Source organism: Zeus faber (assembly GCF_960531495.2).
Source record: "Zeus faber genome assembly, chromosome: 17".
NCBI classification, from domain to species: domain Eukaryota; kingdom Metazoa; phylum Chordata; class Actinopteri; order Zeiformes; family Zeidae; genus Zeus; species Zeus faber.
The window spans coordinates 5386937-5531115 of record NC_137204.1 but is presented as its reverse complement, the minus strand read 5'-3'; the positions used below and the strand labels follow the sequence as shown (position 1 = coordinate 5531115).

Below are 144179 nucleotides of genomic sequence, written 5' to 3'. Positions count from 1 at the left end.
GAGCCCTAGGCCCATTGTGTGGTGTATGTGCTGAGTATGAGTTTTGGCACTGGGAGAGATAGGCGAGTCGCGACCGGATCGATCCAGGGGCGCAGCAGGCCGGGGAGCAACCACGCAGACCCCCTCCCCCCGGACCCAACTGCGCCCCAGTGCGCCCACCTCCCGTACCTGGTGGCAGCCAACCTACAGCGATCAGCCAAGGGCGCAGAGCGTCCGCCATGCGCCTCCGCCATGTCGGGCAGCTCCGCGCACCCATCAGGTCCCTGGTTAGCCCCCAGCCGCAGAGCATGCGGACAACAGAACAGAGGGCGGCAGACAGCACCCCCACCCACAGCCCGACCCCCCAGCGATGAGCGCCCCGTGCACCGAGAGTGTCAGAGGGCAGGTACCTCGGCAGCCCGGTGTGATGACAGGAGACCACCCCCACAAAGAAGGCCACATGGTGAGCCCCGCGCCTAGCACAGCCAGCCAGGTTCAGGACTCAGGTTGACAGGACCAGACAGAATGCCTAACCAGAATCCACAACCACGTAAGGTTATGACTGTGCGTGTGTTTGTGTGTGTATTGTCTTACCTGCTTGACGTCGGTGGGGCGTTTTATTTGAAATTTTATTCTTTTGCCCTTTTTGTAAATTTTAACGCATTCTGTTCACCTCGTATGCCATAGTTCAAGTTCAAGTTCAAGAGGTTATTTGTCACATACATATACATACGGTCATACATATATGCAGTGAAATGTCATGACACCCGGTGATTACGCACAATAAGCTTTATAAGCTGTAAAAATACTGAAATGTGCGTAATCGACACAAGGTGCTCACGCAGGCACACTACACGACATTCAAGGTCGTGAGATCGCTGTACTGTTCATACTACACAACTTTCTGTCTTGTCTCTGTGATCGGGAATCTTGTGGTTTCATACTACATGACTGATTGGCGACAGGGGTCACACATTACAGGATCTTTCACAAGGAGGAATCCCTGATGAATCTGTCAGGTCTCCACACTTTTTGTCTCAAACACACGCGACAATTGGCACCGAAAATGATGCAATACCATGCACAGTACGGGATTATTTTTTATTATATTCTTGATCACTGTAAAAAAAAAAACGAATAAAAGCAGATTTGAGTTAGAAATATATTAAATACCTAGAGAAGAAAAGTAAAATCGGTATGTTGTGTGTTTCTGGCTGCTGTTCTGTGTACTGCCGTCTCTCCTCGACTCCTCCCCTCCCCCTCACTCTGTCTCCTCTCATCGGCTGTAGCTCGTTGCATCACTCCCAACTCAATCCCTAGGGTATTAAATGTGCTTGATATCTCTCCGGCGTTGGGGAGCACTCGGCGACTAGTCAGATCACGTCGTGAGCCGTCCATACAACAGGCTTGTCACTCACGGGGCACGCTATGATTTGCCTCCGATCTGGGGCGTTGCTCATTGATCTCCAAAAACCTGTCGGCGGGTGGAGAATCAGCCCAGAATCACGTAGTCTGAGCTCAGCATGACCCAGGTGACATGTACCTCCTGCGACATTCAAGCCAGTCCTAATACGCAAACTGAAGGAGTCAAAAACAGTCCAAAACATATTCCATGTTTGCGTCCTCACACATGGAGTTTGATTGCAGCTCCAGAGCAACGGGTCAGAATCGTGTCCGTTTTATATTAGTCCCGAAAGTTTAAAAAGTTGATGAAATGTCTCTGAAAGACATGCAGCGTTTAATTTGTTTAAATGGAACTGTGTTGTTGGGAACTTCCACACGGAATGATTTCCTTCCAAGGAGACATCGTGAGGCAGGACTCTGTGCACTTGAGGTAGTAGACAGCCACCTTCAGATTTTTATGATAAGGTAATAACACGGAACAAGTGTATCCTTGTATTCGTAATTCAGCGTGTCAACAGGACTCACTGTGTAATTATGTGAGTTGATGCTGAGTTTGTGGTTGGTTTGTGTCAACACCATCCGACACAATGGATAACTAGTTATTCGTATTTCTTGTGCCTTTTACATAATTTGACATTTATACAATTAAGACAAAGACAAAAGTATGCATAAATATTACATGTATGCAAAGGACACTCAGATGGTAAATTAGAGAACTGTACACATTTTAATCAGAATCAGCACTTTTCCTACTGAGAGGTTTTTGTACGAAAATCAGTGATTTGTATTCCGAGGAATTGTTCTGCCACTGTGAATGACAAACATAGTCACTCAAACTGAAAAGTGTGAAATGTTTATAATTTAACAATACTCCATCCTCCAATGCAAATCTATGATCCCTGCCATACAGTTATCATTCCTCTGGATGTGGTGGTGATACTGCAGAGTAAAGGTGCACTCCGTAGATGTCCAGCAGTGGGATCAGTGCTCCTTATGGGCTTAGTGGAGAGCTTTGCAGAGGTTTTCCAAAAAAGGACATTTAAGACGGCATATGCTCTTAATAGCTCGGGTCAGGTACCTCACTCTACTATGTGCAACGTACGCACCATCACCTTGTTGTTGTTGTTGTTTTGTCTTTGTTTTATTTGTTTTGGTCACTGTTCAGTAGGGCTGCACCATTCAACCTGTTAAAACCGCGACCTCAATCTACACCTGCATCTCATTTCCACAAGACAGTGTGCTGCAGTTGCATAAGGGAGATCAGCCCCTAATTCCTCTCTGTGACATCGACCAATGACAACGCTGCATTATACCACCTGACAAATGCCACAGTTTAAGTTCTGTTTTGTTGAGTTGAGTAAAGAACCTAGCTGCTTGGCATTCCTTTCTCTAACACATTGCTTTTATTTTGCAAGTAATGCCTTCCTTCCTTCCTTCCTTCGTTCCTTCCTGCCAGTTCGTTGTTATACCCAAATCTTCTGTGGTAATCCTGTATCCATTCCTTAATCGATTTCAAAGAGTATCCACCCAACTGGGCCCATGTGCCTTTTGACACGCTTCAAATATCCCATTTCTGTTCGTGCCCTCCATGAAGACAGAATGGCTTAATAGAGATTTAAAATTTAAAAAAAAGCCTCCTCCGTATCCTGTATGTGACTGATGTTCCATCGTTTCTCTCTGTAGAGTGTTGGTCTTTGAGGACAAGGCCAACGGAGCCAGCTGTAAGCCAGACGGCCCGCCTCCCAAGCGGGACATCGCCAGCCTGCCGTAGGCCCCCCCCCCACGACCAGAAGCAGCAGGGCACAGGGGCCGACTAAGTGGCCCCGCATCCCGGGGACACGTGTACATAGCCTTACCCTGAGTCCAGCGTCAAGACACCGCAAGAAGAGTCAGCATGAAACAAAACTAAACCTCGTGTGTGTGTGTGTGTGTGTGTGTGTGTGTGTGTGTGTGTGTGTGTGTGTGTGTGTGTGTGTGTGTGTGTGTGTGTGTGTGTGTGTGTGTGTGTGTGTGTGTGTGTGTGTGTGTGAGAGATAATAACCTTCTTACTGTATATCTGCTGTGAAAAGACAAAATGGAAGCACACTAGCTTTTTTTTATGAAGTGCATACGTGTATATATTTATATGAAAGAAGCTGCATATTTTTAACTAGTGTCAAAAAACTTGTAAACCCTTGTGATAACTGTTGAATTTAACTGCTTCCCCTCAAATACAAACAGTGATGTACTAACGTGGGACCAGTGACTGAGGATGTGGTAAGGTGATGTTTGACTGAATGGATAGCTCAGTATATACAGTATATAATAGTATATAAACGTAGCATCGATAGTGATCCGTGTTATCTGGTTGATGAATTAAATGTGACAATGTCATAGTTGTTTTAAACTGAAAACTGTCATCTTCTTTGGTGTAAAAAGGGGAAACCCTTCACAGTATGCCCCCCCCCCCAGTTTACTAAATATACGCTACTCACAAAAAGTTAGGGATATTCAGCTTGCGGGTCAAATTTCAGGATGAACCTAAAATGCACTATAACCTTTACAGGTGAACTTAATTTGACCTTCTCTAAACTTTTGAATGCACATGTCCAACTGTTCATTGTTTCAGTACTTTTTGCACAACTTGCTGTTCTCTAACAAGGAGCTGAACGGCAAAATTCACAACAGGTGTTTGATCCATGAATCGACCAATACATTTCCTGCTTCAATTAGAATTGGTATTTAAACAGTCCTCTTCATCATGCTGTTCACATTTTGACATCATGAGACCAAGACGACACCTAACAACTGATCAACAGTACCTCACCATAGCGAGGCATCAAACAGGATGTTCTCAGAGGGAAGTGGCAACTGAGCTTAGAGTGTCACAGAGTGTCATCAGCAGGTTGCAACAGAGATACAGAGAGACTGGAAGAGTCACAGAAAGACATAGAAGTGGACGTCCTTTGGCCACATCCCACACTGATGAGCGCTTCATTGTGAACAGTGCCCTGCGGAACCGGATGATGAATGCCACTCAACTCCAGGCACATTTAAGGGAGGTGAGAGGCACCCAAGTGTCACGTCAGACCATTCAAAACCGTTTACATCAGTGTGGTCTGTGTGCTAGACGACCTGCAAGAGTACCTGACCACACCACCAGGCACAGACTGGACGAGGGACCAGTGGCCTCAGTGCTGTTCTCTGATGAAAGTCGATTCACGTTGAGCAGAAATGGCCGCCAACGATGTTGGAGACGTCAAGGAGAGCGCTATGCATCAGCCACTGTTGTCACCAGACGAGCCTTTGGTGGTGGTGGTGTTACAGTTGGGCAGGTGTGACTAGTCAATACAGAACTGCCCTACACTTTGTGAATGGTACAGTGACAAGCCCACACTACCTGAATAACATCATTAATCCAGTCATTGTGCCCCTGCATGAACAACACAGGCCTAATTTCCTCTTCATGGACGACAATGCTCCAGCTCATCGAGGTGGCATCATTATTGAACGGCTGCTGGAGACTGGGGTACCTCAAATGTAGTGACCTGCACTTTCTCCAGACCTGGATCCCATAGAAAACCTATGGGATCAGCTTAGTCACCGTGTAGAGGCTTGTAACTCTGTACCTCAGAACCTCAATGACCTGAGGGACGCCCTTCAAGAAGAGTGGGGTGCCAGGCCTCAGCAGACAATAAGTCGACTTTTGAACAGCATGAGACATCGTTGTCAAGCTGTAATTGGTCCTCAAGGGCACATGACAAGTTATTGAGACATTGACATTTTTTGTTGTGGTAAACCCACCACTGTTGTTGGCTTTTGTTTCAATAAATTGTTTGAGATGAGGAAATCACCATTGCCTGCTTCTACTTAAATGCCCTACTATCATGATATAATATCACTGAAGTGTGAACTTTTTACATTTTCCATAAATTTCACCCTAAAGCCAAATATCCCTAACTTTTTGTGAGTAGTGTATTTTCATAATCATCTGTTTTAACACGAAGCACAAGGAACGATTAAAAAAAAAAAACATTGGGTGGATTTGGATACTACTGCTGGTTAAAGCCATGACATTGGTAGAATCGGAAAGCTGAACTGTCTCATTACAAGCAACATGCATAGGACTTAATAGAAATTATTCCAAGTGCCTCAACGTACAGAAACTGTCGAACTAAAATCACGTGTGAGAAACTGAGACAGTTGACAACTTTTAAGAGTGTAGTCATCGGCTGACTGCTTCACATGAAATCATTTTGTGTGTGTGTGTGTGTGTGTGCGTGCGTGCGCAATGGTTTTAATGTGTGTACTACCTAGGATTCCCTCACAGATTGAAAATGGACTAGTTTTTTTGTAATCCCTCCAGTTTAGTTTTTTCTGTCTCGCAGAAAAAATGGGAAACCCATCGACCCTTTGGCTCTGTAATGTCTGTTTGTGTGTTTTTTTTTAAATATACATTTGTTTCTTACTTGCTTTTTGCATTCTCATTCCCTGTTTTCTTTCCGCACACCGTCCATTCTGACACGTCGAGAAAAAATATTCCTGTGAATTGTGCTGCAGAGGTAGTAAACCTTTGTCCTTTTTCCCCTGTGTCTCACAAAAAGGAATATACGGTACGTGAATCTCAATCAACTTAATACATTTTTAAAACTTTATTTCCGGTAAAATAAAGGTTTTTAGTTTTGGTAGTGCTATTTAACCATCATTAAGATGTTTGAAAACACCAAAGGAATTAAAGTTCTTCTGCTACAGATCTGTCTTTTATGCTTTTTTTTGTGTCTGAATCACTTCTCATTAAAATAAACTAGATATGACAACAGAAAATACAAAACATCTCTATAAAGTATAGAATGCTCATTTTGAAAAAAGTCTAAAAGGCCTATGAAGCTTTATGTGTGAACTGTCTGACATTTTTAACAAATTATGTCAAAAACCTCAGCCTTTCAACTTAATAATAGACAAATGTGAATAAACAAAACATTACAATATAAAAAACGATAAATGCACATACTTTTACTTCCCTAAACTTTGTAATTTACCCATTGAGGATTGAAGTCATTAAAGGTTGTTACACGTTCCCGTTGGTATTCACATCGTCACATGAAACAGCATAAAGCTGCACAAAAATACATTTAGACGAAGGATAAAAGCTAACCTACATTCTGCATTATTGTATTCTCATCAGTTGTGGGGGGGCGGTATTTTCCATACTGAAAGTATATTTTTAGTGTATAAAGTCTCAAAAGTGTTACTGCCTAACTTCTTATTTACTTTTATGTGCTAAATTCATGAACTAATTTCTATACGCTGTAAGGGTAGTTAAAGTACACTTAAAAAAATTTATTGAAATGTTAACTTAACTTAGGCTTTTCTTTATATCTATACCATACTGGAGTTAAAAGTATTATTTTAGTCATCAAAAGCAACCAAAAATACATTACATGTTTTTATATTTAAGGACATCTTAAGTACAACCTTTAACACACTGTGCAAATGAAGTGGTTTTCAATTCAACGCAACTTAAATGTGAATACAGTACATACAGTAAAAGGTATACCTTCAGACCACTTAAGTATACTTTGTTTTTCCCCTTGGCTAAGTAAGACATCATAATAAACCTCCATAACGGTTACAAAACCATGAAACATTTCATAATTTTCAGACATAAGTTAACTTTAAATATCACACCAAGGGTTACGACAGTATAGTTGCGGCGTGGTGTAAATACCCATCAGTATGCTTTAGTGAGGCGGAAGCAAGTAGAGGGGCGTAATGAGTAGAATATGTAACTCCTGTATATTCTGCTTCAACCAGCATCATAACACATAGTGATCTGCCAGGGCTTTAATAAGCACCTTGTCATTAAAACAATCATCACTGGCCCATGAAACTAGATCCCTGCAGGCTGCGCAGAGCCAGAAGGGAAGGTGGAGATGTGGGTTCCTAACAAAGACATCCATCCATTCAACTATACAACATATTACACTTTCAGAATACTTCCCCACATACCTATATCCCCATTTAACCTGCATGTTTTTGGAGGAGGGAAACTGTTACATCCGTGTTCTTATTGTATCCAACTTCCTTTTTAAGTAATGCGAAGTAACTATGCAAGAAGGCTACATTGCACAATGAGTAACACAGAAATAGGAAATAACAATTCTAAGCACTTAGCACTGAATCTAAGCACTGTGTTTTGAACATAACCTAAAATATGAGCGTTAATATGAATGTGTATCACTGTGAGTCAGACACTGCCATCTACTGGTCACTAACAGTCACAGCTGATCGGTGTATAGCGTAATACAATTCTTGTATTACACTATACTCTGATCAGCCACAACATTAAAACCACCATTAATAACCACTATTATTGTGTAGCTCCCCCTCGTGCTGCCAAAACAGCTGTGACCCGTCGAGGCATGAACTCCACAAGACCTCTGAAGGTGTCCTGTGGTATTACAGCCTTATGGAAACCATGCTGTCTTATTATTTTTTAACTTTTTTTTTTTCCATATATATTTTGACCAGTGGTTTCTAAACCATATTCTTCTAACAGAGACCACATAAGAACCATTTGGACTAACTGGGCCAGCTAACGTCAAGCTGCCAGACTTGCAGAAACGTACATTTGGTTTTTAATGGAGGTCAGACAGTCTGGTGCACAGATTTATCATGGGAGGTGACACGTCCTTAAATGTTTTTAAATGTTTTTATTTTTTTTACACATGTCCACACTTTTGTTAAGAAAACAAAGAAGCTACAGTGGAAATATTGTGAGGGAAAGATGTCCATCCTCTCCTGTATCTCGTCAGGATTTTGATGATGTTAATGATAAATTTAGAGAAATTTTTGGTTTTTGGCTGAATCATGGAGGAAGGTTTTATTAGACATATGTCAAAGGTAGGGGGAATTCTAAGATTTATTTTGTAATAAAGACCATAATTTAACTCCAATAGATTTATTCAACTTTGAGGTTTCTTGTTGGGAAAGTAGCAGAGAAACCCGATCGTCACTGAAACAGGTTTAAACATGTGAGGAGGATTTCCCATGTAGGCCTGTGGCTGTGGCAACTGGGGGGGGGGGGGGGGGGGGAGTGGCATTGCCTTGTGATGTTTTTGTGATGTCACATATCTGCTCCTGTAAAATTAAGCGAAAACAAGCTGGCGCCAGTTTGAACCAAAAGATAAGACAGAAAGCGTCATAGCAACATGGTGAGATACATCGACATATAATCAAATAGATCTTCTCTATTCTCTAAAGGTGTATAGGAACTCACTCAAAACGGCAGGTTGTTGTTATCCGATTCCCATTTTTTGCCAACATTAAAAGATCTGTATCGCATCTTAGTTACAAAACTCTGTTTTGTAATGTTGCCAGGCTAAAGCAACGACCATCAAGGATGCTCTAGCCAGATGGGTACGTGGTTGGCAAAAACACCAGAAGAATAACGTCATCGTGAACCTCACATGCTACTTACACTGCAGGAGAAATGCAGCTCTCCAAACACTGATCACTGTTTTGTCCAGGAGGAGAAGATGGGAGAGAAAGCTGCTGAGGCAACGACGGTGATGCTGTTCAGTCAGATTCCTCCCATAGACAAGATGGACGCCACCTTGTCCAAACTCGTGAACTGCGAGTGAGTCCCGATCCCGCTGGTCATTCAATGCATTTTCTTTTTTTTTTACATACGTTTTCCTTTTTCCATAGGAAACTGTCCCTCTCCACAAACTGCATCGAGAAAATTGCAAATCTTAACGGCCTGAGTAAGTTTGGTTCAGCATCCCAGAAGCATTTCACTTATTTCAGACATGGGATTGATAAGGTGTGATCTCATCTTACAGTATAGAGATATCATTACGTCTCAGTTTTGTTTGAGAATATGTGCTGCAAGAGAAATCCCTTCATGTAAGAATCAGATTAAATTGGCAAGCGCTTAGTAACTGGTCACCTAAGAGTCGCAGATGACTTGTTTGCATCGAACCATTCCTTCAGATGAACCGGGGGTCGGTAGGGACTCATTCCAGCGAAAGAGTCGTTTGTTCGAGTCGTTCGGACGAAAACAGCAAAGTGCCTAAACAAGCGACTTGAATTTCAATCGAGTGAGTAGGAGCGTGAGAGAATCCGCGACTTCAACTGAAAATAGAATTACAAAGGACTGAACAAATGTGGGAAGAAAAGGACCAAGACATTTGGCATATTTAACACTTAATGTTGCTGATGTACACTTTGCATTCCACCAATAATCAATTATTGAATAATTCTGTAACAAAAATATTTTTCTGATTTACATTTTGCATTTCTCTGTCAAAACAAATCATGGTGAGAGAACAAAGCTAAAAGATTTTTTGTGCATTACCCCAACTGAATCAAACAAACCGAGACTTGGGAGGCAAATCTGAAAAAAGCAGACAACCCTTTCTTTCATCACTGATGCCCATGCCAGAAAAACTTGGGACTTGGTTGACATTTGCATATAAAAGGTTCATAATGAAATAAAGTCATCAGTTACAGTTGGACCTATTTTCAAACAAATTGAAGTATTCTCCTTTGCAGAGAACTTGAGGATATTATCCCTCGGGAGAAACAACATCAAGAATTTCAATGGATTAGTGAGTTCCACACTTTATAACAATACCATTACTTCTGGAATTTTTTTTTGTTGTTGTTGTGCTTACCTCCTTAAACGGTCATCTACACTCCTATACGCATTTTGAATTTCTTAGTGTGCAGTTTGTGTGTGTGCGTGTGTGTGTGTGTGTGTGTTTGCGTGTGCGTGTTGTGTATGTGTGTACGTGTGTGTGTGCATGCACGCGCAGGAGGCGGTGGGAGACTCAGTGGAACAGTTGTGGATCTCTTATAATCTCATTGAGAAGCTGAAGGGAATCCATGTGATGAAGAAGCTCCAAGTCCTCTACATGTCCAACAACCTGGTCAAAGAGTGGGGTGAGGCTCCACCCTGCCCTGCTTCATTCTTCAGAATATTATTTCACCAATATTATCATTATCATTTTATCATTGTCATTGTATGCTGTGTTTCCCTGTGGTTGTCACGGAAATTAGACTGAAAATGTCCTAATTGTCTTTTTGAGAGAGGTGTTCAATTTGGGGGAGGTTGTTGTTAGTGTTGGGCAAAATTCTCAATAACTGTAGTTTCAAAAGGAAAAATTAAAGGATTAAACACTTTACTATTGAAAAACTTACCACTATGCTGCAGATTCTTGCTGCGGTTAAAAACAATCCAATGGGGCAAATGTTTAAGCCTTAAAATACATTTTATATATATTTATTATTTTTGGGTATTCATTCAACATGCGTTGACTAAAAGTAGGCCTAATATCACATTTTATTTTGAACATGTTTTTGCAATTGCTGTAGTACATCCATAGAGCATTGGCTACACCAGTGTGGTGGACCAAGGGGGCGTGGCCAAGCTTCCGCTGCAGACAGGCGGTGCAGTGTCCCATCCCGGGGCCACTCATGCCCTGATCCAGGTCTGGGAGGAGATCCCTCAGGAGAACATCCGTTGTCTCATCAGGAGCATGCCCAGACGTTGTAGGGAGTGCATATAGGCACGTGGAGGCCACACACATTACTGAGCCTCATTTTGAATTGTCTTGAGGAATTTCCACAGAAGGTGGATCAGCCTGTGATCTGATTTTTCTACTTTTATTTTGAGTATGATTCTGGGAGGCCAGCAGCAACATTGCACTGCAACCGCAGGTCAGACAAGAGGAACCCAAAGCCAGGTTGCAAACCACAGCGCTGAGGGATCCACCGTTGCTGGAGAAAGGCAGGTGGAGGACACAGGAGGGCCCTTGGTGGACGCCAATGCCTCCGAGAGTGGCACTGATGAAGACACACAGAGAACACACAGCAACCCCAACATCCACGAGCAAAGCCAGAGAACAGAGAGGAAAGAACCTGGAAGGAGGCAGATGGTCAAATGGCCTAAAGCCAACGAAGTTGCGGTCTGGAGGGAGAGAGAGATCGAGCAGTTGGTGAAGAGGCGGCGTCAACTCCGAAAACAGTGGAGGAAGCCAAGCAGAGAGGAGAACGAGGGCCTGAAGCCACTGTGGGACGAGGTGAAAAAAGATTTTGCCGGCCTACGGAGGGCAGAGCGCATCCGTAAGCGCAGAAGGCGGAAGGAGAAAGAGAGGAGTAACTTCTTCAAAAATCCCTTCAAGCATGCCAGACAGCTGCTAGAGGACAAGAGAAGCGGAAAGCTGGAGATTACCAAGTCTGAGCTGGAGAATTACATCAAGGAGCAGTACAGTGACCCAGTGAAGTCAACTCCACTGGGATCCCCTGGTTATGTTCCTCGCCCAGCTCCCCCAGCATTCCTCTTTGATGCTGCCCTCCCCAAACTCAGCGAGGTAACAGAGGTGGTCCGGAAGGCAAGAGCAGCCTCAGCCCCAGGCCCTAATGGGATACCATACAAGCTGTACAAGTACTGCCCAGGGGTCCTGAGACACCTCTGGAATCTGCTGAGAGTGGCCTGGAAAAACCAAGTCATCCCTTCAGAATGGCAAAGAGCTGTCACAGTTTTCATCCAAAAGGAGCAGAACTCCAGTACGATCAACCAGTTTAGGAGTATCGCCCTCCTGAATGTTGAAGGGAAGATCTTCTTCTCCATCCTGGCCAAGAGGTTGACCAGCTACCTCACAGGAAACGGGTACATCGACACCAGCTGCCAGAAGGCAGGTGTGCCAGGCTTCCCAGGGTGTGTGGAACACTCTGCAGTCATATGGGAGCAGATCCAAAGGGCGAAAAGAGAGAGAGGTGACCTGCATGTTGTGTGGCTCGACCTTGCCAACGCATATGGGTCGGTCCCCCACCAACTCATCGAGTTCGCCTTGGATTTCTTCCATGTCCCAGTCTGTATGAGAGCCCTGGTGGCCAAGTACTTTGGAGATCTCCAGATGTGCTGCACCCATCAGACTTCACAACAGGCTGGCAACAGCTGGAAGTAGGCATTGCCATGGGATGCTCAATCTCGCCCATCCTGTTCGTCGCAGCCTTCGAGATCATCCTCATAGGGGCTAGGAAGATATACATGGCTACATGGACGATATAGTGGGACGGTAGCTCAGGAGGTAGAGCTGGTCGTCTAGTAATCTAAAGGTTGCTGGTTCGATCCCAGGCTCCTCCTGCTAGCATGCTGTAGTGTCCTTGAGCAAGACACTTAGACCCCTGATGGCTGCGTCTGTCGGTGTTTGAATAATTGTAAGTCGCTTTGGATAAAAGCGTCTGCTCAATGTAATGTAATGTAATATCACCACCATACTCCAGACAGCAGCATGCACAACAAGACTGCTGAAGAGGATAGACGAGCTTGTGAGCTGGGCGAGGATGAAGATCAAACCCCCCAAGTCACGCAGTCTGTCGATCAGGAAAGGAGTCAGAAGCGACACCATCATCTTTGTCGCGGGCGGTGAGAATATTCCATTGCTGGCAGATCAACCTGTCCGTAGCCTGGGTCGCACCTACACAGCAGAGCTCTCTGACAGGCTGATGGGGGAGACAGTGAGGAAGCAGCTCGCGAGCACCTGGCCAAGATCAATCAAAGCCAACTCCCCGGAAAGTACAAAGTATGGTGTTACCAGTTCATACTGTACCAAAGGGTGATGTGGCCACTGAAGATGAGCGAAATCCCCTCCTCAGTGGTAAGCAAGATGGACGGGCTGGCAAACTCGTACATCAGGAAGTGGCTGGGTTTACCAAAATGCCTCTCAGACGTAGGCCTCTTTGGTAGGAACACGCTACAACTACCACTGCAATCAGCGTGGGTTACAAGCAAGAGAAGGCTCGGCTGGTGCTGGAGCTGAGGGAATCCACTGACCAGCTGATGAGAGCAGCGGGCACCCAGATAAGAACGGGAAGAAAGTGGAAAGCCCAAGAAGAGGTCGACATGGCGATCGGCAGGCTGAAGCACCGCAAGGTGGTCGGCAGAGTCCAGGAGGGTCGAGCAGGCCTTGGGAGGGACAATACTCCCTTGTTCTGGTCAAAGGCTTCCAAAGAAGACCGAAGAGCCATGGTGGTGGCAGAAGTGGCAAGAACTGAGCAGGAACGCTTTAACATCAAAGCGGTGTCCCAGGGCCAGCAAGGACGTTGGACTTCATGGGAAGGTTTCATAGACAGGTCCATGTCATGGTCTGACCTATGGAAGATCCCCCAAGCTAGGCTCAGCTTCCTGATCAGAGCAACATATGACACCTTGCCTTGTCCCCGAAACATCCACCAATGGTTTGGTGCCGAAGAGACCTGTCCCCTTTGCAATACCATCAACGCAAGTCTCCAGCACATCCTGTCGGGCTGCACGACAGCGCTGTCCCAAGAACGCTACAGGTGGCGACACGACCAAGTTCTGAAGAAGCTGGCAGAGGTGTCAGAGTCATGCAGAAAGGAGGCAAACAGCAGACCTTCCGCTCCAGGACGACATCCCATCCTGTTTGCGAGGGCAGGAGAGAGTGTCAGACCCTCCCTCTCACCGGGAAGTGAGTGGACCATGAGGGTCGACCTGGGGAAGCAGCTCCAGTTCCCCAGGGAGATTGTGGAAACAGCCCTGCGGCCAGACCTCATCATGTGGTCAGAGGCTTGTAAGGCAGTCCTCCTGGTGGAACTCACTGTACCATGGGAGGGAGGGATGGAGGCTGCTTATGAGCGGAAGCGCGCCAAGTACTCTGATCTGGCGGCAGAGTGCAGGGAGGCGGGCTGGAAAGCTGTTATCTGCCCTGTGGAAGTGGGGTGTAGGGGCTTCGTAGGTTCCTCAACTGCTCGTCCAATCCACGACATGGGATGTACAGGAGCGGGGCATCGGAAAGCCATGAAAGAGCTGGCAGAGGAGGCGGAGAAAGGCAGCTTCTGGCTGTGGCTAAGGAGGAAGCAGAAGGGTTGGGGGACAAACACCTAGGGCATCAGCAGGGGGTGGCAGGGACAGATCCCTGCCATTGCACCGCCACCGCGAGACGTACTGGGGTTAAAGGTGCGAAACGTTGATGAGTGGTGGTCCCCAGCTGATGACCCGTTTAGGCCCACAGAGGTGTTCAGTGGGGTGTCACAGCACACCTGGTCAAAAGGCACTGGAGGAGGTGCGTCAGGCAGCAATACCCAGCAGGAATACCAACACCTGTATCTTGAAATGAATCCAGACCTCCATGGGTTAATGATTTTGATTTCCATTGATCATTCTTATGTTATTTTGTTCTCAACGCATTCCACTATGTAATGAATAAAGATTTTCAGCTGGAATATTTCATTCATGGAGATCTAGGATGTGTTGTTTAAGTGTTCCCTTTATTTTTTTGAGCAGTGTATATATGGGCCTGCGAGCCCGGAGTTTGTTGTTCAAAAGAACCTGAGCGAAAACGATTGTCTACAAGTGGCACCTGAGCAGGGACATGGAGCAGCGCGAGGCAGAATCCCGGACGTCCTCCCAGCTGGAACAGATGGTGGTGGCCCTTGCTACAAATGCAGGAGGAGCAAGCCCTGCAGTTCCAAGAGATGTCAAGTACCCGCAAACCAGGGGGCGCTCCGGGACAACCAGCGAGCAATACAGATCCTCCTTCCGGAGCGCACCAGAACTGGCGAGGAACGACTGCTGGGCCCCCCCGTCCCCCGCTACAGAAGATGAAAGGGGAGGATAATCCCGAGGCGTTCCTCGCCAGTTTTGAGCTGAGTGGCCCTGGGATGGGAGACTGCACCCACCGCCTGTCTGCAGTGGCGGCTTGGCCACGCCAATTTATTGTATACCCTTCAGTCATTGCAGTGGGCTCCTCCTCAGGTGAGTTTGGGAAGCTGGCCGACCTGCCTTGTCTGGTGGACCTGCTGTTCGTAGGAAACCCCCTGGAGGAGAAGTGCTCTGCAGAGGGAACCTGGCAGGACGAGGCCTCCAAGAGGCTGCCCAAACTGAAGAAAATCGATGGTGAGGGGCCAGAGATGTGGATTCTTATTTTAGGGAGTCATTTTCAGAACATACCATTTCCATTAACCTGAAAAAAACAATGCTATTCCTTAATTCCTTCCTTATTTCATAATTAGCTGGATAAGAATTTTCCAATTTCTGTCTGACTTGTCTCCAGGAATCACAGTCGTAAAAACAGAAGAGGACGAAGAAGATTAATTTTTATTTCTTTTTTTTTTTTTTTACAAATTTGCACATTTTAACGAAGGCCAATCTCTGTCGGACGGACAAGACGTCAATCGACAAATACAATGTAGCATGTACAAGGATGTGTCAAGAGAAGTAAAAAATAAAGTGTTCCAGCCATTGAATTAATTCCGTAGCTAGTGTGTTTGTTGTGTTAAAATGATACAAATTTTAGTGTTAGTTTTCCGAGTCTCCTTTAAACACAGCCCCGGCTCAAGCTGTCTATCTAGGTGTCGCACTCACTCAAGTGGCAGGATGTGAATGACTTCCAAGAGACGACGTTAGGATATAACTCGGATGATAATGTCACAAAGCGGCCTGCTCCTGAAACAAATCAAATTACGATAGTTGAGGGAGTCGCTGTCCTAAAAAATAATTCGCCTAGCCTTGCGTGATATTAGACACCTCTCGCGCGGGAATGACATAATGTTTCCAGAACAGTCAGTGGAAAAGAGTCCGTACGGAACTTTTTCATAAAGGAGGCCATGTGGTAATGTCTACCGACTGCCTTTTCTGATTTTTATTATCCAGCATTGGTACGGATTCCATATGGGAAAGTGGCTTTAGAGACGACAGTAATGAAACACCTTATTTGAAGCTTGTTATCAGATCCAGTCTCTTTTCCCACTGCACAAACAGACTTCATCTCTGCTTTTTTCAGACCAGCTAAATAAAGTAGTTCTGAAATATGCGACTCAATTAAAACATTAGTGTTGGTCCGTTATTCTCCTGCCGTGATTACAAAAAATTATGTCGGAAAGGAGTTATCCTTTTCTCTTTTCCTACTAAAACCGCACAGTTGTTCACTATATGAAATTACTTGCACCCTCTGCATTTCTAACTGCCCGAGGGTTCAAATGAAGAGGGATGATGAGGAAGATGGGAAACCATAAATTGACACAAACACCTTTATTACCTCTATATAGGCTGTAATTAAAGTTTATTTAATGCAAAAAGTAAACATATAAATGGGAATTCCACACCAAGCCTCAGCTGCTGCACAAAGGGGGAAGCTTCATGTGAGGTCATTGTGATGTCACAACTCTGCCTCTATAAAGCCAAGAAGAAGCTGCCGCCAGTTAATGCCGAAGGAGCACACACAATTGAACAAGGAATTGCCTAGTGATTAATATTATTGAAAAAAGGATGACCCAAGCTCATAGGCTATGATCCCGAGACTTATTTGGACATAATTAAATGTATGGATGATTTCCGATGCAACTTTCGATCAATAATCAGAAAAAAGATAAATTTTAACGCACAGAAAAGGTCCAGGCAGTCCTACAACCAGGCTGTTTAACCACTGCACAAAACTCTTCTTGTGTTGAATCTGTTGACGGCAGCTCAGAGGGACTTGGCTGGCTGCTCAGCAACACAAATACACCACAAATACACCACAAGTTGGAAGATACGAGTTTGAGGCTGCATGCAGCAAAATGAGTCAGCTTTGTGGAAAAGATGAGCCTAGTGTGATGAATGAGGCGATGCTGCATCAGGCAGTAGAGGAGCAAGGACCTCAGAAAGAGGCTGGACACATCGCCATGGAAGAGGGCATTGAATTCAACGATGTCTTCCACCTCTGTCTGGAATACAGAAATATCCTGAAAATTGAACATTTATGGCAGTTCACCTCCTTGACCAAGTTGCAGCTGAACAACAACCTGATAACAAAAATTGAAGGACTAGACTGCCTCACTAATCTCACATGGCTCGACCTCTCATTCAACAGCATCAAAAAGATTGAAGGCCTGGAGTCTCTGACGAAACTGGAGGATCTGAACCTGTTCAATAACAGCATCTTGGTCATAGAGAACATGGACACACTGGGGAACCTCTCCTTTCTTTCCATCGCAAATAACCTTTTGCACCAGCTACACAATGTGATTTATCTCAGAAGATTTAAGAAATTGCATACTGTCAATCTATCTGGAAACCCAATCTCTAAAGAGGGAAACTACAAACTTTTCATTATTGCCTACCTTCCAGACTTGGTATATCTTGACTACAAGTTGACTACAAATGAACAAACAAGGGAGCAGGCTTCGGCCAAATACCAGTATGCCATCGAAGAGACAAGACACAATGAGTTACAGGCACAAGACGCCATTGAAATTAAGCAGAGGCAGGAAGATGAACTGCAAATACATTTGGATGCTTTTGTAGAGTTCCTCAATAATGCCTACCTGTTTGACAGCATGTTCGCCGAAGATCCTGAGGCAGAGAAACTAGCCATTTTACCAGGGATGAGAGAACTAGTTGATCAATTTAAGCTTCAGCTGGTGGGGCTGTGCATACAAATCTTTGAACTTGGCTTAGCTGAGCAAAAGCTTAGACGGGCGGAGATCAAATGTTTCATCGATGGTCTGAAAGAGGGTGTAGCAGACAACCGGCGGAGAGCAGCACACACTGTGGCAGAGTTTGAGCAGCACAAGAAGAAGATGATACGGGAGTTGCAGCAGATTTCAGATACAGCTCCGCAGGACACCCAGTTTCAAGCCTACAGAGAGGACATCCAAAAGCTCTTCAATGACCTCATGATGCTCGAGCTTCAGCTGGTGGACCAGCTGGAGGACATCATTAAAGACTTTGAGAGGAACATCACAGACATGGTCGGCAGCTTCATTGAAAAAGCTCAAGGGATATTCTCTAACTGTCGGGATCTGGAGAATTACCATCATGAGAAGGTGAAAGACATTGCCATCCTTACCCTAGAGAGGGTAGCCAAGAATGAGATGGATGAAGACATGCCCGATGACCTGAGAATGCTGTTTGTGGACAATGACACGGCCATGGACGTAGTGGGCGCCTCTCATTGCGCCCACATTCTGAAGATTGACAACCGAGAGGACAAGATGGTGATGCGGGCCAATGCCTGGATGGGCTCCTTCATTAAAGGGCTCCAGGACGAGGAAGTGAAGCGCAATCGAAAGCGCATTTCGGAGATCCAGATCTACATTGACCATCTGAGGAATCAGCTGGATGAATTTCTGCAAGATGATCAGTAAAGCTTGAGAATAGTCATTCATGCACCCAAAGAAAATATTTTGCACCTTTTTGTATTCTTTGATCTGTAATGGTTGTATTACATCCATGTCTAGATAGTAAATTGCAATTCAAGAATATTAAAAAGAGAAAGAAAATGAATACATTTATGAAATTACACATAAGTCAACCAAGGCAAAGACACAATTTCACACCTTAACCTTTTCTGGTGTTGACACGTCTGGGGTTATGGGCATATATTCATATTATTCATTTTGCTGAAGCTTCCACATGACAAGATCATTGTCACCTCATTACCAAGTTAGTTCATATTTGTTTCTTCATCTTATTCTCATAAAGCTATGGAAATGGTAGGCATAGGAGAGCAAAAGCAGTGCCATTCTGGCACATGTTGAGCAATCATATTGACTTTAGTCAAGTTATAAACCAGGGTAGAATGATGTGGTGAAAAAGATTTGCAAGGCAAGTGGGCATGCATAACAGAAAACTATGTCAAATGAGTGGACTAGATATGCACAATCAGGAAATAACAAAACAAAAAAAGAACAAGGGTGCTGAAAATATTTGTACGATTTGCTTTGCGTTATATTTCTTCCTCTCAAATGATCTACCTTGACTTCTCGGAGGGTTTCTTGTTCAAGGATGTATTGTTAAAGAACCCACACAGAGAGCAGATCTAATAAAATTGCAAGTTTATTGGCAGCAACAGACATACCATACTGCAAAACTGAACTCCCACTCACTCCCTCACTCCATGGGAAGGGGGGAGTCATTAATTACACTAACATTTGGAATAACGGTACAACTACATTTACTCATAACCACTTAATTATGATTACAATACCCTGAAGGAATAAGGAAATAACACTACAAGTGTGTCCATAAACCCATTAACTGAAATCCTGGGAGGGAATGCAGGGAGGCTTCTTGACCACCCACCCCAGCACCCTACAATATTATTCTGTAGCTGAGGTATTAGTATAGTAGTAAGTAAGTAGTATTTTCAACCAAACTCAGGAACAGAACAAAAGACAAAACAATAGCCTGCTCTAACTCAAGTTCTATGATCATAGCTTCTGGCTTCATCCTTACTGGATTCCCCAGTGTGCATGTGTGCCCTGCTGAAAAATTAGAATGTACCTATCAGCCTATCAGTTGTGATCTGCTGCTAAAGAAGGGCCATGCCCCCGCCGTTCTGCTCCCCAGGGATCTTCAGCGATCTTAGGAAGACAGTAGGGCAGGAAAAGCTAGAGGGCTTTGCCTATGATCATAGAAATTAGAGCAAGCTAACTATCATTCTATTTCACATAGGCTCTGCCCTCCAGCTTCGTCCTTGTTGGCATAAGGCAAAGCCAGTTGAGTCTACGCCCTGCTGTCAAGAGGCCCGGCAATAGCTCTGCCGGTACAATCGGCCAACTAGGTAATGGCATTAAATTCATACACGGTGTTCCACTTGTTAAAAAATAGCATTGCGATTCAACTCAACAGGGAAGGTCTGCGATGTACTGTATCTGGACCGGCAGTTAAACCAATCTTGTGCTGGGACTGTCTATTGTCATTTGAATATTTGGATAAGCAGTTCACAGCGACTTATCCGGGCTACACGAGGGACGCTGTGCAGAGCACAGAGGGGGACAGAGATCCTCCAGACACATCCAGTAGATAAAATCTGACAAAGACGCATGGTGACGCCCGTGACACTGCCATGTCTTGCCATGCTGTCTTCCGCTGACACACCTCCAAACAGGGCAGTGAATGCCGCTGGTGGCAACACTTGACCCATTTCCATGTAGGCTTGTTTCTCACAGCCCCACTGTGAAAAACAAACAGCTGAGTTGTGCTCCTCATTGTCGCTGTGCATCAGACATACGTTTGTATCCATAGCACGAATAGGGCATAAGCAATGGAGACGTTTGTCTTCCTCGTTCCTGTGCAGTGGCAGGTGGAAAGAGTCAAGCGTGATGTCCCTTGTTCTATAAAAGCCGGGTTAAGTTTAAGCGTAGCTTTACTCAGATTGCCATTCATTAAAAAACAGCTGGGGTGCACAGACAAGGCAGCCGGCTCCCCCATGCATTGAGAAGATGTCCGGGCAAGCAGAAATGCTGTTCTGACTGACAGCTGTTTCAGGGGGATAGTGAAAATTGGTTCAAAGCCCTCACCTGTGAGACAGTGCAGTGCCAATGCCAGGTACCATTACGGGGCGAAGGACCATGACGGGGGGTTGGATATGTCTTGCTCCCTGTAGGAAACATTTAATCAAAGGGTGGCTAAATGCAGGTTTCTCACTAAAACCCTTGTGACAGGAAGAAATAGCCAGTTGTGGCAGTTTCACCTGCCACACGCCACCCGAGTAGCGTTTTCAGGAACCTGCGGCACAGAGACACAGACGACAGGGTTTCAGACACACAGTATATTGTAGAGAATGGGCTCGTTGGAATGAGCCCAGGAGCAGATGGACACGTGTCATGACAAGGGCTCCTCTCCTGAGTGTGTGTGGGGATGGGGGTTTTACCTGTTGCTCGTTAGACCAACCAATGAGCAACAGGTATGCAGCCACTCTGATCCTGGGCCCCCAATTACCTAGACCCAGGTCAGATATGGCTGCTCAAACCACAAAATCCCCGCACTACATACCCCAACACGAAACTGGGGGGGGTGGGGGAGTAGAGTGGCATGAACCCTCTATCCCCTCTGCCCACAGACTGTATGCAGGATGGTTCGAGTGACCTGTTTCGCCAAGGTGAGCGCCAGTGTAGCAGAAAGTTACTGTGCTCAAAGATGATTGCGCAACTGATTGTAATTGTTAGCTAGGGATCTGAGTGTAACCTGTTTTTGCCCAATACTACTCCTTAGAGATATTTCAGCTTGGCAAACAGCACTATTTATTAGACAAATTGTTGGAACACTGCTTAAGTAAAAAAACAAATGACTAGACATTATGTAAAGGCCATGAATCCTTTTTTTTCAGTCAACCTCAGGTATTTTTTTATAAAGGATCTTGAATTTAAGGAGCTCTTCGCCAGGGCGATTCTTTTCCACCACATATTTGGCATCACGAACAGGATTGGAAAATAGTAAAAAAGGAGGACATTTCTGTGCCTCCGGGCAAGGTTGTCGGCGGGGCGGCCATCCTTCCCGCAAATCAAAAAGTGGCCACTTTAAACAAGGTAAACCTTCTTGCTGTGAGGCAGCAGTGCAATGCACTGCTGTGGGAAAAGGGTCTGCTGTCTTTCCCCCCCGTGATACTGGTAAGACCAGAATAAATTGGACTCTCCAAACAAAGAACTGATGCAGTGGAGAAGATAAATAAAATATTTTAAAAAGAGAAAACAACAAAGGAGAAAAAACTATTTGAAGCTAAACGCCTATGTACAAAGGGGAGAGACTCTAAAAATGTTTTTACAGGTCTCAACGGATAGCAAACAGTGTCAGGTCTGACGGCCTGTAATTTACTGCCAATACGTCTGAGGAACAAACAAACAAAGTCAGTAAAGTTCGTATAGAACTTAGGTAGATTTATTACAGGTACAGCAAAGGTGCACTCTGGTCTCAATATCATGTATGAGCCACGAAAGGCGACTCTGTCTTATCTTTATCGGGCACATGGGTGGAAAATGGCTGAAAGGACGGCACAGAATGAGTGGAAAAGTACTGCATATCGAAACTGAAAGTTCCGGAGTTACAGACTTTGAGAGAGAGAGAGAGAGAGAGAGAGAGAGAGAGAGAGAGAGAGAGAGAGAGAGAGAGAGAGAGAGAACTACAGTATCCCACTTTTATTTCGTGCTCGTCAGAACGATATAAAACCATGCATTTAAAATTGTAATACATCATACATCAATACATTCAACCCATACACTTTTTCTAATGTATGTTCCATGCGATTGTGGCGCCTCCCCTTGCGGCTGCCTGCGTGAGCACCTTGTGTGGATTACGCACATTTTGGTATTTTTTAGTATTTTTGGAGCTTATAGAGCTTATTGTGCGTAATCACCGGGTGTCATGACATTTCACTGCATATATGTATGACTGTATGTATATGTATGTGACAAATAATCTCTTGAACTTGGACTTGAACTTGTTGTGACAAACATACAACCGAACACACTTTTAAATTTATAGCACATTTTATTATTAGACACAGTATAATTAAGATTAGCAGTACAACAAACATTGGGTGATTTTCTACCCTACCCTACCAACAGTCCTGTGTGGCATCATCCACATATCCATACTGTTCTTCTAATATTTCATCAGACACCCGGTTCTGCATATAAATTACTCATGTTTGCCTCAACTACCACGAGGAGCATTTCACAAGATATAGATACATCAATTGAATTGAAAACCCCTTCACATACAGTGGGGCAAAAAAGTATTTAGTCAGCCACCAATTGTGCAAGTTCTCCCACTTAAAAAGGTGAGAGAGGCCTGTAATTTTCATCATAGGTACACTTCGACTATGAGAGACAGAATGGGGGGAAAGAATCCAGGAAATCACATTGTAGGATTTTTAATGAATTAATTGGTAAATTCCTCTGTAAAATAAGTATTTGGTCACCTACAAACAAGCAAGAATTCTGACTTTCACAGACCTGTAACTTTTTCTTTAAGAGGCTCCTCTGTCCTCCGCTCGTTACCTGTATTAATGGCACCTGTTTGAACTCGTTATCAGTATAAAAGACACCTGTCCACAACCTCAAACAGTCACACTCCAAACTCCACTATGGCCAAGACCAAAGAGCTGTCAAAGGACACCAGAAACAAAATTGTAGACCTGCACCAGGCTGGGAAGACTGAATCTGCAATAGGTAAGCAGCTTGTTGTGAAGAAATCAACTGTGGGAGCAATTATTAGAAAATGAAAGACATACAAGACCACTGATAATCTCCCTCGATCTGGGGCTCCACGCAAGATCTCACCCCGTGGGGTCAAAATGATCACAAGAACGGTGAGCAAACATCCCAGAACCACACGGGGGGACCCAGTGAATGACCTGCAGAGAGCTGGGACCAAAGTAACAAAGGCTACCATCAGTAACACACTACGCCGCCGAGGACTCATATCCTGCAGTGCCAGACGTGTCCCCCTGCTTAAGCCAGTACATGTCCAGGCCCGTCTGAAGTTTGCTAGAGAGCATTTGGATGATCCAGAAGAGGATTGGGAGAATGTCATATGGTCAGATGAAACCAAAATAGAACTTTTTGGTAAAAACTCAACTTGTCGTGTTTGGAGGAGAAAGAAAGCTGAGTTGCATCCAAAGAACACCATACCTACTGTGAAGCATGGGGGTGGAAACATGCTTTGGGGCTGTTTTTCTGCAAAGGGACCAGGACGACTGAGCCGTGTAAAGGAAAGAATGAATGGAGCCATGTATCGTGAGATTTTGAGTGAAAACCTCCTTCCATCAGCAAGGGCATCGAAGATGAAACGTGGCTGGGTCTTCCAGCATGACAATGATCCCAAACACACCGCCCGGGCAACGAAGGAGTGGCTTGGTAAGAAGCATTTCAAGGTCCTGGAGTGGCCTAGCCAGTCTCCAGATCTCAACCCCATTGAAAATCTTTGGAGGGAGTTGAAAGTCCGTGTTGCCCAGCGACAGCCCCAAAACATCACTGCTCTAGAGGAGATCTGCATGGAGGAATGGGCCAAAATACCAGCAACAGTGTGTGAAAACCTTGTGAAGACTTACAGAAAACGTTTGACCTCTGTCATTGCAAACAAAGGGTAGATAACAAAGTATTGAGATGAACTTTTGTTATTGACCACCATACCATTATTTTCCACCATAATTTGCAAATAAATTCTTTAAAAATCAGACAATGTGATTTTCTGGATTTTTTTTTCTCATTTTGTCTCTCATAGTTGAGGTGAACCTATGATGAAAATAACAGGCCTCTCTCATCTTTTTAAGTGGGAGAACTTGCACAATTGGTGGCTGACTAAATACTTTTTTTCCCCACTGTATATGGGGCGGGTAGATCAGGAGGTAGAGCTGGTCGTCTAGTAATCAAAAGGCTGCTGGTTCTATCCCAGGCTCCTTCTGTTAGCATGCTGTAGTGTCCTTGAGCAAGACACTTAACCCCTAATTGCTCCTGATGGCTGCGTCCATCAGTGTTTGAATAATTGTAGGTCGCTTTGGATAAAAGCGTCTGCTAAAAGTAATGTAATATATCGTCATAATCTCTCCTTTAGGGAAATACGATATCAGCAAATAAACATTGGTGGCGCTTCTGACTAGGATGATTTACCTGACAACCAAAACAAGCTTGTATATCTTTTTTGTTAACTACAGCATTAATATAACCCCTGATAGTAGCCCTTATAATCTCCAGAGTTCTTCAGATAAATTACCCATCAGAAGGGATCCCTCCGGCTCAGCGTTATAGCTGTCGATGTAGTCCTTCTCTTGCGCAGATACGGCTTGAACAGTTCAGTGTTCTTCTTGAGCTGCAGTCGCCCCTCCTCACCACTCAGGAAGGTGGGATTCGTGCATCCTAGAGTTTTACCAGTCTTCGAGCCATTAGTTGTCCAACGACAACTCCTATTGATGGGACACCTCCTCTAAATGACACCAATGGTCAAAGCTGCTCCCCAGATGTCGCAGAATTCCCAAAAATCAACCTCAGCGACCTGGACCTGGATTCCTGAAGCAACCCCTACTGAGACTTCTGGCCTATCATGGAAAAAGTTCAATACCCGAGAAAAACCATCAATAATACCCATTTATAATAAATGCCAGAAAGAAGGAGAAACAGAAATATATTTGAAGTGGCTAGCAGGTTTTTGTATCAGACTAGGAACGAACAAATATGTCAATAGAACGAGCACATCTCTCAGTCACAATCCTGCCAAAAGAACATTCAAGAAGAGAAAGACGTAGTACAGTCTTCAACAACGAATGGACGGGAATGGGACCTACATGGCTCCTGAAAATCAGACATGGACAGCTAAAATACCAGCCATCTCTTTCACCAAGGACACAATCAGTGAAACGTTAAAAATCACTCTGAAAAATGGGAGACGTCATTGTGGAATAACTTGGCATTCTACAACATCAAAAAATGACTGGGGACGCTCTCAGTACAGTCTCATCCTAACAAAACAAGGAGACAACTGGATAGCCAAAGTGATGATCCAACACCAATGGTCCGAAGAAAGAGATCTGAAGATAGGTTGGGAGATAGCGAAGGAAATATCGGGAATGTCTGGATCCTACCAACAAGAGTCCGCCTACGGTGAATGAACACCATCCATCCATTTTCCTCCACTTATCCGGGGCCGGGTCGCGGTGGCAGCAGGCTGGGCAAGGAGCTCCAGGCCCCCTTCTTCCCGGCAACGTTTTCCAGTTCCTCCTGGGGGACCCCAAGGTGTTCCCAGGCCAGCTGGGATATGTAATCCCTCCAGTGCGTTCTGTCTGGGTCTACGCCGTGGTCTCCTACCAGTTGGATGTGCCGGGAAAACCTCCAAGGGAAGGCGCCCAGGAGGCATCCTGATCAGATGCACCAACCACCTCAACACCTGGCTCCTTTCTACGTGAAGGAGCAGCAGCTCTACTCCGAGCTCCCTCCAGATGTCCGAGCTCCTCACCCTATCTCTAAGGCTGAGCCCAGCCATCCTAGGAAACTCATTTTGGCCGCTTGTATTTGCAATCTCGTTTTTTCGTTCACTACCCAAAGCTCATGACCATAGGTGAGGGTTGGGACGTAGATGGACTGGTAAATTGAGAGCTTTGCCTTCCGGCTCAGCTCCCTCTTCACCACAACGGTCCGGTAAAACGCCCGCATTACTGCTAACGCCACACCAATCCGCCTGTCTCACGCTCCATTTTCCCTCACTTGTGAACAAGATCCCGAGATACTTAAACTCCTTCACTTGGGGCAGCAACATGCTCCCGACCCGGAGGGAGCAATCCACCATTTCCCGGCAGAGTCACATGGCCTCAGACTTGGAGGTGCTGACTCTCATCCCGACCGCTTCACACTCTGAAAACCGCCCCAGTGCGTGCTGGAGGTCACGGTCTGATGAAGCCAACAAAACCACATCATCTGCAAAAACCAGAGATGCAATTCTGAGGTTCCCAAACCAGACACTCTTCACCTTGGCTGCGCCTTGAGATCCTGTCCATGAATATCACAAACAGAATTGGGGACAAGGGGCAACAAACACAGCTCTCACTTTGGTTGTACAAGGCCCGGATGGATCGTACCAACGGCCCCGGTACCCCATACTCCCTCAGTAGCCCCCACAGGATCCCCCGAGGGACACGGTTGAAAGCCTTCTCCAGGTCCACAGAACACATGTAGACTGGATGGGCAAACTCGCACGACCCCCCCAGCAACCCTGTAAGGGTAAAGAGCTGGTCCACTGTTTCACATCCAGAACGGAATCCGCATTGCCCCTCCAGAATCTGAGGTTCGACAATCGGCCAGAGCCTTCTTTCCAGCACCCTGGAGTAAACTTTCCCAGGGAGGCTGAACAGTGTGATACCACTATAATCGGAGAACACCCTCCGGTCCCCCTTTTTAAAAATGAGAACCACCACCCCGGTCTGCCACTCCACAGGTACTGTACCCGACATCCACGCAACACTGAAGAGGCGTGTCAGCCAAGACAGCCCAACAATGTCCAGAGCCTTCAGCATCTCAGGGCAAATCTCATCCATCCCCGGCGCCTTTCCACAGAGGAGCTTTTTGACTACCTCAGAGACCTCTGCCAGGCATATGGACGGGACTTCCCCCGAGTCTTCAGACTGAGGACGTATTGGTTGGGTTCAGGAGTTCCTTAAAGTGCTCTTTCCACCGCCCGACAATATTCCCAGTCTGGGTCAGCAGTTCTCCTCCCCGACTGAACACAGCCTGAGCCAAGCCCTGCTTTCCCTTTCTGAGTCGCCAAACAGTTTGCCAGAACTTCCTTGAGGCCAACCAAAAGTCCTTCTCCATAGTCTCCCCGAACTCCTCCCACACCCTAGAACAGTGTGGGAGGAGTTCGGGAAGGTAAGATACGGTAAAGGGTGGACCTCGGTGCACCCAAGGTCCACCCTTTACTGCTCAGTGACCGCCGAAGCCGCAGCCCTTCTAGCCAGCTGGTACCTGTCTGCTGCCTTGGGAGACCCCTGGGCCAGCCAAGCCCGAAAGGGGGGCGGTAGCTCAGGAGGTAGAGCTGGTGGTCTAGTGATCTAAAGGTTCCTGGTTCGATCCCAGGCTCCTCCTGCTAGCATGCTGTAGTGTCCTTGAGCAAGACACTTAACCCCTAATTGCTCCTGATGGCTGCGTCCGTCGGTGTTTGAACAATTGTAAGTCGCTTTGGATAAAAGCGTCTGCTAAATGACTAAATGTAAAAATGTAAATGTGAAAGGCCTCCTTTTTCAGCTTGACAGCTTCCTTCACCGCTTGTGACCACCAACGGGTTTTTGGGTTACCGCCATGACAGGCACCAACTACCTTCCGACCACAGCTCCTAGCAGCCGCCTCTGCAATGGAGGTTTTGAACATGACCCACTTGGATTCCATGTCCCCAACCTCCCCTTGGATGCGCGAAAAATTCTTCTGGAGGTGGGAGTTGAAGACCTCGCGGACAGGGGCATCCACCAGGCATTCACAGTTCACCCTCACTACACAAATGGGTTTACCAGGTCTGTCTGGCAGCCTCCCCCGCCATCTGATCCAACTCACCACCAGGTGGTGATCAGTTGACAGCTCTGCTCCTCTCTTCACCCGAGTGTCCAAGACATACGGCCGCAGATCTGATGACACGACCACAAAGTCGATCATCGATCTTTGACCTAAGGTGATCTGGTACCACGTACACTTATGAGCCACCCTATGCTCGAACATGGTGTTCGTTATGGCCAATCCATGACTAGCACAGACGTTCAATAACAGAGCACCACTCAGATTCAGATCAGGCAGGCCGTTCCTCCCAATCACCCCCTTTCAGGTTTCTCCATCGTTGCCCATGTGACGTTGAAGTCTCCCAGTAGAACTATAGAGTCCCTAGATGGAGCCCCTTCCAGGATGCCACCCAGAGACTCCAAGAAGGCCACATTACTCTGAACTGGTGTTGGTGCATCAGCACGCACAACAGTCACAGCTTTCCCCTTAGCAACTTGTAGTTGCATAGAGGCGACCTTCTTGTTTACTGGGGAGAACTCCAACACAGCGACACTCAGCCGGGGGCTCGTGAGTATCCCCACCCCCCCATGCCTCTCACCCTGGGCAACTCCGGAAAAGGAGAGTCCAACCCCTCTCTAGGAGTTTTGGTTCCAGAGCCAGTGCTATGCGTAGAGGTGAGCCCAACAAAATCTAGTTGGTACCGCTCCACCTCCCGCACCAGCTCTGGCTCCTTCCCCGCCAGAGAGGTGACATTCCACATCCCTAGAAATAGTCTATGATGCAGAGGATCAGCAGGCCAAGGCCCCCGCCTTTGCCCTCTGCCCAGCTTACATTGCACCCGACCCCTGAATGAACACCTCCTTTAATATATACGCCAACCACCACAGCAGCCCCCCGCCTAGCACAGAACTTGAAAAGAAAAAAAATGCCTTAAATACAGACTGTGAAACAGGGTCGCTATACCCCAAAAGGATAGACTCTGACGCAGGTTTCCTATACCTTCAAAAAAACATTGCACTCTGAAACAGGGTTCCAATGTCTTAAACCAACAAATGTCCAAAAAACAATTAACTGGTCTCCTTCCATGGGACCTGGTTACCCGGAACAGCATGGCCCCCTGGCTTCCTTCCCCCAAGGCGATGACAGACTGCCCCCTCCTCCCTTCCGAAGAAAGGGGCCTCAGGCTGCTGTGCTGACTGGTGTAGGCGTGGCCAGACTTGACTGTTGTGGGGGTGGCATGGCTGGCTAGGCGGAGTAGCTAGCTGCCAGCAGTTACCTGTGATGGTTGCTGCAGCTGCTTCTCCCACGGGCGCGGGTGCCAAATCGTTTGGCATGCCTGCGTGAGTAGATCCCTCTTGGGAGAGCCTTCACGAGGGGCCCACACTCATGTCGCACAGATTGGCGAACCATGGATGGCTCGACCAATAAGGGACCACCAGCCACAGCACAAGGTTGTCCCCTGCACCCTTTCCAGCACCGGCTGAATGAGTGCCACAGGGGGAAAGGCGTAGATCAATGCCTCCGGCCTCAGGTGGGCCAGCCCGCCCATGGCCAATGGTGGCTGGCCCCCCCCCTAGGGAGAACCATACCGTGCACTGCGTCATCTCTCACGACGCAAGCAGCTCCACCTCCGCCCAACCAAACTGCATCCACATTGTCTCCATTACCTGGGGGTGAAGGCACCAGTCTGCCGCCTGGGGGTTTCCCCTGGACAACGGGTCCACCCATGGTTGAGGCAGCCAGGGATGTGGACAGCCCGGAGGGAGAGGAGGTTCTGCTCTGCATACAGCAGTAAACAGTTTGCCATCTGGCACAGGGGGAGGGACCGGATCCCACCTCATCTGAGGTCCAGCCCGTCCCTGCCTCTGAGGGTTGGACGCCTCACCTGAGGTCCAGCCCGTCCCTGGCTTCAAGTTGTTGGTCACCTCAGCCGAGGTCCAGGCCATCCCTGCCTCCGAGTCAGCAGCGGCCCCTCCAGAGGTCCAGCCCGTTTCTGCCCTGAGGCCGGGTCGACCCCCTGAGTGGTCGAGCTCCTGGACCCGGCGCCCTGGTCGCCCTCCGGAGCTGCCTCGCTCATCTGCCCTGAGGCCAGGTCGACCCCCCGAGTGGTCCTGCTCCCGGACCCTGCCACCGTCATTGTTGATGCCGTCCTTGGTATCTGCCACGCCCACCTCGCCCCCTTCCTTGTGGAAAGCGAACCGACACTCCGTCCTCATTCCAGTCGCCCTTCTCTTCTTCCTCGTCCCTGTTGAGTCTGTTAGGACAGGAAAGGGCATAACGTCCATGTTTGTTGCAGGAGTAGCACATAAACGTTCGGTCACTGCCGTATCCTGGTCCTCCTCAGCCTGGTGCATTCTCTCGTCTGCCTGGTCGTCCTTGTCCTCTTCCGTGACCTCGTTGGTTCCTCTCACAGAAAGACAGTTGAGCCATTTGCAAGCTATCAGCAGTCACAAGGCGATGTACATTTTTTACTGCTTTTTGTCTATTATGAAAGATACAGCATGTATCACGTGGCGTTTAAGTCATACACCTTCTGATTTCCGGCTGAAGACCTTCAATAAGAGCATTCTTTAGCTGTTGCTCATCCCGGCTATAGACATCTCCGGGGGGCCGCCTTAGGCGCACGAGGCATTCAAAGTACTCATCCAGGCTTTCATCTTCTTTCTGTTTACAAGCTCTTATCTTATCCCACATCATCATAGAGGGGTGAGTTATGCCAATTCGTCCTAGTACTAGTTCAAATTGAAGCATATATTGAGACCCAACAGCGGGATCATAAACCACAGACCATAAAGCACCTTTCAAAAAGATTTGTTGTAACTCATATAATGTTGGATGGTGCTGTTGTACCAACCGCCGAATGGCAGTGGTGTATCCTTCTCCATTTCCAGCAATCGCTGGAAGATCTCCGATCACTAGGGCCATTTCTTGTATCTTCCATTGCCGGTAGACTAGGACTGGATTACCACCCGCCTGGGATTAGGACATTCCGCCATGGGGGGAACGAGCTCTGTCTTTTCCATCAGGTTAGAGGGAACTATTTGGCACTGGAATATCGGTCCTAATTGGCTTCTGGCGCGGTGGGCCACAGGTGAGAAATGTCCTCCGTCCTTCAATCCATGTTCTTGTTGGAAATCCTGAGGAGAAGATGACCAAGGACTGGGGGAAGACAGGTTAGATGAACCGGATGTACAGGCCTCGGTGGAGCAAGACTGTAGCTCAATCACAGATGGATATAGAGATTCATTCTCTTAAAGAAGGGTGGGGGCCGTTGGATTTTGGGGGCCATCCTCTGGGGCATGTTGTAAAACTGGGGCTGGTATTGGAATTTGAGCCTGTGGTTGTAAATAGGGTTGGGGTTATCCAAGAGCAGATCAATTCTGTGTGGCCCAGGGACATTTACCATCTGGTGAGTGGTATCACCTCGTTTCTGCTTTGCCTCCCTATTTTGTGCTTCTTTTACCCATGCATCATACGCTTTCCAATCTACTTTTCTTTTTCTAATCTTTCCCTTCTCATAACATTCCAGTTTCTCCCTCAATTGTCCTGGTTGGTTTAAAAATTAAAACTGCCGTTAGCTGGAAAACCCAGTTTCTTCCATAATTGTTATTGTTGTACCGTGTCACTCCCATGTTTGTCGACAATACATTTCGCCAGACCAGTCCATTCTGTTCTCTGAATGAAAAACCACAATTCTCTTGATCGATGCAATATTGGCCACTTTATCTACGGCCCTCCAGACCGAAATATCTGCTGCCCTTCCTAGCCTGCCAGCACATAGCTGGCAGTTCGTCTATCTGAGGGGGGGGTGGGGGTTCTGAGTTTAACAAAGCTTCTTCAACGATCCTCTAGATTGATACAATCTTTAAGCTTACTCAGAGCTATTTCCTCTGATCTTCCCTGATCGGCACAATAGCTATTTCCTTCAATCTCCCCTGATCAGTACAATATCTAAGCTTACTCAAAGCTTTTCCTAATCTGTACAATATCTCAGTAAATCCTCAGCTTAATTTGTTCTGGATTCTCGTGTTGTCTCTGCTGGATCTGCCATCGTGTCCAGACGACTCCTTCTCGGATGTCTTACGGCTGGTCCCTGACTGCCGTTGTGCACACAACCTGGGCATGATGAGGTCCAACAGAGTCAAGTAGAGAGTCTCATAATCGTCGCCAGAATGTTGGAGAAATTCTCCTGCGTAGTCGGAGAGGTTAATCTTCCCGCTACAGGAATACAAAACTGAGAGTATTAAAGATATATATTTTACAGAATAAAGAGAAAGATACAGAGCTGCTTCAAAGCAGTGGTCTTGATCAGTCTACCTCTATTTCACTTTGGGAGGCCTTTATAGTCATGAGGGGTTGTGTCCCATTCTGAGACTAGCCATGTGATTCACTGTCGTCTTCAGTAACAGCAATTCAATTAGTAAATAGAATAAAATAAGAGTAAGAAAAGGGTACTACGGCCAAAAGTGTGGCGCAGGCACTGTTTCAGGTCATCTCTCGAGTAGGTGTTCCGAAAGAAAATCCTGACCAGGGTACCTTTATGTCAGGTACACTTTGGGAACTTTACGAGTTACTGGGCATCTGCTCAATTCGGACCAGCGTTTACCACCCCCAGACCGATGGCCTGGCGGAGCACTTTAATAAAACGCTGACAAACATTATTCGGAAGTTTGTTCACGATGATAGTCGTAAGTCTGACAAGTGGTTTGGACCCCCCGATGTTTGTGGTGCGGGAGGTTCCCCAGGCCTCCATGGGATTTTCTCCCTTTGAACTCCTCTTTGGCAGGGGACCAGTAGTAACTAGCATGGGACTATTATAAGCATATTTTCACCGTATCAAGTTTATAGACTATGCATCTTATTTATTCTTATTATTCCATTATTCCATATCTATTGCAACGAAATGCGAAACGGATATATCAGTTTTGTTCGTTTATATCCATTATGATCTACAATGCAATATAATAACCACAAGCCAGCCTATTACATAAACCAAACGTTAAATTATGAATGGATAAAAGAAATGGAAAATTTTAATATTTGTTGTTAAATTGGCCTTTATAAACAAGCAAAGGAAGTAGTAATGGAATGGATAGTAATGGAAGTAGTAATGTCCTACGCCAAAGACCAGGCTGGATTGAAGTTAAGGATAATGATAACGCAAACAAAGCTTTGTGACATGCCAGGACTTCTACTCTGTGTGACATGCCAGGACGTCTACTCTGTGAGGTAAGTACTGGAGGTAAGTTAAGGTAAGTTTCATTTAGGAAATTTAAATGTATATTTAATACAAAACAGACAATTATTACTATTATATAATTATAGAACCCAGAATCGTGATTGTGGCGGCGCCCCTTGCGGCCGTCTGCGCAAGCGCCTTGTGTCGGTTACGCACTTTTTAGTATTTTTAGAGCTTATTGTGCATAATTATCGAATGTCTTGACATTTCACTGCATATATGTATGACCGTATGTATATGTATGTGACAAATAACCTGTCAAATATTGAATGGAAACACATGTAAACACATTTGTGGAATTCCCCGCATAGCCTCGTCCCCCGTAGATGTGGCAACCTTGGGGCGTCATCATGTGATGTCTTTGTGATGTCACAACTTCACCCCTATAAAGCTGTGCGCAGGCGCCATACACACATATACATACACCCATATGTATGTACACAGGACCAGCACACGTTTCTAATAGTGCAAAGTCGCATCTTATTTAATTACCTTTATATTTTGTTTTGTTTAAACCAAGAAAATTATGATATCAAGTGAAACACCCAATGATGACAAGGAGGTTGTGAAAGAATTGTGCTTAGCAAATGGATTGTCCTATGAAAAGATAGCACAAGATGGTAGCACGATTACTTCACTGGAAGTCTTCTTTTCGGGCTATCCCTGCATGGTTGGGCTTTCCTCCTTTTCAAGACTTCGCCAGCTCACGATAGTGGGCCAGAGCATAGGCTGCATTCAAGGTCTGGAGAACTGCACCCTACTCAAAGAGCTCTGGGTGGTTGAATGCCAATTGAACAACATTTCTGGACTAGAGAACTGCCTTCAATTACAGAAACTTTACCTATATGGTAATCAAATCAGTAAAATAGAGAATCTGGAGTTGCATATTAACCTACAAGTGCTGTGGCTCAACAACAACTACATCCATCACATAGAGGGGTTGAATGCGCTTCAAAATCTAAAAGAACTAAACCTCGCTGACAACAAGATCGAAAAAATAGGACATAGCCTTGGTCCTAATGTCAACCTTCATATTCTTAATCTATCGGGGAACAAGATCATGTCCTTTAAGGAGCTCACTTTCCTGGCCAATTTGCACCATCTAACAGCACTAGGACTGAAGGACCCACAGTCAAGTCCAAACCCAGTGTGTCGTCTCTGTAACTATGCTACCCACGTGCTATACCACATGCCAGGCCTCCAGAGACTAGACACATATGATGTCTCAAGCAAGCAAATAAAGGAAGCCGCTGAGACCACAGTGATGAAGAAAATGATGTACTACAACATGCAAGTGCGGACTGCTCAAAGGAACTTTACTGAAACCCAGACTAGTCTGATGGTACAGAAAAGATCTCATTTACAGTTACCTCAGCACCAGATCAAGACACTCAACTATAGCCTCAAAAATCTAGAGTGTGAGCTCTCAGAGGTGCATGCCTGTAGTTGGCGGTCTTCGTGCATCTGGAGCGACAGGCCCTCCACGGGGATCAGAGATTCAGGGAACAGAAGTGACTTTCCTGTGGACCACAGCTGTGATCCCACCAAGGAGCGCAAGATACTAAGCAAGATGGAAGCACTGAGAGAAAGGGTGAAAGTGTGGCACAGGAGGTTGGAGGGGACAGAGGGCTGGTACGAGCAGGAATTATCCCAAGCCAGAAACAGGAAGGAGACTATAGTCCACTTCCTATTAATTGAGCTTGAGACTGTTGGCAATATAAATTTTGAAGAGGTCTGCTCCACAGACCCCTGCTTCACATCATATCATGAACTTATGCAGTCCCGTTTCTCTGCTGCTGACTATAAGGCGCATGGCATTACTGGAATCAAGGTCAATAGTATTATCCGAATACATAACCGTGCTTTGAAGCTTCGCTTTGAGGATAAACTACATTCCCTGTTAGCCAACGAGGAATCAACTTTATTTTCACAGAACTACAAACGTTGGCTGGAGTACTTGTTCTATGTAGCTGATCCTGAAAGAGCAATCAAGGAGAATGAAACCCTGTACATCCCAGAGGAAGGTTTCATTGAATCAGAGAAGTACAAGGCGTTGGGAAGAGAGCGTTCCGTGCCTTTATCCAATAGCCTGCGTCTGGCCGAGCAGCCCAGGATTGAGTACACACTGCGCCAGGCCAGCCAAAGATGCTCGAAGCAAAGCACAAACAATATCCCCTTCAGACATGGTCACATCATTATTTCCAAAGTATTCCTGGGCCGCAGTTTCCCTATCCGAGAAGGAGAGCCAGTGGACATCAACAACTATCCCAAAGCACACTCTGTCTATCGCAATGTCAATACTGAACATAGTACTAAGCCAAGCGTAGAAAGATCCAGCTCTGCCAAAACACTCAATGGATCTGAGTGCAATCTCAGACAAAGCCTGTGGTATGTGTTTGACCATGAGCTTGTCTTGCCAGAGTACATCATTTATTTTGAATACATCACCCAGCACCAGGGTCAATATTCATCCCCTGACCTTATCACTGACATGGATCAACTTCACGTCAATAATATTGGACTGGACAAATTGGTTTTTAAGATGGAGCCTGTGCCAAAAACACGGGAAATTATGTTAGGCCTGGATGAGAAAACTCTGCTTGAAGTGGCCAGGGCCAAGGTCCTCAGTCAGATCACTGTGCTGAACCTCCATGGCAACAGTCTGAATAAACTTAAGGTGATATCCCGTCTGACAGCTCTGCGGCACCTTACCATTAGCTTCAATGAGCTCAAACGTCTGGATGACATCTCTCACATGCCCAATCTGGAGTTTGTGGATGCCAGCTACAACCACATAGTGACCTTAGAAGGGCTGAAGGGGTTGGGCAGGCTAAAACAGCTGGACTTGCGTTGGAACAAGCTCTCAAAGACCAGGAAGGACATGGCTGTGCTGAGAAAACACACTCCTACTTTGTTAAAGCTTGACACCCGACACAACCCCTGGCAAAGGCCAGACATTGTCAGAATGACCATACTGGACCATCTACCAGGGCTCACCCAGCTGGATGATGTGTTGGTGTCAGAGGAAGAAGTTTCTACTGCCGTTCAGAGTACTGCTGGCTCGAGGATTAACCAGGCTTCTCTTCTAGCCAACTCCCTCGTGGACAGTGAGCGACCTCATTGTCTGAGCCTTCTTTCAACGGCCCAGCTCCTACGCCACCTCAGCCCAGCACCCTGGAATCTCACTGGAGACCTAGAACCAGGCTGGACTGCAAGAATAACAGCCCTTAACCTTGACAGACAGAGGATTCACAAGCTGACCAACTTGGACAAACTCATTAACCTCCGCTGGGCCTCATTTAATGACAATGATATCTCAAAATTGGAGGGGCTTGAAAATTGCCTGAACCTTGAGGAACTTTCCCTTAATAACAACTACATAACTAAATTAGATGGACTGTCCAAGCTGCACTGCCTAACTAAATTGAGTCTGGATGGAAATCAGGTATCCTGTTTAGAGGCCTCTGTCCTGGACTGTCTGCCAAATCTGCACTTTCTGTCAGTGGAAAACAACTGCATCTCTTCCATGATTGGAATCCAAAGGACTCGCTCTCTCTTTGAGCTGTACATAGGCAAGAACCGCATGTCTACCCCTCGAGACATCTACCACCTGAAGGCATTGACAAATCTCATCATTCTTGAGTTATATGGGAATCCTCTAGTGGAGAGATTAGAAAACTATCGAATATACATGGTATTCCTATTGCCTGCCCTAAAAGCATTGGATGGAGTCACAGTGGAGACAACTGAATCTAAGAACGCAAAGGAGGTATTTGAAGGTCGACTAACCCCTGAAATGGTGGCAGAGAAGCTGGGGCACTATAACTATGCAGACGTTACTGACCTCACCCTGCAGACCTGCTCCATAAGAATGGTGGACTTGACTCCAGCAGACCTCTTCTGCAACCTACACAGTGTCAACTTGGAGCACAACAACCTCACTTCCTTCTCTGGTCTGGTCTACCTGCCTAATATAAAGTCTCTGTTTCTCAATTACAACCACATTGAGTCCATCCTACCCAGACAAAAAAACCAGAACCACCTGAATAACAGACAAGTACTTTATCACAAAGTCAACTCCAGTGGCTATGGACAGCCATGTCTACCCAAATCTAACAGGGAGCCTGTGCCCATGGGCAGCCAACAACCACTGATGGGAAGCCTGGAGGTGCTACATTTGAGTTACAATAGCATCTCTAATATGGCCAATCTGCAGCTCAGCAGGCTCAGCAATCTCAAAGCACTCTTTCTTCAAGGAAATGAAATCACCCAGGTGGAAGGCATGGAGGGGCTGAGCAATCTAAGAGTGCTGGTTCTGGACAAGAACCGAATCAAAACGCTCGGACAGAACTCCTTCACAGCTCAGACTGTCCTGCTGGAGCTTCACCTAGCGGAGAACCGGATCCGTGAGCTCAACCATCTTGAGCCTCTTGTTGAGCTGCGCAAGCTGTTTCTATGCATGAACAAGTTACAGGACATCTCAGAGCTGGAAAAACTGGAAGTCCTTCCCTCATTGATTGAGCTCTCTGTTGTTGGAAATCTTGTGGCCCGGCGGTCCCTTCACAGGCCAGCAGTAGTGTTTCATCTATCCAAACTACAACTCCTGGATGGAATAACGGTCAATCTTGAGGAGAGAACCAGGGCTGAACTCCTCTGTGAAAATCCCCCATGTCCTGCAGCTCCTGTGCCAGCTGTAGATATCGGTGTAGCGCGACTACTACCTCTCATGCCACAAAACACACCTCAGAGAGGGATGAGTCTGGCCGCAGGACTGCAGAATTTCCTGGGGCATGATGTGATCTTCCCATGCATCATGGATGAAACCCAAACACACGACCCATCCAAATACAAGAAGCAAGCACCTACTAGTGTTGCTCCGAGCGGCCAAGCAGAGATCCCCCTCAGGTACATCCGAAGAACAGGAAGCAGCTTACCATCCGTCTACTTCCCGAAGGAAACTGAGTAATGATCGCTTCGCCAAATCTAGAACAAGGCAGCGGATTCCAGCATGGTGATGCACCTGGTGATACCTTACATTTCCTTTTGTAATGTTTTTTTTTTGGGGTTTTTTTTTCATGAGGATAGAGCTCTGAAAAACACAAACACACATATCAGAAAGTCATCTTTGTATGCTTTAAAATGTATGATAAAAGTATGTATTATAAAAGTTTGATAAAAATGGCTTTTGGTGAACAAAGTAGGTTCCTTGGCAGGGTAAGATATGTAGTTTATCCCTTTGAAAGCATGTATTATGACTGACAGACCGGTAATCTGAGGAAGAGACCTTTTGGTGTAATTTCTACTGCTATACTCTTCTTGCCCATGGGCGTGTGAGTCTGGCAGCATCCATCACATCAAATGGATCCTTGACAAATAGATAACCCAGCTTTGGCACACTTGTCGCTCAGATAAATATGTAATATTGAATGCGGTCCAAATGGATTGCACAGATTGTTTCAGCATATTAGCCTCTTTTCAAAGCCCACCATATATTTTTTTCCGAATCAGAATTTCTCACCATAGGTCAAAATCCCATGTGCAGTATAGTTGCTGTAATGACGGCCAATGACTGACTCCAGTTTACAATTTTGTTTAAGGACATATATAAGGCGCCATATATTTTATGTCAGTCAAATTTACAGATAATTAGACTTATAGACTATATAGATAGATATACTTATACAATATGGCTATACACAAATTGACTATATCATCATAATATGATGATAGTATTATTATTACTATCATTGCATATTACACTGCTATATAGTAATTGTACTTTAGCGTTACTGCCACACCCATATTGGGCTCGCTAGTTAACATTATCAGCTGCTCCCTGTTAACTTCTGTTTATAGGTGTGTACATATATTTTCTTTTTATTTCATTTTATTGTATTTTTTTTTTCCCCATTCATATTTTGACTTGTACTGTTTGCTGCTGCGACACCTGACGTTCCCCTGGGGCATTCATAAAGTGTTATCATATATGATTTTATCTTATCTAAGCCTAGTACAATGCCAAGTAATGGAAAAAAAGATTTTGAGAAATAAAATTCTAAAAGTTCCAAATACTTGGCACTATGAGACTATTTAATGGATTGACTTGGCCAAGGGCCCGAAAAACTATTCTGTGGGAGAATATAATTTATAACGAATTCTGGTAACTCTGTAACAGTTAATAGTGTGAGTTTGACAGTAAAGTAAGAAAGAGACATGTGTGACTAAAATATACAAACATTTTTACTTGATGTACACCTTAAAAAAACAAAGCCTTGGTCTTATGAGTGAGCCAGAAGACAACAGAGCTCAAAGAGGAATGAGTGTAAAGAATATGTGGACAGTAAGAAAACCACAGTCATATAATTTTCTTATTTTAAGCCACACATTCTTCAAGTCTGGCTGTTCTTCCAGTTCTGTATTAACTCGTTGAGTGGTTATTTCCTGATATGTTCCTTGTGTGGAACTCAATTATTTTCCTAAAGCGCTTTCTTTCTCCATTTGCGTTCTACCTGACTGAGCTCACCCAGGCTACTTCAGTACTTGATAAAAAAAAAATCCACTATCATCTCCTGTGATTTCATATAATTTAATCCGATTTAATAAGCGTACAGTACAGCCAAGGACGAGACACTAGATTCCTCCATTACCGGTTGCAGAGGGATAATAATGAGCAAAAAAAAAAGCCAATAATAATAATAATACCACAGGGGTAGCAGCTTATCAAAATCTTTGAAAATCCCCAATACAAATATATGATCAAGGGGGCCATAAGGGCAGTTCACTTTTTTGCTATTTTGACACATAAAAACATGAGATTTCTGGAGAAAAGGGTCATTATGTTCTAATGACCCCAGCTGATGTCTACAATAATACAACAATGAATAATAAAAATGACGACAACAACAATAACAATTATAAGAAACAGATGCCAAGTAATAATAATGATCATATTAATACTATTATAATAATAATAATAATAATAATAATAATAATAATAATAATTATGACAACAATAATAATATAAACATTACCATTATAAAAGGTGATAAATGAAGCAGCTTGGTTTTCTATGTATTTTTATCCTGGCAGGAATGTTTATATTTTTGTGTATAGTTTATTTTAAGTGACTAGCAAGTGAATGTCATTTCATGAACACTATATGTCGCCATAATCCTGGTTGTCATTCATTGTACTGTTTCGAATTACCCAGATTACACTACACTACACATTGGTTATTTAAACGTCAATTTCCGTTGTTAATGTTTGTTCACATTATTAAATGCACCGCTATACCGTAAGATTACAATTGAATTAGTCCGGCTGGCATTTGGAGTGGCCTTTGGTGTAAAGACAGAAACACAAAGTATACAAAGTACTAAACTTCTGATTATTTACTTTCCGTGAATCAAAATGGCCGCCAACCCATCCCCTTTGAAATGTAACGATATTTCAAATTCGTTAATAAATGACAAACGCTTGTCAGTTGTTAAAATGCACTCAGGAATCGCACTGTCAATGCCTCCCTTTTATATGTTGTTGTGCTTTTTGAGTCATAATTTCAAACTTAACGGAAGACCATAACTGCTATACCGTACTGTAGTGTGTATTTGAATAATCAAACATCTTTCTAAATGCAAATCCAAATGGAACATGTGAACCAGTTGCAAAAGAATAACTATTTTCTCAGCATTTATATTATTTCTTGTTTTATTTTGGATTATTGTTCTTATTTGTTTGGATGTTTAACAAAGGGGAATTGGGTGGAACTCGATAAATGGATATAAACTCCAGAAGATGTTGGAAAACCTAGCATGTTGACACTGTTATTTTACACCATCTTATAGAGTCACATGTCAGTATGCTTTTTGTTTGTTTCTTTGTTTTAAGCACATTTATTTAGAACACATAGAACAACACAGTGACAAGGTTTCCTGTTCAGAACACAATCACACCTATCAAAGGATGTTTTCATGAATACGAAAGCTCATATAATTGCTTATATGAATTGATGTATAAAAAAAAAACCCCACCAAAACAACCAGGATTGAAATGTTGAAAAAAAAAAACATAAGAACTTAAAAGTAATATAGAAGTAGAGAGGTTGAAACATGGATGTTTACGTGTATGTCGGTATGCGCTGTATCCGTTTTGTTTTATGCCAGTTGAAATTTCCTCTCGGGGATAAATAACGTTTTTTCAATGGAATTGAACAAAAACGCCATTCTTTACCCCCAGTTGTGTACTCTCGCGAGATGCTACGCCATGGCGTCCCACCGAGGTCCGTGGGGCACCCCTGGGTGGGTGCAGTCACGGTGGTTATATCACAAAGCGCCGCGGCGAAGTTACTACATCGCCTCAGCGGCTATAAGCACTAGGCGTGGGTGCCTCCTTCTAAAAGGGAACATGTGCTTAATAGGAACCTAACAAGACGTATTTTTAAGCGAGGTTAGTCGATAAAAAAAAACAGTGTAGATAGTAACCTGACAACAGTCCAGCCGTCACAGGAGAGCGCCACCAGGAGGCCGATTCGCGGATCCGGGCCGGACCCGGCGACTCCCACTCCCCGCCTCCAAGAGCAGCCGTAGCGGTCGCGAACGAAAGAGGCAGTTCCACCGCTGCCCGCCCGCAGCTAGCTAGCTAGCTAGCCCGCGCCACAGCAGGCCACTGTGGGAAGATGGCGACGGAGAAGACGAAGCACGAAGGGAGAGTCAAGATCGGCCACTACATCCTCGGGGACACGCTGGGAGTGGGGACGTTTGGAAAGGTCAAAGGTGAGCGGACCTTTCCTCTCGAGCGCGGTGCTAACTGCGCTGGCAGGAAATGGAGGCTTGCGGAAGGAGCTGCTCCCACGGCGCTAGCTAACCCACTTGTTGGCCTCGCCGTGGTGTAGTGTTTGGGCCGGGGTGGGTTTGGCGACTTGGGGCTGGGATGTGACCGCGGACAACAGGTACCGCGTTATTGGTTATTTGGCTGTAGTTGACTATGTTCAAGCACCAACAGCTCCCGACACTGTGAAACAGAAGTCACTTGGCGAGGCGTGAACTGATTCAAACTACATCATGTCTGGTTTGCTACTGAACTCCACCATTACACTGGCTGGTCTATTACTAAACTGCACCATGTCTGGTTAACTACTAAACTGCACCATGTCTGGTTTACTAGTAAACTACATCATGCCTAATTTACTACCAAACTACACCATTGCACTTGTCTCTGGTTTACTATGAAACTCCACTGTGTTCACTCTGTGAACTTGTACAATTTCCTATTTTTAACGGGGTGAATTGTTGATACATGTGTATTGTTAATTTTTAGGTTAATATATATATTTTTTTATCAATTTAATTATTTTGGTTCATTGTATATTGCCTTTTATTTATTTAGGTCTATTGTAATTTTTATATATTTTTACTTTATCGCCCATTGTTTTCTTGTGAGCTGTAAGAACACAATTCCCATCTGGGGATGAATAAAGTCCAACATCTGTTGTGTTTGGTGGGTTCAGAGTACTCCCATTCACTAGGATGGGATGTTTTTCAATCTAGATTAACTGGATGTGCAAAGTGATTTCACAGCGTTTACAGGGTGCGATTGTAACCCTGTGACACCATCTTCTCTCTGTTACACACGGTTAATTCTTAACTTCCCAGAACAAACTCAAAGCGCAGTCTGTGCACCTACAACCTGCGGACCATCCCAGTGTGTTACATTGTTACTCAGTGACTCATGGTGCTGATCAGAGGAGACTTTTGGGTTATTGCTTCATCCCCACATACCATTCAATCAATACCAGCTATTTATTAATCCCCCACCCAAGCTCTCTTTGGCACGTCGATTGTAAATGGTCTAATCTAGGTATCTCTCTGTGGTGGGTTTGTTTTTATCTGATGTCTGATTTTGGCGTACTCCTGTCATGTCATACTTCTTGCTTTTTTTAAATTTTCTGTATCTCACATGCAATACTCTCAATCTGCCTCTTCTGTCAGTCGGCCAACATGAGCTGACCATGCACCAAGTGGCCGTGAAGATCCTGAACCGGCAGAAGATCCGGAGCTTGGATGTAGTGGGAAAGATCCGCAGGGAGATCCAGAACCTCAAGCTTTTCAGGCACCCTCACATAATTAAACTGTAAGTCCTAGATTACACCCCGCTCATTCCGCCGTAATCCCCCACCGCTGTTACATTAGTGCCACCCACAGCGCTATTTTGAGGCTGAAATTGTGTGTTTTAGAGAACATTAATCTAGGACAATCACAGTCTGACCCAGTCTCCTTTTCAATGTGGTCAGCTACTCATCCTGCCTTTTTTGTTTTGTTTCGCTGTTCCCTTTGCCATTTTGTTTTGATTTACACAACATTTTCTACATAAGTTGTTGTGCTATTTCTTTTTCAAACAAAGTTCAAAATTGTTTCCAGAACTCATGGTTGTCATTGTTCCTCGGTTTTGAGATTATGGATTGTGCAGATTATGATTTACAGTGGGAGAAGGTTCAGCACCAAGGTTATTATTGAAATAAGTAGTAAAGTTGCGGAAATTGATCCACGAAAGAGCAACAGACATCACATTTATTGTATTTGGAAGGAGAATGCGTCAGGACAGACTGCGGCTGAGTAGCTACGAAGTGAAGTCCCTTGGGTTGCATTCAAAGAGGAAAGTCTGGCTGTACATACACCGTGTGGCGGAGTCACTCTTTCAATGTATAATTCCATCTCCTGTGAACAAATTATGTATTTTACAGAAGTCCATTCATTAAAATTTGGCCATGGGCACTTGTCTGTCTTCAGTGCTGTGAGTTAAGATGTTTTGTCAATCATGATTAGCTTGGATGTGGGCAGATGCCTATACGTAACGGCGTATTAAGATTCACCTTGCTTTTTCTTGGTAAAAAGCATGACTTGCTGAAAATTGATGGCTTCAAATGTGGCGTTTGTTCTTTTTACAGGTATCAAGTCATCAGCACCCCTACAGATATTTTTATGGTAATGGAGTATGTCTCAGGAGGAGAGCTGTTTGACTACATCTGCAAAAATGGAAAGGTAATACACAAGCTTTCTGCTCGAATATGATGTGTGCAAAATAATTGTATGACTACACTCTCACCTTTCTACCCTTAATATATAAATATGTACAGCGGTACCTCGACTTACGACTGCATCTGCTTACGACTAATCCAAGATATGAGTGGCAATAGTCGCGAAAATTTGTATCGACTCGCGACCGACTGCTCTAAGATACGACCGTGGAAATTTGCAGTTGGCGCGTCGGCGGCCAGTCAGCAGTCAGTCAGCGGGCAACCTACCTCGTGTGTGCACGTAGTTCATGGCCTATCGATGTTTTTCATATTTACTGTGTTTGTGCTGTGTATATTCTGTTCATTTTCACCCTTCATGATGAGTCCTAAGAAGAAGGATGATGGGAAAAAGGAAAAGGCAATGATTCTCATTGAAACTCAGAAGGAAATCATAGAAAAATATGAGCGTGGTGTATATGGGAAAAATTGCTTCCACATACGACTGTTTTAACATACGACTGTTTTTATAGAAGGAATTACAGTCGTAAGTCGAGGTACCTCTGTATTAAGAGTTGTGAGTGCACTTTTTTACTCTGGATACTTCAACATAGCAATGTGTAATGCGGTTCATTTGAAATGGAATTACCTCCTCCATTAAAGATTAAAATTTGATTTGTTTTGGTCTGTGTTTTGATAGTTGGATGAGAAGGAGAGTCGCCGCTTGTTCCAGCAGATTATCTCAGCAGTGGATTACTGTCATAGACACATGGTGGTACACAGAGACCTTAAGCCAGAGAATGTCCTGCTCGATGCCCAGATGAATGCCAAGATTGCAGACTTTGGTAAATAAGCGATTTTGTTTATCAGTATAATACTAATAGTAATAATACATCAGACTTGTATGGCACTTTTCTGGTTTCTCAAAGACACATTAAAGCACAAATAAACCAAAACAAACAACGAAGCAACTGAATGAAAACTATGAAAAATCTCTTAGAATAATATTTAACACTCTGCATTAAAGAAATACCAGGGCAGGGAAAGGAGGTTAGCTAGGGGAGGCCAGTCTGAAGATGTGAGCCTTGAGGGCTGTGTTGTAAGATGACTAAGCGGGGACTTCTTTGATGTGATTGGGGGAGGCAGCTGAAAAGGCTGTGTCACCCAGGTTCCTTGCTTGGTCTTGGTGAGTTTGCAGGAGGTTAGCATCAGCATACCTGAGAGATCAGGATGGGGTATGGTGGTGGAGGAGGTCTGAGACTGTACTTTAGATACTCTAATCATAATGCTAACACACCAAGGGACCAGGCCCCGGCCATATCACTAAAGAGGATATTACACTAACTTCAGGTTGAAATTACCAGAACTTGTGTTCATCTCCATTGAGACCAATATAAGCCAACTTTACTTTGATCCAATCGATAGGCCAGTTATTTAGGATTGAGTATAAATAACAGGCATGAAAAATAGAAGTCGTAAAGTTGTCTAGCCTGCAGTCATGGTCAGTGATGCATGATGACAAAGTCTATCAAGTCTCCACTAACACAACAGAAAGTACCTGGTTTAATGTCTATAATTTTAACTGCTTTTCAGTACCTACCCTAAAAATTGGAAATTCATAATCAAACTATCACTGTTTAGCACATACTATTTTGCTGATACTGCACTGGCAAACATACCCCTCAGAATATACTCCCAAAATAATACAAATTGGATTGTGAGTTATATTATCTCATGCAATAACAAGTTGAAACCCTTGAGCACTTTATTAACATTGTTAAAATGGCTAAAAGTGAGTAAAGTCAAACCTGTGTTTGTATAATAACCAGCAATTCTACCAAAACATCAGAATGGTAACATTAGTGGAGCTTCATGTAATTTCAAATAATGTTCTTATTTCTCTTATTTTCAAGCCGCCTAAGACTGGCGCCATTGAGGTTTTATGACATGAGTCATGGCAGTTTGCAGATTTTAAATCTAGGTTATGCCATTAATGCCTTCTCTATCGCATACTATGCAGATATATCCAAGATGAACAAAGATTAATTCAGGAGTTGGGCTAGAACGATATTGTGCTGCTTGTGTGAATGTGTATGCAATACCTTTATTATATTATAATTGTTATCTAGGTTTATCAAACATGATGTCGGATGGAGAGTTCCTGCGAACAAGCTGTGGTTCTCCAAACTACGCGGCTCCTGAGGTCATCTCAGGAAGGTAGTGCTTATTCTGAATAGAATCCAAACACAGACTACTGTGTTGAGCACTCTTGACTTCAGAAGCTAATATAATTTAAGGACATCATTAACTTTTTTTTTGTTAATTTTTTTTTTTTTTTTTTTTTTTTTTTTCCGTTATGTGTCCCCTTTTCCAGGCTATATGCGGGTCCAGAGGTGGATATCTGGAGCAGTGGAGTGATTCTGTATGCCTTGTTGTGTGGGACCCTCCCTTTTGATGATGACCACGTGCCAACGCTTTTTAAGAAAATCTGTGATGGAATCTTCTTCACGCCGCAGTATCTGAACCCTTCAGTAATAAGTCTCCTTAAACACATGCTGCAGGTGGACCCCATGAAAAGAGCCACTATCAAAGAGATCAGGTAAGCCTTCTCAAGATGGCACTAAAAAATGATGTGCCAGTTGTTTTAACATATTACCATTGATCAACTTGTATTTATTCCAAACCTAAAAGGCAAACGTGATGCTCCTCCTTCAGGAGGCTTCTTAGCCTTCGTAGCAGAGGAGTCTTGCAACGCCCGTCGTTTTGCCTCTGATTATTAGTCCATGCTAGGGCTACAGAAACAAAATGCCGCAGGGCATTTGCCACCAGGCTGTTAGAACGTGGGTGGGATTTGAGCATTAAAAATAATAAAGCCTACAAATTTGAATGAGATCATAGAAGAATATCTGCAGCCCTTGTCCATGCTTCCACAAACTAATTTGTGGAATTATAAATAAAATTAGTTCAGAATAGAAGCAAACAGACATGGCATTAATCTGAACTGAACTGAACATTGTGAACCCTGCCGATATAACGTGGACAATTTATGCAATGAGTGGATAAATTATTTCTGATTGCCCCTTTAACTTAACTACATGCTGGGCTTGTACATGTTGTCTTATCATAGAGAGGATGACTGGTTCAAAGAGGACCTACCTAAATACCTGTTTCCAGAGGACCCCTCCTACAGCAACAACATGATTGACGATGAAGCCCTCAAAGAAGTCTGTGAGAAGTTTGAGTGCAGCGAGGAAGAAGTCCTCACCTGTCTGTACAGCAGAAACCACCAAGACCCATTGGCCGTTGCCTATCACCTTATAATAGACAACCGTCGCATCATGAGCGAGGCCAAGGACTTCTACCTGGCCTCCAGCCCTCCCGACTCCTTTCTGGATGACCAGCACTTGACCTCGTCTGGTGCAGCCGTCACTGGCCTCAAGCCTCACCCTGAACGCGTGCCCTTCCTGCTGGCCGAGACCCTGCCCCGGCCTCGCCACACACTGGACGAACTGAATCCTCAGAAGTCCAAGCACCAGGGCGTGAGGAGAGCTAAGTGGCACCTGGGTATTCGCAGCCAGAGCAGACCCAATGACATCATGTCAGAGGTGTGCCGCGCCATGAAACAGCTGGACTACGAGTGGAAGGTAAGGAGCCTGTTATTAGAAGATGCAGATGAGCTTCCTTTTATGGGTGTGTCCACATCGGCATTTAGAGCTCTCCACCTGTGGTCAGATCGCCCAAGATGTAATGCCGGATGAGAACACGGCTGTGGAAGAAATTCTTCCGCAATGATCGGTGAGGTTAATCTGCCCGCTACAAGAAAACAAAACTGAGAATATTCAAGATTATTCATTCTGCAGAACAAAGAGAAAAATTCAGTACTGCTACAAAGCAGCGCTCAGATCAATCTGATATCACAGGAAAAGACAGGAGGCTTTATACAGAAATACAGGGTGTGGCTTGGGTCAGAGGTCTCCAACAAGTCTGCACCCCCTGTTGAGTTTCTTCATCTCCATAGAAGGTAAACAGGGCCAAGTGTGATCTGATTCTTTCATCTTAAAATGGACATTGTAGGGAGCAAAACATTTCTCTTTACATGCACTCTGGGGGGTTCCTGGGGAGACAGAGACAAATGTTTTAAAAACCCCTTCTGGAGGTAGAGGCTTTTGTCCTCATTCAAAATAGTTGATCGTAATCATTTTTCTCTCACATTTCTTCCTCTTGTTCCTACTGGAATAACACCATAAGGAAAAATGCAATAATACTAAAAATTCCATGTAATGTAAATTGGATACAATACAATTATACTTCAGAGATATCGTTCAATTCTATCTTATTGGAATCTACTGATAAAATCCATATCTAATACTAAATTTAACTATATGAACTCATAACCACATTCCAGATATAATTCAAGGATATCTCCACCTCAAATTGGCCAAACCTCTCCTCACATTTGGCTGGAGAAAAGTAAAAGACCAGTAAGGGTTATCTACTATACAATGACAACGCACAGGACAAAAACCCCTGGTCATACAGAGGAAAAATCCTGTGTGGCCATTTTACAATTCTAACTAGAAAAACACACAAAAAAGAAAATTTATCATGAATCGCATAATGAAATAAACAAAACAAACAGAGATTTCACTAATACATAATGCTATGCAGATTAATCAATGGTTATCACTTCATAATGACAACAGCAAAATGCATTGTGCACGTAATGACTAACACATCCTATAAGTAACGATAAACATGATTAGACAAAACATTTCCATATTTCAGCATCTCAGTGTCTCAACCTGTTGGTTATTAAAAGGTGGTTTCCACTCATCTAGTCACCATATTAGTAATCCTCTTACGAAAGATAGGTACTATACACGCTAGACAGCAACACAGCATTAAACACATTATCACTACAGGTATCAACATCTTTATGAGCGTAGAAATTTATGGCCCCAGTGCATTTCTTAGCCAAGCAAAAGGGGTCCCAAGTGTTGGCTTGATCTTTCATTAAATCATCACGTAACTCTTTCATAGCTTGTATGGCTAAAAACAAATTTCCTGATTCTACATCATTGGCAGAAATGTATGTACAGCATGACTCACCTGTCATAGCACATACACCTCCCTGAGCAGCACTCATTATGTCTAGTACCATACGATTCTGGAGAACCATCATACGGATCGAAGTTAACTCTTGTTCAACAGCTTCTTCTGCTAGGATAGTTGTATTAACAGTAACAACCTATAATGTATGATATTTAACCACTTAAAAGCTGTAGATGTACCTACGGACGCTAATATAGACGTAAAAAAATGTTCCGCTCCACCTACAATAATATACTCAGCTGGAACCGATGTCATGGACATACGCTACTCACAAAAAGTTAGGGATATTCAGCTTGCGGGTGAAATTTCAGGATGAACCTAAAATGCACTATAACCTTTACAGGTGAACTTAATTTGACCTTCTCTAAACTTTTGAATGCACATGTCCAACTGTTCAGTGTTTCAGTACTTTTTACACAACTCTAACAAGGAGCTGAACGGCAAAATTCACAACAGGTGTTTGATCCATAAATCGACCAATACATTTCCTGGTTCAATTAGAATTGGTATTTAAACAGTCCTCTTCATCACGCTGTTCACATTTTGACATCATGAGACCAAGACGACACCTAACAACTGATCAACAGTACCTCGCCATAGCGAGGCATCAAACAGGATGTTCTCAGTGGGAAGTGGCCACTGAGCTTAGAGTGTCAGAGTGTCATCAGCAGGTTCCAACAGAGATACAGAGACTGGAAGAGTCACAGAAAGGCATAGAATTGGACGTCCTGTGGCCACATCCCACACTGATGACTGCTTCATTGTGAACAGTGCCCTGCGGAACCAGATGATGAATGCCACTCAACTCCAGGCACATTTAAGGGAGGTGAGAGGCACCCAAGTGTCACATCAGACCATTCAAAACCGTTGACATCAGCGTGGTCTGCGTGCTAGACGACCTGAAGTACCTGACCACACCACCAGGCACAGGCATCATCGTCTTGCATGGGCCAGGGAGCATTTAGGCTGGACGAGGGACCAGTGGGCCTCAGTGCTGTTCTCTGATTAAAGTCGATTCACGTTGAGCAGAAATGATGGCCGCCAACGATGTTGGAGACGTCAAGGAGAGCGCTATGCATCAGCCGCTGTTGTCACCAGACGAGCCTTTGGAGGTGGTGGTGTTACAGTGTGGGCAGGTGTGTCTAGTCAATACAGAACTGCCCTACACTTTGTGAATGGTACAGTGACAAGCCCATACTACCTGAATAACATCATTAATCTAGTGGTTGTGCCCCTGCATGAACACAGGCCTAATTTCATCTTCATGGACGACAATGCTCCAGCTCATCGAGGTCGCATCATTAGGGAACGGCTGCTGGAGACTGGGGTACCTCAAATGTAGTGACCTGCACTTTCTCCAGACCTGAATCCCATAGAAAACCTATGGGATCAGCTGAGTCGCCGTGTAGAGGCTTGTAACTCTGTATCCCAGAACCTCAATGACCTGAGGGCCGCCCTTCAAGAAGAGTGGGGTGCCAGGCCTCAGCAGACAATAAGTGGACTTTTGAACAGCATGAGACGTCGTTGTCAAGCTGTAATTGATGCTCAAGGGCACATGACAAGTTATTGAGACATTGACATTTTTTGTTGTGGTAAACCCACCACTGTTGTTGGCTTTTGTTTCAATAAATTGTTTGAGATGAGGAAATCACCATTGCATGCTTCTGCTTAAATGCCCTACTTTCATGATATAATATCACTTTAGCGTGAACTTTTTACATTTTCCATAAATTTCACCCGAAATCCAAATATCCCTAACTTTTTGTGAGTAACGTATATGTTCCTGGTCGTCTTACACGCATATCTTGATGGGCCTTGGTCAGATGTAAATGTAAATTGGCATAGAAAGAAAGATGATCACACAGCGTGTCCAATCTTTTCCTGTTGATGGGGCATCATCCTTTTCAAGTAGAAATACTGTAGTTGCATATCCTCTTCACGGGACAGGTTACTAGCACGTATCCCGCAAGGATCGTGATCTCAGTTCATGTCCGATGATTCTCCGTTGTTGTCATTGATCTGGTCCTCTGGAAGGTTGCAGACTTTCTTGCAATGGGACGTGTGTACCCACGTTGGTAGTTCTGCCGACTAAAGTGCCACTGTGGTGGTGAGGAGGATCTGGAACGGTCCCAGGAATCTGGCGGAGTTCAGCTTTTCCTCCGGCAGTCGCTACCCAGGTACCTGGTCGGAGGTGGTGTAGTGGTCCTTCGAGTGGGATGGGTAGGGCTGCTTTGACCTGGGAACATAGACTTAAACACTTGGGTGCGAGACACATTTTGACAACATTGTTTGGTCTAGGTCCATGAATGTAAAATAGGGTACATGGAATAATTCTGTAATTTCCCAAACCGTTGAATAACTGACTACCGACTACCGACTCCACACAAAAGTTTATGTATGCGCCCTAGTGTAACAACAATAATATTATCACAATGTCTAATATATAGGAGACAATGTCCATAGAATCTCGATTAGGCTACAAAACAACCGGCAGTGTGTAAATTATGCTTATCAAATTAACGCTTTTCAAATTTTCCTAGAACGCATTTCTGGAATGTTGTCTGAACCTAAGCCCATCGACACAATCCATTAATAAAGTAAATCTAACAATGATAAATACTGAACTGGACAATGTGATCACTACTGGTTTACGTGATGTATTTGATATCTGGCTTTTGCTGACAGAAGACGGACTTAACCACATTGGTCTCCTGGTCAGTAATTCATGCTGGGACAGTCCTGTCGCACCATGTGATCGTCCTCGCATTCCCATCATCACTAATGACAGGAATAAAAACTCAGTAGAGCTTGCCTTTACTGGGATTTCATTCTGAAAAACATGTCAATTATCACCAAACAATATTTTAATCATGTCAAAGCTTGAGAAGTCCATCATGAGGTTCCTGCATTGTTCTAAGCACAATCATTATGTTTAATTCTCAAACTATATCCCTCCTTTTTGACAAATGGGACCTACCATATGTCAAACAAGTAAAACAATTTAAAAAAACTTGTGGGAAAAATACAGCTCAGTACATACTGTACCAAGCGGCTCTACCACTCCAAAAAATTAGTGCAGGATGCCTTTGAGTAAAGAAAAAAACAAAGTTAGTGAGCTTGTGTCCTTATCTGTGGAGGAGACAGCCATCATTAGACAGAGCATAAATTGGGTACGGCAGCTTTGTTGGCTGCATTGGCTCCAACATTTCCTATAGAGATGGGGTCAAGTACATTACTGTAAACAACACAAATAGGAAGATCACAATGGGGGGGTTATGACATCACAACATTTAACAGATGTTCTGTATGTCTCATCAAACAGCTACACCACACCGTATCTCACTTGCCTGTATATATTCATGCAATCAAAATAAAAACAAAAAAAACTGTTTACCACAGATAGAAACACAAACACAACGAGTTGTACAAAGATAGACACACAGTTTTATACAAAAACGGATGACGGACAAACAAACCAAAACAAAAACCCTCCTTTTGTTGTACTCATGAGTTCAAATCATTGTAGTTGAACTTTTCAAGAACTTCAGTAGCAAGATCTGGGCGGGGCGAAGCCACAAAGGCTATCACTGTCAAGCAATCATGTGAATCTCTATAAGAGTGAAGAAGAGAAGTTGGAGTAAGCAAAGTGAAAGTTGCACATGTCGATGATGGAGAGGTGATGTCTGAGAGAAACAAACCGGTTTGCTTCGTAGCAAGATAAAGGCTACAGCATGTAATCAACCCAATGACCCCGGCACCGAGTTTCCGAGCATAGTATGCAACAAGACGTAGTTCATGTCCATAAGATTGCAACAACACAGCTTACATTAAACCATCTTATTCATCCATAGTTAAAGTAATCCACAAACGCAACATGGAGCTGGTGCAAAACACTTTGAAAAGCAACAAAAGGTTCTTCCGTGTAATGGCTTGGCAAGCATTGCCTCGTTCCATGATCCAAAAACAACAATAACCACAACAGCCAAGAAAGGCCATGCCAAGGTGCGACCCTGAGGAGAGAAAATTAAAATAAAATAAATGTCATGACTCAAATAATGAACGTTCTTTTGTGCCGGTTTGAGTTATAAGGGGGGGGGGGTTGAAACTGTAAACATCTTGTTCTAAGTATTTTATTCCTGTGTGTCTACGACACAAGTAGATCAATAAACCAAAATATTCTAATAAGTGTGCTGCCATTGATAAATTGAAAATCAGTCAAAATAAATTTCCGTAATGTGGCAGAAGAAAACGTTTGAGGCTCCACATAACTTCAACAATGAGTTAAGCAACTAGAGAGGGTAAGGAAAAATGTGATTCACATACTACAACATTATAATTTTTAGCACTCAATACTATATTCCCGTTTTAATTTACTATTTATTTATTTATTTGTATAATTCTTACTTGTACCCTTAAAGGTACAATTTATAACCGCAAACAATAAGCCTGAGATGTCAGCAGCCACCAATCTAATAGAACCCTAACGTCATAAATCTAATAGGAGCCTGACTGGCGTTGATAAATAATATTTGATCAACTTTCGATTTCTCATGGTTAATTTACGTTACTCAACTCCTAAAAAATACATATATTATGTGCTAAGCTTTGAACTGCTAGTCTTACCTTTTGGACAGGGAGTATTTAACTAAGTCCCATCATTCTGCTGTCTGATTAGGAAAAAAATGGAGAGGTTTTTTGGAATTGCAATCAAGTTAACACCTTTTTAATACAAATATATATGTATAATGAAACAATCACTTTCATCTATAATCTGGCTAATTATGTCTACTTAATTATTGAATTTACAAACTACTCAAAACCTTTTCCTAAAATTTTTGAAAATTATTTAATTTAAATTTGGCAATATTCTTACTAGATTGTAGTATTTATTAGAAATAATCTGTGTACTATCAGGATCGACAGGTTGATAAAACAATGGCTGAGAAAACACAGAAGCAGTCCTTATGGTAATCATACAGATCATTTCCAGCAGGACTTTAGATGGTCAGTCATTCCATAGCCCTCAGTTGGAGAAGAAATTCCAATTGCAGTCATTCAGTTTTATCGTGTCTGATGTAGTGACATCATCAAATCCAGTTCCAAAGAAGCATAGTTGATTAGGCTCCTCAATTGTGCATCTTTTTCACTTGTGCGTCTGCTGCACTTGGAGGCCAAACACTTCATGTTCGTTGTTCAGAAAAGTCCCAAGTCTTTTCTTTTTCTATTTCAGCCTGACGTTGGCCAAACTGGATCTCTGTATACAAGGTTTTCACAGACCTTCCTAGAAATGCAGGAGTAGGCAAGTCTCTCAGCAGGATATCAGGCTTTTGGGCTTGTGTGAAAAAACCCTCAGGTGGTTAATGTATTGTTCTCATACATTATCATAAGATGAAAGCAAAGGTCTACCACTGTAGGAAGCAGTGTCATAGAGGTAATCACTCCAGGGTGCTCTGACAACAGTGTCCCTCAGTCTTAACACAGTAATCCTTAACTCAGCTTCTGAAGGTTGTTTCAACGACTAGACTAGACAACTAGAATGTCATATTAAAATAAGAACTAATCAAGAATTATTCTGGTTCTATAATGCACTCTATAATATCTGATGCTTTTATACATTTTAACGATTGGGCTCAATATGGGATATAGAGCTAAATTCAATCAAGGTCTCTCCATTTATATACTTGCATGCATATCATCCCAAAATAATTCCAATTGAACCTATTAAATAATCAAATTTGCAAATCAGTTAAATACAAATAGTAATATCAATGTACAAGGACCTTTGAATGCTAGACATATTATGGCCTTACTCATTTGTAGAGCAATCCTCTTTGATCTGATCTCTTTGTCAGTCCTCCAAGTCTTCTCAATCAGATGCAGTCACATCTACACCGGTCAAAAGTCAAAACTGCAGATTCCTGCTTCAAACTGTGGAAATAAAACACTGAATAGATGGGTTGGTTAATTCATCAATATATAATTACAACATTAATCGAATCGCAAGATATTTTCAAGTTTAAACTAAAAAATTTTAAATGTCCAAATAAAAAAACAAACAAAAAAAAAAAACATCTAAATGGCCAACGTATTTCACATTTATTTAAGTGTTTCAATTTTTAGTAAGCGAACGTACACAATCCATTACCTCTCCTGTATACAAAACAAAACAATTATTCCTCTTTGTTAAACTACTTGTTAAATTTTATACTGTATATCAACATTTACCTTATTCAATGTCAAATCAAGATTACTTCTCTAGTAAGACAAAAATAAAAATTAATAGTATTAATAATGTTGTTCGATCAACTTAAACAATCACCAGTCCTCCTGAGAAAAACAAAGAGTAACCGGTAAGGATTTGAAATGTACAAACACAGTTGTATATTACACCAAAACTAACAATTCACTCATGCGATATCATGATTTAATGTATAGTGTTTAATCTATACTATTTAATTATTTCTCATATCCTTTGATTTAGAATTACCAGTCACTAATGCTTTGTGCCATTCAATTTACTACCGCTGTAACACTGCAGACTATCCCTCTGTGGGAAAGATAAAGGATTATCTTATCTCAACCAGCAGATTACTTTGACACAAGAACACAAAAGGGAAAAATAAAGTAAATTTAAAAAAAGAATAACTCTTTATAAACCAAAAACTAATTCATTTCTGGTGCTACTATGCATCATTTCTGCTCTCTGATGTCTTAAAACATTTTGGAAGCAATTTTCCTTTTTAATTTATAATGATCAATTTAGTTTTACCAATTTGGGAATGCTTTTCCATTAAATCTATTAACAAACTATTAACAACTATAGTTCTTAAAAAAAAAAAAAAAAAACTCACCATACTCCTAACCTTACCAAAGTCACATTTAATGGACCAAAAACACTTTCCAGCAACTTAAAACCCTGCTTCAACTCACCACAACACTATTATCACAATCATCTCTCTGAACACAATCCAACAGTTCAAACCGTGCAATATCTCTTCATACTACCACAGCATAGATCTCTGTTGTACAACATTTGACTATTAGTTAAATTATTCAGTTCTGCAGCTTCCTCTGCTGAACCAATGTCCTACTAAAATGACTTTTACACGCACTCTTCTCCCAAGTTTCATCCTAATCAAAGAATCCAAAATGCATCATGGGCAAACTTTCCCATCTTCATTGTCAAGATTTAAAAAAAATAAAATAAAAACAATGTCCTAATTCATTTGAAACCTTACGGTATCCTTTCTAGCAATCCTACCAGATATTTCCGATTATAATGCTACTTTTACACCAAGAACTCCTGTGTGAAACTAGTTTAAAATGTTATGTACAGCACACATACCACGCTTATCTTGCATTAATACCTTCGCTTGTTTCATTAAGATTCTATCAGCCAGTAGGCTAAACAAAACCCAAGAAACTCTCTCCGAACTGACTTCTCATCCATACGGGTTCCAGAGTGATCAATCGGCCAGACACCAATTTGATCACACAGGATTCATGTGAAAGTTTATTATACTGCAAATAGAGGCACACAGTGGGACCTTGAACTCGGTTCTCCTCCTAACTATTTAAAACTTACTGAAACTAGTTAGAAAGTAAGTTGCATACCTGGGTTATCAATACCTCCAAAATGAAATCTAAACAATTAGTATAAAACAATAAACAAAACAATAATTACAATTATAATAACAATTATTATTATTTTGTTTGATTTTTATTCCCTTTTTCTTTATAATCACTTTTACTCTAGTTATTAATTAAATGTATGTATTTCTACAACACCAGAAGTTTCTCAACGCATCTGCTAGGAGGAATCAACAATACTCTATAATATTATGTATTCAATAATGTTGAGTTATTATTGAAAAAAAAATATATATATTCAAAAAAATAATAATAAACAAACAAAAACCCACGATCCTCTTGATCGATACAATATTGGCCACTTTTTCAGTCCTCCGGACCAATTATCTGCTGTCCCGTCCTTGTTGCGCCACACGCAAGCAGGCCATACGTCTATGTGGGGGGGGGGGGGGGGGGGTTCTGAGTTAACAAAGAAGTTTTACTCAGAGCCATTTCTTACACAATAGCTTTTCCTTCGATCTTCTCTGATCGGTACAATATCTCAGTTAGTCCTCACCTTAATTTTTCCAAGATCTCGTGTTGCTCTCTGCTGGATCTGCCAATCATGTTCAGACGAATCCTTCTCGGATGTCTTTACGGTAGTTTCCTGCCTGCCATTGTGCACACAACCTGGGCATGAAGAGTTCCAACAGAGGCAAGCAAAACTGTGGAAGAAATTCTTCCGCAATGATTGGTGAGGTTTATCTGCCCGCTACAAGAAAACAAAACTGAGAATATTCAAGATTATTTATTCTGCAGAATAAAGAGAAAGATTCAGTACTGCTACAAAGCAGCGCTCAGATCAATCTGATATCACAGGAAAAGACACGAGGCTTTATACAGAAATACAGGGTGTGGCTTGGGTCAGAGGTCTCCAACAAGTCTGCGCCACCTGTTGAGTTTCTTCATCTCCATAGAAGGTAAACAGGGTCAAGGGTGATCTGATTCTTTCATGTTAAAATGGACATTGTAGGGAGAAAACATTTCTCTTTACATGAACTCTGGGGAGTTCCTGGGGAGACAGAAACAAATGTTTTAAAACCCCCTTCTGGAGGTAGAGGCCTTTGTCTTCATTCAAAATAGTTGATCATAATCATTTTTCTCTCACACAGCTACGTGATGAAGTCATAGACAGAACTGCTTCTGGACTTGGTTCCGGAATTTGGAAGTGGTGATTGAATGGTGAAACTTTAAAGCCATTATAGTTAATCATTATCGATCTAGTGTAGCTTTCATTTTGTTATACTTAATTAGGGATGCCGTGGTTATCGTGGTACAGTGTGTTCGGCCGTACACCAATTAGAGTACTTACCCACCGTCATTAAGCTTATTTTTTTTAGGGAAAAAAAAAACATTTAGCTAACTTTTGCGTATCGGCGCAGATGTTCCTCAAGTGAAAAACTTTCTAATTTGTAAAATACCAAGAGTATTATCAATTCTTAGCCGGTTGCTACAAAAGTGAGAGTGACTGCTTGTCCACGCAGCACAATAGATTAGGACCTGTCTCCCTCCATGCCTAATTAGCGCCTGTGCATAATGGGGACACTGTAAAATGTCCAGTGTTACCGGTAACAGCGATGTTGTCATGAGTTTATTAACCGGTGGGGAAAATTCCTCACTGTGGCATCCCTATCCTTAGTCAAATCACATACTGTATATATTCTAGAGGTGTCACGATTCTCCAAAATCCACGATTCCATTTTTAATTTTAACATGTTACCCACAGCAGACTTAAGGGTCATTTGGCAGCTTTCATCTTTCTTTTTTTCCGCATCATTTGAAAGTGGAGAATCAGAGCTTCCAAACAAGGTGTCAAATTGTGCAAATCAACAAATATTTTTAAAGCTATGACTTGTTAATGACAAGGGTGTGGCAAACTGTGATTCTGAGATAATCACCTCCAAAGTTTTACCCACACTTAATTCATTCAGCTAGCTCCCAGAATGCAAATGTGGTTGCCAGACAAACAAAGCCTCATGGCTACTTAACATAATGCTGAATGTGCCAATCACGAACAGCGTCGAACAGCATCAACAACATAAAGCTATGATGTTATATGGAGGAAACCCCACGTGAGCGTGGGAAGAACATGCAAACTCCACACAGAAAGCCCCCCTAATCAGGAGATACTCTCCGGAGTGCGGTGCCAACAGTGGCCCCATGCGGGAATCCAACCCAGGACCTTCTTGCTGTGAGGCAAAAGAGAAATGTGGAAAATGTTATCTTTTTTTCTAGGAAACTCTGCTGCTCCTACCAATACTCCTTGTGTTCTTCCGGAATGTCTTTAAATATTTAAGTAAATATTTACTTTAAATATGAAATAATTATTGAATGAATTGTAGTTTTTATACAATGGCAATAATTTGTTTAGTAATTTATCATCTCATCCTTGATAAATGCCAGGTGGTGAACCCGTACTACCTGCGTGTTCGGAGGAAGAACCCGATCACTGGGATGCAAACCAAGATGAGCCTTCAGCTCTACCAAGTGGACAGCAGAACCTACCTCCTTGATTTCCGTAGCATAGACGGTAGGTCTGTTCACATACCACCGATGCAGCATTTACATACATTGCTTTGGTCAGAGGTTCTTGGTATGTCATGCAGGTGTGCCTAAAATTTCAACTACTAACTTCCACTTTTTTATTTTTTATTTTTTTACAAACTTTTGATAACTGTTCATGTACTCCCTGGCGAACAGTGCTTCAGCCTGGCTGCTCTACGAGAGTCACTTTTTCAACCAATCTCTTTCTGATATTGGTATCATGAACACTGACAAACTTGCAGCTCCTTGGAAGATTCACTAGAGTTTAGACCGTAAAGTAGCATGTCGCTCACTCGCTATATACTATGATGTATAGAGCAGGGCTGCCCCCAAATAGTCGACCAAACGTTAATCGACGAGAAGAGTCTTAAGCTCCTTTCACACATGCACTCCGGACAATGTCCGGACCTGATTATGCGGACATTATCTGGATTTACCCTTTGACACATGCAGCACACAGCCAGAGAATGGACGTATCAGATGCGTTTACACTACCTAGAAATACTCTGTTTGATTTAGAAGAGAGGTGAAGCCTGGGTAGAGCGTGCAGGAGGCAGGACGTGACGCAATGACACTGCAGAGTTTTACAGTACACCCAAGAGGGCGGACCAGGCTACAGACTTATCAGTAGTTGGGCTTTTTTTGGGTTGATACTTAATGTATTTGGACGTATCCGCCATATAAACGGGAGAGTGGGAAGGAATAATAATAAAGAAAGCATCTAGGAGTACGAAGCGGCTACACTCCATGCACAAAGAGCCACACAAGTAAAGGTAAATAACTGGCGCATGATAGTGATGTCATTAACATGTGACATGCCTCCTCACTCGCTGGGAATGATCCAGAAAATTAACTCTCCGTTCACACATACAGCTCAATCGAGCATTACGCAGACTTTGTACAAGGGTCCTGGCTGGGTGAAGTCCGGGTAATCTCCAGGTGAAATGATTCGGACATTTGCGTTTGCACATACAAGTTATCCGGTAATGTCCGGATCATTTCAGGTTTACAGTGCATGTGTGAAAGCGCAGACACTGGGAAAACCATCTTCCGGACGCCACATTTCAGTGCAAATTATGTCAATATGTAAGTTTAATGTGTACATTCATAAAATAATAATGACCTAAAAGTTTAACCAATGTAATGTTTAACCAGTGTAATTAACAGGCTTTGTTTGTAAATGTATATTTTAAAGGCTGGTTTTGTATTTATCTGTAATGTAGTACAGTATTAACAATGTTAGTCATAACATTCTTTCTCAGCCTTGGAAATCAAACCATTGATGGTGATCATCTGATGCCCTAACCCTAAACCAAAAACATATTTAAATAATTAAATTAATATCATAAGCAGATGACGATTAGTCAACTAATGGCTTGAACTGACGACTAACAGTCGACTACGAAAATCTTTAGTCAGGCACAGCCCTAGTATAGAGTTTGGAAGCTTGGTAGCTTATTTACTTGCATGCCAACACTATCAACTACACAACTCCATGAAAATTCTGCCACTTCTTTTGTTTAGAAATTCATATTCTCAAAGAGCAAATTGTACAGGACAAGATTTGACAGTTAATATGGCTCCCATGGACTTCCCTATCAGAGATGCAAATCAAGATAAACACACGCAAAATATGTTTGCTTTATTTTGTGCCACAAATTCTCTTGTCCCACTTAACAGAAGTTGAACTTTGCAGCAACTTTACTACAACTATACTGTGACTATTTTTCATCAATATCACAAATGAATTTGATCATATTTCCACTCATCCTAAGGACAACACCAAAAAACAGTTCTGAAGTTTCTGAATGAGCAACTAGCCTACAAACTGGCTCGTTCAACGACTGATATTCAAGATCAAACAAATATTTGGTTAAAGCGAAAAATCACTTCATCCTACAAAGCCCTACATGTAACTATTCTGATCTAATCTAATCCTTTCCACCCATGTCAGAAGCACCCTTGTATTTCTGCATTTAAGATTGCAGACCCGCTCTGTGTGTCAGCGAGGCATTTAGTAAAAGGCAGAAAGGACCGGTGGTTAAGCAGTGGCAGCCTGTCTCTGCCCTGGTTATACCAAGCCTGGTTGTAGTGACAAGCAGGTACACAACAGGAATCCTTCAGTTTTGGCTGCGTACCGGAGTTTCCTGCTGGTGAAGGATTGACCGGCGTAGCCCTGCGGGATTAACTCTGAATGTTTTATCTCTGCTTCCCTCAAATAAATCTGTCGGTTTGTAACTCGATGCATTCCTATGTTGGATTAATTTTGTTAACAAGCACTTAGGCAAGTGGTTCCTCACTCGTGTTGGTCTTGATTTGACCAATCCTTCCTCTAGATGTTGTCTAGACTAAAGGCGGAGGCATACTTTAAAAGATGTAAGAAGAACAGATGTAAGAACCATGTACCAGAACATTCAGGTACATATTGAAAATACTCGATAAGAAGTCAGTTTACTTATTTATTTCATTCCGTGCCACGAGGGGGGCGCAGAGTGATTCCGTGGCAGAGGAGTCAGCTGTGGCTTTGGTGTATTTAAATATGGCGAGGCAAAAAGGGGGTTCACCCCCGCCATGAAGCAAGGGCATTTGGACCATTTGTGACAAAGGGAGCTCTCAGAGCGAGAAAAACAAAAAGTTCACCTCCGGGACTTGCACTGAAAACAATAGTAATCAGAACCTGCGTCACTTTGTTCTTCTATTGTACTGAACACATCTTTTTGGTCAAAACGTTCTACTTCTTAAATAATGCCTCCATCTTAACACTGCCTGTACTGTTTTAGCTCAGCAAGTTGCTATTTGTGTTTTTCAGACGATATGCTGGAGACTAAATCTGGGACGGCCACGCCGCATCGCTCTGGATCAGTGGGGAACTACCGCACAACCATCAAGAATGAGGGGGAGGGAGGAGAGGCGAAGGGGGATGGTCTGGGCACTGCCACCCCCACGCACCCCACCAAAGCGGGGGAGGGCTCCTTGGCGTCGTCTCTGACCTCATCCGTCGACTCGAGCGGAGCCGGGGACAACCCAACGTACCCGCGGCCTGGTAGCCACACCATAGAGTTCTTTGAGATGTGCGCAAATCTTATCAAGCTACTTGCACGATAGCTTGCCTGCCTTTTTTTTTTTTTCCTTTTTCTTCTCTCAGAGTGTCTTTATAGCAATAAGCATGCAACCGATTCATGGCTCAGTCCGTTCCCCGCCGTGGGGGAACTGATGTTCCCATGGCACTGACGCAGGTTGTAGTCCCCCAAACCGACAGGATGTTGTTTATCGCGCCGGCAGGAGACGGCGGATTAGAGAGAACGATGAGTGACGAGCTACTTACTAGTTTCGACAGGATAACTTTTTATGAGAAGGTTTTACATTTTCACGATCAATTTTTGTTAGCGGACGACCCCCTCCCTCGAAGACGCCCCAGCGCCAGTAGGAAACTCGAGTGATTTACACTGAATTTTCAGTACTGTAGCTGATGAACGCCAATCCTCTTGCAGTACAGGGAACACGCGCAGAGAAGGAGGCCACGAGCTGAGTTTAGGATGCTGCTGCTGCCGCCGACGCCATGGTCTAGGAAGCACTTTTGCACAGTTTTCTTTTTCTTTTCTGCTGCTCTCTCTTTGTCGAAATGGAGGTCAGAGAACCGGTGCAGACGTTTCAGGGCTCTGCACCAGTGCCAACCACGCTCATTGGACTCTAAGCAGCGCGACGACCCCACCCTCACCTCACCCACCCCACCGATCCGCTCTTATGTCAGGGAAAACGAGTGCTTTGTCAGAGTTAGGTCTAGTTGTTTATTTTTAGTTTCAAAGATTCGATTTCCATGGTTTTGTCCTTTGTAATGATGCAAGTCTGTATGAACATGGCTTTCTCCCTGCATTTTATATATAAAGAATTGAATATATTTATCAGTGCTTTAAGTTGGGGAGTGTAGTTTATATCGGAAATTAATTATTAACAGATTAAAAAAAAAAAAATTTCTTGCATTAAGGACTTTTGCTGGATATTTTTTTTACTGTTTTCTTTTTTAATCAATATCTGTTTTCAATCAGTTACATGGATACACTTGATTGTCCTTCCATACAAATTTTGCTTTTTTCACTACTTGAGCAAGTGCTGATTGCAATCACAGTCAAATTTTAGAAATATATATAATTATTTTCGGTGTCTGTTATTGACAAGTTGATTATTATTGTTTTAAGTATGTTGTATTTCATTTCCTTTTGTGACATATTAATGATAAAAGATTAGAGCAGAATTGCGGAGTGACATGCCTTTCGCCTGCTTTAAGTTTGTACACACTTTCACAAACTGAATGTGGGTAGTTCGTACATTCTGCCAATCTCTCACAAATACATTGGGCCCTGTGCTCAATTTAAGTTATTTGTAGCAATTCCATGCAGTGCATGAACCATGCGTATTGGTAGGTGAATACATGAAAACAATGTCATCAATATCATACGCCTCCATGTATATTCTCGGCCCACACACTCCCTCGAGAGGCCACTTTTATTAAAGGTTCCCATGTTTTTCTAAACCTCATTGTATACCCTGAGAAATGTTTGGCTGTGATTTAATCATGATTACAACACATCCCCTTGGTTCCCGAGATAATTCTGTCAATTTGAGTCTTAACAATTGTCTCTTGTTTGGCTGCCTTCTAGTTCTCAGTACTTTATATCAGTAAAAGAGATCAAATTGGCATCCCCTGAAATTTGTCAAATTGTTATTCTGTAAAATTATAAACGTTTTTGAAAATCGGTTGTAATTCTCAGTATTTAACAATTAGCTGAAACCATAGTAATTGTCTAGGTTTATTCGGTCACATTCTAATGTCATGAACAACTGAGTAGAACACTCTGTACTGAGAGATATTTATATTTTACAAAAATGTGTAATTTTCTGATTTCTATCATACAAATAAAAATAGACTATTACAACAAATCTATTTGATACTGAAAAGAATGAATACAAATTGCAGGTTTTTATTTGAATGCAGGTTTTGACTGAAAGCTTACGAATTGATAAAAGGACCGTTGAGCTTCTTTTAACTGATCTGTGGAAAATGATGCTCTATGGTCTTCAAACTTTTTGTATAGCTAAACAATTTTAAGATTTTAAGGGCAGTTGCAAGTACTTTGTTTTGCATAAGGATGAGTCATGGGACTTGTTGGAAAGTTCTATGTGTGAAACCATGACCTTTGTAAACATTATGATGGTGTTAGCCCAAACAAGGGGCTATTTGCAGGATTTTTATTTTTTATTTTATCCGTCTGAACTGCTTTGAAGAAATGTTGGCCTATTTTTATTTGGTGTGTAAAGGGACCCTGCCCGAGTGACCAGTGTAAATTTCAATGGACAGTGTTGAAATCATTTGTATACACAACTGCCTAATAAACAGCCAAATTGCACACATTTCCATTCCAGGTTTGTTTGTTTTTTTTGTTCTTTTTTTTTTGTTTTTTGTTTTTTTTTCTTGTGACCTGAGTGTCTGAAGGTAAACCTATTAATAACTATTCGTTTAAAAACGAAATAATGAACTTATTAGCATTAATTAACCCAGACAATGTCAGGTGAGCAGTCAATAGACCATGATACCTATGGATCTAGAAGAGTTCACTATGACGCTTGGCGGAACTGTACAGCAATGGGTTTGCGTTAAATAATTAAAATTGGAAAATGAATCGAATGTTTCGGCTGCTCCCGTTAGGGGTCGCCACAGTGGATCGTCTGCCTCCAATACCTTCTGTTCTGCGCACCTTCCTCCCTTACACCAACCGCCTGCATGGTTTACTTACAGATGTAACGTTTACATGTAAAAATATATATATATATATTCGCCATAAACAATAGGAAGTGAAATAAATCTGCTTTTACAGCGGCCGTGTCTTGTGTTGAGTTCAATTAAACCCTGGAAATTCCTAGTCGACAGTGCAGTTCCGTACTGCGGTAAAGACAGCCGAAAAACACGGCCAAACCAACCTCCGCTTTACGGCGCGTATATGTACTAGAAATTACGGTAAGGGCGCGAATGAATGATTTCAAAAGAAAAGCGACGTTGCGGTGAACGAGATTTCACATCCATTCAGTCAGTAATGAATTAATTTATAAACATTAATATAAGAATACATTTATAACCAAATGAAGCAAAATTAATAATTTATAAATAATAAATAAAATGAATTATAATGAAAATATTAGCAAATCCTGAATATTGAATTTCGAAATTACAGTAATTACGGTAAGGGCGTGAAAGAACTGATTTCAATAGAAATGCGACATTGCGGTAAATTTGACATTCATTCAGTCAATAATGAATAAATATATATATATATATATGTATATATATATATATATATAACTAAATAAAGCAAAATGAATAATTATTAAATAATAAATACAATTAATAATAGCAGAAAAATATTAACTACCGCCTGCAAATGGTATCACTGAATTCACATTAGAGTTATGGGGAAACCTCCTGTTTCCACAAACCAATTCCACTTCAAATTGCTAGTAGACCACCTCACAATGTCAGTCAGACAATATCAACAAATTCTGATGTTGATTTTAAAAATTGAAGCCCTCTAAAATAACAAATATGCGTGTTCCCTCTGAATTCACATTAGAATTGTAAGGAAACGTCCCTTTTCCACTGACCATTCCCACTTCAGAATGATTTTATACCACCTGACAGTGTCACTCAGACAATATCAGCAAATTCTGATGTTGAATTTCAATATTAAAGCCCACTGAAATAGCAAATATCAGCCGCGTTACATCTGATTTCATATGAGAATCAAAAGAAAACATCCTGTTTCCGAGTGATAGTAGACCACCTCACAATGTCGCGCAGACAATATCAGCAAATTCTGAATGTTGAATTTTAAAATTAAAGCCCACGAACATAGCAAACAGCATATTGCTCTGACTTCATGTCCATTATTTCGGTTAACTCGGACGCGAGGGATCTGGCCCAATCCTTATTGGAATTCCGACTTAGATAGCTTAGACAGCACCATTGCAAGTATGAGGTCAGATATTTCCGATTTCCGACAGAAAATTAATGCAGCACAACGGACGCCCACATGTACCACTTCCGGGTCACAAGCTGCGGGGCCACCGACGGAGACTTCTGTTCGCACGACAAAGCCTTTGACGAGATGTTCTGGTAGATTGTACGTACGTACGTATGCGGTCATTATTTTATGTTTGTCTTTATTATTATTTGATTATCTATGTAGTTGTATGTCACCCAATTAGAGGATCAGCCAATGGCTCACTTATGGCGAATAAACGATTCTTAGCACACGACCAGAGCCACAACTAGCTAGAAAGATACATTTCTATTAATCCCTTTGCGTTGTACAATTTTAAGATTCCTTTATTTGCAGTAAGTCATGTCACAGCAGCCGCAACTTGATCACGAAGGAACCAAAAACACATAACAAAAACCAGAGACAAATCAGTCAACCGGTAAATAGGCAGCAAGAGCACAGACATCTCTCTTCGGAGATAACTAGGAACGCAGGGATCTGTTGGTTTCTTCACCAGGTTTGAGACAGCTGTTGACTATATGGACAGCTCCCTTTGTAGCCCAGACTTCCTCCTTTGGGGGGGGGGGGGGGGGGGGGAGAGAGAGAGAGAGAGAGAGACCTCAGGAAGAGGATCACAGCTACCACAGGAAGAATCACATGTTAATAATGAGGGAATCATCCTGGACTGAGCACAGCAACACCCCATACACTCCTGAAAAATCCAGATCAGTTTGCTGGTCAGTTTGTAAAACTCAAACTCCACCTTGAGGCGGGCCGTCATCTGGGCCAGGTCTACTGACCCCTGACCACGCATAGCGTTCCTTCTGCTTTTCCAAATGGCCAGCTTGGCCACCCCCGAAACAGTGTTCACCAGGACATGGACAGATTCGTTTGACACAGTGTAGACAGGACCGAAAACAAAGAGCTTAAAGGAGAAACAGACCCCGAACCCACCGCTCCAGTAGCCCGAAACAGCTCCCGCAGCCTAGGACACGGCACAAACAGGTGCTGCAGCAACTCCCTCTCAGAGCAGAAGACGCATCCCGCCCCCGTGCTGGAGTCGAGGCGTGCCAGATACCTATTTGTGGCCACCGCCCCATGCACAATCCTCCACTGGAGGTGGCCCACACGCTTGTCGATGGGGGGCTTGTACAGAGAACGCCAGCGGCCATCAGGGGACGCTCCGGGGCCGAAGAACTGGGTCCACCCCGACAGCCGTACCCCTGCCAGAGAGCGTAGGTGTGCCACCTTGACGCAGGCATAGTAGGCAGCTTTCTTGCCTACTGCCTCAAAACCCCCAGCTTGGGAGTGGCAAAGGTCAGGAGGCTGTCCTGCTCCTCCTCCCACTGCACAGCCGGAGAGACAGTCAGCAAAGGGCACGCAACCTCGCCCTCACCGTCCCAATGGTCAGGCAGAGCACGGCCGTTGATAAAAGCCCTATAGGCCACTGGCAGTGAAGCGCAGACTTCATCCACCAAACTGTGCAGCAGCCTGGAGGAACTGATGCCAGTTGTCCCCATGGGCTGCTCCGTGGACGCCTTCAGCAGATGACCCAGCCCGACGCACCCAGCCTTGAGCAAGCTGGAGCGCAGGCTGGAGGAGGAAAGGAGGCCAGGGTCTAGCAGTGGGTTTCCAAACAGCCACATCCCAGGGGCAGACGTGGTGTCACGGTGGACCTTAACCCGCCACGACTGCAGCACCGACTGATAGAAAGGAGTCAGCGCTGTCAAGTCCATCCCCTCGGTCCCCAGCAGAAACCGCTGCTTGTCATAAGAGAAGAACGCCTTGACCTTGGATGCAACGTCAATCAGGCCTTGACCCCCCCTCCTGGACCGGCAGATAGAGGGCTGCAGCTCTAATCCAGTGCTGACTGGACCAGAAGAAGTTGACGATGGTCCGCTGGATCTCTTCTAGCAGGCCTCCGGGTGGATGCAGAACGGTCAGTCGGTGCCATAGGGTCGAGGCGACCAAGTTATTAGCAACCAGTACCCTCCCCCTGTAGGACAACTGGGGTAGCAGCCATTTCCACCTGGACAGTCTGGCACACACCTTCTCCACCACACCAGCCCAGTTCTGCATCTGGTACTGCTCCGAGCCCAAAAACACCCCCAAAACCCTCATCCCCCTCGTTCCCCAACTCAGGCCCCCTGGTAGCTCAGGAGGCGTACCCTTAATAGATCTGCCCAGCACGCAGTAAGATTGGTCCATGGAAATCAACAGCCCTAAAACTCCCTTCAGCCTATTCGCCAGGACCTTTGAGAAAAGTTTGTAGTCCGTGCAAAGCATTGCAACAGGTCTCCAGTTTTTGAGCATGGCCAAGTCCCCTTTAGAGAGAGAGAGAGAGCTCTTTAAAGGTTCCTTTTTATTTTCAGTAAGTCATGTCACAGCAGCGGAAACTTGACTACGAAGGAACCAAAAAACAGAAATCACAGTGCGAGAGAGAGCTCTCAAGACAGTCACAGTGTTTCACAATATATATTTTTCTTAATATATACAGTGTATGAAAAAATGATACATAGCGCAAGTTGAAGAAAGAAAATACACTTAAATAGGATTTTTAATAAACAGTATTTACAAAGAGTACGATGTGCAAGCGGTGAGATTTTTTTTTTTTTTTTTTTTTAAGTGGCTTAATAGGTATGTGACAGGGACACTGTCATTGCGTGCTCTGGGATGCATTTAGCTGTTCGTAAGATTCAAATGCACGATGCAGTTAAACGATAGAAAGACTGGAAAAACAAAGCAGGTGGCGTAATAATAAATTATAATATAATGTAAATCTGAAAAGTAAATGAGAGAAATGAACGTGTGGGGAGAAACTGTTCCGGTGTCTGGTTATCACTAGCTGTTGGGTGGTTTCCCTCTCAGACCATGGCTTCATTTGGATGGAAGAGGAAGGCCGGGGACAAGGTGTCCAGGTCCAGAGTCCAGCAGTTTGAGGCGGAGGCAGAGAAGGGAGCTGCTGAGGTGTCCAGGGAGGACGAGGTGGACTGGTTGCAGGCCATCAAAAGACGGCGTGAGGTCCTTCTGGAGGACTGTGCGGCCAAGAGCAAGAGACTGAAGGATGAAGGAGCAGTGCTGGCTGAGCAAGGCAGGTGAGAAGGGTTTCGCTATGTGCATGTAATTGTATGTCCTTCGGCAGTTCACTTGTATGGCCAGTGCAACAGTTTGGAACTTAGTTAATCATATGAAAGAAAGTACATTGATGCTATTCTAGCAGTCAGTACTGTCATTATAAACACTCATGTTTATATGTTTAAATGTCCCTCACTCAATCTCAAGGCATGGTTGGAAGAAAATGATGTACAGAGATATTTACATCAACATGAGAAAATGTAGCAAGTACATAAATATATAATATGTGTATATTTGTGCATAAAGTTTGTCAATGTTTTTCAACCTTAAATAATATTTTGATTTTGTTTCATCACAGTGCTGGGAATTTTTGCAAATACTGGCTACTGCATACTAAATGGTTTACCTTTAAGTCGGACTTGGGTAGAATGTACTTTATCTAAACAATGTAACACTTAAAAAAAATGTACATATGACACTGTCCTTAGACCCCTTGGACACAGGCCATGGACCCCTATGGCCCCAAAGACCAAAGTGAGAATCAGTTGAATTCAATACCAAAGCCCACAAGGATTCTACTGTTGATTTATTTAGAATGGATATAATAAAATGAGCAAAAATATTCAAGATATAAATGTCAAAAAACTTGTCTGACTTTAGTTTTTTGGTGATCAAGTGACAGTGACAATAATTCTGTTCTCATGATGCTTTCCCATATACCATCAGAAGTTCTCCAGAAGGGGGTGCTGTTGTGTAGAATGCGCCACACTGTGTAACCCTGCGGTAACTAGGTAATAGAAAAAAGTTCTAAAACTGAAAATTCTGTTAAGACTCTTGGGCTTGCCTTTTTTTCTTTAGTCATTTTCTCTAGTCTGCTGTAAAACTGCATATAAAACCTCATCGCCAGAATTGTATGCCTTTCAATGCCTTATAAAGTGGTCTAGGCTCAGATCCAATCTCATCCTTCGTCATTAAGGCATAACCCAAACATAACAGTGCACAGTCTTTTAATGTTTCAAAATAAAAGCATAGCATCGGAAATTCGGTACACTTAAAAATATATCTTAATAGATTTTTGAAGAAGTGGACGCATACACCAGCAGTCTACTCGAAGTAGGCCTGTGACATAGTATTGGATCGGGACCAATCAGTTGAAAACCACTGCCCTACGCTCATTGGAACGGTTTTCACATCAGCTAAATTAAAGAGTGCGCACCTGTCTCCCTCTCTGACGGTACTGAAGGTGCCTACAGTGCGCCAGCGATGGGGTGCGCACGCTCTGACGCTGCCAACCCAGGCACAAACGGCAAGCCAGAACAGTGTGTTTTCATTTTAGATTTAGGTTATTTTATTGAACTCTGTTTCCTTAGAGAATGAAACAAACACCATGGGTGATGGACACACGGGAATGGGATAACAGAATCGGGGGAGCCAGGGGGAGGTACGATGGCAAAGCGGGACAAGATGTTGCTATAGTGATGATCTTCTTCTTCGGTTTCTTTCAGCTGCTCCCATTAGGGGTTGCCACAGCAGATCATCTGCCTCCAATACCTTCTGTTCTTCGCATCTTCCTCCCTTACACCAACCGCCTGCATGTCCTTCCTCACCACATCCATAAAGACTAATAAAATAGATTATACAACATTTTTACATATATTACATATAAGAATTTATACAAGTTATAACCTGGAGCCATGCGAGATCACCATGTCCAGATCCTCCATCAGCCTCAATGTAATTAATAAATAGAAACAACTTTTATATCAATCCACGATTTTTATCAAAGCCATTTAAGTGAGATATTCCAGAGAAAACGGCCTCTACCAGCTTCGTAAAGTCTGGCCCGCCGTTCATGAACGATCCGATTCTTTTGAACGGCTCTGTTGTAGGAACGAAGGGAACCGAGTTTCGCTGGGTAATGAGACAGGTTTTTTTGCCAAGGTTTACAGACAGATATGTTGTGCTCTTTGCAAATGTTTCCTCCATTTAAGAGAAGAGGTGCCCTGGCTGAAAAGGAGTGCAGCCACTGTCACATCAGGTTCACAAAGTGAAGGCACACTCACACTAGTCTTTAGTGCAAAGGTTTGGATAGTAATACTTTGATAAAACCTTTACTTTTTAAAGGTTATTTTACTGTTATGTGTGAACATTTGTGTTTTCTACCTGTTCTGCACAAAAAAAATTTCATGAATAACATGTATAATATCATGAAACTTGTTTTTCGAAAATATTATAAAAATAATTTTGGTTTTTAAAACGAATGGAGCCATAAGATCCAGTTCCCTTCAAAAAGCTGTAATTCACTCCAGTAAATCACTACAGCAGACATGCGTAGTAGAGTCTGCTCCTCGGTATCGGCCCAGAATTTCAAAATCGGTGCATCCCTAAAGGAATTAATTAATGAATTGCTTGTAGAGCAATGTAAGAAAATATACTGGCAATCTGCATTACAAAATACTAAATTCCATTTAATGTTTACGTGGAATAGGCTTTGGTAGATTTCCGATAAAATCGTCTATCGGCGATCAACTCCATCGATTGTGATTGACATTGATGACAGACAATTTTTTTTAATTTGATTTTTTTATCCACTAGGAAACATCTGAGCATTGAAACGGTGTAAGTGCATTTTGACCTGTTCTGAAACTGGAGTGGAAAGAGAGAGGGAGAGGGAGGGAGGAGGCAGAGGCTCTCCCCCGCTCTGTCGAGTAACTACTGGTGATCGGATCTCACTTCCCTGCTACAGTCCGGTGCAGAGACATGAAAAAGGGGAAGGAAATCGACTCCTCCAGACAGAGGTGCTCGCTGGCTCCCGTGCCTGTCTTTATTTTAGATCTATTTATTTTTGTTTGTTTCTTACATGTACGAAACAAAGATTTTCACAAAACTGAGTTAAGGGACTATCCCGTTCCCTTCCCAAAAAACCTGTGTCCCCATTGTCGGAACAGTGGGGATACATGTCTCCCCCATGCTTTCTGTTGATATGGGACTTAATTTAATAAAAACTGGATGTTTTTGTGTTAAAACTTTACTTTTAAATAATTTATCCTGCACTTCTGGAACAGGGAGACCACATTTGACACATAAAATAACGTTCTATACGCAAGCGAGCCCCCCGCGCACATGCGCACATCACTGCGCCCCGGCAATTTTGCACGATCGCCCAAGCCTATCATGGAATTGATATTGAGTCAGTCACTGTATTTAAACATAAAAATAGCGACCTGCAGCATTGCTTCGCTGACAGAGAAAATCATGACTCTATTAGTGTGTATCTGACTGTTTTCAATAGACAAATGTGTAAGGGAAATCAAACTGACCTACTTCAGTTGTTTAATATTTCCACTATTGTAATTGGCAGTTACGGTAGGGTAATTGGTTAGTTGATTTTACTGTGGAAATGATTTAGTGATTTCTGGACAAGGATGTCAGTCAGAAAATCCTTGCTCCCCTCCCTCTTTGAATTTTTACTGTTTAAATCACACCACCCCAAACCATATACCTCTGACACAAAACTGAGAGCAGGGAAAATCCCCTGCCAAGGGCCCCAACCAAGCAGAGAAAGAAAAATACAATAATATGCCTGGAATCTGAAACAGGGTTCTCATACCTAACTCAATAAAAATAACAGGTGCACAGCCGCCCCTGATCATCGGCCCAGTGAAGACTAGTAAGACTAGTACCCAAGACAGGTGTGGCCACTTAAATCACACCACCCTCACACCACATAATATACTTAATTGCAATGTTCTTGCCCTTGGTCAAACCCTTCCTTTTTGTCGAACCCATTGAATTGTCAACTGCTGTTGTTCTGAAAGGAATTTAGAAAGCCATCAAACACTTGGAAAACACTGTTGGGACTTATCATTGGACGATATATAGCTCTACTAAGCTATGTCCGTGCTGTTTCAGTCTGGGGCCACACTCCACATCCCATAACAATACATCCGTATTTCCACTCACCAGTTTGGAACAAATTAGAATCTATATGTTAGAAAACATGTTTGCCCAATGATGATGTGGTAAAAAAGGCAAACATTCTTTCTCAGATCACTTTTTTTATTATCAAACTTTTATTTGCTCAATGCTGTGTTTTCGCATTGCTATATTTTACTAATTTTTTAGTAAATTTTACTAATTTTCCTAGGACGTATTGTGTGTTATCACCGGGTGCGTTGCATTTCATTTCACTGCATATATGTATGAAAGTATGTATACGTATGTGACGAATAAAATGCTGGAACTTGAACTATTTGTCACAGCTGAGGAAGATCCACTAAAATTGTTTCTCTATACTCCTCAAACTTTGACCTCAAAGATGCTTAAACATGAGAAACAACAAACTGAAACTCTCACATTTTATCTGGATAGCCTGTCCAATAAAACTCGAATAGATACGGCAATCATCAATTATCAATCATATTAATCTCTAGATCACTCTTCCCATGGCCTGATCTTGGTCCCCTCAACTGAAACAGATCTTTGTTCAATATTGACCTGAGGAGGAGACAGCTGTTAGAGAGAAATAGAGCATATCACTGTCCTTGCAACACACTCAAACATACCACTTGTACGGGGCTCAGACCCAGAGAATTCAAACACTCCCTTAGCTCCAACACAGTGACAACACAGTAAACTGTCTTTGAACCCTGGCGCTAAGTATATGCAGATTAATGTTTTTGTTTCTGCTATCCCTTCTGCGCCATTTTACTTGGTTCAGATGGATTGCCTTTGTTTGCTTTGCCTCAACCCTTGTTTGAACTGTATGCATATGCTGACCCAGAAATTTAGAGATTATATATATTTAATATGTATTAGCCACTGAACACTACAAGCCCAGAACAATGTGTGTGGTTATTATTGTGATGCAATTCTCTTCAATCTGTAATTTAAAATACTTGGTGGTGTTTAGGGCTGGGCATCAAATTTCTGTACTTAATAATTTGGATTATCACAGCATTCGGTGACAGTGCCATATTTCCATATAGCGTGTTCCAGTAGCGTGCTTTTGCTATAGCGACACTTATTAGTGTTTATGAGGAGGATAGTGGTCCATTGGGTATGGTCTTAAAATATAACATACCAGCCCTGCTTGCCATGTCTCTACTATTTCACCAAATATGTACTTTGGTCAGGCATGTTTGTAATTGTTGCTAGCCAATGGATCCGTGTTGTTTGTTGCGTTCGTTCAGTTAAGCTGTCCCTTCTATCAATGCATGTTTAGCTAAGAAACCACATCAAGTAATTCACTTACTGACCGCATGAAACACAAGTTTGATGCCAGTGTCTGTTTCTTTCTTTCTATGAGTTAGATTTGATAGTGTGTGTGTGTGTGTGTGTGTGTGTGTGTGTGTGTGTGTGTGTGTGTGTGTGTGTGTGTCTGTGTGTGTGTTTGTGCGTGCGCGTGCGTGCATACATTCTTTGTAGACACCGGGAAGCCGTAAACAAGTGGGATGAGGCCATTCATCTTACTCCAGACAACCCTTTTCTCTATGAGATGAAGTCTCAGGTACAATTCAACCAAACATTTATCACTGTTTTTGTTTATCTTCCCATTTCACTGCTTTGATACTGATTGATGAATTGTTTATTTTGCTTTTTTTTCTGATTTACTGTTCTTATGTCACAACCATATAGTACCTACACACCATTGCTCGCTTTGCCCTTGCAGTTTCCCCTCTGTTTTTTTATTTTTATTTTATTTAATTGTATTCTTCCATGCCCCTCAGAGGGCTCAGGGTTTTAGAGAATGCCATCAAAGCAAGCCTTTGAATGGGAGCCCGTAACGCACTTGGAGACCTTTTGTGACAAAGAACTAAAAATATACTTGTCATGACTTGTCATGCTTTAACTCTGTATAGTGTTACTTGTTTTTATTTCCTTGTAAAATATGGTTGAAGCACTGTGGTTCCTATAACAGGAATGTATTGTCTCCTGTGTTATCTGTACTGGACAGTTATTTCAGTCGTATCAAAGAACATTATCGTGGTATAGGGCTTTTTGCATTATTTGGATGTTCCCTGCAAAGCATAGACAGGATGGAATAGTCACTTTATAGAAACTCTCTCTGAGCCTCTTAGAGAGAATAACATTTAAGACTGGCGTTCGTAAAGAGAAAACCTTTGAGTTATTCAAACTTCATATTTTCATGATGGAGTAATATAATTAGCTGAAGCATGTTGTGTACATAAATCTATTGTAACCTTGCTGTGTATGTGTGCTCATGAAGACAAGCAGACATGTGATAGTATATTAGCCATCATAGTCACTAGGACCCCCTAGAGCTGGTATGCCTTTGAGTATGATGGCTGTTGTCACCATGGTGATGACATCTTGGAAAATGCTGCATGTTCCAAACAAGCTTCACATAGTGACCCATATCCTTCTTTCTCTCTGAGTGTTTTCCCTTGTGTGTGCGCTTTACTTTCCCATTGCACAGTATTTGTGTTGCCACCTGTGATATAATTCTATTCTGGGATGTGTTTACTGCCGCAAAATTGCATGCCAGGTGCTGCTTTGAGCAAATCCGATTTTGCGGTGTTTTGGGCAAATTATGTTCCCATTAGCTTAAATTCAGTCTCCCGATACAAGCCAATCAGTTTCCGCTTTGTTGATAGTGTATTAATAGGCAACCTTACATGCTTCGTTAATCTTATGAAATAATATAATATAATAATATAATAAATTCACTGGCCAACAGACAATTTCCAATGGTCCATGGAAGCATTTTTTATATATTTTCTATGATCTTTAAAAACATGATTTGGTAAACATCATGATTTTATATTATACCAATATTGAAATAGCTTAAAACTACCATCTCAATTTGTGTAATTCTTTCTCCTAGTGTCTTCTATAACTGTACCATAATGAAATCACCCTATTTAGACATTTGAGAAGGAAATCTCTTTAGGACCAGACCTGCAAAATGATCACTGCTATGATCATTTTCTTATTATCCTATACTTTTTGCTATGCACAGTCACAGCCAAAACAAGAATATTAACTTGTCTTCACTCCATGAGCGTCACATTCTTTTCTCAAAAGTTTTCCTTCTAATCTATTGTTTTGGGTTTTTTTTCCTGGTCACTTCAGCTGGTGGCGATATCGTCTCATCCGAGGATGCTGTTCTTTTTTGTGAATGTTCATTTATATCGACAGTTTATTGACCACAACTTGTGGATGCTATTTACTTCTTGCAATCTACAGTCAGTGCATTTTTTCCCTGAGAAAAAATGCCCCACCAGCAATGGAAATAACATATAGAGGTGTACATGCATAACACAAATACATTTAATGGCTATTTCTTAAAGATTAGCAGTTAAACATAGTACCAAACGTGTAATTATTGAACAAAAAAATAACCAGAGCTGATTTGCAGCTGCCTTGTACAGTTGAAATCTCATTACATTTGACCCTTACTCTCAAGAATAATGATGCGCAAGTGTAAAGTTGTGTGAAACAGGTTATTTTGGCCATTATGCCACGATCAGGATGTTTGCGTCAGCAGAGCTTAGGCTTCGGGAAGGGGCCTGCTACTGACAGAGGTCAGTTAGGAAAGTGTAGGGCAATGTGTGGAGGGATTTGTAGGTAATGAGAAGTTTATATTGAATTAGTTACTGGATGGACAGCCAGTAGCGGTTTTTCAGGCTGGGTTGATGTGGTTCTTGGGGAAAGCATAAGCAGATAGTCCATGGTGTTCTGGATACATTGAAGGTTATTGAGGATTGGTGGATGTGACATAAAGGGGGCTGTTGCTGTAATTGAGTGTGGAGGTGATGAATGCACAGATAAGTGAATCAGCTTCTCAGACGGAAGAAGCAGAAGGCTGATTTTGGTTTGTGACAAATTTTTCCAGTTTAGAACGGAGTTGTCATTTTTAACACCAGATCAATCCAACATTTTAAAATTATAAATATCTTAATGGAGGCATTGGACTTAGTTTGACGCAGCATACATTTTGGATTAACATTTTTTAGAAGATACATCTTGGTTGTTGGGGTAATACTTTTCCTACAACCAGTGATTAACTAGCAAATAAAATCATGCAAAAATGCCACAGTTGACTTCATAAACAACCCGATCACTATGAGGGATATTCAGGATAATAAATAGTTCTCAATTGGAAGATAAAGTGAAAAATACACTACTCACAAAAAGTTTGGGATATTTGGCTTTTGGGTGAAATTTTTGGAAAATCTAAAAAGTTCACACTACAGTGATATATCATGATAGTAGGGCATTTAAGAAGAGCCATGCAATGGTGATTTCCTCATCTCAAACAATTTATTGAAGCAAAAGCCAACAACAGTGGTGGGTATACCACAACAAAAAATGTCAATGTCTCAATAACTTGACTTATTGTCTGCTGAGGCATGGCACCCCACTATTCTTGAAGGGCGGCCCTCAGGTCATTGAGGTTCTGGGGTACAGAGTTACGAGCCTCTACATGGCAACTCAACTGATCCCGTAGGTTTTCTATGGGATTCAGGTCTGGAGAAAGTGCAGGCCACTCCATTTGAGGTACCCCAGTCTCCAGCAGCCGTTCCCTAATGATGCGACTTCGATGAGCTGGAGCATTGTCGTCCATGAAGATAAATTAGGCCTGTGTTGTTCATGCAGGGGCACAATGACTGGATTTATGATGTTATTCAGGTAGTATGGGCTTGTCACTGTACCATTCATAAAGTGTAGGGCAGTTCTGTATTGACTGGACACACCTGCCCACACTGTAACACCACCACCACCAAAGGCTCGTCTGGTGACAGCGTTGGCCGATGCATGGCGCTGTCCTTGACGTCGCCAACATCGTTGGCGGCCATCATTTCTGCTCAACGCGAATCAACTTTCATCAGAGAACAGCACTGAGGCCACTGGTTCCTCGTCCAGCGTCAACGCTGCCTGGCCCGTGCAAGACAATGATGCCTGCGCCTGGTGGTGTGGTCAGGTACCCTTGCAGGTCATCTAGCACGCAGACCACGCTGATGTAAACGGTTTTGAATGGTCTGACGTGACACTTGGGTGCCTCTCACCTCCCTTAAATGTGCCTTGAGTTGAGTGGCATTCGTCATCCGGTTCCGCAGGGCACTGTTCACAATGAAGCGCTCATCAGTGTGGGATGTGGCCAAAGGACGTCCACTTCTATGCCTTTCTGTGACTCTTCCAGTCTCTCTGTATCTCTGTTGCAACCTGCTGATGACACTCTGTGACACTCTAAGCTCAGTGACCACTTCCCTCTGAGAACATCCTGTTTGAAGCCTCACAATGGCGAGGTACTGTTCATCATTTGTTAGGTGTCGTCTTGGTCTCATGATGTCAAAATGTGAACAGCATGATGAAGAGGACTGTTTAAATACCAATTCTAATTGACCAGGAAATGTATTGGTCGATTCATGGATCAAACACCTGTTGTGAATTTTGCCGTTCAGCTCCTTGTTAGAGAACAGCAAGTTGTGCAAAAAGTACTGAAACATTGAACAGTTGGACATGTGCATTCAAAAGTTTAGAGAAGGTCAAATTAAGTTCACCTGTAAAGGTTATAGTGCATTTTGGGTTCATCCTGAAATTTCACCCGAAAGCAGAATATCCCTAACTTTTTGTGAGTAGTGTGTATCTATGTTATATATAAAATAACATTTAACTATTAATATGAATTGTGTCCAAACTACTTTGATTTTGGGAAGCTAAGCCTTTGTGTAGGTAACCATGAACAGACCCGCTATTTTCAAAAAGCACTTATGCATTGTCCTTTGTCGGACCTACAGGTACTGACCATTCTCCAGGAAGTGTTTCCAGCCGTGAAGGCAGCAGAAATGGCTGTGAAGTTCAATCCCCTGTGGTGGGAAGGATGGCAGACTCTGGGACGGGCTCAGCTCAGCCTTGGAGAGGTGGACCTGGTTAGTACGGATTCTACCATCCAAATAATTTGAGTTAATAATCATCTTTTAGGGACTTAGGGTTAGGCTTTATTCCATTTCAAGTGAATAGCTGATCATTGTTAAACTTCTTATCCTACTGTAAACCATTGAGAAGGAAAGGGCGTGTGTTTGTTTAGTTATCTAGACTTAATATTTTATATGAATGCCTTTCCTCCGAGACGAAATGCCTCTTCTGAAGCACACCCAAGTGCCTACAGCAAGGAAGGTGGCTCAAACTGTGTCAGAACAAGCCCAAACATGTGGATGTTAAACTCGCTGATCATAGCTGCGTGCTCTCCCATTTAAGGCATAACAAACAGGGTTGAATACAAATACCCTACTCTGGCTATTGGGGTTGTATGTATAGACCCCACATGCCCAGCAGCTCAGAGGCCTACCCGAGCCGACAATGGGAAGTGTTGAAAGTTACTAAAGCTATAGCTAAGCCAAATCTATACACACCTTGAAACATAATAAGGGCAGGGAAGGGAAAAAAACAAAAAAAGTACATCTACTATTTTTAATGAGGCGTGTTGAGTCGAGTTCCAGAAGATTTATGCAAAGACATGTTTGAGTAGCTTCTTTCTGCACAATGTTGAGTGCAGCGATCCCCCATTTCTCTTTGGGTAGCTCTTTTACCTCTTTGACAATCTATTTCTGCCTGATTTATATTTTTGCACTTTTAGTTTCATCCACCACATCTAACTCGGAGGACAACTGAGATACCCAAATACAACGTAAAGTGGCATAATGAAGTGCCTGTGAGTGTTTCTCACTTCATGTTGAACATGCGATTTATTGTTTAAGGTATAGACATGGGCATAAGCCGCTTTCACACAAATGCACTCCGGACAATGTCCATTTAATGTCCGGACCTGACTATCCAGACATTGTCCGGAGTTAACCTTTCATACATGTAGCAAAAAAAACAGGGATTGTCAGTGTCAGACGTGTTTACACTACCTGGAAATAATCCGTTTGGTTTAGACGAGGGGCAGAGCCTGGATAGAGCTTGCATGAGGCAGGACGTAACACAATTACACTCCGGAGTTTTATAGCACACCCAAGATGGAGGAAGAGGCTACAGACTTATCAGTAGTTGGGCTTTTTTTTGTGCTGACCTTTAATGTATTTGGACGCATCCACAATATAAACGGGAGAGTGGAAAGGAATAATTAAGAAAGCAGAAAGGAGTATGCAGCAACTACGCTCTGTGCATGAAGATCTGCATGAAGGTAAATAACTGGCGCATGATAGAAACGTCAACACGTGACACGCCCACTCGCTTGCTGTGAATGATCCAGACAATTACCTGCTCTGTTCACACATGCCACTCATTCTGAAATTAGGCAGACTATGTACTAGGGTGCTGGCTGGGTAATGTCTGGGTCAAATGATTCAGACAATTGCGTTCACACATACAGCTCATCCAGGTAATGTTTGGATAATTTCAGTTTTACAGTGCATGTGTGAAAGCAGCTGTAGACTTGTCAAAATACCAGAAATGTTAAACTGCCAGTGGCAGTTGAAAAGGCTTTGGTCCTTAGGTTTGTTTATAAATACTGTTGGGAAACACAGTTTTATTGCGCAATATATGAAATGGAATGTAGGCCTAGTGTGAAGTTGTCTCAGACAGCTATAAGAGTGATTAAAAAAATAATAATAAAAAAAGAAACAAAATTATAACGTTTCAATGGATTTGAAGATCCTGGTAGTGATTGATTGCAAAATGATCTTCCATGTCATTGCCTTGACCAAAAGAAATAAGAGGAATAATGACTACATTATAAGGAATGTATAATATAAGGATATAACAGTGCTATATCACTAGCTGCGTATTATGTTCCATTATTAATCAACGTTTCAGGGCCTGGTTGAATACTCAATTCTGATTGGATAATTGGAATAACTAAATAATTCTAGTCAAACTGGAACTATTGTTTGCCAGTCTCAATGATTGCACTGGCTCCATACTGTATATCTAACCCATCTTGCCTGTTTCAATGAAGCCTACAAATTATGTAACACCATAGGTCGACAGCACATAAGTAATGGGCCACATCGCAAGTGTGATCCTGTTTGTTGCACACATCACCTCTTTTCAACAGGCTGGCTGATACTCAGTAAGTGGTCAACATGCTTATGTAAGTAATACAATTGTTAGAGGAAAGATTCAGTTGGCTGGTCGGCAAGTTAAACCTGTTGTCAAACATACTTAAGGATCATGTTCATTGCTTGCCAACTGTCAGCAACATAGAGGACACACTTGCTGGCAGAACAATAGCTTGTTGGTTCATGTCTGAACAGATTAGAAACTCATGTTAATTATGGATTGGTTGTAATTGTTCTCCATGTAGAATCTCAGTGGTCACAATAGAAAGCCAGAAATGTTTTTTTTCGAATAGGGAAATGTAAATCATATTACACTTATAATAGTAGATGGCAATGAGATTAATAATTGTGTGTGTGTGTGTGTGTGTGTGTGTGTGTGTGTGTGTGTGTGTGTGTGTGTGTGTGTGTGTGTGTGTGTGTGTGTGTGTGTGTGTGTGTGTGTGTGTGTGTGTGTGTGTGTGTGTGTGACACTCACCGCCACTTTAATAGGTACACCTGTTCAATTGCTTGTTATTACAAATAGCTAATCGGCCAATTACATGGCAGCAACTCATTCCATTTAGGCATGTAGACATGGTGAGGATGACTTGCTGAAGTTCAAACCGAGCATCAGAATGGGGAAGAAAGGGGATTTAAGTGACTTTGAAGGTGGCATGGTTGTTTGTGCCAGACGGGCTGGTCTGAGTATTTCAGAAACGGCTGACCTACTGGGATTTTCATGCACAACCATCTCTAGGGTTTACAGAGAATGGTCCAAAAAAGAGAAAATATCGAGTGAGCAGCAGTTGTGTGGACGAAGTTGCCTTGTTGGTGTCAGAGGTCAGAGGAGAATGGGCAGACTGGTTCGAGACGATAGAAAGGCAACTCAAATAACCACTCATTACAACCAAGGTATGCAGAATACCATCTCTGAACGCACAACACGTGTAACCTTGAAGCAGATGGGCTACAGCAGCAGAAGACTACACCGGGTGCCACTTCTGTCAGCTAAGAACAGGAAACTGGGGCTACAATTCGCACAGGCTCACCAAAAATGGACAAAAGAAGATTGGAAAAACGTTGCCTGGTCTGATTAGTCTTGAGTTCAGCTGCGACATTCAGATAGTAGGGTCAGAATTTGGCGTAAACAACATGAAAGCATGGATCCATCCTGCCTTGTATCATCCGTTCAGGCTGGTGATAGTGGTGGTGTAATGGTGTGGGGGATATTTTCTTGGCACACTTTGAGCCCCTTAGTGTCAATTGAGGATGGTTTAAACACCACAGCATACCTGAGTATTGTTGCTGACCATGTCCGTCCTTTTATGACCACAGTGTACCCATCTTCTGATGGCTACTTCCAGCAGGATAATGCACCTTGTTACAAAGCTGAAATCATCTCAAACTGGTTTCTTGAACATGACAATGACTTCAATGTACTCCAATGGCCTCCACAGTCACCAGATCTCAATCCAATAGAGCAGCTTTGGGATGTGGTGGAACGGGAGATTTGCATCATGGTTGCAACGTGTACACTAACAATGAGATTAAGATTATATTTTAATGAATAAAGATCACATTGAAAATGTAATTTGTTTTGCATGTCCTTGAAAATGGAAAAATAGTGCTTAAAAAGTATTTGAACGTCCTTGAATATTTTGGTATACCAGAATGAACCCTGGCTTATGAACCCTGGCTTTTATATTGTTTATAGTGAGTACTTGATATGCTCTTTATTTTCTGCTGTCCCGTTTTTGCTGCTGGACAAAGTTAATTTCACTGTGATGGGACTAATAAAGGTTTATCTTATCTTAAGTAAAGAGTGTGTGTGTGTGTGTGTGGGCTGGGGGGGAGTGTTCATCTCTAAGCTAAGGCTCCTCCTGCAGGCAGTGCGGTCCTTCCAAGTGGCCATCCACCTGTGCCCAGGCGAGCGCAGCCTGTGGCAGGAGGACCTGGCCTGGGCACGGAGGCTGAAGCAGCAGCAGCAGTGGGCAGTGGAGGAGAAGTCTCTGCAGGAGGAGGAGGCGCACAGACTGATACTGAACGCTCCGGAGTTGGAGCAGGACTATGACTTTGAGTCCGATGATGTGTTGGCGGCGTGCGTGGCCGTGGCGGACCGACAGAGGAGCTACGAGGAGCTGAAGAGGACCGCCGTGGTAGTAGACGCCGAGGGGAACGCCAAGAATGTATTGATGGAAAAGGATGGCTCAGATGATGCGGCTTCAATGTCGAAAGAACAGTTTGTCAAAGCCCGAGGTCCCTGAGTTTGTCCACTGGTGGAAAGATGTGAGATCAGGATTGCACAACTCAAAAAAAAAAAAAAAAAAAAAAAGTTAAACTAATGTAATTTAGAGTTGCTTGTGTCTTCAAGTATTGACATCCAAAACAAGGTCTCATTGTCTAAATAATTTGTTAAAGAGCTGTTAAAATGCATTTTGTCGCACTTTCCCACCCAATCAGAAGATGTTTTTTTTCTGTCTTTATTTTTTAGGTTGTTTTTTTTAACATGGCATGAACACACAAATTCAAAATTCATGGTGGACCATTAGGTCAGAAATATAACCTTTGACATGCATTTTAAATTTGTGTCAGAGGCGAGGCCAGGGAAAATGGATTCCAGAAAGCCAGAGGTAGTTATCTCCTCTGCCGGAGTGGCTCTGTTCTCCAGCCAAAACTGTCTATAAATGTGTACAGGCAAAGAAAGGGGTTCTTAAAAAATATTATGATGAATTATGTAAAGAAGTATGTCAAGAATTTTGAATGTACTTATGTATAATATTTTCAAGTTTGTTTTTTCAATAGTAATTATGATTGGTATTATGTGATCTACAACTACAAAGTCTTCCATATTACATGATTGCATTGTCATGGACTCAGAAAATTTCAAAACAGCAATTGCACTGAGTTGAGAATGTGACAAAATATGTGCATATCAAAATTACTTGATAATGACTTGAGGATATTATGCCTTAATTTTACCTAGTTTGTCTCTCTGTTTTTGTTGTTCTTTTGCTTTTTTTGTGAATAAGTATGTTTTGTGTATAACTTGAAAACCAAAATAAAATCTTCCACAAAATGTCACCCTGCAAATGGTATTTTCTTCAACATATGTGATCCATTACCACATTAGTTTTTCTATGAGTTGAAATGGAAGAACAATCTTAGCAGTTCTTCCCGAGTGCCTAGGTCTACAAAGAAGTACCTTGGAATGAAGGATGAGAATGGACAGAAATATTCCATGCTATTAACTAGGAAAATGCAAGTTCAGGGTTCAAAAATGAGCATGAACCCATTATGCCTATTACCCAAGTTTTCCTTCAAGGTGTGTTTTGATTTTGGATTCTAAATGGGTTATGAATTGATGGAATGATACACGGGTATTCCTGTTTATGCACCAGCGTCCGGGATTTCAATGCCGTCGCATCATGCATTGAAAGGGGCCAAAATGAGCGTGTCGACCCGGGTGTCCTGTTCACATCAGAGCCAATTGGAGGTGGAGCCGATTAAAACACAGGTCTCTTGCTGGGTCATTTGACCCGAGACTGAGACCCGGGTTTTCCTTTCCCACTGATGACAAATTGAGCTTTAAATTTTAGAGAGTGTTACCGGTTTTTGGTGCAGTGGGAAAGGGGTATTAAAGACTTTAGATCATACATTTTGTGAGATTGTATATTTTAGGCCTTCATTTAATTTACAGTATTTTCTCTTTGTCCAAAAAAAATGGTGAACTGGCTCATTGATGCACGTGGGGAGCGAAGGCTAGCCTGTCTGGTCTGAACCCACAGAAGAGCTACTGTAACACAAATTGCTGAAAAGGATAAAGCTGGCGCTGATATAAAAATATATGAAATGTTTCAGAACACACAGTGATTCCAGCTTGCTGTGTATGGGGCTGTGTAGCCACAGACCAGTCAGAGTGCCCATGTTGACCCCTGTCCACCACCTAAAGCACCTACAATGGGCACGTGAGCGTCAGAACTGGACCATGGAGTAGTGGAAGAAGGTGGCCTGGTCCGATGAATTACGTTTTCTTCTACATCATGTGGATGGCCGGGGTTAGGGTCTGATCAGATCTAGCATCTGTGAGATGTGCCAGAACGACAAGCTCAATCCTTAGAGGCCCCACCTCGTAACTTACAGGACTTAAAGGATCTGCTGCTAACGTCTTGGTGCCAGATACCACAGGGACACCTTCAGAGGTCTTGTTGAGTCCATGCCTTGACGGGTCAGAGCTGTTTTGGCGGCACGAGTGGGACCTACAAAATATTAGGCAGGTGGTTTTAATGTTGTGGCTGATCGTTGTATAACCCAGAGTTTTGGCAGGGTAGTGTGTGTAAAAGAGATTCTATACTTCCGATTCTATACTGATCTCTTACATTTTTTACTTTCTCATCATTGCCGTTTATCTCATCTATGCCTTCATCCAAAAGGAAGTTTTATCTGTTTTGGACCGCGTTGAGTGAGGTCACAGCCTTCTCAGCGTCAGCGTGTGTTCAGAGAAAAATGCCATGACTCAGTTAGCGTCAGAATTACGGCAGAGTGTATCTTTACAAATTGATGGCTGTGGTCTGGTTACAGGAGAAATTAGGTTGACCCATGTTTGTGTGTGGCTTCTAATGGGATAATTGGCAAGTGGGTATTTGGCCATCAGCACACAGTAATACTTTGTACATGTTTCCCACCAACAAGGTTTGTTGCAATGGTAAATGGGGTGCATTTATAGTCCTTCTAGTCATACGACTCAAAGCACTTTACAGTGCATACCTCACGTTCATCCATTAACACACACATTTATAAATTGATGGCGGTGGCAGCCGTGCAAGGCACACACCAGCTCAACGAGAGCAGTTAGGGGTTCAGTGTCTTGTTCAAGGACACTTCAGCACGCTATCAGGAGGAGCTCAGATCACTACACGACCCGCTCTACCTGAGCCCTATGCAATGGCTGATGAAAGGGTCTTCCATCTATTTCACTTGTATCCCCACTATTGATTCTCTCATCTAACATGAAGGCCCACATGGGCTGGAAGGATCAATATCCCGTCCGCCCCAAACTCTGGCTCCGATTAGGTTTTGCTTGCTCAGCTGATGCAATATTGAAATTGTACATCTGGATTGTTATCTCGCTGCATTCCCCCTTTACTGATAGCATACTGCCAAGATTGTTACAAGCTCCACCACAATGTTAGATGTAATTTAAAAAAAAAGGTTTTCTAAGCAGTATTAGAAGTGTATTACATGTGGCTCAATAATATATCTATTTTTTATTTGATTTCATATTTTAAATATTTTATTTGTCAACTTGGCAAAATACATCATGTCCACAGGAAAATAAATGTTTCAGGTGTAATCATAATGTTATGTGAAATCAAAACATTGGCAAAACATTCAAAGCGGTACCCTAAATCGTGTATTACCTACTAGTGTTTTTCTTTTAATAGAGGACCATGCTAGGTAACTAGACAGTAGATATTAAGACTCATGGTACTAATATGAAGCTGATTTTGATAATTTTGCCAAAAGGGTACATTCAAAAAATGTGATAAATTGATATATACCTTTGATAAAACAATGGGTTCATGGCTTTTTTTTAATCCTCCAATATCTGTACAGTATATTGTAAACTAAGTCTAGTAGTCACAGTATAGTTGCCTTTCATTATGAAATGTAAAAGGGAAAATGGTCGTAGTTCTTTGGTCATGTCGTTCGCAGATGTTGAAAACAATTCTGACGACACTGGGTTAGGTTTTGTCAATGTACTAGTAACCTACGGGACCTTCTCACAGAGAAGACAAAACAAAATTCTGAAAAATAAATTAGCATAATGCACAATTCACATTTTAACTCCAGCTGTTTACTTGTTACGTTGCAAGCCAGTAAATGGCAGTGGTTTTAAAATTGGAAATTTGCAACGTACTCTCACCCTCAGAAATGTGATGCTTTGGGTTTTTTTCCATTTGGCGATATACTGCAAACTCCAAATTCTGTGTAGTTCGGTTATATTTTGTAACGAAGCGTGTTGAGGTTAAATTGTGTTTTGTTGACCACTATGAGTAAGAAGTGATTACATTAGAAAATTTGACGGGGATTAAGTCACTCGATGGATTCTTGAGTTTTCCGGTTAAATGCATTTCTCCTGCAGGTTGAAGGCCTTGTCCCTGAACGTCACATTAAGAGTGTGGTCCTTTGCGACTCAGAGGAAGTGTCTCTAGAAGTGTGTTTTTGGGTGCATCTGGAGCATTCTACAGGTTCTGCAGCAGAAAACTATCTGCGCCCGGAGAATGGGTCGTGGTATGCCCACCTTCCTGGAACGAATGAAACCTCACGTCGCATCCTTTCGACCGGTACGGAACGCTCTTTAACATTCTCCCGACCTCTGTGAGCTGCTGGGACGCCAGCGAGGGGGAATCCTGGGAAACGATGGATGACGTGAGGCGTCCGTCCATGCAATGGAACTGACCCATGTTGCCCTGTCCCCGTCCGCCCATTTTGCAGAACAGACACTTGATTTTCTCCACCAACTTGAGGAGCACGGTCTTCCGGAGCAGAATGTAGATCCACGGGTCCAGGATGGGGTTGACGGAGGCCATGCGGATTGCCAGGAGGTCTGGGTTTTTCGCCAGAGGCTCGTGCACCGGGTTTCTGTACAACTGGTTCACAAATATCCTCAGCTGAAGGCATCAGAGAGAAAAATAAAATTTGATTATTAACCATGTATCAAAAATGGCTTACAAAGACATTAAATTCAAAATTGATTGCTAATGTGCATTGTTTTTGAGCTGTGTAAATCAGAATCAAAATTGGATGGAACACATTTTCATGTACAAGGAGTTTGTCATGGTGTTGTTAGTGCATTGTGGATAAACAGATAAATTACACAAAAGACTATGCCCTGGGCTGAAAAGTTAGCTAATAAGTATTGACTAGGTATAAATATGAGTATGGTTTAAGTTAGGATATTTCTGTATCATTAATAAAATACTAATATGTATTAAACCGTCTGGACACTGCTAATAATGGATAGGTGAGTATTAACTTATTACAGTTAATGTTATTATAGAATATTGCACCCTTTATTACAGTTATTGCACAGGTTCTTGTGTGTGTGTGTGGATGGTGTGGGATAGCTCATGTGAAATGGTCGCAATCCAGCACTGTAACTTCCCGTCAAGCACAGTACAGAAGCAATGGGCAGGGGCCAACAAAAACAGGAACGCTCCTCTGAATGATCATCATGATATAAGCAGTCCTTTTGCTGTTTCCCTGGGGCATATCCAACATTAGTCTTCTCTAAATACCACAGAAACTAATCTGTGGTAAGCAATATAATGATAGCCCAAACATTGCAGTGGGAGAAGTTTTTGAGTGAAATAAAGTCGTTGCTTCCCCCCATGTATAGTGCATATTATAGATATACAGAATCTAGATATTCATGGTACTTTATGTCGGTTCTTAGTCTTCACTGAACCTTTAATTGTGCAGACTTAACACTTAAATAAAATAGTTTGGAACATTCAAATGTAGAAGTAAATTGCTGAATTATATAATGGCCTGTCTCTGCTGTACAGTACAGTATGTCTCCCATTAGCTCTATCATGCTATGCATAACGTTATTTGCTGCACATGGCATAAATGAGTGTGGCAGTGAGACTACGTGATGAAGACACAATATCTTATTTCCACATAATAAACTGGGTCCTGTTAATAAATGCAGTGATGTTTAAATTCAATATCCTATCTATTCTACCCCATTCTGTTATATTCCATTCTATACTGCTCTGTTCTATTGCATTCTATTCCTTTGCATTGTACCCTGTTTTATTGTATTCCATTCAAATCCATTATATCTTCTATTTTTATTATATTCCATTATATAATATAGTAAGGAGGTAGAGCTGGTGGTCTAGTCATCTAAAGGTTGCTGGTTGGATCCCAGGCTCCTCCTGCTAGCATGCTGTAGTGTCCTTGAGCAAGACACTTAACCCCTCATTGCTCCTGATGGCTGCGTCCGTCGGTGTTTGAATAATTTTAAGTCACTTTGGATAAAAGCGTCTGCTAAATGTAATGTAAATATATAATTTATCCATTATATTTCATCATGTTTTATTCTATCATTTTATGTTATATTCCATTCTGGTTTGTTCACTGATATCACTGCACTAATCATTAAGATGTATCTCATTTTAGATCATTTTTACCCAACACTCCAATACCTTTGCATACTGAGCAGTGGGTTCCACATGGTGGTAGTTCTACATAGTGGTAGTTCTACATGGTGGTAGTTCTACATAGTGGTAGTTCTACATGGTGGTAGTTCTACATGGTGGTAGTTCTACATGGTGGTAGTTCTACATGGTGGTAGTTCTACATAGTGGTAGTTCTACATGGTGGTAGTTCTACATAGTGGTAGCTCTACATAGTGGTAGTTCTACTTAGTGGTAGTTCTACATAGTGATAGTTCTACATAGTGGTAGTTCTACATAGTGGTAGCTCTACATAGTGGTAGTTCTACACAGTGGTAGTTCTACACAGTGGTAGTTCTACACAGTGGTAATTCTACATGGTGGTAGTTCTACATAGTGATAGTTCTACACGGTGGTAGTTCTACATGGTGGTAGTTCTACATAGTGATAGTTCTACACAGTGGTAATTCTACATGGTGGTAGTTCTACATAGTGATAGTTCTACACAGTGGTAGTTCTACACGGTGGTAGTTCTACATGGTGGTAGCTCTACACAGTGGTAGCTCTACATAGTGGTAATTCTACATGGTGGTAGCTCTACATAGTGATAGTTCTACATGGTGGTAGCTCTACACAGTGGTAGCTCTACATAGTGGTAATTCTACATGGTGGTAGCTCTACTAGTAGTTCTACATAGTGATAGTTCTACATGGTGGTAGCTCTACACAGTGGTAGTTCTACATAGTGGTAGCTCTACATGGTGGTAGCTCTACATAGTGGTAGTTCTACATGGTGGTAGTTCTACATAGTGATAGTTCTACATAGTGATAGTTCTACACGGTGGTAGTTCTACATGGTGGTAGTTCTACATAGTGATAGCTCTACATAGTGGTAATTCTACATGGTGGTAGCTCTACATAGTGGTAGCTCTACACAGTGGTAGTTCTACACGGTGGTAGCTCTACACAGTGGTAGTTCTACATAGTGGTATCTCTACACGGTGGTAGTTCTACATGGTGGTAGCTCTACACAGTGGTCATTCCTACTCTTACATAGCGACAAGTCCCACTAACCAGCAGCGGGATGGAGCAGATCAGGACCACCGCGGAGGTGGCAGTGAGCAGGATCACCATCTGGACCTCCGCTCCGGCCAAACGCCCCAGACTCCGCCTGCTGCGCTTGGGGTCGGCCAGGCGCCGCTGGTCGGTGCCCAGGGACGTGCGGCGGATGAAGCGTTGGTGCATGAGGATCAACGCGCCGCACACCATCACGTTGCACGCCACAGTGGCCAGTACGAGCAGGGAGTTGACGCCCGCGTACAGTAGGTTGTAGGTGGCCAGCTGGGTGCGGTTGGTGCGCCAGTCGATGAAGCACCAGGTGCGCGGATACTGGAGCTTGACCTGGCCCAGGCCCATTGCGGGAAGCGCGCAGAACAGCACGTTGAACAAGTAGATGGCGCACAGGGTGAGCGCAGCGAACCGCTGGTTCACGTAGTCGTTGTAGAAGTAGGCGTGGTTGATGGCCAGGTACCTCTCCACGGACATGGCGAACACGATGCCGAGTTGCACCGAAAAGAAGAAGAGCAGGACGAAGCCGGAGTACTGGCACAGCGGGGGGCCCCCGGGCCAGGATCCCTTCACATAGGTCGCTATTGTGACGGGACTGGCCAGCAGGGTGCCCAGCAGGTCGGTCACCGCCAGCCCGCACACAAGGGTGTAGAAGGTGGTCTCTTTCTGCTCCCTCCTGGATATGCGGAGCACTACGATGGCCACCACGTTCCCCACCACTCCGAAGAGGAACATGATGGCGGGGATCGTGGGCTGCCGGGCTTGGCCCGTCGGTACCGAGCTGTTCATCTCCTCACGGTTCTACTAGAAGGTGGCAGGTGTCCCCTCAGTTACTTTCTCCCTTTGGGTTGATGGGTTCATACTCCAAGTTCTACTGGAAGAAAGTATCAGGTATCCCCTCTCAGTTACAGTACCTTCTCCCCTTGGCCTCAAACTCTTAAGTTCTACTCGGAAAATATGTTCGACGTTCTCCGTTAGTTACCTTGTCCCTTCAGATTTACACTCCAAGTTTTCCAGCAGCGCGCCACTCCAAGCTTTCCCAATCTCCATTTTACGCACGAAATTGAACCATCAACAAATGACAAATGGGCCAACCACCCCTACGATAAACACCTCTGTTCAGTCGAGGTCCCTTATGCTCTGTCTGTCTTTCTCTTCTTCCGTCGAGAGCTTTCTTCCAGAGACACGACGAGGACTCCTCCCCCGCAGCGCATTTCACACCGTGTGCTTTGGGGACGTGTCTTCATGGGAAGGTGCAGCCGACACACCCACGTCACAGAGTTTACTTGTGGTTGGACGGTAGTTTGAGAACTAGCGCATGTTGAATGAAAATTAAAATGATATGTAATGGTATAATAAAAACAATAATGATAAAAAACAGACCATTCCCCCTTTTATTCTCGTTAATTCATGATTGAAATATGTTACATTTGTACTTAACAATATATTGCATAAATTTGAAGGTAGAAACTTCAAGAGTTAAAGCCCAAAGCAGAGTCTTGTGCTCATTGTTCTTTTCTACATTAAGTTGGGATGGAAAACTCTATTGCAGACAACATGTTGCAGCCAATGTCATGCTGTTATATCAAATTTGCCCATTGGTTTGTATTAGTTTGAAGAAAAGTTACATTTTTTTGGAACATTTGAAACACACAAGTTTAATCTGTGCCAATTTCTTCAAGATGTTGTCCTGGCAGGGCTAAATGGATTAAATGCACGAGGCAGACACTTTATTTGCCTCTCGTCCTTCAAGTTCAACAGATTATTTGTCACATACATATACATATACATATGGTCATACGTATATGCAGTGAAAGGTCATGACACCCGGTGATTACGCACAATTCGTTTTATAAGCTTCTATACCTCATTTAGGTAATTATAATAAAATAATAATAAAGTCTGTTATATATGTTTTGGTATTTATACCAAGAGTGAATACTTATTTAAATATGCATTTCCATGCACATTTCAAGATTTAAAATTTTTAATTGAATATGAAAAATGAAACAATATTGATTGAAATAAACATTTAGAGGAAATTATATTTTTCATCTGCCTGTGCCTCCATATGACAACTAGACCATAAGAAGCCTAATGTGATTAGGCTTAGATCCAGGCCTGGATGTTGCTTCACTTTTTGTAGTCATGCAATAAATATATACTATATACATATTAGCTCAATATTGGCAAAAATAACAGTGGTTTTTCAATTTTAAAATAACTTAATATTGAACTACATCAGAGATACATACATACCAATGTAGAAATTAAACAAAAAAAGACATTACAAAATTAACATTTTCACAAAGGCCACAAACCTCCTCTTTATGTTTCCAATGAGTAATAAAAACACACTTATGTACTGTAGTGCACAGTTCAATACAATATTCTGTCAAATATCATTGCACCACCAATATAGGTGTCTATGTGTATTGTGTGTGTGTGTGTGTGTGTGCGTGTGTGCCTGTGTGTGTGTGTGTGTGTGTGAGAAAAGGTCTTCTAGGACTTCTTTCTCCTCTGACTATTTTCCTGTAAGAACTGTTACATAGGAGGATCCTTCCTTAATGTCCCCCTTAAACAGATGTTACTCACTATGCAAATATTGTCGTACCGTGGTTAGACATACCGGATTGTGTGGGCCAAAAACAGCTGCAGAGACTGAATATGTTGATGTCTACTCGGGAACAAGTCGGAAGCTGATTTTGTGCTCATTGGAAAATGCAAAGACTAACAAATTGGTTCTAACTTATCTAGACACTGTAAACGAGTTGTTCCTAGGGGAGGATGTTAATGTGAATTTGCAAAATTGTATAATGTCTAAACACTATGTTGTATCTCAGACTGTGATGTTTGGTAAATTGCAAAATTAGTTGATGCCAGCTCATCCACCTGCACGGTGGTAGTTTTAAAACAACTTCATCAAAAACCACTCGCACTGTGTGCTGGTTGGGAATTAATACTCACAAATCCAGTTATGCGACTGCTATTATTATGTGCAATTATGTGAATTCCAATTTAAAAATGCATAGCATGGTACCCACTTCTTATTTTCAAAACTCACTTCTTCGTGGTTTTCTTCCTTGAATTTAGGGAACAACGGTGAGCTCTCCAATAGCACCCGAACGCAAGCGGAGACGGTTTTATGCCGTGGAACCTTGAACCTGTGGAGAATGTTTGCTTTCATCGGCAGCACAGAGAAAGCATAAAGAAGAAGAATAAATAAACACTTCAACTCTTCTCAACTTTTGCCAAATTGCAGGTAAAGCTGGGGAACTGTTGTGAGGTGAATCAAGGAAGGAAGGAAGGAAACAGCTTACATACCTCCAACACTTATGGACAGTTTTACAGACAGGGCTTAATCTACATCAGGACTAATCTAATCCTATTTAAATGAATCCTGAATTTTCAAATGCTTTTCTGAGACGTTGTTTAATTTAAGATGAATTAGTTTGAGACAAGGAAGTCATAGACCAAGGTAATGGAGGACTAGCTGGCTTCTTCTGTCTGGTGTTAGTGCTGGTCTTAGTCCGGGTCAACCTTTTCGACCTGGAGGCCCACATCCATTAATACAAAGATAAACCTGCTTCTGGCCAGGTTTGATTTTAGCCTTCATTTACACCTAGATTAGCTCTAATCTTCCTCCTGAAAATCCGATAATTTAAACAAAGACTAGGTCAAGCCACTGAGACTATTTTAAACCATGCCTGAGAAAGGCCATTTCAGTTAGTTCAGATTAAAAGTCTATTTTGGTCTAAAATCAAGCCTAATCTGTGTCTGCGAAACTGCCCCTTAGAGGTGTAACCTGTATGTAAATTATGTTTTTTAATCCTCAAAGCTTCCTTATAATAAATTACATCTGTTAGCGTATCACATACAGTATAAGCTAGTATAAGTAGGAAGCTAATACGATTTTAAAAATACAACTCAGCAATCATCAGCAAAGATTTAAAAAAAAAAAGTTCATTGGAAGAACATTTTTTCAAGAAGTCTTATCTCAGCCTGGGAAAGCCCTAGAAAATGTTGAGTTCCCTGGGGGAGTTGTAGGCCTCGGTAGAAAGGCCCAAAAACCCACCTCCCACTGCTTCCATCCACATGGGTCCACTTGCTGTGACTTGAGTCATGTGGCCATGCCCATGACCTCCGATTCCCTGCTTGTGCAACCCTCTCCTGAGGCCTAAAAAAACACTCAAAACCACCAAACATTTTGGGGCCGATGATTGCCACACCTCTGTCTCTGCTCTGAGAATTTTATTTTTAATACTGTGTTGTTTGATAGATGGTGGTTTCAGCCTGTTTCTTTGTGCAGGTTTTACTGGCACACAGTGAATATTGCCAAATGTTGAACCTCGTAGAACCTCCCTTGCTTCCAAAAAAACAAGGAATTAGTGAGAGACAAATTGGAGTTTGGACAGATTCCAATTCAATAAACAGGGTCCAGTTTACTCATGTTTGGTACGTATTACAGATTTTCGAGGTTCTGTAATCTGAGGTTCTCGAATCTGGGCTCTGTGATTATATGCAGAGACGTTTGGAGCAGGCAGAGGGTTTCTCCAACCGTGACAGACCAGACGTCACTAAAAATCACTCTGCTTTTGCGGGGATGGGGCCCGCACCAAGCTCGGGTTGGGAGGAGGGAGAGTTCGAGTTTAAATTGGTGTTTCAGGAAGACCCGGCGTGTCAGCTCCAGGGGGCCTCATGCCCACTGCCCGCTGCCGGCTGGAGAGCACCGCCGCCGAGGACAGAGAGGAGGAAGCACCAGCCCTGGTGCTGTAAAATTGTACAATGGATCATGTCACATGGTTGTTTCTCTGATCTGTACAATTGGCTGTTTGTGCCACATGTTTTGTTAAACGCAGCACGAGTTACAGTTTTCCTGCAGCCCTGGCTCAACCTGTCTGTGTAGGTATCTCACTTGCAAGTGGCTGGGGGGGGGGGACTTCTATAACTTCGGATAATGATGTCACAAAGCAGCCCGCTCCTGAAACGAATTAATTAAATTACGATTACATTTCTTCTCCAAATGTAGGTCAATATTGATAAATGACAAGTCGTCTGAAACTTCCTGGTTCTAACGAGACCTCAACCATGTCTCTATGTACTGCTGTTGTTGTGTTTCAGATACTTTTAGCCTGGAGAAGATTGCAACTAAAACAGCAATAAACACATCTATAACAAGCTGAACAGAATATTTAACTTTAAATGATTTGCAATTTGCAATTGGATTTTACAGACGGCAGACTTTGATAATTTGTGTGTGTGTGTGTGTGTGTGTGTGTGTGTGTGTGTGTGTGTGTGTGTGTGTGTGTGTGTGTGTGTGTGTGTGTGTGTGTGTGTGTGTGTGTGTGTGTGTGTGTGTGTGTGTGTGTGTGTGTGTGTGTGTGTGTGTGTGTTAAAGAGAGGATGCATGCGCACGTGCCTGCCTGTTGCTGTGTATTGACTTGAGATAAAAATGGAACAGGCCTCACTGTTCTCTCAGATAAAAGTAGTCGTGTCATTTATTCTGCTGTTGGGGAAAAAAATTGACTTTTCTGTCGTGTCTCCATATTGCATAAATATACCCACAGGTTGTGTTGTTGTTTTATTGCCCTCTAAACGACGGAATTTATTAGAACCCGAGCGACAGTTAAAGCCTAAACATGCTCATCAGATATACACTTTCAGGTGCGGTTTTAACATACAGTAAGCATTAGAGGAACGTGTCTGAACAACTGTCAGATATTTCCCCTAGGCATGCAGGAAAACAACAAGTTCAGAGAGAGAGAGAGACAAAGAGAGAGACAGAGACAGAGAGATGTATTTATGTATATTTGGCTGGACATTGGTTCTGAACACAGCTGGACAAACATCATTAACCACCTCGGCGTTGATGCATTTAAATGGAGAACCTTAGTGTGTTATGTGCTTCATAACACACTAAGGTTCTCCATTGAAAAGCATTGACAGCCCCTAACAAATACACGTGTGCAATGAAGACTAGTTCTTTATATTTCTATGTCTCACCTTGTTTTTCACTCCAGCATTTGAACAAACAGGCTCTAGTGTTATGGTAGTTTGTCCTGGAATCTGGAATCTCAAAGAAGAACAACGACACAACAATCAGTGTCCTACTGCATTCCTTCACATTAGATGTGTCTGTAGGCAAATATGTACACAGCAATAAGGTGAGTAGTGTTTACAAATGTCTGTGTGTGTGTGTGTGTGTGTGTGTGTGTGTGTGTGTGTGTGTGTGTGTGTGTGTGTGTGTGTGTGTGTGTGTGTGTGTGTGTGTGTGTGTGTGTGTGTGTGTGTGTGTGTGTGTGTGTGTGTGCGGTTTAAGATAAGCATCTGCGCCTGACTGCACAAATATGGCAGGTGGGTCATGATCAATCATTCACTTATTCACTTACACACTTATTCGACTTTTGTTACCTTGGCGTTTTACACACAAAGAGGGAATCACAACAAATGCTCCGAACAGCTGCTGACACGGATACCGACATGGATACCATTGCCTTGTCATCCAAACAAGCGGGCGAAAATTCCTCCAAACCTTATCATAGCAACATCATATTTTCCTTTTGAATGAACTGCCCGAGACTTCTTTTGACAAGTGACTAACACATTTCTTCAATTTTGTTAAACTTTTTAGCATTGTGTTGTGTCAATAGAGCGTTTCAGTGCAAATCAAGTTTCTGAAAAGAGGATCATATAGAAATCATTAAAAAGAGAGAAGAATGAAAAAATTGTCAAAAGAACAAAAAATAAACCTTTAAGTTAATTTTGTCCGTTGTTCGTACTGTGGCAAAAATGTAATGTATACCTCACTCAAGCTGTAGGTGAAACAGAAGAACATCAATTCACATTTAGCAAGAGTGGCACAAACTATTGTTTTTGTGAATAAATATATATAAGAAGAATTAGTCAGATTTCCTCTGACTGTAATAATAACTATATGGTATACTATATGGTATTGGTAGCTCAGGCGGTAGAGCTGGTGGTCTAGTCATCTAAAGGTTGCTGGTTCGATCCCAGGCTCCTCCTGCTAGCATGCTGTAGTGTCCTTGAGCAAGACACTTAACCCCTAATTGCTCCTGATGGCTGCGTCCATCGCTGTTTGAATAATTGTAAGTCGCTTTGGATAAAAGCGTCTGCTAAATGTAATGTAATGTATCTACTGAACATGAAATAAAGAGATAATGGAAAATATTTTCTCACCTTGTGGCTATAAAATTTAGTTCATATCTTGACATGTGGTGAAAAATAATGAATGATTTTTGCAGATGGTTTTCTTATAGACATAGCTTTACATCGACCTAGAGAACATAGAGCTTTATACCCTTGCATATAGTATGAGTGTGGGCATTCAAAAATAATGTGCAATTATGTGCAACTTATTTGTATGCATACAGTATGGGCATGCAGTATCTGTTTGTTTGTAGTAGGATATGATGTGGGATATGTCTGTATATTGAGTTGTACCTATTCAAACTTTGTTGTTCAGACAGGTGCTGTTTCATGCTATTTCATGCCATCGCTGACCTCATATCCTAACACGTGTGTCTGTTTCCTGCCCACCTGTACAACACCGACCTTCACTGTCTTTGAAAGCAGCCAGGGCTACATTATCCTCTTTCAACCCCATTTACATAAAGGGACAATATTAAAGTGATCCCATTATGCCTCTCTGCAAGAGACACTTAAAGAAATTGTATATAATAGATTTTTGATTTACTTAATTTTAAAGTCATATTCATAGTTTATATGTAAATTGTAAAAACAACAACAATTAACCTTCTTGTCAAAAAGAGGTGATGAAATATGATGTAGACGTAATAACAATAATGGTAGTAACAAGCAAACAAAGGCTGGATCCATTGTCTCTGTGATGACCTCCGCCCCCTATTGCGCATTGGGAGACATCGAAAAGGAAACATTAACAATGGACCAATGAGGAACATGGTGTGAAAGACTTGCACTGTGATAAGTGATACATGGTAGTCAGTATGATTATGTGGTTTAAAAATGATGTATTTGTTGCTTTTTGTAGCTCGCACTTTATAAGAATGTATTCGGGGAGAGTAATCCCCCCAGCAAAGAAAATCTGATGGATTTCCACTTCATGGTAGATGCAGGTATTTATAATAAGGATAATATTAAATTTACAAATCTTCATCCTCTGTTTAATTACAATCAGATACACCATTAACTTAATTTACCAAGTGAATTTGAATGTACAAGGGATTTGACTGTAATTTCAGTTGCATTATGAGAAGTATGAACACCAAATCAAAGTCTAGACAGACAGACAGACAGACAAACAAACAGATATATAGATAGAAAATGTAGCTGTTAAGATAGGTTGTTTTTCCACCAATGTTAAAATGATGTGTTTCAAAAACAAAGTACTGTACACTTTCTTAACTGATGAAATCTTGAGTTGATTATCATTCATTTAAAAAGGATTTTCGATAACAGAACAACAGGTGGCTGACCTCGTCACATAATAAATGATTTATTGAAGATTGAATGCAGATACACGAAATACTCTATATACTCTGGTGCAAATGTTTTGGGGGGGGGGGGTTATTTGTAAATGTTTATAGATATATTGGGACCTATAGACAGAGTGATGAAATATGCAGGGAAAAACAAACCACTTCCTGCTCGAGCTCTGCAGATTGCAACAGCGGCTTCCTGTTTCAGCTTGGACAGCTTGTTATACTAGCTGACAGAAATACATAGTGCTTTACGGGTAACTGTTCAGGCATTTAAAGAGTGAGGGGTTGTGGAGAACATCATCTATCTTCTTCTTGGTTCTTGCTAACTTCTAGTTAGGTCTGTCTTATTTCCATTCAAGTATCCATCATATTACTCTACTTAATGTATGTATTTAGGTCCTTATAAATACTCATGGAGCACTTGAACTATTGTCTAAAAGAGAAGTAAATCATTAGAAATGTATAATAAGATTTCAGATTGGAAAACTGTTTCTATTACATTGACACTATTACTATATGCTATTGACACTGCAAAGGCACTGTGATAACGCTGCAATAATACTGCAGTGAATGAAGAGTGCGATAAGGAGAAAAAGTCACAACAACAGTAGTTAAGGTAATTTATGACGCCAAACCATTATATTTCCTGTTGTAAAAGATGTGAGTGTGAATCTTGAATCTTGATGTAGCTTATTCACCTGGAAAAGGTCAAACAAGTGTAAATTTAATCTTCAAGTTGCACTGGGGGCGAGGCCAAAAAGTACACCAGCAATACATCAGCCCAGCAACTCTAATAGCCTGATTGCAGGATTCTAGGAATTGCCACTATGGACCATGTAACAAGTCAGGGGGTATAGTTTGGGTAATGTTAATGCTGAAAATAACTGTTCCCTTTTAAAGCATCCCACAATCTGATGTACCATTTCAACGGCTCATTACTAAAGAGGATTGTGTAGTTAAAGTCCCATATACACTAACCCACAAAGGGGTAAACTGAGCCCACTGCCCTGTAGAACCCCAGGCTTATTTTAAATAGTTTTATCTCAAAGATCTTCTAGGATCAAGCCTATTTTAAAAACTGTGATCTCTGTCTCTAGCATACACACTTACCACCCAACGCAAAACCTGCTGTCCTTTTGTGAGAATTGTTTGAAGAAATGTCACTGTTTATTTGCGTGCATGCAATGGAAAGAACTGCTCTCCCAGAGGAGGTTGAGCAGATTAATTGATAAACCCGAATTGACAAATACAATAAATAGTAATAGTCTCCAAAAGAATATCACGAGAGAGAACAGATCCATGCCGCAGGCGCGGAATTAAACAAGCTGTGTTTTCAGATGAGACACATAATTTAAAGGATTTAAAAATGAAAGGAAATGACGATCCAAGAAATGATCTTAGGTTTACCGACAATCAGTGGTGGAAAAAGTACCCAACTCCAATACTTGAGTCAAAGTAGATACTTCTGGTTAAATATTATTGAAATACAAGTGAAAGTAGTCCAGTCATATTTTTACTTGAGTTAAAGTACTGGAGTACTTTGCTTTTAAAAATAATGAGGTATTCATAAGTACATATTCTTTTTAATGTCAGCGCATTGTTGTTTTGTTGCCACAATGCATTGCAGAAACAAATGACTCTGAAACAACGTACTGAATGCACTGACTTGCTTGTAGAACTTGTTGAATAAAAAGCTTGTGGAATAGGCAACAGCAACACTGTTGAGAAACCCTTTGGCTGGACAGACAGACTCGAAAAAACAAACAAAAAAAACCCAAAAAACAATAAAGATTGTATTAATTCACAAGGAGTAGTTTACGGTGATTGTTTTTTCTCCTGTGATGATCGACGATTGCATTTTAGAAATGAAAAGAAAATTCACTCACTGACTGAAAATGCAATATTTGTCTTTCAAATGTAGTGGAGTAAATAAGTCGAACGTTTCCCAAAGAAAATTATACTCAAGTAAAGTATAGATGAAAAAATGTAGTTTAGTACAGTACTCAAGTAAATGTACTTCATTACTGTCCCCCACTGCCTAGGATGATAAGTAACAAAAAGCCCATGTCAATTTTTACTTCTTCTTCTGACTGCATGTACTGACTGGTAACGTGGAAGGAGCCAGTACAGCCATGTGATAAGTGATGCACTTTAAGCACAATATCAGGAAGAGAATTGCAATTATAATCGCAGAAAACACTACAAACTAAACTTCTACTGAAAGCTTTCAAAGTTGAAAGGAAATATATGTGACCAAGGGTTTATGAAGCCAAATTAAGATTAAATAGCAAAGTACAATGATTTGTCTGAAAATCACTCAAGTATTGGATAAGAACCAAATTTCGGGATCTACTTAATAAGGTACCATTATAAATGAAACTAAACACTAAGAAACTAAACACTATGAAACGAACACTAAAGTACTGGCTGTACGTAGGTGTAACTCACTTTTTGTCACTTCTGAAAAAGTTCTCCTATTCATCATATGTTCAAACACTGCCATAAACGCATCTGCTGACTATCAAATTAACATATTCTTGTGTTGCTGTATCTAATCCAGAGGTCACCACGTTTGAAAATCTTTAAAGAAGTGTGCCTTTTCTAAAATAGGAAGTCGTTCATTTAGGTCGGGACACGTGGCTGCAGGGGCTTGATTGTTCCTCTTTCTGCAGGCGATGGGTTTCACCGTTGACTTTTTTGACAATGTTGTCTACCTGGGAAAGCTCTACTCTGCTGAGTATTCTAATCTAACACCATCAGAACGGAAACCAAGTCTATTCTGAGTGATAGGGACAGTCATCATTTCCTTCCTGCTTACGCTGGTAATTATGAAGCCGTGTGAAGTGTTTGAAATGTTGTTTTCTGATTTTCAAATTTCAAATTAAAAAAAAAAGCACGTGACTAAGTTCCATTGAGCAAGAAGGTGAATTTAAACCATCTTCAGATGGACTGTTGTCTATCTGTCTATATGAAGCAAATTTATGCGGCACTATTCACACATTAAATTAATAAGAAGCATAATGAAGTTTGCTGTATTTTTGGGGGTTGGATTTGTTCTTTTGATATTCCAAAGACCTTTCTTAATAAAAATAAAAATAAAATAAAAATAAAAATAAAAATAAAAATAAAAATAAAAATAAAAATAAAAATAAAAATAAAAATAAAAATAAAAATAAATAATAATACATTTAGCTGCAGGCAGCAATACACAGGGTCCAATTGAGTCGCTTATGTCTATCTACCTATCTATCTATCTATCTATCTATCTATCTATCTATCTACCTATCTATCTATCTATCTGTCTATCTATCTATCTATCTATCTATCTATCTATCTATCTATCTATCTATCTATCTATCTATCTATCTACCTATCTATCTATCTATCTATCTATCTATCTGTCTATCTGTCTATCTATCTATCTATCTATCTATCTATCTATCTATCTATCTATCTATCTATCTATCTATCTATCTATCTATCTATCTACCTACCTACCTACCTACCTACCTATCTGTCTATCTGTCTGTCTGTCTGTCTGTCTATCTATCTATCTATCTATCTATCTATCTGTCTATCTATCTATCTATCTATCTATCTATCTATCTATCTATCTATCTATCTATCTATCTATCTATCTATCAGTGACGGAAATTGAAGTTTGGTGTTGTTTGGGGCTATAATGGCATATTTGGGAAGACTTGCGAAGGGAAGCCAACTTACATAATTTTAGTTGTGACGCTTTTCTGTGGATTTAATTTCCGACAGGATAAGTTTCCATGAAATCCAAAAAACGTTGACGTCTTTCTGTGATTTACAATTTTATGGGTTCTAGTTTTCCGACCCGTTCCTCGTAATGAACACATCACTCATTCTCATAGTCAGGTGAATTGGACATGGTGACGAGTTTCTGTGGATTCATGTTTTTTTTTGTTTTTTGGCTGATCCGGAAAAGTAAGGAGGACCACCACACTGCATCTAACACAGGGTTATATCGGAATACAATATCTTAATTTCCAAAAAGACCAAAGAGATCAAATATCAATCAAACAGCCCCCGCAGTTGTACTGTGTGAGTCTTGGATTTTATTGTCACGACACCCAAAATGCACAAAATAAACCCATGTGCTAACTTTTCTTATCTGCACTTTATTCCTATTCACTGTTATCGCCGAGACACACCTACTCTCAAACCCATTCACCATGGGTTTCTGCCAAAAATCACATCCTGTCTCTTTTCCTACTCCCACCTCTTACATCTGTCTTACCTCAAAAACTTTTTTTTAGACTCTAATCTTTTTTACATTAAAAAAATAAAAATCGATTTAAAAACAACCCAGAAGACTAACTGAAAAACTAATGAGAGCCTGAGCTGCTCGCTTGAAAGCACCTACTGTACTGTACAGAGTCCGCCTCTCTAATATTCTTTGGTAGCTTGTTCTATAGTTGGGGAGCATTGTTAAAAAGGCTGCCTCTCCGATCTTCTTCTGAGTGGGGTGTGGGGTACTTCTAACAGGCTGGCAGCGGAAGAGCTGAGGGCTCTATATGGACAGCGAACACCATTCAGAGCATTGTATACAAGTAACAGGACTCTAAACTCAATTCTCAAGGAAATTGGGAGCCAAAATTGGAGTGACCTGGTCTTGCTTTCTTGTTCTTGTTAAAAGTCTCGCTGCCGAATTCTGAAGTCTCACAATGGACTTTTTAGGGAGGCCAGCAAAAAGGGCATTGCAGTAGTCCATTTGACTTGTAATAAATGCATGTATTCGCTTTTCAGCATCTTTCTGGGCTAGGCAGGGCCGTACTTTGGCAATATTTATACTTTTTTTCGTTTCTTAATATGGGAGTTAAAACATAAATCAGAATCTAGAAAAACCACCCAGGCTTGTTGCTTCTGATTCCTTTTGGCTTTGGGGCCGACCAAAAGGATTCCTGTCACCATTGACATTTATTATGACCTTTGTGCCGGACATCTTCAAAAATGTAATTTTGGAGTTCCAACTCTAAGTTCAGACTGGCAATCAGGTTATATACTTTAAAAACCAAAGCAAAGAGAACAATCGAAAAAAGGGTTTGTGAATTAGCTTGAAACACGGCTGCAGATTTTTTTTATCATGTATATGGGAAAGACACCCTCCTTGACCCAGATAAAAAGGTTTAAAAAATATCATATTTTTGGGGGTTTTGTTTTCTGTTGTTTTTGGAGGCTATAAAGGGTTTGGTGGCTTGTTTATGTTGCACATATAACCACAGCTCTAATATTGTGCTTCTACCATCGACATCTAAGGATCTCAACCTCCTTAGCTATGTGTGTATGTGGAAATGAAGTAGCTGCAGAGTAGTCTGAGTGACGCCTGCAGAAAGAGAAGAGAGCTCAGAAATCGGCTCCTGGTTGTCGACAGGAGGATAAACATCTGGACAGTTTCAAGTAGGAACGGAGCACTTCCTTTTTATATATGTGTGAGCATAAAGGGAGTAAGTTTGTGTGTGTGTGTGTGTGTGCGTGTGTGCGTGGGTGTTTTAATTGGTTAATGGGAGATGGACATGATAATAGGCTTCTCAGGCCAGATTTCTGTCTGCAGTCTTAAGCTTGCTTCACATGCCAAGAACAAACTGGGTGTCCATTCACTCCAATGGAGACTCGGGTTATGTATGCGAAAAGCTGTGACGCGGTGCGGAATTTCCGCGTCTGATCGAGGCTCTGGGATGTGTTCAAATGTTCACTCTTGTGACAAGTTTGGGTCCGACAGTACAACCGGAAGTGATGTCAGTCAGGTTTTTTATTGTTACTGGACTTAAAACTAAGTAAACAAGTTAAAAAGTCATATATATAAAAGAATGACGTTATTAACATTAACTTTGGATGTCACCATATTAACTATCAGTAAATTTCACATTATGTATGTGAAATGTGCTGAAATGACAATATACCCTCTTGAATCTTGAATCTTGAATTGTGTGTCTTTTTTATTTTTGTTCGCACTTTGCAAACACTATATAAACGGAGTGGAAAATATTATCCATCCAATGACCACTAGGGGGAGGATCCAACTGTTGGATGCGATGGCGGATTCAGTGTGAATCTGGTTTTGCTGTTCTATGGAAGCTCTGTTTTAGTCGCAAGGGAGTGGGATGCTGTGCTTAGCGAGGTTTTTTGTGGTTTGTGCAAGCAGGATAAAGTTTGCCTCCAGCAGCTGCCTCCAGTCATCCAGAGCTGTGGACCAGTGATAGATCCGTGCCAAATGGACACTTGAGAATTCTCAGAGAGCTGTATCACCATCACACTTGCATGTCTTTAACTAAATTCCTTCATTTTAGTTGGCAAAAAATATATATATTAGTTACACAATGTAGACATTGTTTATTATAAGGACACACTTATTTGCAGAATATTCAACTCTGAGTGAGTTAAACTAAACATTTTCCTCCTTAAACTAATTTATTTTAGAATACGCTCACATAAGGGGTTGGACAGCGCACATGGCCATGCAGTCACTTCCAGGCAAAGATCTTTGAAAAAGAAGTGCGAAAAATATTAAACATTAATCTCTTGATGCATTCTAGCGAAGAGGCTCAATTCATAAGGAACAATAGTGATGTGATATTCTAATAATAACACACAGAAATGCAAATTTTTCGTTGTGATTTTAATTTATTTTTTATATGTTTTACTTGGTCGGTATCCAAAACCACAACTCTTATCAGGAAATTTTAGTGGATTAGCAGTTGTCAACAAATTGTTAAACTCGGCTTTCTGTGGCTCCATTCGGTTTGGAGTAGAAAATATTGCATTTGCTTGTTTGTGAATCAACTTGATAAGCTCTGGAAAGCTCTGGAAGCCATATTGGATCTCTTTTTCATGCTCCCGCAATTTGAAAAAACATTCCCAGGGATGTGTGTCCCGTTGCCTCTTTAAACCTGACCTCACTGGGTTCTGTAAACAGCCTGCCCAGAAAGGCTGTGGCTTTGGAGGGACTGACCGTGACAAGCGGGTATCCCAGAGACACTGACCAGACCTGACCGCTGCAGCCAGGGGGTTCACAACACACACTAAATGAAAGTTAAGAATAATAAAAAAAATTCTGCACATGCAGCAATTAAAAAGGAAGATAAGAGACAGAGAGTAGACAGATGGATGTATAGACTAGAGCTTAATGTCAGGGCAAAAAAAAAAACAGGGCTACGACTTTGGTATTTTTTAAATGTTTTAAGAACATTAATGTGAAGACATTAGACGGAGTCAGTCCTGTGTGTTCTATTGGTTTGCAAAGATTTAGTGTGTTTCAAATGAAAGCGAGAGCAAAGTGGAAATGTTGTTCCATAAATTAGACTTTATGGAGGTATCTTATTTATGATATGTCGGTGGTGATGGGAAAAAAATGACTTAAATAATTAGAAAAGTACCTTTTTTCATTGTTTTATTTAATTAAATAGTTAACTTACTGTACTGTAGTGAGCAAACATTTCCCGTACAGAACTTTTCGAGCAAAGCTGAAAGTTATGCACATTACTGAGGCTTCTACTGGGATGATACTTCTAAACCAGCAGGGGTATTGATCAATCCAGTTAAATAATGACCTAGTTGATCAATAACCTCATCAAAAAAGTTTTTATTAGGAATAAAAAACTAAAAATCGAAATGAAATCCAATGTTCTCAGTGTTGCAGGCTCTACAGGCAGGAGTCTTTTAGTGATTAACCAAGTCAGTATTTAGAATATTATTGACTAAAGACGTTTTCTGGCTCCAGCTTGGATGAGAAGATGGCTCTGGTCACCTCTCGAAGCACTTCATGACCACCGAGGGGAGGGCCACCAGATGGTAGTCATCCAGGCAGGCAGGAGAGGCAATCTTTGGGATAGGGATGACGGTGGACCTCTTGAAGCAGGACAGGACTACCGACTTGGCCAGGGAGTCAAGTCAAGTCAAGTCACACTTTATTTATAGAGCGCATTTCATACCAGGGCAACACAATGCGCTTTACAAAGAAATACAAAAAAGAAAGAGAGAACGTAGTTGTCAGCCGGTCATTACAAAAAAATGCCTCTGAAACAACAGCAACAACAAAAGCAGCAACAAAGACAACAAAAACAACAATAAAAGCGACTCCAACCACAGTAGCAGCAACAGCGACAGAAAACAACAGCAGCAACAACAGTCACAGAAACAACAACAACGGCAGCAGCAACATTGACACCAGCATCAACAACAACAGCAGCAACATACACGCAAAGAAGTCACCGGAACCGGAAAGGTCACTCAGGTTAGAGATGGTTAAGTCGAGGTATACCTCAACACCAGTTAAGGTATAAGGTTAGCGGCACCAACAACAGCACCAGCAGCAGCAGCAACGACAACACCAGCAGTGACAATACCAGCAGCAGACAACAGCAGCAACAAAAACAGCAACAGCAACAGCGCACAAGTGAAGAAGTCACCAGACCAGAAGTGGTAGCTCTCACCGGAACCAGAAATCTCCTCATCTGTATTGAGTCAACAGTGTGTACCATCTCATCTCAACGAAGTAAAGCATAGAAATTACGTCACCGGAACCGGAAGTGGAAGCCCTCACCGGAATCGCAAATTTCAAATGTGTGCACCATCTCATCTTAATCCAGTCACGGTCCTAGCGACCCTAAGTTACGGGTCAAGTCTTCAATCAGACCTCGGGAAGGAGATCCTTTTGACTCTCTCTCTCTGAAAACACACCTATCTTATGATCCTCTAACTGTAATATCACAACAGAAACAACCACCGCAACAGAAATAGCAGCAACATTAACACCAGCAGCAACAACAGCAAAACCAAAGTAGGAGCAACAACAGCAACGCACACGCAAAGGCCTCACCGGAACCGGAAGTGGTAGCCCTCACCGGAACCGGAAAGTCACTCAGGTAAGAGATGTTAGAGATGTTAAGTTGAGGTACAAAGTCATAGATATTTAAATTAGGGTATAAGGTTAGAGATGGTAAAGTTTAGGTATAAGTTTAGGGATTGTTATGTTTAGGTATAATGTTCGAGATGATTTGGTTAAGGAATAAGGTCAGAGATGGTTAAGTTTAGGTAGAAGGTTAGCAGTGGCAACGAAAACACCACTTAAGGTATAAGGTAAGCAGCACCAACAACACCACCAGCAGCATTAACAACACTAGCGGCTACTGTACCAGCAGCAACAATAGCAGCAGCAAAAACAGCAGCAACAGCAGCAGCAACAGCGCACAAGCGAAGACATCACCGGAACCGGAAGTGGTAGCTCTCACCGGAACCAGAAATCTCATCTGTATTGAGTCAACAGTTCTCAGGGAAGCAACGCAAAGCAAAGATGTCACTGGAACCGGAAGTGGCAGCCCTCACCAGACACTGAGATTTCAACTGTGTGCACCATCTCATCTAAATCCAGTCACGGTGGATGGTTAAGTTTAGCTATAAGGTTAGCAGCAGCAACAACAATACAAGCAGAAACAATAGCAGCAACAGAAAACAGCAGCAGCAATAGTAGCAGCAACAGCACACAAGCGAAGACGTCACCGGAACCGGAAGTGGTAGCTCTCACCGGAACCAGAAATCTCCTCATCTGTCTGAGTCAACAGTGTGTACCATCTCAACTCAACGAAGTAACGCAGAGCATAGACGTCACCGGACCCTGGAGTGGTAGCCCTCACCGGAAACGGACATTTCAACTGACTGCACCGTCTCATATTAATCCAGTCACTAATTAGCGTCTAAATTAGCGTCCCTAAATTACGGGTCAAGTTTTTCATTCTGACCTCGGGAGGGAGATCCTTTTGACTATCTCTCCGAAAACACACCCTTCTTATGATCCTCTCACTGTAATATCACAACAGAAACTACAACAACAGCACCAGAAATAGCAGAAGCAGCCACAAAACAACAACAGCAGCAGCAACATCAACTACAGCAGCAGCAACAAAAACCAACAGCAAAAAAGACACAGCAACGCACACGCAAAGAAGTCACGGGAACCGGAAGTGGTAGCTCTCACCGGAACCGGAGAAGTCACTCAGGTTAGAGACAGTTAAGAGGAGGTACAAGGTTAGAGGTGTTTAAGTTAGGGTATAGGGTTAGAGATGCTTCATTTTAGCCATAAGGTAAGCAAGGGTTAAGTTTAGGTATAAGGTTAAGGCTGATTTTGTGATTTGATTTAAATGGCTCTTAAAATTCTTAAGATCGCCGTCTATGATTACACCCAGATTTTTTGCTTCATTCTTGCTCTCCAGGGACAGAAAACTAAGATGAGCTGCAATTTTCTGTCTTTGAGCCCTTGCACCAAAGATGAGTATTTCTGTTTTGTCTTTGTTCAGTTGTAAAAAGTTATTTGACATCCATGCATTAATATCATTAATACACTAAGTGAGGGAGTGTATGGGGAGTAGGTCATCAGGAGATAGGGATACTGTATGTACAGTTGTGAATCATCTGCATAACTATGGTAATTTATTTTGTGTTTCTTTACAATATGTGCCAGTGGAAGCATATAGAGGTTAAACAATAATGGTCCCGGAATAGAACCTTGGGGCACTCCACATACAATATCCACTTTGTTTGACACAAAATTTCCAATGGACACAAAGAAATGCCTTTCCTGTAGATAGGTTTTGCACCAATTTAGAACCGGGCCAGATAGGCCAACCCATTTTTGTAATCCCGCTAATAAAATCTGATGGTCAACAGTGTCGAAGGCAGCACTGAGATCCAGGAGCAGAAGAACAGATTTGTTTTTTTGCATCAGTGTTTATGTGTAGATCGTTCACAACTTTAATAAGTGCTGTTTCTGTGCAATTGTGAGGTCGAAAGCCAGATTGATAGGTGTCTAAAAGGCTGTTTGAGGTTAGATAGTTGTTAAGCTGAAGGTAAACTGTTTTTTCAAGTATTTTGCTGAGGAACGGCAGGTTGGAAATGGGCCTATAGTTGGCAATAACTATTGCATCGAGATTGCTCTTCTTCAGGAGTGGTTTAATGACAGCTGTTTCAAATGCTGCAGGAAATATACCTGATCGAAGAGAGCCATTTAAAATTTCTAATACCTCATGCGCTAGGCAGTTAAAAACTGTTTTAAAAAATGTGGTAGGGAGGGGGTCCAGGCAGCAGGTGGAGAACCTGAGCTGACCAACAATATCATCCAGTCTTTTTATGTCTAAGGGGACGAAATGAGACATGGCTGCAGTCATATTACAAGGGAATTGAAGGGTAGGTTCATTTCTGGATGTTGAGGCACTAATATTCATTCATTCATTCATTCCTGATAGCTATAATTTTGTTACTGAGGAATGTAGCGAACTCCTCACATTTTTCAGTGGAGAGCATCTGTGACGGGGTCGTAGATGGTGGATTAATAAGTCGATCAACAGTGAAGAAGAGCACTTTACTATTGTTGAGGTTTTCATTAATGATTTTAGAGAAGAAAGACTGTCTGGCCTGTTTAATTTCTATATTGTAGTCTTCTATTGAGTCTATCCTTGTAAATTTCATGATGAACCTGAAGATTTGTCTTTCTCCATTTTCGTTCTGCCTGGCGACACTCTCTCTGGCTCTCTCTAGGCAATAGTGGCGCCGCCGCTTGCGGTCGCCTGCACTGGTGCTCCGGTTTCCAATCAAGTTCAAGTGACATCCGCGAGTTTAGGGACGTAGCGGTGAGCTTCGTGGGTACGTTAGCGGACAGCATTGTTCCCACGGTGAAAGTTTGGATATTTCCAAACCAGAAGCCGTGGGTCGATAAATCCATCCGCTGCACTCTGATTGCTCGCACGGCCGCTTACAACGACGGTCTTGTATCCGGTAATATGGACAATTACAAAGCGGCGTCATACAATCTGCGGAGGGCGGTGAAGGACGTCAAATGGACGTACAGAGAGACTGTGGAGCTTCAGATGGAGCAACGGGACACCAGATGCTTGTGGCAGGGGCTGCGGACTATAACAAACTACAAGAGCAGCTCCTCCCCAGCCACAAGTGTGGATGCCTCCCTAGCCAACGAACTGAACTCCTTTTATGCGCGGTTTGAGTCTGGCAACAGCACCGCTAGCTCGCCAGCTAATTGGAGTTACACCGCTGGGGATGAGCGCGCACTCTCCCTGTGCTAGCCAGCTAGCCCCGGTGTTCACTACAATATTCATCATCTCCCTGGCTAAATCAGTGGTCCCGTCCTGCTTAAAGAGGTCCACCGTCGTTCCTGTCCCGAAAATCGCCTCTCCTGCCTGCCTGAATGGCTACCATCCGCTGCCCCTCACCTCGGTGGTCATGAAGTGTTTCGAGAGGCTGATTAAGGATTATATCTGCTCCTCCCTCCCCAGCACCTTGGACCCGTTGCAGTTTGCGTACGGGCAGAACAGATCCACGGATGACGCGGTCTCCCAGGTACTGCACACCACGCTCACGCACCTGGATGGCCGGAAGGGGGCCTATGTGAGATTGCTGTTCATCGATTACAGTTCAGCTTTCAATACCATAGTCCCCACCAGACTGGCTGTCAAGCTGAAGGAGCTTGGACTGAACACTCCGCTGTGTGCCTGGATCCTGGACTTCCTCTCAGCCCGGCCCTAGGTGGTTAGGGTGGGGAACACATGTCCAGCTCCCTCACCCTGAACACAGGATCCCCCCAGGGCTGCATGCTCAGCCCCCTGCTGTACTCCCTGTACACACATGACTGTGTGGCCAGGTCCAGCTCCAACACCATCATCAAGTTTGCTGACGACACCGTTGTCTTGGGCCTGATCACTGACTGCGATGAGAAGGCCTACCGCGAGGAGGTGGCTGACCTGTCACTCTGATGCCAGAACAGCCTCCGCCTGAACGTCTGCAAAACTAAGGAGCTGATTGTGGACTTTAGGCGAGGATTACAACCGAGGACGCACGCGCCCTTGGTGATTAATGGGACTTCTGTTGACAGGGTGAGCAGCTTAAGTACCTGGGAGTCCACATCACAGAGGACTTAACATGGACTGAACACACAAACACTCTGGTGAGAAAGGCGAGGCAGCGTCTTTTCCACCTCAGGCAGCTGAGGAAATTCCGGGTCTCGGTGAGGATCCTCAAGTCCTTCTACTCTGGAGCAGTGGAGAGCATCCTGACAGGCAACATCACTGCCCGGTTTGGGAACTGTACTGCTCAGGACAGGCGGGCCCTACAGAGGGTGGTGCGTATAGCTGAACGTACCACTGGAACTACACTCCTCTCCCTGCGGGATTTATACACCAGGAGGTGCAGTAGCAGAGCCCACAGGATCATGAAGGATCCTCACCACCCAAATAACGGACTGTTTCAGCTGCTGTGGTCAGGCAAGCGCCTCCGCAGTCACACAGAGAGAACAGAAAGACTGAGACAGAGTTTTTTCCCGCAAGCCATTAGAACTGTCAATGCTGACCTCACCAGGGGTCCTCACTGAGCCAGACACATAGGCTCCACTACCTTGCTGTACTGTATGTAACATACTGTACCGCATACTTGTCACTGTTCTGGGTTGTTCGGTGTTACCGTATTGCTGCGCCGTACTGTTGTATACTGTGCTGTATACAGTGGGGCAAAAAAGTATTTAGTCAGCCACCAATTGTGCAAGTTGTCCCACTTAAAAAGATGAGAGAGGCCTGTAATTTTCATCAGAATGGGGGGGGGAAGAATCCAGGAAATCACATTGTAGGATTTTTAATGAATTAATTGGTAAATTCCTCGGTAAAATAAGTATTTGGTCACCTACAAACAAGCAAGATTTCTGGCTTTCACGGACCTGTAACTTTTTCTTTAAGAGGCTCCTCTGTCCTCCACTCGTTACCTGTATTAATGGAACCTGTTTGAACTCGTTGTCAGTATAAAAGAAAAAGACAAAGCCAAACTCCACTATGGCCAAGACCAAAGAGCTGTCAAAGGACACCAGAAACAAAATTGTAGACCTGCACCAGGCTGGGAAGACTGAATCTGCGATAGGTAAGCAGCTTGTTGTGAAGAAATCAACTGTGGGAGTAATTATTAGAAAATGGAAGACATACAAGACCACTGATAATCTCCCTCGATCTGGGGCTCCACGCAAGATCTCACCCCGTGGGGTCAAAATGATCACAAGAACGGTGAGCAAACATCCCAGAACCGCACGGGGGGACCTAGTGAATGACCTGCAGAGAGCTGGAACCAAAGTAACAAAGGCTACCATCAGTAAGACACTACGCCGCCAGGGACTCAAATCCTGCAGTGCCAGACGTGTCCCCCTGCTTAAGCCAGTACATGTCCAGGCCCGTCTGAAGTTTGCTAGAGAGTATTTGGATGATCCAGAAGAGGATTGGGAGAATGTCATATGGTCAGATGAAACCAAAATAGAACTTTTTTTCTTTACCTACTGTGAAGCATGGGGGTGGAAACATCATGCTTTGGGGCTGTTTTTCTGCAAAGGGACCAGGACGACTGATCCGTGTAAAGGAAAGAATGAATGGGGCCATGTATCATGAGATTTTGAGTGAAAACCTCCTTCCATCAGCAAGGGCAATGAAGATGAAACGTGGCTGGGTCTTTCAGCATGACAATGATCCCAAACACACCGCCCATGCAAAGAAGGAGTGGCTTCGTAAGAAGCATTTCAAGGTCCTGGAGTGGCCTAGCCAGTCTCCAGATCTCAACCCCATAGAAAATCTTTGGATGGAGTTGAAAGTCCGTGTTGCCCAGCGACAGCCCCAAAACATCACTGCTCTAGAGGAGATCTGCATGGAGGAAAGGGCCAAAATACCAGCAACAGTATGTGAAAACCTTGTGAAGACTTACAGAAAACGTTTGATCTCTGTCATTGCAAACAAAGGGTAAATAACAGTAAAGTATTGAGATGAACTTTTGTTATTGACCAAATACTTATTTTCCACCATAATTTGCAAATAAATTCTTTAAAAATCAATCAATGTGATTATCTGGATTCTTTCCCCCCATTCCGTCTCTCATAGTCGAAGTGAACCTATGATGAAAATAACAGGCCTCTCTCGTCTTTTTAAGTGGGAGAACTTGCACAATTGGTGGCTGACTAAATACTTTTTTGCCCCACTGTATCTCACAAACGCTACCTCACTTTATTCACATGCCACTTTAATGCACATATCTGTATATACATAATTAGCCTATCCCATATACATAAGTCTATCCCATATACATAAGCCTATTCCCTTTATTTATTGTATTTTATTCTATATATTTTTATTTGATTCTATAGTATTCAACTTACTGCATTACGTTTTAGGAATCAGTTAGTTGATCTAGTAGAAATTCTTAGGTAGCTACTGTGTTCAGTCTAGGACATATTGTGTGTAATCACCGGGTGCGTTGCATTGAGATTTCACTGCATATATTTATGAAAGGATGTATATGTATGTGATGAATAAACCTGTTGAATCTTGAATCTTAAGCTGCCCAATTACTGCTCCATTTCTCCAGGGGGCTTTTTGTTTTTCTTTGAACAGTGGTACCTTGAGTTACAAGCGCACTAACATACGAGTTTTCCGAGTTACGAGCCGTCGTTCCGTCGACTTTTTGTATTGACTTGTGAGCAAAAATGTGAGTTACGAGGAGCGAGCTTCAGGTGCCCTGCTAGTTGGTGTGGCGAGTGAATCCGTCGAGCATCCTGCGTCTCACTCGTTCACTTCACGTGGTTACCTGAGCGTGGAAGCATCTCTTTTGTGTTTTGTGCTCCTGATTTGTGCTTTTTGTGCAGTTATTTTGCCAATTTTCTTTCCAACCATGGGTCCGAAAAACTAAGTGCTGAGAAGAAGCGAATGATGTCCATTGACTTAAAGCACAAAATAATAGAAAAACATGAGCAAGGTGTGCGTGTGACGGAATTTGCGAGGTAGTACGAGCGTAGTACTTCTACGATATGTACCATACTGAAGCAGAAGGAGACGATAAAGGGTATTACGCCAGCCAAGGTCATTAAAATAATGTCTAAGCTGTGGACCGCTGTCCATGAAAAGCCACATTTAGATTTTGGTGGCTAATAGACAGCAATGATTAAAATCGGGGCACTGGAGTTTATAGAAATAGCAAGGTGTTCAAAAGACGTGAATTCTCCGAGGAGGATTTCCTTGTAGGTATAGATATCAGAGAAGACAGCAGCTATTCCATCGCTTCTCTGGTCAGCTCTAGTGGTTTAGATGAACTTCAAAATAGGATGTGCTGTCTCAATGAGTGCGACTGAGCCATTTCTATCCAGTCAGGTCTCAGTTCATAGAACGAAATCCAGATTATGAGTACTTATAAGCTCATTAACCAAAAATGACTTGTTAGTTAGTGACCTTATGTTTAATAGAGACATTTTTAATGTTCTGGGTGCATGGCTTTGGGGGGTACTGAGAGTTTGAGTCCGAACCGATAGTAAATTGTTTTGATTCCTGTATGTCACAGGGAAGTTACGTAATTTTGGTCTATGGTTTATAAGTACAGGAATTTGTAGAGCAGAGTGACAGTCATTAATGTCAGAGTGGATCGGACTCACCAAACATCAGCAGCGAACAGAAGATTTCAGTGTAAGTTTCATGTTTAAGGCGAGGAGGCGTGATCCGTGAAAGTTTGGATGAACTCCCATCATGTCTGAAACCTTTGGACGGTTCAAGAAGGTGCTGTTGAATATCCTAGTGAACACCGGGGCCAGCTTGTTAGCACAGGTTTTCAGTACTCGCCCAGATATGCCATCTGGGCCCGCAGCCTTCTTGCTGTTCACACGCATCAGAGCCCTCCTGACGTCAGCTCAGATACTGAGAGTGCTCGCTCATCACCAGCAGTGTAACTCGAATTAGCTGGCGAGCTAGCGGTGTTGTTGCCAGACTCAAACCGCGCCAAAAAGGAGTTCAGTTCATTGGCTAGGGAAGCGTCCACACTCATGGCTGGGAAGGAGCTGCTGTTGTAGTTCGTAATAGTCCGCAGCCCTTGCCACAAGCATCTGGTGTCCCGTTGCTCCATCTGTCGCTCCACTCCATCCCTGAACATCCGTTTAGCGTCCTGAACAGTCTAACAGTCCTTCAAAAAGTCCTTTACATGGTATAACTTGATAGTTATACTTAGTGAACTCGAAATATGAGTGATGAGCTTGAATCACCCCCATTGGATAGAAGAGTAAAGCCCAACAGGTGGATGCAGGGGAGATGGAGAGGGCTCAGAAAAGCAGGAAGAAAAGCAGGTAGAGCAGGAGGGATTGACTGCTTAAATAGCCAGGCCCATGGGGCGCCGTCAAGTTGTTTGAAAGAACTAGCTCCTCAGTCAAGGTGTAGTTATTTTAACTCTAAAAAATAAGGCAAGAGGGAAAGTAATATATCGATAACCATTGATAGATTATGGGTGGTTATGGTGGCAACTGACATTGAGTATTTATCTATTATCATAGCACTGTTGCCCCCTAGCCCCCCTCTCTCTCTATCAGTGAATTTTGTCCATATCCTGCAGAGTCCTTTGCAGAGACCTTTTGGAGGGATTTCAGTCAGGCTTGGTCGATAGCTCAAGACTCTTCAGCTAAAGATATGGTTAAAAGCAGCTTAACGTTGACAGAAACCAGAGGCAGAATGTGAGCATTCTCTCTCAATGGGCCTGGACTGCACTGGCCAACACGTTTCAATGGTCAAACTGCAGTTGGAGGACAAGATATTTGGGCAAAATAAGTTTAGTGTGCGTGGTTATAAAAAAATTAAATTGACCTCGACAAAAATACAGATGAATGTTAAAAAATGTTTATTTGAAAATATATTGGCGTTTTTTTAACAGGACCCAGAGGAAAACAATACAATTACACGCCAACACTGCCAGCTACCTATTTTTGCAGGAATAGGAGATCTGATCACTGATCTGTGTGGATAAACCAAACACACTCATCTACACTACACTTCTACACTAATAAGCCTGTTGCTCGGCCTAACCCATGGTTTTGGGAACTGTAAGTGTGTTTTTTGGCACACCCTCCAGTAGTTAGTCGTAATGGCCACTCTGTCAGCCAGGGTGAGGTCAGGACGGAGGCAGCGGCCATGTCCGCTGTGCTGCAGGTCAGGTGGTAAGTGAGGTGATGCTGCTAGATTTACTGGAGCACCATTGTTTTTGTAATTTCTTTCTTAATTTCCCCTCTTACACATTGGGGGGCTGTGGTGGTGCCAGCCTCCCTCCAAAGCCCTGTTGCACATGACAACGAAAAGCTGAGCAATGAAAGAATGAAAGCTGAAACAGGAAAGAGAAGGAACATTCAAGTGAGGAAACAGCAGGATCTAACAAGGATCTTTGCATGTGAAGGAATTAGTAATGGCAAAAGAATGCTTATCTAAAAAGGTCTCAACTGCCAGCTGCACTTCCCTGCTTTCAGCAATGGAGGAATCAGTGGAATGTTTTGAAATGTAGACTTTATTCTTGGGTTGAAGTGTTTGGAAATGAAAAACAACAGTGAAACTAATGCAATGTAAAACGTATTGTTTTAAATTTAATGATGCATTAGTGTGTGTTGCCGTTTTACAGCAGATCATTTTGGGAAGAGGATTCTTCCGTACTGTACCAATCTCACCACATGGGGGCACGAGTGGACACATGCTTTATCTGCACACAGTGCCAGACAAATCAGCTGCATATCTAATTGGAACTAAATTCACTGCCTCCTCTGAAAGTTAATATAATAATAATAATAATAATAATAATAATAATAATAATAATAATAATAATAATAATAATAGTTATTATTATTATTATTATTATTGTTGTTCTTATTATCGCTATTATTATTATTATTATTATTATTATTATTATTATTATTATTATTATTATTATTATGATTATTATTATTATTATTATTATTATTAATAATACATTTTATTAACTTTTACTTTATATTTATTTATAATGTCAAGTCCTTGAAATACTAGGAAGGGGGGTCAGCATAAACAGTTTATCAGAATGTTACTGCTCTATTGTGTAACATAGGCCATATCGATTCCATGTTGAAGTCAGCCTGAAATATCCTCATTTGCTTATTAAGGGCATAGTAACAACATGTTGCTAAGATTAGTTCTTGTTGTGGTTAATTAGTAACCCCACATCAAAATAACCTATTACCTGTTATACTAAACCACCACAAGATATATGTATAAAAAAAAATAACATTTAAAATGTATGCCATAAAACCAGAAGAGGGAGCTCAAGTCTTTTACAAAAACAGAGTGAAATAATGTAGTTGAAGCAAAGAAATGGGCCAAGGTCATGTCCGACAGTAGGAAAAGGAAATAAGCCCATATATGGTAGAAATGGAATCATAGAGAAGGGCCTCTTCCAAAAAAAGGGGTGGGGGGTGCCTAGTAATAAGGCTGTGATTGGTTGTCTTGAGGATCAAACCAGAACGCAGGCCACACAGGACTACGAGCTGTGATTGGCTCAACCCCACAAGGAATGTGATTGGTTATTCAACAACCCAAAAAAATTATAAATTCTAGTAACAGGCTTTTAAGTGGTTCGGCACTGAAAGGGGTAGAACATGCAATTAGAGAAGGGTGTTTTTTCGGACATAAAAGAAGGACAAAGGCTCAGTTGTTCAGTCGGTTTTGCAAAGTCAAAGTTTATTGCTGTATTTGTCCCTCTGATACACAATAAACTTTTTTGCGGAAGCATGTTGTGATTTGTGAGAAGACAGAAGTGAGTACAGATCGAACATGGCAGCGCCCTGGTGCACTGACTAAAACACAGACAATCCGCACCAACTCAGACAAATAACAAAGCGAATTACAAAAAAAAAAAATATATATATATATATATTTACACACAGTATATATAATATATATATATATTTTATATATATATATATATAAAAGGAACACTGCGCAAAACCAAAGTGGAGGACCTCAAGGATTATATTGATTTTTTTTATAACGAGTATGTGATGGAAGACAATCAGGACCACAATAATCCAGCGAAAAGAGAGTGGACAGATTCAGCAACAGACACAGACAATCTAATCCCAAGCACTGTAGAGGTTAGTTTCTTGGATGAGATAAACAGTAAATTGGACATGCTTGTTCCCCTTCTCTGAGAGATTTCCGAGATCAAAGCTAGCCTTGATTTCCTGAACCGCATGGTCGGCGGGATGCAAAGAGACAATGCAGACCTCAAAACCTCCACGAAGCATCTCACAACGGTGGAGGAGGCTCTAAAAAAATGTCTAAAATAATGAAAGAGACTATCTTGGATATACAACCCTTAAGTATGTGGGACAAACTCATCTTTTCTGGGATCGGCGGGTGCCCCTGGGTGCTGGGGGTAGTGGAGGGCCCATATATCTGGTGGCCTGTTGGCCTCGGCGAGTGGGGGGGCTAACATCCGGGTGCCCCATGCTGAGCACACTCTGCTACGTGGATGGGCACAGGCACTCGCAGCCGGGTGGGGCGTCTGGTCAGCTGTGGTGGGGCGGGTCCCACCGGCTTGCCTGTGGGGCGGGCGGTTCGGGGTGTTGGTCTGTTGTCACGGGGCCTGGATCCGGGCCTGCAATGCGTGCCTGGTGTCAGCGGCCCAGGTTCTGTGCCTGCGGCTGCATCTTGTGTCTTCACTAGGGAGTGGGTTGTATGTGTGCACCCCTGGAGTGCGCGGTCTGCTCGTGCTCCCTGGGACTGGGTCATAATACCGACCTGAACCAATTGAACCCAAGTCTTGTACACTCACCGGTGGACACCTTACACACACACACACACACACACACACACACACACACACACACACACACACACACACACACACACACACACACACACACACACACACACACACACACACACACATGCAGGCGGTCCCATCACACACACATGCACACACCACCACACCTGCTTCGAATGCACCCCAGCACCCTCCTGGTTGCATTCCTCTCCTTTCCTCCCTCATTTACTGCCATTACTATGACAGGAGAAGACCACGTGTCCAATTTTGTTCCAGTTTTCCTGGACCTGATTAACTCTGTTTTTCAATATACTGTATGTTGTCGTCCAATGTTTATGTTTCCGTGTAAATGTTGTTTGGTTCTGTGTTTAACTGTCTCACCCGTGGTGAATCTCCCCTCTTGGAGTTGTGATCAGTTGTTTATAAGCCCAAACATGATAAAATAGTTTTCCAAAGAGAGCGATCGGTTTTGGTTCTGTATAACCAAAAACTGTGCTTTGTCATCCTATAGGTCATCCACAGGACAGAGTTATTGCAGCAGTTCTTGATTATTTGAGAATTAATAATGAGTTGCATTGCAGGTTGGGAATTTGAACTCCGCTTGCAGACTAACTCTGTCATACAGAGATCCAGACTTTTAAATGGCCCCAGGTCAGGTCTTTTTTTTGCTGGGCAGAACCAGCCTGCACTTCAGAGACACTATTGACCAAAAAAATCTTTGAAGGTAACCAGAGCCTTTTTCTTCTGCAAATTCGGTTTGTGTTTGAATGCAGGACTCTACCCATGTTGCACGTATTGGAAAAGTCTCATCTCCAACAAACCTAACATATTTACCTAGTTAAAAATGACTGTAATTATAAATGTAATCAGAAAATGGAACGTAAACAGAGGCTAATGCGAACATGTGTTTATGGAAGACGATGGTATGAAAAGAAGGAGTGATCCTCTGTTGAATGTTGCTAAAATCGGTTAAAATAGAGTAGTATACACAGGTTTGTTGTGTTTATTGAAAATAGAATAGTATACAGATGTTTGGTATTAAGTATAGATTCCCTGGTCAAGTAAGGTAAAAAGTTCTAGATAGGTAGAAGATAAAAGTTCAAGAAAAACATAAGAAAATAGAGAAGTTGTGTGAAAAATTATTTTGCTGAATGCCCAGTTTTCTAATGACAATGAAGAGGAAAAAGGTTTTGGTCTCAAAGTGAATTTGTGACCCACCGCATACTTTATGTTAATTTGCAGGCTTCGAGATTTTTCCCCCGCATCATTTGAAAGCGGAGAATCAGAGCTTCCAAATAAGGTGTCACTTGTGCAAATCAAGCAAATATTTTTAAAGCTATGACTTGTTAAAGACAAGGGTGTGGCAAACCATGTTTCTAAGATCATCACCTCCAAAGTTTTACTCACACCAGGTTCATTCAGCCAGCTCCCAGAATCCAAATGGATTGGCGGACAAACAAAGCCTCATGGCTACTTAACATACTGCTGAATGGGCCAATCACGAACAGCGTTGAATAGTTCAACAATACACAACTAATTTTGTTTATAAAAAAGCTTTTATTTAACAATAAGAATATACACTATATATATATATGGTCCTGCGAGTCCGGAGTTTGTTTTGGCCAACGAGCGACCTTTGTTCAAGAGACTTTTTAATAAACACGCCAACTGGCGCTGTTTTGCCTTCGCCTGCCTCCTCTTCCTCATTCCCTGGCCCTGAGCCAGAATGATCTTCTACATACAGTTTATCTCTTTCGATAGTTCACAGTGCATACTATCTGCGGGAATTAACAGTGTGTGCTGATATTTGATCACATAGATTTAGATATATTGTTACACACAAGTTTATATGGTCATGGTTACATAACATAGCAAAGTAATTAATCAAATTCTCATAATTTCCTCCCTGTTTATACTACAATAAAACAAAAATATTTTATTAATCCATGAGTAGCACACAAAACATAATGTACACACAAAACGTACGCACATAAACGAAAATTTTAACTGGATGAATGTTTGTATAATATATCAATGCTTCATTAATGCACTATTTCCCTTAAGCGTGTAACATCATAACACATCACTTCTTGTGATTTTCAACGTGCTAGTCATAATGCTTAGGATAATAGGCACTCTTAGGCAATGAAGGTCCCTTGTAGTTCGTAGGCTTTGTCCCCGTCGAGAAGAAGAGTTGTTGCTTCAATCTCCATTAGTTCTTTCTCGGTTATTGCAGTTTCAATCAGCCTTTGGAGAAGGCCTCTGACACATAGGATGATACATCACGCATACTCCACCCTTCTCAGTGAAGAGCATGTCTAATGCAATTCTGTTCTGCCACACCATTAGACTAGTAGCTGCCATCTGTTCTGTCAAGCCTTTAACTGCGTTCCTAGTGTGATTTATGAACCTCTGTTGGTTGTAATAGATATAATTGATTCAGTCCACATTCTTATTTATCGTCGACCACCAGAACAGTGCAGATTCAAAACCTGCACCTATTTGATTTCTAGCTTTGAACTCGTCAGGTACCCCTCTGGGAACTCCAATAGCGTCAATGTAAACCTGTGTATCAAAAGATCCACTTGGGGCCACCTCTCTCTTTTGTCGTCTGTTAGCAGAGTGGTGTTGCGCAGCGTCATGTGCCGTGTGGGGCTGGATCAAGGTGAAAAGCATTACTAGATGAACTAAGGCGCATGTCCCCGTCCAGTTGCTTGGTAAGTTAGACCTGAGCCGTCTTCCCCCTCACAGCCACCAGACGTCAGCCCTGTCTTGGCACAGCCTTGTAAAGGTGGAGGCTGGCAACAAAGAAGAAAGGTTACCCATAGTGGTGTCAGTAGATACATTGATCATCCTGTAGCTGTTCCATTCGATGTTCCGGGGTGACGAACCTAGTAAAACAGGTGTAATTGCCTTTAGTCACTTCAAATGGTGGTGGTGTCGGTGTTTGATTCACTGGTGGAAATAGGTAATCTAAATCAGTACAGTTTGGGTTGGTAGGTATGGTTGCTTTCTCATATAACTTTACAATGCAGGGGAGTCCATGGTCCGAATTTTCAAAATTTAGTGGAAAGGGTATGGTCCCTATCTTTGGCTTGGCAGTAGAACATGCATAGCAGTCGTTCTTGGCTAACGACCTGGCATTATCCATTCTAACCACATGTTTTTATCAAGAGATTCAAGAGTCAAGAGGTTTATTCGTCACGTACATATAAATACTTTCATACATATATGCAGTGAAATGTCAAGTCATAGTATCCTGTCTCTAATTCCATAGTATCCTGTAGGTCTTTGACTTTTATGGTCTAAATAAGGTCCTTTTGTGGTACAGGTGTTGCGGCAGGTGTTGTTGTGGTGTTTGAAGGTGGCTTTCGTATCACTATGATTTTAAATGGTCCCCCTGTGTCTCTTCCCATGCTATCTGATGCCAAGCGATAGATCCCCCCATCGTCAGGTTGTGCTTTTTTAATAGTTATGTACACTGGGTTACAAGCGGCAGGTCCACATGCCATGGATACATGGCTGCAGACCATACTCAATCTGTGTTTTTTATCTATAAGTGTGTTTTCGCTTGTGGGACAATAAGTCCAGACATAAGGACCTATGTGCCACCACACCTGTCGGGTTGTACCTTTTGATCGTCTTGTGCCTGTGGGTATTCTTCAGCGAAGCTGTCAACAACACTTTTAGTTAGTTATTCGTTTTCTCATATAGTCAGCCAGTGTGGCTTCTTCAGGTCTGGTTTCCCCAGAAAAATCTTTTAGTGGGTGATTTTGGTATGGCTGTCCAAACAACACTTCATATGGTGATAGCCCTCTGACACTGGGTATCATTCTCATGTTTAATAATACTAATGGATGGCAATCGACCCAAGTGAATCCTGTTTCTGCCATAGTTTGCTGAATCCTGTTTCTGCCAGTAGTCTCAATTTATTTTTTATTGTTCCATTAGTTCTCTCTACTAGGCCTGCAGATTGTGGATGGTCGGAACAGTGATTTTTACATTGTATTCCTAAACCCTTAGTTAAGTGATGTATCGTCTCATTAACGAAATGACTGCCGTTGTCGCTATATAATTTCTCAAGAAACCCCCACAAGTGGCACCTGAGCAGGGACCTGGGAGGGGCAGGGCGCCGAGTAAAAGGTACTCCGGTGTCGATCCGTGGGTTGCGGAAACGCCTAGCTGAGATGGAGAAAGAGTGGGAGTACCTCCGCTGCCAGCTGGGGCGCGTCCTCGCCAGAGTGAGCTCCTTGGAGCACGCCGTGACTGGCCACCGACCGGCATCCGACCCACACGGGATTTCCCGGGTCCCCAGCCTGTCGTGGTGCCCTGGAGGACAACGTCGGGGGGGCGCTATGTCCGTTCCCGGACCAACGCGGGATTCGCCGGGTCCCCAGCCCGTCTCGGTTCCCCGGGAGACAACGTCAGTGGAGGAGCTACGTCTGTCCCCAGGACCCACGCGGGATTCGCCGGGTCCCCAGCCTGTCGCGATGCCCCGGAGGACAATGTCTGGAGGGGCGCTACGTCCGACACCAGGACCTACGCGGGATTGGCCAGGTTCGGGATGCTCTCTCCCCTTTCCATGCTGTCCCCTCTCTGTCCCCCCTCAGCTCCAGTGGTGGTGCTGCCGCTGGAAATCAGGGAGCTGCGCAAAAATCTGGGCAGGGGTGCGGACACTGCGGGCAGCCCGGCCACGACAACCACGACTGTCCTCGGATGGAACTCGGCCAGGTGGTCCGGGTCGCCAGCCTACCGGATCCCTCCCTCGGTCGGAAAGGAGCCTACCAAGTACCGGTTAGGCTACAAGGAGGTAGACATCAGGCTTTGCTGGCCTTGGGCTGTTTGCAGACGATGGTCCAGCGACATCTGGTTCGACCCGGGTCTTTGGTGGAGGCGTCACAGGTGGAGGTTCGTTGTGTGCATGGGGATATTCACACATATCCAATGGTCCGGCTCGAAATTAGTAACAAGGGAAAAAAGCATAGGGTACAGGGTGCGGTTAGTTCCCGCCTGTCGCACTCCCTGATTTTTTGGCACGGATTGGCCAGGGTTTGACGGGTTGATGAGAGAGGCTGGAAGAGTGCATTCAAGGCAGGGAGGGAAATGTGAGTGTTGTGTGGCCCATGGTGACGCGGAGGGGTCGTCGGCAAACGCAACGGGTGCAGGGGTGGTGGGATCCCAAGTAGGGCCTCCCCCGGTCCCTGTTACCTTCCTTATCAACAATTTTCGGCTGGAACAGTCGCAAGACGCCACCCTACGCGGAGCCTTTGAGGGGGTACTTAAAATCAATGGCGTATTGACGTGCCCAGAAGCCATGCTCACTCACCCATATTTTTCAGTGATTAGGGACAGGTTATATCGAGTGAGCCGTGACACTCAGACAGGAGGGGGAGATAACCCAGTTGTTGGTACCAAAGGGCCGCCGGGAAATGCTCTTCCAGGCGGCTCACTATAACCCATGAATGGTGCGCTGTGTGTCCTGAGTGCCAGTTAGTCAATCCTCCGGCCCCTCCCCCTAGTTGAGGCCCCTCCCCCTAGCCGAGGCCCCGTTTGAAAGATACCCCGTGGGTATCGTTTTGTGTTAGTCCTAGTGGGTTATGCAACCTGGTACCCAGAAGTAGTGCCCCTGCACAGTATTACAGCCAAAAGTGTGGCGCAGGCACTGTTTCAGGTGATCTCCCGAGTCGGGATTCCAAAGGAAATACTGACCGACCAGGGCACTTACTTTATGTCAGGTACACTTTGGGAACTTTACGAGTTACTGGGTGTCTGCTCAATTCGAACCAGCGTTTACCATCCCCAGACTTACAGCCTGGTGGAGGATAGTGTGTGCTCCAGGAGCTCACGCTGCCCAAACGCCAGTCCATCTGAGGGTTGTGGGTCTGGAGCCAGGGGTACCCCAGAACCACGGGGTTCAGTGGGGAATCAATAAGGAAGAACCTTAAGGACTCACAGTGGTTGCCGGAGAGTAGCAGCGTGAGGGGAGCTGTCTGGTGGGTAATCCGGGTCAGATGTGACCCATTCAGCCCCTTGACTTCGAGCGGTGTGGGGAGAGGGACGGGTGTCAGCCCTAGCTGGCGTGCTAGTCCCTGGTTGAGAAAACTCGCATCCGCCCTGGAATCTATGAGAGCAGAGGAAGAGAGTGTTATATCTCCCCATGAGAGGGTAATGGGGAGCAGCGGACGGGAGAGAGGGTTGGCGCTGGAGCGACCGGAACGTAACCCTACCGAGGAGTCGCCCTCTCGTGGCCGGACCAGGCAGGTGGCTCGGAGGTGTCCCAGCCGGCCGCAATACAGACAGGCGCCGGTCTGTATGCGGCGTGCTCGCTCCTCGGGGGAGATCCGGGGGCAGCGGCATCAGAGACAGTCGGGGGACTTCTGAGGTGCCCAAGAGTAGCGAGCGCTGGAGACTAGGGCATGGTCGCGGGAGGCACGGGCGGGAGGCACGGGCAGCCCTCTCGTGCTGGCGCTCCCGTAGCCGGTTGTCCAGGCGGATGGCGGTCTCCACTAGTTGGTCCAGGTCCGTGGGCTCGTCCCGCCATGCCAACTCGTCCCGCAACTCGTCGTTCAGGGCACGCTGAAACACGTCCTGCAGGGCTCCGTCATCCCAGCCGCTTTCTGCGGCTAGAGTCCGGAACTCGACGACGAGGGAGGCGACGCTACGGGAACCCTGGCGGAGGGAGAGGAGTCTTGTGGCGGCCTCCTTGCCGCAAACTGGGTGGTCGAAGACTCCTCATTTCGCGGGTGAACAGATCGTAGGAGAGACTCACGGGGCCCCCCTGACTCCAAACCGCGGAACCCCAGCCGAGAGCCACCCCTCTCAGGCAGGAGATGAGGAACGCGATGCGCGCACTATCGGAGCCGTACGACGACGGCCGCTGTTGAAAAACCACCGCCACTGCACGAGGAAGGCGCGGCAGGTGCCGAAATCGCCGTCGTAAGGCGCTGGAGCCGGAACGTGAGGCTCGGGGGGGACGAGAGAGGCGCTGGGAGCCCTGGTGGGGGAAGAAGTGCGGGTCGGAGGAGCGGGGGGGCCACAGGGGCCGGAGGACCCTGCAGGCTGCTGACGGCCGCCGAGATGGTCCGGAGGTGTTCCGCGATGTCCCGGAGGGCCTGGTCATGTTGCCCAAGCAACAGTCCTTGGTCCCGGAGTGCACGGCGGAGCCCTTCTGTGTCGGCTGGGTCCATGTTTTCCTGGCCAGACCGTACTGTCACGACCAGAACTGGGAGAGACCCAAACGCACGACACAGGGAGACGGAAGGCAGGCAAAGGATGTTTATTAGCCCGGACAGTGGAGCTGGCCGGGTGGACCCGGTCGGGTAGGAATGGAGCAGGGCGGGGCAGGGTTGATGATGACCAGGAGATGGGGTCCAGGATCCGGGTGGAGAGACGGGGAACCAGGCTGGATGGAGATGGATGGGCAGCCTTGGTCGACGAGCAGAGACAGGCAGGTAAACCGGGCTGGCTGGATTTGGAGAGACAGACTGGGTCGATGAGAGGAGACAAGCAGGTAAGGGGAAGACGAGACAACGAGACATAAACTAGGAACTAGAAATATGCACTTGGAACTTGGAACTTGGAACTTGGAACTTGGAACTTGGAACTTGGAACTTGGAACTTGGAACTTGGAACTTGGAACTTGGAAGGGAGCCAATAGTGATACAACTCGGGTAAGCTAGTTGACGGTCTGGCAAGGAATGACTAGGAAGCTGGGACTAAATACTGTGCAGGTAATTGATCCCAGGTGTGTGCAATTGGGCCTGAGTAGGGAGCTGCAGATGGGGCAAGGGCGGCCTCTAGTAGAATCAGAATCAGAATCAGAAGGCCTTTAGGCCTTTGCATGTGGCACATACAATGAGATTACGGTGTCTCTCCATTCAAAAAAACTACAAACATTCAGATGCTTTTTTACTCCCTCCCTCCCCAAAACCCACCCATAGATTCACATTTACATAAATGTACACTCTCTCCCGCCCTCCCTCCCCATAACCCACACCACACACCCACACACACACCCACACAAACACCCACAATATAAAACAATATAAAAAGACAAGTATAAATATAAATTGGCTTATGGCAGATTAAAAAAGTGGCTATGGCATTCCGTCTATAGTAACATTTGTTATGATGTCACAGGGGGGGTTGGCAGAGGGGAGACAGAGTTCAGTTCAATGATTGCTGTTGGATAAAAACTGTTCTGAATCTGGCAGTGCTTCTCTTTATTGACCTATACCCTTTTCCTGAGGACAGTAGAGTGAACAAGTGGTGACAAGGGTGTGTAGTGTATTTTACAATGTTACAGTCTTGCTGCAGCAACTGGACTTGTAAATGTCCTCCAGAGGGGGCAGGGGAGACCAATGATACCCTCGGCAGTCTTTATCACCCTCTGGACAGCTGCTCTGTCAGCTGCTGAACAGTTACCAAACCAAACAGTTACACAGTAAGTCAGTATGCTTTCTGCCGAGCAGCGGTAGAAAAACTCCAGCATTTTTGCAGATAGATGGGCCTTCCTCAGTGTTCTGAGGAAGTAAAGTCTCTGTTAAGCCTTTTTTACAATTGCAGCAGAGTTCATTGTCCATTTAAGATCCTCACCAATGTTTACCCCCAGAAACTTAAAATTAGGCACCCTCTCCACCTCCTCTCCCCCTATTTCCAGTGGCCTGAGCTCTGCTCTATGTCACCTGAAATCAGTGATGATTTCCTTTGTTTTATTAATGTTCAGAAAGATGTGATTGTGGGCAAAGCACTCAGACAGTCTGTGCACCTCATCTCTATAGGCGACCTCGTTCCCATTTGAGATGAGGCCCACCACGGTTTTATCGTCTGCAAATTTTATGATCATATTTGTGCGGTGATGAGGCAAGCAGTCATGAGTGTACAGGCCAAGGTCCAGCATTTTTGTGACCAGCTTGCTGGGTATAATGGTATTAAATGCTGAGCTGTAATCAACAAAAAGCATCCTGACATATGACCCCTTCTCCTCTAGGTGTTGTAGTGCAGCATGGAGGACAGTGTTTATGGCATCCTCTGTAGATCTATTGGCCCTATATGCATACTGGTGTGGGTCGAGTGAGGGGTTGGGGGATGATTTAAAGTGACCTAGGACCAGTCTTTCAAAGCACTTGGAGACTACAGACGTAAGAGCAACTGGCCTGTAGTCATTGAGGGAGATGATGTTTGTCTGCTTGGGCACCGGGATGATGGTAGTGGTTTTCAGGCAGGCTGGCACGGTGGTGTGTGCTAGGGAAAGGTTAAAAATGTCTCTAAATACCCCTGCAGTCCCGGAGCACGCTGCCTGGGATCTCATCCGGGCCAGCGGCCTTACTGGCATTAACAGTTCTTAGGGCCCGATGTACCTCCTCTAGCTGGAGAGTAAGTGGCTGGTCAGCAGGGTCCAGTTGGATGTATTAGCAGCTGTCAGTTGGTCCCTGCTGCCCCTAAAGTTTGTTAAGTGCTGTATTCCCTGCCACATGTGTGCTGTATGCCTGGAGGTGAAATGGGCCTCGATCTTCTCCTTGTAGGACATTTTGGCTGAACTGACGCTCTGCTTAAGGTTGTGCCTGGCAGCACTGTACAGTTCTTTGTTTTTTTGTGGGCCAGGTCCTTCAGAAGATGCTGAACCTTCTTAGTCATCCATGGTTTTCTGTTCGGAAAGACACGGATACACTTGTTGATGGTGACACACTCCACACAACATCTGATGTAAAAGAGTACTGCTGCAGTGTACTCTTCTATGTCTTGGTCAAAAAATAGACTCCAGTCTGTACTCTGAAAGCAGTCCTGCATTTGTAAGGTTGCACCTCTGGCCAAGTTTTAATAATTCTGGTAGTGGGTCTTGGCTTTCTGCTGATGGGGATGTAGGCTGGAATTAACAACAATGACTGGTGGTCTCACTGTCCAAGGGGGGGGGGGGGGTAAGGCTCTGTAGCCTTTAGGAATGTTAGAATAGACACAGTCTAGTGTGTTCTCCCCACGAGTTGGGCATTTTACATGTTGCACAAACCTTGGAAGTACTTTCTTTAAATTGATGTGATTAAAGTCACCAGTCAGTTGAGGGGTCCCCTGTGGCCGTTGCATGGTCTCCCCTCTGGCATGACATAATGTCATAGTTGGCCAGCCACTGGATTGGCTAGCGCACCCTGGTCCATCATAATGACCCTCTGCCGCACAGCCGCCTGGACGCCAATTTGGCCAACTATCATTTTGGTTAAACAGGACCTTAATAATGGGATAAGACAGCAGACAATTATGCAAAGTAGAATGCATCATTTTCTGCTTACTCATACCATACAAATCCTATTCCGGCCATCACTGCTATCTTGGTCAGCCAGATTCCCCATTGGCCAAACCTATTTTCTAATCAATCCCATCGGTGAGCGTTGAATCCTGTGGCAGCCGTTACCTCTAGGCGTAACGTTTTCAGCTTTTCCATGGCTAAAGTAAAACTACCTTCGGGCAAAATGTTCTAAGGGATAAAAGTGCCGCATTGACTGTGAACATATGACATACTCCCTCTTCTGCTCGTAAATAGTCTAATGCCAACCTATTCTGCCATGTCATGGAACCCTTTGCCTACAACTGCTCCCCAAATGAGGAGAGGGCATAATTTGTGTAGTTAATGAACCTCTGCTGGTTGTAGTATACAAAATTGATCCATTCCATGTTCTTAGTCGATGTAATACTTGCAAAAGTACCCAACCCAGGGATAAGCCAAAGGATTCCTAAAAGTCTTCAGCTCCTGTCGAAATCTCACTCTCACTCTTGCCCCTTGTTCGATATCCCCCTAGGCTGACTTATACTATCTATGTACACATCAGGGTCAGGAGTTAACAAACCTTTTTCTCCTGCGGCGGACTGTATCTTTGCTGGCTGTGACCACATTCCAGCCCTCCGCTAACAGAGTAACGGACTGGCGTAACTGTACTTGTGCACAAACCCCGCCTGAGAATGCTGACAAGGTGCTGTGCAATGATCCGGCACCACATATCCGAAAGATGTCTGCCAATGGTTGATCTGGGTGTAACAGCGAGTTCACAGTAGCATTCTTACTCTGATACAAGTCCCCTTGGGATGTGAGACCCGGTGGTTCATCAGCTACATTCATTATTGTACTACATTTGATGTCCCATGCTAACATTTAGATAGCAGAACCTTTAGATTTCTTACCAGCGGAACTGTCCTATCCACAATATGCTTAGATATTCTTGCATTAAGAGACTCACATTCCCTTGTGAGCATTTTCGTGCACAAGCTTCTGAGTTCCTGGTGAAACAGCAGTACTGGAGTGTGCAGCTCGCCAGTGTACATTGGAGCTAAGGTATATCATACTCTCCACAGCACAACTATCAGGAACATATCGAGTCGGAACCCGAACCATGTCCTGGACCCATGCTTTTATTTTTCTCTGGCACTGGTGCCAAGTATCTTTGACTGGGACTACCCTTAGTGAGGTTTGTCCTCCTTGAGCGCATGCCCAGCATGATTCCAAAGTATGTTGCTGGGCTTTATATGACAGCCATGCATGTTACTTGTTGCCTAGTGCTTGATAATATACAGTAGGTGTCCTTGCTCAGTGTCCTGAGTGTTCGAGTACGTAACATTAGCATGTACTGAACCAAACAATCACTTGTCTTTTTCCTTATGGATTCCCACCATCCCTGTCCTTTCTTTGTAGGAGAGGTGGTGTTCGCTATAGCCACTCCGGGAGTATTTACTTCTCTGGCCGGGACAGTCCATTCCACCCGGGGTTCCACACTACCATCCGAGTATCCTGTCCTATCCACCAGTATATAAGTGTTGCGTACCTGCATCTGCCCATGCACTTCTGCCCATACATCCCATTGTCCATCTACAACCCTTATAGTGTTGTTACACCCAAGATCAGTTATCGCCTCTAAATTTGTTGTTTGATCTTTCCCCCAAACACACAGTTTCCTCTCCGTTCCTCTTTCATGTACTGCAATAGTTCACACCACTTCCTGAGGTAACTGTGCTGGGATCGGTCTAAGTATTCTAGCTGCATTTCCTGCCGTCTGTTCTACCACCCGCTTGTACTCTCTCCTTGAAGCTGCTGCGGCATGGGGTGGCTTATAGTCACCCTCCTTTTGTGTCGTTTGGTTGTCAGGCCAGGTCATCCATGTTGATAGTGCTGAGGTCCTCATTCGGGCCTCCTCCACAGTCGTCCCTTGGGTCGATAGAATCTGCCATGGCCCGCAGCTGATCAACAGCAGCCTGAGTACGATCAGAGCCTGGGGACTGGGCTGGTTCCGCCCGAGGCTCCCCTTGGCCTGGACTGGTCTTGGGCTTGATTCCTTCTCATGTTGAGGTCTGAATCCCTGTCATGGCACCCTAGTACAGTGGTTAAGAGTATACCATGTGGTGCATGCTTTTACCTGAATGGCTGTTGGAGTTGCTCTGAAAAACTTGTAGGGCCCTTCCTCCTTGGCTCGTGCCAACGTGTCCTGAAGACTCTCAGGTAAACTACCTCACCTGGTCCCACCCCCCCTTACTGGCTCTTCCATGCGCTCTGGAACCCTATGTTCCAGCGATGGACCTTTGTAGGGTCCTCGAAGCACCAGTACAGGCATGGGTTAGCACCCGTTAGCATCTCATGCGGTTTAAGGTGTGTTATTCGGTTAGCTTGCATGCTAACTCATTGGTGCCAATGGTAATGCATCCACCCAATTCAGTTTAGTGCTTGCACATATCTGGATTATTGTTGCCTTTAGTGTTCCATTCACTCGTTTAACCATTCCCTGTGACTGCGGGTGATACACACATCGTAGCCTTTGTTTGAACCTCAAATGCTGTAGCACCGGTTTCACTGTTTTTTGAATTAACGATGAACCATTATCTAAGCTTATCTCAGTTGGAATGCCAAACCTTGGCATCACCTCTTTGGTCAGAAATTTCATCACCGTTCCTGCTCCTTGGTCTGCTGAGGGAACCGCTTCCAACCATCTGCTTAACCTGTCAATCACCACCAGCATATATCTTTTGCCATGTACTTTCTTAATCATGTCTACATAATCCATCACTTAATGTATAAATGGCCCCTCTGGGGTTGGAATGTGTTCCAATGGTGTGGTGATCCCTTTTCATACATTATTTTTGGCACATGTTTCGCATTCAGACAGACATTGATCCACCATTACCTGTAAATATGGGGACCAATATCCCTGTTTTCGGATTTTCCCAATTACCTCACCTCTTGCACAGTGGTCAAACCCATGTGCGCTGTGCACTGAAAGCCTCAGCAATGCTGTGGGTGTTACCAATTGTCTGTCATTGGCCCTCCACAGGCCATTCTCTACAGTTGCAGTTTGCACCCCTCTTGAGCCACATATCATGCTCATAAACGCCAGCCTTGTCCTGCACCCTTACAATGTCATCCAGGGTTGGGCTGCTTCTCGGATTACCAGTGGTGCCTGTATTCCTGATACACCTTGATGCCTGTTTTTCTGCCTCATCTGCCTCATATTTTCCCAAGATTATATAATCATTTCCTTTTTTATGTGCCTGACACTTAACTATTGCCACTTGTTTTGGTTCTCTCCCCATTAGGAGCCTTTCTGTGTGGAGTTTGCATGTTCTCGCCGTGCTCACATGGGGTTTCCTCCATCTAACATCAGTAAGGACCCCCACCAAAAACATGCACACATTATCATCTGACCTGCGATGGACAGATGGAACCAAGTCACCGGCGTGTCATCGAATGCTGTCCACTGCTCCTGGCTGACCCCCGGAGGAAGGACCAGCCAGGATGGTTCAAATGCAGAGGCCACATTTTACCGACCACCATCTAAAGCATGTGTGTGTGCATGCATGTGTTGTAGTGTGGTGTGTCATGTGATGATTACAGATTCTTCTTCTAAGGAGGAAAATAAAGATTTTTGAGCCAAAAATGCCATTTGCTGCACCCCCACAACCTTCAATCATGAGCACGGATGATCGGAGCAAGCTGGTCAGATATTCTGCAGGGTAGGTACATGTGCATAACGAGAGGGGCACCTTATGATAAGACCTTATCTTTATCTTTGCTGAGTCCAGATGTTCGAAGCTCCTAAAAAGCTCTGTGAAGGAGTTCTTTGTTCAATCATTCTGAGGCTCACCATCACTCCCCCTTGGAGATCAAACATCTCCACGGACTGAATAAAAGAGGCTTCAAAGAAACTTAGAATAAAACGAATAACAACGAAATGCAGAAATGCATAACAAAATGAAAAACACATCCCAAAACCCACAACATCCGATGAACATCAGAATAAAACAAATAATGAGCATTATAACACCGGCTTTGGATAGTAGGACTCCCCATTTGCCGAATATTTTGTCCAGCCAGGCAGTATTCCACTGAAGTTGCGTCTAGCTGCTCACCGAGGGCCTCGAACAATTGAAACATGTAATTGGCAAAGCCTTGTTGATTATAATAGATGTAGTTCATCCAATTGACTTTTTTTGTCAATTGTTCACCAGGGACTAAGTATTTTATAGATACAAATCAATCTGAATTTTTTTTTTGTGCCTTCAATTTGTGAGAGGGGGCCCCTTGGAACTTTGAAGGCATCTATGTAGACACAGGGGGCATTTACGGATTGTGGTAATTTTCAGTTGACGTGGGTGCAGTGTTGGTTCCATTGGGGTCAGTTGGGTTCAGTCGTGGGTATATACGGGTTTTAGTTTATAATGAGCACTATTGTCTATGCAAAATGTGTGTAGCTTGGAGTGGTTGCTGTGTGGTGGCTAAGCTGTGGATCCTGAGCGGGATTTATCACACACACACATTCACATGTCATCAGAAAAGCGCATGCAGTTGAAATCTCTTCCAGAAACTTCTCTCAGTGTGCTCCAACCCTCGAGCCACTCACTTCCTCCTATCTCCGTTCGTGACTTTTAATAGTCCATTTCTCATCCACTTTTCCATGTCGTTCTATTTCCCTCACAATACAATAATATTTCCGTCATCTTTATCCCAACAGCACTCAAACAACATTAATTTCAGCGATAATGCTGCAACACAAAATACAGTACACACCAGGAGGAAACAGACATTCTACAACTACCAAAGTCTTACCACGTCCCAGACAGTCAACACAAATACAGATTTTCAAAATGGCTCAGCGCACCTTAGTTCCTATGGGCCCTGTTGACTGGCAGAGTCGTGGGTCAGACGATGGTCCATGGTTCAGACCATACAACAAACCTCCATACTCTCACCGATTCTGTTTACGCACAAAACACAACAATAATTCATACAACACTTAACACACAGATTCTATTCTCTGCACAGGAATATTGCCACTTTATCTGCTAGTGAGCAGATAACAGTCGGCTCTGCACTCTTGGTTGGAAGGAGAAATATAGATTAGACAATACATAATACAGAATTATTATGCACTAAATAAAAATATATCACTATATATCACTATAGCTAGAGAGCTATGATATCGTCTTGTGTTCCTCTGACCTGGACACATGCCACAAAGACTCACAAACTTATTTGACTCTTTTGGCACAACGAGGGCATAGTTAAAAGACCACTGACTGTGGACTTGAGAGTTCTTGCTGGTTCGTATATAATTAGCATTTATTCTATATACTGAGGTGCATGGCCATTTATAGCTTTATTTACAAGTAGCGGAATTTTAAAATAAATTCTAGTTTTAACAGGGAGGCAATGTAGAGATCTAAGAACAGGTGTGATGTGTTTGAACTTTTATTTTCTGTGACGTTAGTGGGGGAGAGTAGTGTGGCTTGATTGAATGGGGAACAGTGCTGGATTTTTATGTTTGGCATGTCAAGTAGACGCACATGATAACGCAAGAATTTTTGTGGTGTCATTTGTGTTGGTTTACCAGTTTGTAGGATCAGTTCTAATTTAAAAGAGAAATATGCCACCGGGTGGAGTTTTCCCCCATGGGGTTGACACAGCACCGATAGCACATATCCACCCTTTTGATCCACAAACTGAGTAAACGGGAGTCTATAGTCAGGAAAACCGAGTGTGGGTGCGATGGTAAGGGAAGTTTCAGATCAGTGAAGGCCGCCTGAGCCTCGGGTGTCCTGTGTGTGTGTGTGTGTGTGTGTGTGTGTGTGTGTGTGTGTGTGTGTGTGTGTGTGTGTGTGTGTGTGTGTGTGTGTGTGTGTGTGTGTGTGTGTGTGTGTGTGTGTGTGTGTGTGTGTGCGTGTGTGTGTGTGTGTGTCACCTGATCAGGGTTACCGCTTGTTACAGCTTATACTGGAGAAAAGATGGTGTAACAATATATGTAAATCCATGTAATCACATAAACGTGTATGCACACACATAATGAAGAACACAACTTCATGTAGCTTCCATTCACACACTTTTATTTCAGCACAAACGGTAAATTCTTTCATTCAATTCTGACCAATTATATATCTGTATATTCTCTGTATCTGGGATGTCGAACTGACCAAATATTCTCTGACTCCCTGACCTGAAAATAAACTATTTGACTCAGACGCAGAGAGCTGCTCGTTAGCACATCTCTGATCCGACCCTTGTACAAGTAAAACCAACGTCTGTCTGCTACTTTATTTAAGACCACTGATTGATAAACTGCACATTAAAGCAACCCTTTAATTTATGTAACAATTTGGCGTCACGGAACAGGATCGAGCTGCGCCCAGGGGGACCATCGACGACAGAGCCGGCAAAGACTCTGGGGCACCGCCTAGATCTACGTTCCTGGTAGCGGGGTAAGACAGATGTTGAGTGTTCAAAAGAAGATTTCTTATTCTGAAATTAAAACTTAAAATATGAAAAATCAGATCTAAAATCAGGATTTATTTTAGGATCCAAATACCAACGGATTTTTCTAAAGTGAAGTGTTTTATTCTAACCAAGGTTTAGAAGAAACCTGGAAATATAGTGACAACTATGTTTACTTCTATTAAGATCGTAAAGTACGTGAAATGAAATGTGGTTTCCACAGTTTTATTGAGATCATAAAGTATGTGAAATAGAATGTGATTTATCTATTGAAATTGGCACAAAGGAAATCCCTAGGTTCATAAAATAAATTAATAAAGAAATAAATTAATAAAAAAAAAAAATAACAATAATAAATAAAATAATAAAATAAAATAAAATAACTTGAAGGAGCCTAATAACACCATGGGTAGCAGTAGTAGTGAAATGCTACAGAAGGATCACCAAGTAAGGGAATCAAAGGAATGTTACAAATGTATGAAGGGAAAAGATAAAAAGAACAGTGATAAGTTTGATGGAATGGGAAAGCTGAGGTTTTCCCACAGGAGGAAGCTTTAGCCTAAATCAGCTACAGCAGCTGAAAGTTCGATTACAAGACAGAGAAAAGAAAAAGAGGAAGTACGAGGCCGATTGGTGGGCTTTAGGAGAGTGGGTAGAGGAAGCTAAAAGAGAGAAAATAAAAAGAATGAGAAGCAGGGAGAGGAAAAGGGACTGAGAGACAGGAATCAGGGAGAGAGACAGGGCCAGGAAAAGGAACAAAGAAAGCAGAAAGCATCAGCATCAACACCGTATACTGCTAATCAAAGTACTTCTTTGTATCCTATGTTCCTGGTGAAAATACTGCTTCTGGATCTGGACTCCCATCCTCCCATACGGCGTCAACATTCCAAATTTACCCAACCACGTCATTAACGACGAACCTAACATCATTAACGTAGACATACCAGTGGTCGACCTCGACAGCGACAACGACGAGACACCACAAGCCTACGCCGGACGCCTGAAAGTCTTTTTCCACAACCACAGTGGAATGGTGAAACCTGAAAACATGGGGGCACCTCCCCTGACACAATATGAGACTCATCTACAGTCCGCATTCATCAACGGACTGATGTTCCCACTCAGTGACATGTTGGAATGCTCATTTGTCGCCTGGAAGACGGCGACCCCTGATGACGCCATTCTCCACACTGAACACGCCTATGAGACACACCAAAGGGACAAAGACCGCAAACAAGATCAAAAGAAACAACGTGAGTCCCAGACCCAGGCGATCATGCTGGCTCAGGCCCTCACTCAAAGTCAGCAAGGTCCATCACAGCCTCAGCAAAACACCTCAGGCCAGACCCAATGAGGTGGGGGATTCCATGGAAGCCGTCTCAATCACCGAGGCTGAGGAGGTCACAACCTAGGCCGCAGCACCTGCTATAGCTGCGTCCAGGAAGGACACTGGGCCCGCACCTGTCCCACGGCGCCAAAGAGATGACCACAGGGCAAATGAGGTCAAACAGGGGAATCTGGACATTATCAGAGTTGACGCTGGGAGGAGGGGACCCAAGCCATGGCTCTGCACACCCTGATCGTGGGGGAAAACTCCGCCCGGTGGCATATTTTTCTTCTAAATTAGAACTGATCCTACAAACTGGTAAACCAACACAAATGACACCACAAAGATTTTTGCATTATCATGTGCGTCTGCTCGACATGCCAAACATAAAAATCCAACGCTGTGCCCTACTCAATCAAGCCACCCTACTCGCTCCCACTGACGTCACAGAAAATAAAAGTTTGAACATATCACACCTGTTCTTAGATCTCTACATTGCCTCCCTGTTAAAAGCAGGATTGATAAAAAAAATTATGCTACTTCTAATTAAAGCTATAAATGGCCTTGCACCTCAATATATAACATAAATGATAATTATACAGGAACCAGCCAGAACTCTCAGGTCCACTGTCTTTTAACTATCCCTCGTACCAAATCTAAAGCAGGGGAGGCTATGCTCAAAGTAAATGGAATTGCTTGAGGAACTGAGAGAGGCCCTCACTCTCAAGACTTTTAAAAGCAGGTTAAAACCCTTGTTCTTCACTCTTCACTCTTCACTCAATCAATGACTGACTTCCATATTTGTGTGTTCTGTATGCTGTGAGATCTGTTTATTCTGCACTGACTGTTCTTATGATTGCACAGACATTTAATGTATTTTCTTTGATTGCATTTCATTGTAAAGTGCATTGTGTTGCCCTGGTATGAAATGCGCTTTACAAATAAAGTATGACTTGACTTGACACATCGTTGTTTCACATGCCATATTTGCATCTTTATTTTGTCATAATTACTAGTATTTCATAAGTTTGTGTTTTTCATTGATTTCTTTATCTTACATGTTTACTTGTTGCTCTGCAGCCATCTTGCACGCATTGATCGAGGCCTGCAATCTTCAGATTCGAAGTCATACATGCCCTTCCGGCTCTCCACCTAATAATGGGTCTTAATGACTGAGAGGGTTGGTGTAAGTACATTCCAGCTTTTCCAGTAACTTGATCCAAACGCTATTTAATGGTGCAACAGAAATAGCAGCAGCAGCAGCCACAAAACAACAACAACAGAAGCAGTAACATCAACTCCAGCAGCAGAAACAACAAAAAAACCCAGCAAGAAAGACAACAGCAACGCACACGCAAAGACGTCACCGGAACCGGAGATGGTAGCTCTCACCAGAACCGGAAAAGTCACTCAGGTTAGAGATGGTTAATTTGCGGTATAAGGTTAGAGATGTTTACCAATACCAGCAGCAGACAATAGCAGCAACAAAAACAGCAGCAACAGCAGCACACAAGCGAAGACATCACCGGAACCGGAAGTGGTAGCTCTCATCGGAACCAGAAATATCCTCATCTATATTAAGTCAACAGTGTGTACCTCATCTCAACGAACTAACGCACAGCAAAGACATCACAGGGAGATCTTTTTGACTCTCTCTCTCTGAAAACACACCCTTCTTATGATCCTCTCACTGTAATATCACAACAGAAACAACAACAGCAGCAGCAGCAGCAGCCACAAAACAACAACAACAGCTGCAGCAACATCCACTCCAGCAGCAACAACAACAAAAAACAACAGCAAAAAAAGACAACAGCAACGCACACACGAAGATGTCACCAGAAGCGGAAATGGTAGCTCCCACCGGAACCGGAGAAGTCATTCACGTTAGAGACGGTTAAGCTTAGGTATAAGGTTAGAGATGTTTAAGTTAGGGTATAAGGTTAGCAGCAGCCAAAACACCAGCAACACAGACAGACAGACAGACAGACACATCAGTCAGTCATAGACTGTAGTGAACAGCAAGGTTTTTAACCTAAAAGTATTCAGTGTGGTGGCCTCTCTCAGGTCCCTCGGTAGGGTGTTCCATTTACTTGGGGCATAGATACAGAAGGCAGCTTCTCCTGCTTTTGAGTTGGTACGAGGGATAGTTAAAAGACCACTGCCTGTGGACCTGAGAGTTCTTGCTGGTTCGTGTATAATTAGCATTTATTTTATATACTGAGGTGCAAGGCCATTTATAGCTTTATATACAAGTATCAGAATCCTAAAATCAATTCTAGTTTTGAGAGGGAGCCAATGTAGAGATCTAAGAACAGGTGTGATATGTTCAAACTTTTTTGTCCCAGTGAGAACGCGTGTAACTGCATTTTGGATTAACTGTAGCCGCTGCACAGCTGATTTCAGGAGGCCAGTGAATAGGCCATTACAGTAGTCCAACCTACTCTTGTGAATGCATGGATACATTTTTCAGAGTCTGCTTTTGACAGGAAGCCTCTTAATTTTGAAATGTTTTTAGATGGTAGAAGGCTGATTTTGTGATTATATTGATATGGCTCTTAAAATTTTGATTGCCGTCTATAATTACACCCAGATATTTGGCTTGATTCTTGCTCTCCAGAGACAGAGAACTAAGATGAGCTGCTGAGTATTTCTGTTTTGTCTTTGTTCAGTTGTAAAAAGTTCTGTGACATCCATGCATTAATGTCATTAATACACTGAGTGAGGGAGTGTATGGGGAATAGGTCATCAGGAGATAGGGATATGTACAGTTGTGAATCATCTGCATAATTATGGAAATTTATTTTGTGTTTCTTTACAATATGTGCAAGTGGAAGCATATAGAGGTTAAACAATAATGGTCCCAGAATCTAACCTTGGGAAACTCCACATACAATATTCACTTTGTTTGACACAAAATCTCCAATGGACAAAAATAACTGCCTGTCCTGTAGGTAGATTTTGACAACACTCATGTTGGCCGAGGACGTTCATTTTGGATAAGTGAATGCGCGGTTCTGTCCAATGACCAGGCGGCCGTTTACAGATTGTGTTATTTTACAAAATTAAGTGGGGTTTTGATATGGGTGCAGTGTATCATGCAGTCCCAGATGCATGGTGATATGGCCATGTTTATCCATTGGTTGTTGGGTCGTAGGTTTGAGGACCACATTATCTTTTAGCGTTTGGGCTTGACAGCGACAGTATTAATAACAGTATTAATAATGTTGTGAGTAGTCTAGCTAGGGTCCCTCTGATACAGAATCTTATATTGGGTTAAATGGGTGCCATGTGCTTTTCTGGCTCAAGGTTTCTGCTGGGTGTAATCACTGGGTGTGAGTACTTAGCTTTTGGCAGTGGCGTTGGCTTCTTCGGTTAATGCAGCGTTGATGGCGTTGGCGTTGTTTTGTCCACAGGCTGGCGAGATGCTTGTGAGCGGGCAAGACAGTTATGGTGGTTCAGTTGGGTTCAGTTGGGTTCAGTCAGTTGTGAGTTTGTCGTGGTTATATGTGGGTATTAGTTGATAATTGGTGCTATTGTCTATGATAAATGTGTGTAGCTTCGAGTGGTTGGCTCAATGTCTCAATGTTTTAATTATAATCTTGCTGTGTGGTGGCTAAGCTGTGGTCCTGTGCGAGGTCACACACACACATTCACACGTCATCAGCAAAACGCATGCAGTTGGAATCTCTTCTGGAAACTTCTCTCAGTACACTCCAATCCTCTAGCCGCTCACTTCCTCCTATCTACATCCATGACTTTTAAGTCCATTTCTCATCCACTTTTCCGTGTCGTTATATTTCCCTCACAATTCATAAATATTTCCGTTGTCTTTATCCTAACAGAACTCAAACAACATTCAAACAACATCAATTTCAGCAACAATGCTGCAACACAAAACACAATGCACACAAGGAGGAAACACACAACTACAACTACCAAAGTCTTTCCATGTCCCATTCAGTCAACACTAATCCAAATTTTCAAAAATAGTTCCATGTTCCTATAAGCCCTGTTGACTGGCCGAGTCGTTGGTCAGACGAGGGTCCACGGTTTAGACCATACAACAAACCTTCATACTCTCACAGATTCCATTTACACACAAAACACAGCAATGAATTATACAATACTGTTAAGCCCACGTCCTCCAAGCCCCACTAGAGGCCGCTCTTGCCCCATCTGCTGCTCCTCCCTTCGGCCAATTCCACACACCTGGGATCTATTACCTTCTCCATCTACACAGTATTTATTCTCCAGCTCCCCAGTCACTCAGGGCCAGACCACTAGCGAACTTACCTGCGTTCATGTCTCTCCTGGCCCCTTCCGAGTCCATAGTTCCAAGTCTGTTTCCAAGTATCTTGTCGTGCCCTAACCTGCCTGCCTTTCCTCCTCGCTCAAATCGTCCCCTCCTGCTCTGTCCAGCCCAATTCTCCACCTCCCCACCGGAACCTCCTGGATCCCTCCGTCACAGTCCTCACCGGTCCCGTCCTGTCCTGCTCCACCCGTCCCGCTAGACCCGCCGGCGCGGACCCGTTCCTACCTGACCGGACTCCCTCTGGGATCTCCACTGTGTTCCCTAATAAACCTTCTTCGTTTTACCCAGGTCTGTATACGGTCTACTTGTCGCGCATTTGGGTCCCTCCTAGTCGCGATCCTAACAAATACTTAACACACACATTCTAACACACAGCACAACAGAACACCGCAATTCTCGAAAAAACAGCCACTAAATGGCCCTGCATGGGTTATTGGATATTTAACAAAAGATGAGACATACGTGGATTGGCTCTTGATCAAGGGTCATCACAGAGACAAGCTCCTAGACGAAAAGGACTTGTGAGACGAACGATTTATTCAGGACACACACAAGCTTATATAGTCATGGTTCACATTATTACATGGGAAGGAACTGAAACTAAACTGGAACTAAAACTGAAGAGCGTAACACAACTGTGTTTAATTATATGATCATACAATAATACAGTATTGTAACAAATATATTGGAACAATATTATAGAGTGCCTTATAGAACCAAAATCATTTGAAGTAGCTCTTATTCAAATGTGACATTCTCCTAAATTTACCTAGTTGTTGAAGCAATTTTCAGAAGTTGAGTTAATGATTACCGTGAGACATGCTATCAGAGAACCCTGGAGTGTTTTCTTCATGACACCGCCTGTTTGACCATATCTGCATCAAGCACATTAAGCGCTCCGGGGCTTCACTGAGATCCAGTTTGGCCAACATCAGGCTGAATAACTTGAGACATTTTCTGAACAATGAGCAAAGTTCTGTTGTGTGAAATGAAATGCAAGCATCAGCTTCTGTTGCTTCTCCTCTCCACCGTAGAACATGAAGTGTTTAGCCTCCGAGTGCCACAAACGCACAACCAACCCTAACTAACTATGCTCCCCTGGACCTGCGTCCGGTGATGTCACTGAATCAGACAAAACATCAAACTGAAAGACTGCAATCGGAAGGTTATCTGCTCCAACTGGGAGCTGTGGGATTGCCTCAAGTCCTGCTGGAAATTATATCTTTGTGATATATCTTTGTGATTTGCCTTTGTGCATGTTCGCAGTCGTTGTCTTATAAATCTGCCTATCCGGATAGTACACAGATTATTAAATGTTCTCGAAGAAAAACTACATTGTAGTTTACGTTTTGGAAAATTTAAATTATATTTTCAAAATTCTGGGAAATGGTTCAAATAGTTAGTAAATTAAATCATTAAGTAGAAACAGTAGTAGGCACAGATTATAGACAAAAGCTGGCTATGTTATTGTCATATACAGTATATATATATTTTTTTTTAAAGTAAAGGCGTTAACTTGATTGGAAATGCCAAATAACCTATCAAATTTTCTCTAATCAGGATGATGTGACTCATAGTTGAATACTCCCTGGCCAAGAGGTAGGACTAGCAGCTCAAAGCTTTACGCATAATTCATGCAATTTTTAGAAGTTAGATGA

General features: G+C 43.1%; 7 protein-coding genes across 9 annotated transcripts in view; 6 read left to right on the top strand and 1 right to left on the bottom strand.

Annotated features, from left to right (window-relative positions):
- aif1l (allograft inflammatory factor 1-like) overlaps positions 1-6092 on the top strand; it is a 31667-nt gene extending 25575 nt beyond the window's left edge. Inside the window, exon 6 of the mRNA XM_080017370.1 lies at positions 3067-6092. Coding sequence (XP_079873496.1) covers positions 3067-3154 — 88 coding nt within the window. The 3' untranslated portion in view covers positions 3155-6092. The remainder of the gene's footprint in view (positions 1-3066) is intronic.
- A 2164-nt stretch (positions 6093-8256) lies between these two features.
- LOC307243493 (dynein axonemal light chain 1-like) lies at positions 8257-15484 on the top strand (the record flags this gene model as incomplete). The annotated part of the gene is made up of 8 exons (XM_080018323.1): positions 8257-8265; positions 8743-8781; positions 8892-9001; positions 9073-9128; positions 9919-9974; positions 10182-10308; positions 15146-15286; positions 15444-15484. 8 exons carry the CDS (start codon positions 8257-8259, stop codon positions 15482-15484), a joined length of 579 nt encoding a protein of 192 aa, XP_079874449.1.
- Positions 15485-16947: 1463 nt separating this feature from the next.
- LOC307243492 (dynein regulatory complex subunit 3-like) lies at positions 16948-18516 on the top strand (the record flags this gene model as incomplete). The annotated part of the gene is made up of 1 exon (XM_080018322.1): positions 16948-18516. The coding sequence occupies one exon, from the start codon at positions 16948-16950 to the stop codon at positions 18514-18516; it is 1569 nt and encodes a 522-aa protein (XP_079874448.1).
- Positions 18517-33890: 15374 nt separating this feature from the next.
- LOC307243260 (leucine-rich repeat-containing protein 9-like) lies at positions 33891-38163 on the top strand (the record flags this gene model as incomplete). The annotated part of the gene is made up of 2 exons (XM_080017982.1): positions 33891-38048; positions 38134-38163. The coding sequence occupies 2 exons, from the start codon at positions 33891-33893 to the stop codon at positions 38161-38163; spliced, it is 4188 nt and encodes a 1395-aa protein (XP_079874108.1).
- A 3547-nt stretch (positions 38164-41710) lies between these two features.
- On the top strand, positions 41711-65074 carry prkaa1 (protein kinase, AMP-activated, alpha 1 catalytic subunit). The gene is made up of 9 exons (XM_080017369.1): positions 41711-42135; positions 43351-43492; positions 44307-44400; positions 45073-45217; positions 46502-46589; positions 46747-46971; positions 47500-48016; positions 59517-59643; positions 62467-65074. The coding sequence occupies exons 1-9, from the start codon at positions 42039-42041 to the stop codon at positions 62760-62762; spliced, it is 1731 nt and encodes a 576-aa protein (XP_079873495.1). The 5' UTR covers positions 41711-42038; the 3' UTR covers positions 62763-65074.
- Positions 65075-66757: 1683 nt separating this feature from the next.
- On the top strand, positions 66758-84852 carry ttc33 (tetratricopeptide repeat domain 33). Of its 3 annotated transcripts, none has more exons than XM_080018197.1 (5): positions 66758-66829; positions 69557-69783; positions 75191-75272; positions 79528-79659; positions 83658-84852. In XM_080018197.1, exons 2-5 carry the CDS (start codon positions 69560-69562, stop codon positions 84033-84035), a joined length of 816 nt encoding a protein of 271 aa, XP_079874323.1. In that variant the 5' UTR covers positions 66758-66829; positions 69557-69559; the 3' UTR covers positions 84036-84852. The 3 variants fall into 3 exon arrangements, with proteins under 3 accessions (XP_079874323.1, XP_079874322.1, XP_079874324.1); XM_080018196.1 differs by having other exon boundaries at positions 66759-66837; XM_080018198.1 differs by having other exon boundaries at positions 66781-66833.
- Positions 84853-87121: 2269 nt separating this feature from the next.
- LOC307242738 (prostaglandin E2 receptor EP4 subtype-like) lies at positions 87122-92081 on the bottom strand. Its single transcript, XM_080017298.1, has 2 exons — positions 91028-92081; positions 87122-88442 (listed from the first exon to the last, which is right to left on the bottom strand). The coding sequence occupies exons 1-2, from the start codon at positions 91808-91810 to the stop codon at positions 88014-88016; spliced, it is 1212 nt and encodes a 403-aa protein (XP_079873424.1). The 5' UTR covers positions 91811-92081; the 3' UTR covers positions 87122-88013.
- Between the last annotated feature and the right edge of the window lie 52098 nt (positions 92082-144179).

Bases quoted from the DNA above. Each gene is read 5' to 3' on its own strand.
- prkaa1 (XM_080017369.1), top strand. From the start codon at position 42,039: ATGGCGACGGAGAAGACGAAGCACGAAGGGAGAGTCAAGATCGGCCAC. The intron at 46,972-47,499 runs GTAAGCCTTCTC...GTCTTATCATAG, and splicing joins GCCACTATCAAAGAGATCAG to AGAGGATGACTGGTTCAAAG. The intron at 59,644-62,466 runs GTAGGTCTGTTC...TGTGTTTTTCAG, and splicing joins TGATTTCCGTAGCATAGACG to ACGATATGCTGGAGACTAAA.
- ttc33 (XM_080018197.1), top strand. From the start codon at position 69,560: ATGGCTTCATTTGGATGGAAGAGGAAGGCCGGGGACAAGGTGTCCAGG. The intron at 69,784-75,190 runs GTGAGAAGGGTT...CATTCTTTGTAG, and splicing joins GTGCTGGCTGAGCAAGGCAG to ACACCGGGAAGCCGTAAACA. The intron at 79,660-83,657 runs GTTAGTACGGAT...CTCCTCCTGCAG, and splicing joins GCCTTGGAGAGGTGGACCTG to GCAGTGCGGTCCTTCCAAGT.
- LOC307242738 (XM_080017298.1), bottom strand. From the start codon at position 91,810: ATGAACAGCTCGGTACCGACGGGCCAAGCCCGGCAGCCCACGATCCCC. The intron at 88,443-91,027 runs GTTAGTGGGACT...TGATGCCTTCAG, and splicing joins TCTGCTCCATCCCGCTGCTG to CTGAGGATATTTGTGAACCA.